The following is a 111,924-nucleotide window of genomic DNA, read 5'->3' as shown; positions in this document are numbered from 1 at the left end:
CTTGTCGTCCTGTTACGTCATATTTAATCTTTTTACGTCTTGTTTTCAACTTAACTAATGATTATGACTTTTTTATGGTTTTACGTCATTTTTGTCCTGTTACATAGTTTTTCATCTTGTTTTGTCATCTTGTCTTTTACGTTGTTCTATGACATTTTCGCCATAAAACTTCCTGTCCGACTGTGGATTTCCACCACATTTTGTAACTTTCTGAAACTGACAGTCCAACAGTCAAAGACTCACGTCCAAAAAAAACGAAAGACGTAACAAACGGGCTGATCTCATGTAGCCTGAAGTTCCTCCTCCATCACTGCGTGCGAGTAATTGTTGCTTCCCTCGGCTCTCATCTTTCAAAGAGAGCTCGTTTAGTGTTTACACGTCAAACAGGAAGACGAGAGGTCAAAGGTCAGCGACGCGACCTTCGAGGAGGTGTTGACAGCACGAGGCGAGCAAACACAAAGAGAGAAGAAAAAAAGGTTTGAGGGCGAGAGAGGCTGTCTCTGCGTGTGTGTGGGAGAGAGAGAGAGAATAAAGGAGGAGGAATCAGGACGGTTTCAAGGTTCCCCTTTTCTATTCGCTCGCTCGCCCGCTCCCCTCGTCGTCTCACTCTCTCTCGGCACACACGCAGCCAGCAAGGTCACACACACATACAGGCATGCACACACACACGCACACACGCGCACGCACACACACACACTCGTCTTCATGCTTCACTGCCAAACCCTTCAACGCTCTCTTTTCTCTCTCCCTCTCTCTCTCTCTCTCTGTAATGCAGACACTTGCTTGCTCGCCCGCTGCTGCACTCATCTGACTCTCTCTCTCTCTCTCTCTCTTTTCAGGGAAAGAAAACAAGGAAATCAATTAGACTCCCTCCTCCTCCTCCTCCTCCTCCTCCTCTTCGTCCTCCAGTCTGCTCTGATGTGGGCGATTTCATCCAACAGGCAGCAGCGGAGGAAGTATTCACATACTTAATGGAATAAAATCTAACTAAAATGTAGTAAAAGTACTTTTGTGCAGTAATATAGGTCCCTGTAACATGACATAAAATATGTAACGAGACAAAAGACGTAATGACAAAAAACAACGTAAAAGACAACATGACAAAAAAGGCGCAACATTAAAAATAACATCAGACATAACAAGACAAGTCGTAGCTGGTTTAACACGTTAGCATCTATGATTGGATTTCTGTGCAGCTTACGTTAGCTGTTGGTCCGTGCAGCTAATGTTAGCAGTTGTTTTCTGCAGCTAATGTTAGCAGTTGTTTTCTGTAGCTAATGTTAGCAGTTTTTTCTGTAGCTAACGTTAGCAGTTTTTTCTGTAACTGTAGTAGAATGGAAGTTATCTTTTTTTTTGTATCCTAATTAAATAATCCCTTTACATGTAATCCATTACTGGCCAGGTCCGCACACGTGTGACAGAAACGGTGATTTTTAACGTGAACTTTGTGACTTTGCGTTGAAGGACTGCAGCTCAGCGTCCTGCTGGTTCTCTTTGTCCTCAGTTTGCTGCTGAGAGTCTGAGTCTCGGCACAAACACAGCGAGACGAGTGGCGGCTGCAGCCGGAGAGAAAAAAACATCCGTGTGCGCGCACACACACACACACACACACACACACACACACACAGGAAGGCAATTAGAGCGTCGCATGAAGACTGAAAATGTGTGTGTGTTGGTGTGTGTGTGAAGGAAATTAGACTGCCTCATTATTCAAATTGGCTCGGAGGAGAAACGCAGCGCTCGCCTCGTTTACGCCTCGACGGAGAGAGAGAGAGAGAGAGAGAGAGAGAGAGAGAGAGAGATCTGTCACTCCTCCTCCTCCTCCTCCTCTGTCTCCTCGTTCTGTCATTCACCTTCCCTTTGTCCTCCCTCCCTCACCGCCTCCTTCCTCCTCTCCTCCTCTGTCACTCACAGTCCCCTCCTTCCCTTTTTCTCCTTCTCCTTCTTCTTTTTCTTCATCCTTCCCTCCATCACTCCCCCCCTCCAATCTGTCACTCCCTCCTCCCCCTCCTTCTCCCGTTCTCAAATTACATCCTCGTTGCCGCCTCGTTTCTCATCCCGTCGCCGGGGGCTGTCGCCGAGGACCGGCGAGGGCGCTAAACGATTTCCCACCATGCATCACTCCCCTCACACACACACAGAGTGAATTTCAGCCTTTTTTAAAGGAAAAACAAAACAGCGAGAAGAGATCACATTTTTTTTAAATCCTCATTTCATTTTCAGACTCAGACGTTGAACTTTTCACTGACTGATCATCCTGATGGTGGCGCTACAGAGAAACACGTTGTCATCAAGTTGTTCAAAAGACTTTAGACTCTTAATGTGTCTTTACCAGAGGACACAAAGGTCCTCTTTTCAGATCATTTTCATCTCGTTACGTCTCTCGTGTCTTTTTCGTCATATTTATCTTGTGTACGAGTCCCAAATTAAATCTCAGGTTGAGTCGTGTGTCACAGGTGTTTCTCAGTCTGTTATTTGTGTATCGGTGACATTAGAAACTAGTGACATCGTCGTCTTTACTGTTGAGTCTCTGCAGCTGCTGCGACGAGCTGATGATGTAACTTTGCAGATGGTTTCTGTGTAATCTGGTACATTTTTAACATCGTGTCTGAACAGAAAGTGTCTGCTGTTCCTCCTCGATGTTCTGCCTGATCCACTGCTCCTCATTTCTGTTTAATGTCTCTGCAGACGATCGTTTGACGTCCAATCACCTTCAATCATGCAAACGACGGCGAGAGAAACCACAGCAGAGGAGGACGGAGGGAGAGGAGCAGAGACACGCCAGAGGAGGAGGAAGAAAAGGAGAGGGAGAAGAGAGGGAAGAAAAAGGATGGAGAGAGGAGAAACCAAAAGAACGACGACGAGAGAAAGAAAAGAGGAAAGAGATGGAGGCTAATAGACGTCTACAGGGTCACATAAATCACACACTTCCTCTCTGACAAATTGATCGCTCGCCTGCAAATCTCCCCCAGTGCACCGACTGACAGGCGCTGTGCGTGCGTGTGCGTGTGTGTGTGTGTGTGTGTGTGTGTGTGTTTTTAGTGCGAGCCGACAGATAAAACAGCTGTGACAGAAGAAGAAAGAAAATACAGGAAGCACAAGAGAAGAGAAGAAGATGGAGGGCAAAGATTAGCTCTGTCACTGGAGGCGTCGTTATTCCGTGACGCCGTACGAACGCAGAACTCACGAAAAAGACGAGCCAAATAAAATGTAACATCGTATAAAGTTACAGCACAGAAAAACTCTCGACTTTATCGCCCTCTAGTGGTCAAATCAAACAAAACAGAGTACTTTTGACACGTCTGTTAGCAGGACTGAGTCTTTACTGCAGTAGAAGTACAGATACTCGAGTAAAAGTCAAAGCACTGATTCAACCTGTTTACTGCAGTAAAAGAAAAAGTTCAGGCTCTGAAATGTCCTCAAAGTATAAAAGTAAAAGGTTGTCCTCTGAAGGACATTTTCAACTGACCATTTCTGTCCAAAGACAAGTAAACTAGAGAGTCTCCATCTCTGTCCGTCTCTGATTTTTACGGCTTTTATGTTGTATTTTGTCGTCACTGTATCCGTTTTGTCTCGTTACATCGATTGTCTTGATTTGTTTTCTCATTACACTGGTTTCGTCTGAAGTTTTCCTCGTCTTCTTGTGTCTTTACTTTGTTCTGGTAGCTGAAATCGGTCTTTGTTACAAAATAAAAATATTCAATAATTTCCCTCAAAGTCATTCAAAGTAAAGTAACAAGTCTGTTTAGAAACTGTGAGGAGGAGAAAGTTCGACGACTGAACCTCCTTCCTCTCGCTGCTCAGTTTATTTTTCTACGACCAAAAACTTTTGTCATCAGAATAACGAGAGCCGATCTAATCACATCATAACTCACTGAACTCTGCTGACTGCACGACCCACCAGCTGCCTGTCAGACCACCGTAACCATGACGACCACTGAGCGCGAGATAGCGGTGTGACAGGTGAATAATCAGAGCTGTAGCGCCGATCGTCACGGAAACGAGACCTGACAGCACCGACAACGCTGGCGACAGATCACACACACACACGCACAGAGGCTGGAATCACTTGTAAATGTAAACACACACACACACACACACACGACACACACCTTTACACACTCTGCGCACACACAGTCTGTTTTCAGGAGCTCCACTGAAAGAACACTGAATGCACCACAGAGACACTGAACGCACCACACACTCGGAGTAGAGCAACACAACATTAAAGTCATGTGAACTACAGTAGACTGACACACACACACACACACACAATGTGACCTCTCCTGCCGCTGGTGACCTTTGACCTTTAATTTACACACTGACTCATTTCTCCACTTTTACTCACTAATGAATGCTGTTTAAATGATCTACCTGTGTGTGTGTGATTGTCTAACCTCGTCAGCCACTAATTGGCACTGTGACACACACACACACACACACTCTCTCTCTCTGTGTGCTGTGTGTGTGTGTGTGTGTGTGTGTTGTAACAGTGGTGTTCCCACAGTGCCCTCTGCTGGTCACAGTCTGATTGTGCAGAGTATTTATGTGTTGACCTGCTGCACCACTCGTGCATCGAAACTGTGATTTTACTAACAAACATGAAGGAATTAAGCACTTTCTTAATTTAATATAGATTTTTTAAAATACTTTTATTTTGATGTATTTTATGATGAAATAATCTCTATTTTCTGGAGTATTTGATTCATGTACAAATATTGTGATGATGTTTAGTTTAGACTGACAGCTCAGTCTGCTGTGAGGTTTATAAGTCCAGGGTTTGATTGTCTGTCTTGTCTGCCAGTCAGAAAGAGTCAGAGCTCCAGCTGTTAAAGGGTTTGTTTTAACGATCTGCTCCTCACATTAAGAGGAGGAAAACTGTTCAGAGGTTCGATCTCATGTACCACACTGTACTGTGCCACTTTGTTTTGTAAATGTACTAATAAAGGTAAAAAAAAAAAAAAAAAAGATCCTGCATAATATCTGGACAATAGTCCTTACACTGTATTACCACCAGTGCTGGCCTCCTTTTTTACACTCAACATAAATTACAATGAACCAAGCTAATGTGAAGGTGATGGTTATGTTCCAGTTCTAGTGTGAATGATATGTGTTAACATCTCAGTTTTACAGACTGTAGAAAGTAGTAAAAAGACTTAGAGTCAATTAACTATTAAAGTATGCAGTATGGAGCGGCGAATGGCGAATAATATACACGAAAGAAGACCAACTTTCGGTGGTGACTTCCGGTATGGAGTAGAGCTATGGCGGCGCCCTTGTCCGCCATCTTTCTTGCAGACGGGTGTCAGTGGCCCGTGGCAGAACACAAACACAAAGATAAGCGGCTAACAGCTAAGCTAACATCAGCTGTGCGGACAGTAGATGGACAGTTTGAGGCTCAGAAACAAACCGACCGGAGCTCAAACCGACAGAATGACTCCACACTAAAATGACGGACTGTTGTGAGAAGGAACGTGCTGTTTTATGACGCTTTATTACAGTTTTCCTGCTGTTATTGTCAGAGGAAAATCAACGCCACCGTCTAGAAGGGAACCCCAGACCCGCGACAGATCTCGCGAGAGCGGATTATTCTAACTCAGACTGTGATGTTTCCCGAACTTTAACCAAGTGTCTTATGTCCCTAAAACCAGCTCGACTGTTACAGCTGGTTCTCACATTATAGAACAACATTAGAAAACATCATTAATTTATAGAACCTGCTTAATGAAGAAAGGAAACATATAGATCTCGCGAGAGTTCCGTAAGTCAAGACACGACCTTCTCCATCATCATCAGGAGGAAAGAAAAGAAGAGTGAAAAATTGTTGAAAAATTAATTTATAAGTCAAATGACGAAGCAGCTTGCAGTTAAACTGCTACAGATACTTTATAAAAAATAAATGTACAAGTAAAAAGTAAACTGGTTTAAATTATGTCAGTAAATATTAGATCATTTTAAATATCCTCGTTTTGTGACTTTTATCCAAACAAATATTGTATTAAAAATACAGTTTTAAAATGTACTATATGTACTATTTTTGACTTGTGGACAAAACAAGACATTTGAGGACGTCATCTTGGACTCATCAACATTTTCGCACATTTTATGGACGGATAATTAATTGATCAGCCAGACTGATCACTAGTTGACTTGTTTTTCAGTGGACAGGATTTTTCTTTTTCACTTTTATAGATGAACCAACTAATCCACGAACTGAGAAACTATTTGACAGATGAATGGATGAAGAAAATAATCTGTGTCTGCTTCTACAAACTGCTGTTTACTGTAACACACTGACTGTGGATCAGTAGAAATCAGTAATCAATAATTCCAATGACATACAAGGAATAACATTTTTTAACAGAGTCTAAAATAAGTCGATTTGCAGATGGTGCATCTATCCTATTAAAAGATAAATCAATGGTAGATAAAACTCTCAGTATTTTCTCAATCTTTTCTAAAGCATCTGGTTTTTCTCTTAATATTAAAAAAATGAAAACTCCACTATTGTTTTGTCCACAAGTCAAATATATTGAGTTTCCTGTCAGAGAGGAGTAAAGAAAGCAGAACAAAATCACATGTGAGAAGCTTGAAAACTTATTTAACTCTGAGCCTGTCAACAGTGAGGCAGACTGATTGTTTTTCTTGTGAACCAATCAGCTGTCAGATATCCAGCTGATCACTGATTAACCGTCTGATTCAACTGTTTCAAATATTTAACCCAAAAAACTAACCAGGAAGCAGCTGTGACTTCACTGCTGATTTAAGTTTCAAACATAACATCCATTTACTTACATAATTTTGCTTTAAACAAAATACAACTCATGAAATTCACCGTGGAGTTTATCTGTCAGACCCTGAACTTTGACCTCTGGCCTCCCAAAATGCTTTTGACTGTCTGAGGGTCAACAGATTATCACAAGGAAACAAGATGAGAGAGACAGAGAGCAGCGTGGTCACAGTGTGCTTCAAAGTTCAACACACGGTACAAATTAAAACAATACAAAGATGCAACTATTTTAATTTAGCACAACAAAATACCTTAACGTACACCAGACTAAAACTGGTCCTGGACCAGGCTGACGGGGAGCTAACAACACTTTACACGGCTGGTTACTCTTTACGGAGTGTGTGTGTGTGTGTGTGTGTGTGTGTGTGTGTGTGTGTGTGTGTGTGTGGTAATCATTGTGAGCTGACCCACATACAGAGCTGCTGCAGAACTGTTAATGATTCACTCCTCTGGACTCCTGTTAGACAGACATGTTGGGGGGGTGGTGTTTTTTTTTTTTGGGAGGGGGGTGAAGCTGGACCTGCACGCCGTCAGTCTGAGGTTGAACTCAGTCTGAGGTTGAACTCTTGTGCTTTTCACTCAGTTTGCAGGAACAATGTCTCAGCTGGTGGAGTGTGTCCCCAACTTCTCTGAGGGACGAAACAAAGAGGTCGGTGGTTTAATATTTCCGTTTCTGTTTCTTCACAGTCCGACAGGGTCTGGATCAATAACCGTCTTTTTAAATTCTGCACTCTAGTTGCTCTGTATGAAGTTGACTTGAAGGTATGTAGTTAAAGTAAAGTTAGTCTGGTTAAACTAACCAAAGCACAGAGGTGGGTCAGTGAACGATGGGATTCATGGTTCACTCAGCCTCACTTTGGTTTTTCTAAAAGTGTTCCTGAGCTCATCGAGTCTCCTTTATACACTGATGTGTGTTTTTAATGCAGTGCTGTCTGAGGGGTCAAAGGTCACGGACGTTCAGTGTTGGTTTTCAGTCTTACGTGCAGAGATTTCTCTGGTGTGAAGTGATTTTAAGTGCATTTAGTTCTTTTTACAGTTGCATCTGCTAATGAAGGCTGTGGTTAAACTCTGGTTAAAAAGTTAATTAGTAAAGCCGAGCTCGTTTTGTCCGACTCATGATTTCAATGCCAGGGATGAATTATTTGTAAAAATGTGTAACGGACAAAGTGAAGCAGATGAAAGAATCTGAATTTACCCTTCAAGGTGTGACAGTTGAGATCATCTTACCTGTTTCAGGTGATCGATGCCATCTCAGCAGCCATCTCCAGCACCTCGGGCTGCAGCCTGCTGGACGTCGACCCCGGAGCCTCCACCAACCGAACCGTCTACACCTTCGTGGGTTCTCCCGAGGCCGTGGTGGAGGGAGCGCTGAACGCCGCCCGGCAGGCCTTCAGCCTCATCGACATGAGCAAACACTCAGGTGAGCAGCGTCCCGCAGCAGCGGCGCTCCGGACGGTGTCCGCCGTCCTTTATGGCTTCTCCCCAACCTGACAGGTGTGTGTTACGTGTACAGGTGAGCACCCCCGCACCGGCGCGCTGGACGTTTGCCCCTTCATCCCCGTCCAGAACGTCTCCATGGACGACTGTGTCAAATGTGCCAACGTGTTTGGACAGAAGCTCGCAGACATGCTGCATGTCCCTGGTGAGACACAGAATCAAACATTTAATAAAAAGGCTTAAGTTGACCTGTTACATCTACACTGTAAAAATATTTTTAACATTTTGTTAAAATGTTTTTGCAGGTTACTTCATAGAAAATTACAACTTTAACAACTTTATGAGGACTTACTTCATTCTTCGGTTCATTATAACATCAGTTAATAATTTCATATATTCTTATATATTCTCTTTTTTAACAAACTGTCTCATGTTTCAGAAGTGACAGTTTTAAAAGTGATTTATTTCAGCTGGAATTCAAATGTCACATGACAGATGACAGTAATTTGTCACATTGCAGAATTTTAAATCATTTTCCTTAGCAGCATAAATAATCATCCCTTTATTTCATCTGCAGTGTATCTTTATGGAGAAGCAGCACGAAAAGAATCACGAAGAAGTCTTCCATCCGTCCGAGCCGGAGAGTACGAAGCCCTACCTGAGAAGGTGAGACAGCAACAACCAATCAGACGTCAGCTGCTGCTTGTTTATTCAGTTCAGTGTCTGTTTCTTCTTCCTCTGGATAAAGTGGCCAATCATTTATTCAGAAAAAGCCACCAGAGAAGAGCACTGCACTGTAGTACAGAGCAGTGCTCAGAGCTCAGTGTCCTGCATGTTTCAGATGTTTCTGCTCCGACACACCTGATTCAGATCATCAGCTCGTTATCAGACTTCTGCAGAGGCTCGATGACGAGCTGATCATGTGAATCAGGTGTGTTGGAGCAGGAAACATCTAAAACATGCAGGGCAGTGAAGCTCTGAGGACCAGGGCTGGGGAACACTGGTGTAGACAGTTGTCACAAGGCATCATGGGAAATGTAGGAAACTGCTGTAGAGGGAAATAAAGCAGGTTGAGTGAAGCCAGAAAAAGCACAAATCTCCAGGACATCAGATTTGATCATCATGAGGTTCCTGTCCTGTACTTTCAAAATAAAAGTCCTGTTTCTTCCAGTTGAAACATGATGATTGGGCCCCTGACTTCGGTCCCGCCGTGTTTGTACCATCATGGGGTGCCACGGTAACCGGTGCTCGCAAGTTCCTCATCGCCTACAACGTGAACCTGATCAGCACCAAGGAGCAGGCTCATCGCATCGCCCTGGACATCAGGGAGCAGGGCAGAGGGAAAGACCAGGTGCATGCTGGGAGTCCGAGTCAATTATTCAGGGGTTCTCAACGAGTGTCATTTTTGATCTGAAGTCAGTTTGACTTGACTTACAGACAGGAAACCATCATTATATAACACAAATATCACTCTCTCCAAACCAACCAAACTCCATTGATAAAATCAGTCATTTAGAAACCTCACAGAACACAGAAGTTTCTGATCTACTGATTCTTCAGTCTGTTAGTTTGTTTGTGTTTTTGTGAGACTTCAGTGAATTAAAACACCAAAGTCACTAAATGAAGCAAACAAACTAACACATCGATGCAGCAGTAGAGCAGCAGCTTCTGAGCTCTGTGAGATAAAATCAATGATTTCACCAACAGAGTTTGGTGGCTTTCGACAGCAGTCAACTTATGTTTGAATTAAACGTGTTTTTTCACACTAACAATCAATTCATTATTCAGATAAACACTAATAAATCCCTTAAATACACATGACCTAATTCAGCCTCACTGTGCAAAGATGTGTAACTGTTATCGGGTTATGAATCTGGATTTAATCCATCCTCAGCTGGACTCACCATGACTCTTCTTGTCCTCTCATTGTGTGTGGAGCAGCCCGGGCTGCTGAAGAAGGTGCAGGGGATGGGCTGGTACCTGGACGAGGCCAACATCGCTCAGGTGTCCACCAACATCCTGGACTACGAGCTGACCCCCCTCCACACCGTGTACGAGGAGATCTGCAGGGACGCAGAGGTCAGAGGTCAACGCACAAGATGCACACACGTTAAACATAAACATGACAAGAGGCATGAAACAACGCCCACTGACAGTAGAATCTCGTGTTGATAATCGATGATGCACAGGACCTGAAGCTGCCGGTGGTTGGCTCTCAGATCGTTGGTCTGATCCCTCTGAAGGCTCTGCTGGACTCTGCTGACTTCTACATCCACAGAGACCAACTCTTCATCGTGGAAGAGGAGCACAAAGTCCGGCTGGTCAGGGAGCAGTCGTCACCGTGACATGACTCCGGCAGTTTGAAAAGACAAATGTGTGACTTTGTGTCTTTCTTTGTCGGTCCTCAGGTGATCAGTAAACTCGGCCTCGACTCGCTGGGTCCATTCAACCCGAAGGAGAGAATCATAGAGTGAGTTTATCCACAGTGTCAATATCTGTCACATCCACAGCATGACGTGGAATATTAAGCTCCATACAAACTGGTCCTTTAAAATGTAATGATTTCAAGTTTCAGTAACTGTTGTCGTACCTGTGCAGGTACATGGTGAGGTCACAGGAGGACAGCCGGCTGGTGTCTCTGCCCCTGCAGCAGTTTGTTCACAGTGTCGGAGCTCGGACAGCAGCTCCTGGTGGAGGATCGGTTTCTGCTGCTGTTGCTGCTCTGGTACGAATAAACATGTCGGTTTTGCACAAAGTGGACTCTCTCCAAACGTCTGTGTGATGACGTCTTTGTGCTGCAGGGGGCGGCGCTGGGCGCCATGGTGGGTCAGATGACGTACGGGAAGAGGCAGTTTGAGAACCTGGACGGTGTGATGAGGAGGCTGATTCCTCCGTTTCATCAGGCCATGAACGAGCTGCTGCTCATGGTGGACGCCGACTCGTCCGCCTTCAACAGCTACATGGTGAGAAGATCAGCTAAAACCTGCCGACAGCCTCGTTACAGCTCAGCGTGTCCCACTTCTGTACGACATGTCAAATATATAATCAAACAGATCACGTGAACTGTGGTTCTATGAGGTTCTTATTGTATCACTGACAGTAGATGGTGGTCAACAAAACCCCAGTACACTATATTTAGAATATTTTCACCACTTTATCTTTCTGTCAGACAGACTTTTCTGACAGGAAACCACCGTTATATAAGACAAATATCACTCTCTACAAACCAACCAAACTCCTTTGATAAAAACCTTAATTTTCCCTCACAGATCACAGGAGTTGCTGGTCTGCTGCTGCCTCAGTTTGAGTCAGTGTGAAGCCTTGGTGAATCTGAACTATCTTTTTCAAACATTAAAGTCACACAATAACACAAACAAACCAACCGATCGATGCAGCAGCAGAACAGCAGCTCCTGTGATCTGAGAGGGAAAATGACTGATTTCAACTATGGAGTTTGGTTGGAGTGATATTTGGCTTAAATAACAGCGGTTCAAGATAAAGAGGTGAAAATACATCTACTGTAGGTAATACACTGACTACCTCAGTACCTCATGCAATTACACTTCACAAAAAACCCAAACTACCCCTTTAAGGCCTGTTCTTCAGGTGGGATGAACATTACAATGAGTACAACCCCCATTTTCTACTATTTGATTTCCATTAAAACACATGGTGTTCCAGTATATTCACACCAGTATGTGTTTGTTGTTTGCTGCTTCTTTTTGTTGCAGGCGGCTCTGAAGATGCCAAAGAACACAGCAGAGGAAATCAAAAGGTGATATTAAAAATCTAAATTACACAGAAATTCATGCTCTAGGTACATTTATGCACAGTGTCATCTATTTGCTATTTATATATGTTAATAAAACATATCTACAGTTGATAGAAGGTATTAAAAATACTCTTTTTGGCCACTGAGGGGCTCAAAATCTCAAAATGACTCAAAGATGATGTCAGGTGCAAAACTGAGTAGATCTTAAAATGTTACATTTACATAAGTATTAAGATACTTAAGCAGAAGTACTTAGACCAAACTCAAAATACTTAACTGTAAGTAAAATTATATTATAATAATAGTTTAGTTTTCTTAATATTTCTCTTTTTTAAGAACATACTGAATGTTATATTTAGTTTGTACTGTGAGGCTGCAGAGTTTTTGTTTTGTCCTCTAACATTTAACCCTGATGTTCGTCTGTCAGGCGACAGGCTGCGATGCAGGACGGTCTGCAGCGAGCCGTGGGCGTCCCTCTGGCTCTGGCCGAGAGGATCAGCGTCCTCTGGTCGCCTCTTAAAGAAATGGTCGTCTACGGAAACGTTGCCTGCAAGTCAGACGCTCAGGTGACACAAACGCTTCAACGTCAGATTCACCGTTTTATTCCTGTTTAATTGTGTTTAATTCCTCTGATGTCACTCATTTCAATCGTTTTTCTCTTCAGTCTCAATCACAGCAGAAAAAAATCAAAATATAACCTATAAACCTGTTGCTTGTCTGGTTTCAGGTGGCAGCTAAAGCTTTGGAGATGGCTGTATTTGGAGCGTATTACAACGTCATCATCAACCTCAAAGACATCACAGACGAGGCCTTCAAGGCAGCTGTAAGTGTTTTCATGTTCTTCCAATCACAGGACAAGAGCAGACTGCAGCGTCCCTCCAGGACGCCGTGTTGATGATGTTAACTGCTATGTAAAAATAGTTTTACACTGTCATGTGAAAACCTCCCTGGTTCTGATGAGTTTGTGGTTCTGTTGTTCTGTGCTGCAGACTCAGAAGAGGGCGTCTGCGTTGCTGCAGGAAGCGAAGGAGGGCGCCGCCGCCGTCCTCCACGCTGCTGAGGAGAGACACTGAAAACACAAAAAGCAAAGAAGCTGAACGTGGAGCAGAGATTTCCACCAACAACTGAGTTTATCTGCAAGTTCCACAAGTTTCCTCTCTGAATCTGATGCTGGGATTGAACGTTTCCTGCAGCAATGCACCCTGGGACTCATTACTGACTTCCATCCTAAAGTTTTTCTGGATACAAATGTATAAATCCTGTTACTGCAAAGACATGACCCACCTGACCTGTTTTCATTTGTTTCTCATCTTTCTGTCTGTGGGTTCAGATATTAATCAGTTGTAAACTTTCTGTGAACCAATCAGAAGCTACTGAGAAATATTTAAATCATTGTGTTGATTTAACATTTGACAAAACAAACAGGATCAATAAATCATTCACAGGTCATCTGTGGCATTTAAATGATTCAAATGTAAATTATCATTAAGAATTAAACGTGCAGATATTGTGTCCACAAACGATTCTTACTGTGTGACGAAAAACCTGGAAGAACCAGAATCCAAATGTTTCTGGACAGGATCAATCAAACCAGCTCACTTAGTTAACAGACTGTTGAGAATCTAAAGAAAAACATCCTGAGTGAAGACGAGCAAAAACCAGAGGACGACTCAAAATCCATAAGAAACCGATTTCAGCTGCTTCTCCAGGATGATACAGGACTGCTTGACAGATCTGAGAACAGTTTTACATACAGAGACATAAATGGACTTGGTTTGCAAAGAAGAATCTAACTGGAACACAGATGTTTTTCATGATTGATTTTAACAAGTCTTTATTTTTGCAGTTTATGTATGAATAATTCACTTGCATGTGTAAAACTCAGAAAATGTGATTAAATATACATTAATACTGAATATTATTCATGTGTCAAGAGTGATGTCAGTTATAATTATCAGTTATCAACATGGCTTAAAATTTCAAATCATATCTAACAGACATATATTCAAATATATAATGAATATTGAGACAGAGAGTAAGAATATAAATCATTTACCATGTATTCCTTATAAATATAATATTGTGTCCCCAAAATATATTAGATAGTTTTTATAGACTGGAGATTTTTTGTCTTCAGGACTGTAAACCTGACAACAACAACAGGAATCACAACATGATTTCTGGTTTACAGCTGACACAGAAACGCTGAGGAGTTCAGCTTCACTCCATAACCGAATCCAGGATACAGAGGTTCAGTGAACGTGGTGTTGAAGGTGTGGAGGTGGATCAGTGTGTCAGAGGAGACGCTGTAGAAGGACAGAGAGCCAGCAGGACAGTCCACATACACCGCTACTCTACCAGAGACAGAGGAGGAGGAGGAGGAGGAGGACGGGACAGGAATGAGTGTCCCACTGTTATTGTGCCAGGCATTGTAACCCCCATCAGTGCAGGTCAGACTCCAGGACTGATGGTTCCCTCCGAACTTGGATCCATCACTGTCTCCACTCCTCCTGATTCCTCTGTAACTGATGGCCACATACACCTTCCCAGTCCACTCCACCTCCCAGTAACAGCGACCAGTCAGACCGTTCTCACACAGCACCTGAGGCCAGTAGACGAATCTCTCCCGGTGGTCAGGATACGGATGCTCCTTTCTCAGATCAGTCACCTTTTTGTTGTTTTCAGACAGTTGGAGGAACTTGTGCGCCGAGTTTGGGTCCAGAGTGAGTTCACAGAAATCTGATGCAGAGAACAACAGAGAACGTTTTTAATGTTATCGACTAGATAATACAGGAAGTGAAAGTTGATAATAAAAATGAACATCTGGTGTTTCATTGACTTTCATTAGTCTACTCTTGAACAAGTTTAAATAATCTATTAACTTTGAGTGAACTGTTGTTGCTCGTTGTTGGATTATTAATATTTAATTGGCCTCCAGTAAATGTTCATTTTTATTTCTGATGAATACAGGAGTTTTCTAGGTTTTCGTTTGAATGAATGAAACCAAAACACACTTACACTTCCTCAGACCTGGTTTTGACCATCGGACTCCAGCAGGCTCCACCCTGAAAGAAGGAGGAGGAGTTTAACAAAAAGAGAAGATAAACAAGCAGGTTCTCTTCGTTACGCTCAGTGTGTCCACGTCCCTTCATACCTGAGAGTCTTCAGTCTCCAGTGTGGATCCTTTAGTCCAGCAGACAGAAGCTGGACTCCTGAGTCTCCTGGATGATTGTAGCTCAGGTCCAGCTCTCTCAGATGGGAGGGGTTGGAGCTCAGAGCTGAGGCCAGAGAAGCACAGCCTTCCTCTGTGATCAGACAACCTGACAGGCTGCAAACACACAAAACAACACGTCACTTAATCTGAAGATGCTGTGAGGGTTGAGGAAGACACTGATATTCAATGTCCCTCATGAGAGAGAGATATTTATATTTAACACACAGCAGATTATAGTTTAAGGAAGCAGCTCGAGTCATTGAAGACAAACTGTGACTTGATCTGACCTGAGAGTTTCCAGAGTACAGTTTGGACTCTTCAGTCCATCAGACACCAGCTTCAGTCCTGAATCCTGCAGGTTGTTGTTACTCAGGTCCAGGTCTCTCAGACTAGAGGACTGTGAGCTGAGAACTGAGGACAGAGCTTCACAGCTTCTCTCTGACAGGTTACAGCCACTCAACCTGGAGAGACAACAGTCAGGAAACAGTTAATAAGAGTTTTCCATGTGAAAGACTGCAGTATATTTATTGATGAATAAATCTCACTTACAGAACTTTCTTGGAGGCTTTGACCACTGGCAGCAGCCTCAGAAGAGCCTCCTCTGAAGCAGAGAACTTCTTCAGGTCAAACACGTCCAGATCTTTTTCTGATGACAGTAAGATGAAGACCAGAGCTGACCACTGAGCAGGAGACAGTTTATCTGTGGACAGACGTCCTGAACTCAGGGACTGTTGGATCTGATCAACCAGAGAACGATCATTCAGTTCATTCAGACAGTGGAACAGATTGATGCTTCTCTCTGCAGACAGATCCTCATTGATCTTCTTCTTGATGTACTCAGCTGTTTCCTGATTGGTTTTTGAGTCACTTCCTGTCTTTGTCAGCAAACCTCGTAGGAGAGTCTGATTAGTCTGCAGTGAAAGACCCAGGAGGAAGCGGAGGAACAAGTCCAGGTGTCCATTAGGACTCTGTAAGGCCTGGTCCACAGCAGTCTGGTAGAAGTGTGTCACTGCACATTCATGGTAGATTGATAGTTCTTCTGACAGCAGATTGACTCCAGAGTTGATGAATGTCAGATGGACATGAAGAGCAGCCAGAAACTCCTGAACACTCAGATGGACGAAGCAGAACACCTTGTCCTGGTACAGTCCTCTCTCCTCTTTAAAGATCTGTGTGAACACTCCTGAGTACACTGAGGCTGCTCTGATATCGATGCCACACTCTGTCAGGTCTGATTCATAGAAGATCAGGTTTCCTTTCTGCAGCTGATCAAAAGCCAGTTTTCCCAGAGACTCAATCATCTTCCTGCTCTCTGGACTCCAGTGTGGATCTGTCTCAGCTCCTCCATCATACTTGACGTTCTTCAGTTTGGACTGAACCACCAGGAAGTGGATGTACATCTCAGTCAGGGTCTTGGGCAGCTCTCCTCCCTCTCTGGTCTTCAACACGTCCTCCAGAACTGTAGCAGTGATCCAGCAGAAGACTGGGATGTGACACATGATGTGGAGGCTTCGTGATGTCTTGATGTGGGAGATGATTCTGCTGCTCTGCTCCTCATCTCTGAATCTCTTCCTGAAGTAGTCCTCCTTCTGTGGGTCAGTGAACCCTCTGACCTCTGTCACCATGTCAACACACCCAGGAGGGATCTGATTGGCTGCTGCAGGTCGTGTGGTTATCCAGAGGCGAGCAGAGGGAAGCAGATTCCCCCTGATGAGGTTTGTCAGCAGCACATCCACTGAGGTGGACTCTTTAACATCAGTCAGGATTTTAGTTTTGTTGAAGTCCAGAGGAAGTCGACACTCATCCAGACCATCAAAGATGAACACAACCTGGAACTCTTCAAACCTGCAGATTCCTGCTTCTTTGGTTTCAGTGAAGAAGAGATGAACAAGTTCCACCAAACTGAACTTTTCTTCTTTCAGCACATTCAGCTCTCTGAAAGTGAATGGAAACATGAACTGTATGTCCTGGTTGGTTTTGTCTTCAGTCCAGTCCAGAGTGAACTTCTGTGTTAAGACTGTTTTCCCGATGCCAGCCACTCCCTTTGTCATCACTGTTCTGATTGGTTCATCTCTTCCAGGTAAAGGTCTAAAGATGTCTTCTTGTTTGATTGTTGTTTCTGGTCTGTCTGGTTTCCTGGATGCTGTTTCAATCTGTCTGACCTCATGGTCTTTATTGACCTCTGCAGTCCCTCCCTCTGTGATGTAGAGCTCTGTGTAGATCTGGTTCAGAAGGGTTTTCTGTCCTGGTTTAGCGACCCCCTCAAACACACACTGGAACTTCTTCTTCAGGTTAGATTTGAGGTGAACTTGGCACATGTCAGGAGATTCTGAAAGAACAAGTAACATCATTCAGTATAATCTCAAATGACCACATCAGAAAAGGAATAACAAAATAAAGTGTATTGTTGTAAATATCTGGTTCCTCAGAGAATCGTCTCTTATGTGGGTTTTGAGAATTTCACAGTATTCTACTTCCTGCTTCCAGAAAGTAAATAAATGTCAAACACGGTGTTGAATTTGACAGAGGTTACAAACACTTCCTTTGAGTACAGAACTTTTTGTGCATTAGGACTAATGTGTCAGACGACTAAACATCATCCTACTGAAGTCTGATGGTTTTTGGTTGACGCTTGAGAAATTTAAAGTCTAATATTTACGATGACGACTAAAAATCCTGACACATGACACTGCAGTGGTCGTTCAATCTTCAGATAAATCCTCTTACTGCTCTGCAGACGGTCAGCCAGCTCCTCCTGCTTCATCGTCCTCAGGAAGTGCAGTGTGATCTTCAGAAATGCCTCTCTGCTGCTCTTCCTCTGCTCTTCATCCTCATCCTCACTCTCACTCTCTAAGCACTCTGGGTAGTCTGAACTCAGAACCTTCTGGATGCTCCTCAGCTCATGCCTCATAAAAGTGACAATGTTTTCCTCGAGTAGCTGGAATAGAATTCGTGAATTACACATTTGGACATTTGGAGTCATAGTTGCAGCCACAGTCTTAGTTTCTCAAAGTAAAGTCCTGGCTAATGTTTTCACATTTCTCATATCATGGACAGAATTTGTTGGACGTGCACAGACCTTAAAGATGGACTCTAGATGTGTCTGATGCTGGTTGGCAGACTGACCACTGTTAACCTCTGAACTCTCCTGGTCGACTCTGAGGAGGAATCTTTGAGAATTAACTCACACAAGTCTTGTTATTGAAAATAACAACTTCCAACACAACAAAAACAAATCACTGACTCATCAACATGATGGATGATGTACACTTAGAAATGAACTTGGCCACTGGTGGCATAACTTAGAGAAGCAAGTTTCTGGTAAGAAGGTCATCAGTTTAATTTCCCGTTTGGGTGGGGTCAGGGGTCAGGGTTCAGGGTTAGCCTTCATTAGCAGCTAGCATCTATTAGCAATAATAAAATCAGTGTCTAATACTCCTGCAGTCATCAGGCAGCAGTCAGAACCTGTGCGAGTGGAGAAAATCAGTCATATTTTCATGTTATTAAATACTTACGTCTTTGCAGCAGAGGGATGGTCTCCTTTAAAATCAGTGAAATGATCATTTGACCAGTCGCTCTTTAAAGACACACAGCTGGGTTCAGGTCCAGGTCCAGATTCAACAGAGGCTGGTCTCCCATAGATCCTGTTAGACAGCAAAGAAAAATTCACTTTTCAGTCTTCAGACACAGAAGCTGCTGGAGAAACTAGCTGACATGGCATCTCTTTTATTATGAGGACATATTTCAAAAGTTCAGACGTGTTTGAAGAACGTTCAGTGTTCAGAACTGGAATAATAAATATAAAATATATATTAAACTTTGTCTAAAGTATATCAGGTATCACAATAGACATGTTAATGACTCATTATAAATAATTAATCAATTAGCTGCTGTTCAGAATTTAACCAATCAAAAATGTATTCATTGACTGAGCAGAGATATTATTTTGTCTGGCGGAGAAATTTGTTGAATAAGGAAACTTAAAATGGGGGAAAAAAAACAAGACACAAACTTAATGTGTGATTAATTATTTGTCAGTTATTCAATTTTTAGTGCTTTCAAGTATTGATGATGGAAAATGCTCAACATTTGTAACCGTACTTCTCACGCCGCTGCTGTCTGACATGATTTACAGATTATTGTTTTCTGCTGATCTGACTTGTTAAACTGAAGTCTTGTCCATATAAAGACAGATGCACCAGTCTTTTTTCCAGCCTCATGTCCTCTTCACTGTCTGCACTGCAGTGAACTGTTAGAAACATGGAGTCAGCTGAGAGACGGCGGTGCAGACACTGAACCGACTGAAAGAAAGAAAGATGAAGACACTGTCTGCTGTCTCTCATCCACTACAAACATGATGAAGTGTTTTCTACATGGTTTGCTGGTTGAAGATGATGACGACAAATCCTGATCAAAGCTATGATCTATTCATTTCTGCATAAAATATTGGAAAACGACTAAAAATGACTAAAATATCAGACAAAACTGGACTAAACCAGGTCCAATACTAAACTGAAAGGTTGAAGACTGGTTATACTGGTTATACTGGTTATACTGGGCAGCTTTTAGACATGAGAATATAAATGAATGTGAAGAACAACGGTCAAAATAAACATAGAGGTCTTTAAGAGATCTGGATATATTAAGAGTTAAAACATGAATCAGTCGTATTTTAATGTTGTTAACAGTTTACCTCTTTGAAGCAGAGGATTGTTGTCCTTTAAAGAAAATGACATTATCCTTTGACCAGTCACTCCTGAGGGACACACAGCTGGGTTCAGGTCCAGATCCAGGTCCAGGTCCAGGTCCAGGTCCAGGTCCAGCAGATCGTGGTCTCTGATGGATCCTGATGAAATGAATTGATCATGAACACACACAGAGCTTTGAGTGATCTGAGTGCTGATCTGTGACATGCAGAAGAGTGATGGACAGTTAGAGATCTTCATCTCACCTCTGAGCTTCATCTTCATCACACAGAGTGGTTTTAGAGGGAGGGACTCCCTCCTCTCTGTCCTCACACTGACTCATGCTGCTGGACTCACATCAGCTCACACACACTTTGATCTGCAGAGGAAACACAAATCATTCATGTGCACATCAGCTGAAATCATCTTTACATCATTTCTCCTGTAAAAACATCAGCTGCTCCTCCTCTGATTGGCTCTTATTCTCTGCTTCATATCAGTGTCACTTGAATGCAGTCAGACAGCAGTGTGAGGAAGAGGAAGCTGCTCTTCTTCTACTGTCACTCCACTAGATGGCGTCATGGAGCTGCAGCTACAAATGTTCTACAGGTTCTACATGTTCTCTGTCATGACTCATTCAAGACGTTCCACTGTTCATTCAAGTCCTGCACCACCCTGTGGGACTTATTTTCTAATAATGACCTGCTCACATGATTTTATTGATCATCCAGTCTGTGATCAGAACTACATCCACATCAACTGACTGTAATTCACAAACAACACACCTTACAATCCCCTAACTGACCAATCACAATCCAGCATTTAACAAGGCAGCGTGTTAAATGTTCCACATGTTCTAGATTCCCACTGTTCTACACATTTTACTGCATCTGTGAATTATTCTGGAACTGAAACCTGCAGACTACACTGATGCTGCACATGTTCTAGTGAGTGTATGTGTTCCTATGTGCTCATGTTCTGTGAAATCCTGTCACAATAAAGCTGAGCCTTGATGAGGAACCCAAAGTCCACAGAGGCAGAGCGACTCTTTGACTGTCCAATAAAAAAACATGAACCTTGAATTCAGACAAAGTCACGTGACAACAAGAAATATTATATGTTATCTCTGAGAACAAAGTTCATCATAACAGGTTCTGTCACTGTTCTGTTATTATATTTCTGTCAAACAGTGAATCAGATTTTAGAAACTGATCGTCTGAGTTTTCTTTTGCAGATTCTTTTTGGTAACAAAACATAAAGTCAGATGTCTCCCTCTGAGATGTAGTGCAGTGGAAGTAGAGAGTAACAGAAATACTTGAGTAAATGTACTTAGTTATTTTCCACCACTGAAAGTTACAAAAACTGACAGATCCTTTCAAAATAAATGCCCACCGAGAAAATAATTAAAACTTTAGTTTAAAGGAAATCTCTTTGATTGGATTATTGACAAAGAAAAGACTCTGTTTGTTTAATTATGTATTTTAAAGATGAATCGACTCAAAAGAAAGAATTACTTCATTACATTTTTGATTGTCTTTCCAGTGTGTCAGTTTTTGATCATCAATATGATCTGATAATCAATCTATTAACTGATGCAAAGTTCTTCTGACAGATGAGGTTTCTTAAACAAGTTCTCCATTTTGTGTTGGACCCGACATAGAACACAGAACCCGGTGAACAAAATGCATTTCATGTGTATTTAACATGTTTTAACACGTTTTTTTTGGTATAAGAAGAAGGTTTGATTCTGAAGAAATCCAAAAGTGTTTGGATTAGATTTTTTTTTTTTGATTCCTTGGATTACATTACTAATTACAAAAATCTGTCATGTAATTTGTATTCAGTAACTGAGTACATGTGTAAGTTAATCTGAGCCCGACTTGTTTCTGACAGTCCATCATTTACAGTTTAACACTGAGACTTTGGACAAATGAAGACTGAAGCAGCAGATTTTTACTGTTTCTACTGAAACTAAACTAACGACATGCTGAGTGAAACATTTTAAAACTTTACCTTAGCTGGAGATTCACACGGAGAAAAATAACTGTGACACGTTGAGACAGAATGAACCTTTAACCAGGAAACAGACAGAGAGACGTGTGTTAAATATTAATCATCTCTATTAACAGTCAGTGAAATCAGTCGTGATAAAGTTGAATGACAGCATATAAAGATCGAACAGCTGGATGTTGAGGATATGATCATTTGTTGTTTTGGCTTCCAGAAAGCAGCTTTAGTGATTTTTAAAACCACTTTTACTTTAATCAGCCCCTCCAGGACTTTTCTCACAAACTGCAGACACTGTTCTCAGCTGTGGTTCAAAACGGAACATCATTTCTGCTAAAGAGGGAAAGAAGAGACGTTTGTTTCTAACCAATCATACGTGTCACAGCAGGAAGTGGTTCTATAGAGACAGAAGAAATAGATCTTCACCACACAACATACAGCTCTGTGGTTCTCAAAGTTCCAAAAATTAATAAATGATCGACAAAAAATAAAAAACAAAGACAGACACAGAAGAAAGAAGGGGGATCAAGCTGCTCAAGTATTTTTAAAAAAGGAAATAAATGATGATAATGACTAAAATCTGAGTTGTATGAGAGATTTACAGCTTACAGAAGAAACCATGAAGAGACGTCACTGTCTTAAATTTATTGTCTGAACCACAATGTAAATCTGAGTTTCTCTACTTTCAAGTGCTGTACGACATCTTTCAGCCATAAAACAGGAGGCTGAGGGTTTTTACACTTCAGGAGAACCAATCTGTGTGCTGAGAACATTAGAACCGTCTGATTGGCTCCCTGAAGAGGACAAGCCTCTCCTGAAACATCCAATATGGTGCTCAAAGGATCTGGTTCTACCACCTGTCCAACAACATCAGCAAGAGTCTGGAAAATACAGTCACCAGCCACATTATTAGGCACATCCATTCAACTGCTCGTTAACTAATCAGCCAATCACATGGCAGCAACTCAATACATTTAGGCAGACATGGTCAAGACGACCTGCTGCAGTTCAAACCGAGCATCATCACCTTGAAATCAGAGACACGGAGACATAGATTGTCTTTCTTATGGTTTATTCTTTGCAGAGAAGGTCAACAGTTATGCAGAGTGCAGGCAGTCTGCAGAAACGTGACAGTGAGACAGGATGTGGTAGAGCTTATCTTATGGTAGAAGGAGTGAGCTACAGTTGTAAGTTACTTTTCTAGAAAAGGAAATGAGGCTTTGTCAGGTTCAAGCCAGTTCTGCGGTTACATAAAGACAGACAGACAGAAAGGTTATATAAGGGTCAGACTGCACTATGCATGAACTTTTACAGCTGAATACAAAAGTATAAAAGGTGACACAAGGGTCAGAATAACAGATTTCTCATTACAGTACCCAGGAACAAACAAATGTTAGCTACAAAAGCACACATTAATGTTAGCTACACAGATTAAATGCTACCTCAACAGCTGCTGGATATTGACAGATGTGAATCAGGTGTGTGATCAGCGCTTTGACATCAGTTTGGCAGGTAAAAGGTCACATGACAGAAGGTCCAAGTCACAGTTGAATGATCACAGCGTCCATCTTTAAAGGACAGGAAGTGGAACAAGTTTACAACGTGAACCATGAATCTTTGACGTCACTTTGAATCAGTTTGGACAAAGTTCATTGATGAGCTGAAAGATTGATGAGACTGTGATCCTGTACAGACTCAACTGATCTGTCTGTGACAGGAGGACACTGTCTGTCCTACAAAGGACGCTGTCTGTCCTACAGAGGACACTGTCTGTCCTCTGTAGGACACAGAGACAATGAGGAACCAGACCAGAAGAACCCAAATCCAGGAGAAAGAGGTTCAGTGAATGTGGTTTTGAAGGTGTGGAGGTGGATCAGTGTGTCAGAGGAGACTCTGTAGAAGGACAGAGAGCCAGCAGGACAGTCCACATACACTGCTACTCTGTGAGAGACAGAGGAGGAGGAGGAGGAGGAGGAGGAGGAGGAGGAGGAGATGGGTGATTTTCTGTTATTGTGAATAACAGAGAAACCATCATCATCATCATCAGAGCAGCTCAGACTCCAGGACTGATCATTCCGTCCAAACACACAGTCTGTATCACGTCCTTCCCTCCTGATTCGTCTGTAACTCACTGATATATCAACTCTTCCTCTCCACTCGACCTCCCAGTAACAGCGACCAGTCAGACCAGTACTACACAGCAGCTGACGACACCAGTTATCAAATCTGTCTGGATGATCAGGATACGACTGAGGCTCCTTCACGTCTGTCATCGTCCTGTTGTCATCAGACAGTTTGATGTTTCTGTTCACTGTGTTTGTGTCGACTGTGAGTTCACAGGAATCTGATGGAGAGAAGGAGACACAACACAGCTGCAGTTATTGATGGATCATGTGTTTGATGATGACATCACAGATGTGAATGATGATGTTTTCACACTTACACTTCCTCAGACCTGGTCTCAACCATCGGACTCCAGCAGGCTCCACCCTGAAAGAAGGAGGAGGAGTTTAACAAAAAGAGAAGATAAACAAGCAGGTTCTCTTCGTTACGCTCAGTGTGTCCACGTCCCTTCATACCTGAGAGTCTCCAGTTTCCAACGTGGATCCTTTAGTCCAGCAGACAGAAGCTGGACTCCTGAGTCTCCTGGATGATTGTAGCTCAGGTCCAGCTCTCTCAGATGGGAGGGGTTGGAGCTCAGAGCTGAGGCCAGAGAAGCACAGCCTTCCTCTGTGATCAGACAACCTGACAGGCTGCAAACACACAAAACAACACACATGATCACATGATCACATCATCTGAGGCTCCTGCTGTCAGTCAAAGACAAGAAGAAACAGCCTCCAAAGACTTCATCAACCTCCCTGCATGTCTTTGTTTTTCTTCAGGTACATTTTGATCCAGATACAAATTAAGAATAAATCTTTAAAATCATCATTGAAGTTTAGTTAAAGTTCCTGTAATGAATCATATTAACAGACACAATCCTGCACAGATTAGTTGTTGGGTTGATGAATCCTGACCTGAGAGTTTCCAGAGTACAGTTTGGACTCTTCAGTCCATCAGACACCAGCTTCAGTCCTGAATCCTGCAGGTTGTTGTTACTCAGGTCCAGGTCTCTCAGACTAGAGGACTGTGAGCTGAGAACTGAGGACAGAGCTTCACAGTTTCTCTCTGACAGGTTACAGTCACTCAGTCTGAGGAGGAAATAATAAGGAAAGAAGTAACTGAGTTGAGTCTGGACTTTTGGAGACAGACTCTATAATCTCTTCATAACTCAGGTTCAAATCCTCAACATGTTGGAGACGTGGAGAGCGATCATGACTGTAAATAAAGATCATCTGACCTGAGAGTTTCCAGTTTCCAGTGTGGACTCTCCAGTCCACGAGACACCAGCTTCAGTCCTGAATCCTGCAGGTTGTTGTTACTCAGGTCCAGGTCTTTCAGACTAGAGGACTGTGAGCTGAGAACTGAGGACAGAGCTTCAAAGCTTCTCTCTGACAGGTTACAGACACTCAGTCTGAAAAAAAAAACAAAAAACAAGTAACTGAGTTGAGTTTGGGTGAAGTAAGACCTACAGTGTATATAGTCTCTTCACAAAACAAGTTAAAATCCTGTTTTACTCTAAACATGCTGGACACAAGTAATCATGACTGAACCATTGATTGTAAATAAAGATGGACGGCGTAACTCCACTTCCTCCAACTGTACAACAATGAAGCCAAACTATCTGATCAGTAAAATGAAGACTTGAAAATATATCAGTGTGAGAAAAACTACCTAAAGTGACAGAAAACATCTTTGAGAAACATTTGTTAGATGAGTACTTTGATTTTTCATTTGGTCCATGTCCCATTTGTTCACATGGAAGGGGCGGGGTTTATGACCTCTACTGCAACCAGCCACCAGGGGGCGATACAGATATTTTTTAGTGAACTGTCATCTCATCCATCTTCATACAGTCAATGGAAAAAACTGGCATCCCATAATGGAAATGATTTGATATTAAAACATAAATAAGATTCTCCATCTCAGTCAGAGTTCATATTTTGTGCAAAATAATTTGTGAAACTAAAAAACAACAAAATACACTGAACCGACTTTCTGTTCTGTTGAATTTGAGACTGAAACTAAAACATCTTGATGGTGTGTCAAATAAAAGGAAGTAAAGATTTAAAGAAATAAATAATAAAGACAAACTGTGACTTGATCTGACCTGAGAGTTTCCAGAGTACAGTTTGGACTCTCCAGTCCTTCAGACAGAAAGTCCACTCCTGAATCCTGCAGGTTGTTGTTACTCAGGTCCAGGTCTCTCAGACTAGAGGACTGTGAGCTGAGAACTGAGGACAGAGCTTCACAGCTTCTCTCTGACAGGTTACAGCCACTCAACCTGGAGAGACAACAGTCAGGAAACAGTTAATAAGAGTTTTCCATGTGAAAGACTGCAGTATATTTATTGATGAATAAATCTCACTTACAGAACTTTCTTGGAGGCTTTGACCACTGGCAGCAGCCTCAGAAGAGCCTCCTCTGAAGCAGAGAACTTCTTCAGGTCAAACACGTCCAGATCTTTTTCTGATGACAGTAAGATGAAGACCAGAGCTGACCACTGAGCAGGAGACAGATAATTTGTGGACAGACGTCCTGAACTCAGGTACTGTTGGATCTGTTCCACCAGAGAACGATCATTCAGTTCATTCAGACAGTGGAACAGATTGATGCTTCTCTCTGCAGACAGATCCTCATTGATCCTCTTCTTGATGTACTTCACTGCTACCTGATTGGTTTTTGAGTCACTTCCTGTGTTTGTCAGCAAACCTCGTAGGAGATTCTGGTTGGCCTGCAGTGAAAGACCCAGGAGGAAGCGGAGGAACAAGTCCAGGTGTCCATTAGGACTCTGTAAGGCCTGGTCCACAGCAGTCTGGTAGAAGTGTGTCTCTGGAGATTCATATTTTCTTCTTTTAAAACTCTGAGATGCTGATAGTTCTTCTGACAGCAGATTGACTCCAGAGTTGATGAATGTCAGATGGACATGAAGAGCAGCCAGAAACTCCTGAACACTCAGATGGACGAAGCAGAACACCTTGTCCTGGTACAGTCCTCTCTCCTCTTTAAAGATCTGTGTGAACACTCCTGAGTACACTGAGGCTGCTGTGATATCGATGCCACACTCTGTCAGGTCTGATTCATAGAAGATCAGGTTTCCTTTCTGCAGCTGATCAAAAGCCAGTTTTCCCAGAGACTCAATCATCTTCCTGTTCTCTGGATTACAGAGTGGATCTGTCTCAGATCCTCCATCATACTTGACGTTCTTCAGTTTGGACTGAACCACCAGGAAGTGGATGTACATCTCAGTCAGGGTCTTGGGCAGCTCTCCTCCCTCTCTGGTCTTCAACACGTCCTTCAGAACTGTAGCAGTGATCCAGCAGAAGACTGGGATGTGACACATGATGTGGAGGCTTCGTGATGTCTTGATGTGGGAGATGATTCTGCTGGTCTGCTCCTCATCTCTGAATCTCTTCCTGAAGTAGTCCTCCTTCTGTGGGTCAGTGAACCCTCTGATCTCTGTCACCCTGTCAACATACTCAGGAGGGATCTGATTGGCTGCTGCAGGTCGTGTGGTTATCCAGAGGCGAGCAGAGGGAAGCAGTTTCCCCCTGATGAGGTTTGTCAGCAGCACATCCACTGAGGTGGATTTTGTAGCATCAGTCAGGATTTTAGTTTTGTTGAAGTCCAGAGGAAGTCGACACTCATCCAGACCATCAAAGATGAACACAACCTGGAACTCTTCAAACCTGCAGATTCCTGCTTCTTTGGTTTCAGTAAAGAAGTCATGAACAAGTTCCACCAAACTGAACTTTTCTTCTTTCAGCACATTCAGCTCTCTGAAAGTGAATGGAAACATGAACTGTATGTCCTGGTTGGTTTTGTCTTCAGTCCAGTCCAGAGTGAACTTCTGTGTTAAGACTGTTTTCCCGATGCCAGCCACTCCCTTTGTCATCACTGTTCTGATTGGTTCATCTCTTCCAGGTAAAGGTCTAAAGATGTCTTCTTGTCTGATTGTTGTTTCTGGTCTGTCTGGTTTCCTGGATGCTGTTTCAATCTGTCTGACCTCATGGTCTTTATTGACGTCTGCAGTCTCTCCCTCTGTGATGTAGAGCTCTGTGTAGATCTGGTTCAAAAGAGTTTTCTGTCCTGCTTTAGCGACCCCCTCAAACACACGCTGGAACTTCTTCTTCAGGTTAGATTTAAGTTTACGTTGACAAACATCAACAAGATCACCTGAACAAACACACAACAAAGATCATCATCATCAGGGCTGTAGTGAAGACTTCGAAGATTTGCTCATTGGTGGTGGTTTAGTATTCATGGTCTTCCAACAGTAACAGAAGTGTTTGACTAAATTTTAACATCTGATGCCCTCGTGTTTAACAAAAACACAGCAAACACTGCCCTCTTGATGGCTCCATTTTAGATAAAACAGGATAAATGCCCTTATTTCCAGAGGACAAAACATGAGAAAGTGTCCCTGATGTCCTTTCTGTAGTAGTGTAGTGGGTGGAGTACTTTAAGTCAGATGATAAAGTAGCGCCCCTGCCTTTTTTTTTTTTTTTTTTTTTTTTTTTATCTTTTTCAGCCCTGCCCTGCCATCAGGAGCTGATAGTGACCCCTGAGAGCAACAAGACCAGTGGTGCTGACAACAAAAGGCAAAAGAAAACAGCTTCCTGCAGCAACACAACAATCAGACTTTAGTTTATAGATGTGTAACGTTTCCTGACAGCCACATCCAGAAGAAAAGCAGAACTTCTGTTACTGTCTACAGCAGCCAAGAGACAAATATTCAGGACCTTTGAAAATGTATTTAAGATGTTTTAATACCTTCCAGGACCTTTGCTTTCACTCAGTTCTAATGAAGTCACAGTCTGTCTCACAGAGTAAAACCCTTTTCACACAGAGATCCTGTAATGTCATCACAATGAAGACTCGACTGTACATCACCTCTGTTTCCTGTTTACTGTGTAAAAGAGGACAGAGCAGCTTCACCTTCTCTCTGAGCTGAAGAGGATCCTTTGTTCTCTGAAGTCCCTCCAACATCTCTGACATCCGCTGACACAGAGAGAGATTATGAATTACTTATTATTGATCATTAAGTTGCTTGATCGGAATCATCCACACTATAAAGTAGTACAGTAACATTTGAACTCCTCTGTGGATAAATGATCATAAACAGCAACAGCTCTAAAACAAAAAGGACGTACTGTTACTTTTTCATTGACTGACATGCAAACACTGCTTACAGTCAGCATGTGTATTACTCTGCTACTGATCCAACAGTTAGTCAAAAGCTCCTTTAATGTTTAAAGACAACCCTAAACTTTAACTTTATCCACACTGCACTTAAAGCTGCACTCACACAGGAAGAAAACCCACAATGCACCACAGTTCAGTTAAAAAAATGGATGGATGGATGAAATACGTCAGTTGGGTTAAATTGTTTTGAAAATGCACCTGGCTTTGAATTATCTCTATCTGTAGTCATCACTATAGTAATGTAATGTGATTACCATGGCAACAAAGGGAGTTACGAAGCTTCAAAGCAGTTGGTATCCCTCTGTGTGTCGCTGGTATCAACTCACTATTTTTACCCTGATAACAGACATAAATAAAGTGTGACTGACCTTGTGGTCCTGAGCTGGTCTCTGAGAGTATCTGGACCAGGTCATTCCTCTGCATCATCTCTAAAACCTTCTTGGTGACCTTCAAAGCTCCATCAAGTTTAAAGGTTCCCACCATCAGATCCACTGTTTTGTGTCTCACTGCATTCTCCAGCTCGCACTCTTTGATGGGTGAGAAGCCTTCCAGGACATCAGGCAGCTTCAGAAGCCATTTAAACGTCTCGAATTCATCGTCTCTTAAATCCTTCAGAATGCGAAAAAGGTCCAGTGCCGCCATTTTGTCTCCCCGCTAGAGTCAGGTAGTTTTTTTTTACTTACAGTAAAACTGTAACACAAACATATGAGAGCAGCAACATGAGTTCTGATTGGCTGACAGAGGAGCTGTGTATCTGTGTGCAGAGTCTGGTCAGTTAGAGCTGGACTCGGTGTCATTCTGAGGCGGGACACTGGTGACACTTCTTTCAATTCAAGAGAGTCACGTTTGAGTCAAAGCGCCACAACACTGAACTGTAAATGATGAACGCAGGATGCTGATGAACTGAACTGAAATAAAGGCTGTGCTGCTGTTTTAACCTGTTTTCAGACAGCGGGAGAGCAGCGGCTCGTCTCTGCCTCGTCCACAGGCTGATTCAGTCATCAATAATGATGCTACACAGGAAGAACAACTCTGTGTTCCGTGTTTAAATGAAGAATGAAGCGGCAGATTTTTACTGTTTCTACTGAAACTAAACTAACGACATGTTGAGTTAAACGAGTCAAACATTTCAAACTTGTTACTTTACCTTCAGCTGGAGATTCACACGGAGAAAAATAACTGCGACACAACTTTTAGAGGAAGTGAAAGTAAAAGTTTGAACAGCAAACACCCGGAGAGAACAAAAGACTTCAAGGATGGCTGCACATGTTGCTCCAAATCCTGTATGTACCTTTCAGCATTCAGGCTCCTTCGCAGATTCAGCTTTATTGATTTGATAAATAAAAACATAAATATTGTTTTTATATTGTTGTTTTTACAGATGATCAGAAATACCTGCAGACTCATTTCAACGAGGCGTCTGCACTTTAATGAGCTGCATCAGTTTCTGATTTAGAAAAGTCTGTGATCTGTTTCTTGATTATCACAACTGTTCCTGCTGCTTCATGATACTTTGAAAAACAGATATTTTCCTCAAATGTTAATATGCATGATCACTGGTAAACAAATAAGTTCACTTCAGTTTTTCACACAAATGGAACGACAGACTTTAAACCTGAATAACGTAGAAGGACTCAAAAAATGGAGGCAATCAGTTGAAACAATTTTTTTTAAGTTGATAAACTCAAAAGTTGGATGCTATCAGAATTTAAATATATTTTATGTTACATCTTTCATTAGATTTAAATTAAAATAAGTGAAAAGTGACAATGAAAAATGAAGCGGCAGATTTTTACTGTTTCTACTGAAACTAAACTAACGACATGTCGAGTTAAACGAGTCAAACATTTCAAACTTGTTACTTTACCTTCAGCTGGAGATTCACATGGAGAAAAATAACTGCGACTCAACGTTCAGACAGAATGAACCTTTAAAAAAGAAACAGAGAAACGTGTGAGTGTTTAATATTGATCATCTGCAAAGTGACCAGAAACAAGCTGTCAGATAAATGTAGTAGAATAACAAATGTTTCCTTCTGCAAATGAAAGACAGTATTCAGATTCGTTACCGCAGTAAAAGTACAAATACAACGGACGAATACAAGATGACACGATGAGCAACGAGTCATTCGAGTGTAAAGCAGAGAAACAGGTTGCCTCCATCACCTGATAACAGAGAAAAGATGCTGCACAAGATGACAGGATGACGAAATCAACTTTAGAGAGGAAAACAAGGGTGTCGCTGCATTTTTGAAGGAGCTCCACTTCCTGTCACTGACTTCCCCTCAGTCCTAATATGGCTCTAACAGCAGATGTCACACGGAGGCCACAGGCAGAGCAGTGGGCGGGAAAAGAGCGGTGGATTTTCGTGAGACACACGTCCTTCTTCTCTTTGAGACCACCAGTTCAATCATCAGAAACACCTGCAGAAGTAATGAACTGTATCACTTCCTGATTGATAAATGTCTGTCTGTGATCTGCAGCATTGATTATTGATGCATTACCATTGTCCCTGCTAACAAAAATAAGTAAATATATTTTTTTTTTATGCACCAAGTGCATTACTGCAATGCATTGTGGGTCACACACCTCAGTGTGAGCATGGTAAATCTTCAGTTTTTCACACAAATGGAACGAGACTCACGAGAGGAAGTGACGAGGGAAAGTCAGTGTGTCACCTACAGCAGATGGACGTCGACGTGTCCTCAGGACAGGAGCGCTGGTGTAGGAAGCTAATCAATGTCCTGCTGTGGACAGAAATATTTATAATTCTTTAATGAGTCTGTTCATTTATCATTTGACCAAAGCAAAGAGGCGAATGAAAAACTCTTTGTCCACATTTGTGTGATGATTTATGTAAAAAGACATTTTCAATCAGAAAACTTTGTTGAAAGGTTTTAGTCGTGTCTGTTATTAAGTGCTGAATTTTTCTGGAACTGCTCTTTACACAGAAACTATTAAAGAAGACAAAAGTCATCAGAAATGTTGATGAGAAAGTAGAAAAGTTGGATTTGTGTGTTTGTGGATGTAGTTCAGTGAGACGCTGCTGCCGTCCAGTGGACATCAGAGAAAACATCATCACATCAGTCATAAAGGACATTTTCCAGCAGGACTTGTTTGTTCTGTTAAATCATGTTTCTGGAACTGTGGACAACAAATGTTCAAGTTTATATTTCTATGTGTTTTATATTTGTATAAGTGACCCTGAATTAGAAACAGGACATGTTGAGATATGGAGACAAAAATACTGATGACTTACATTCTTACTTTTTTATCATTCTGTCTTTGATCAAATATATTCTTTAATATACTTTTCTTTTTCTTATTTCACTTTTAACATTGAATATTTACTGTATATTGTACTGCAGTGTTTCCCTAACGTTTTTTCTGGAGACACATCTGGAGACATCTGTGCATCAAACAGTGACAGGAACAACTCATGCAGGGAAGAGAAACTGATCAAGACTTGATTTGACTCTTTTTCTTTTCCTTCACAGAAACAAATGACAAACATCAATACTAGAAGTTTACCAAAATAAAAGCAGCAGTTAACCCAGTCACATTATATTGACCTGCTAACTAATTAAAATATTCATTTTTTCTCCTTAAAGGGAAAAACAGAAATACCTCTGACGTGTTTGTGATGCAGGTCACGTGGGTTGCGTCCGGCCTCACAGGTCGAGTTAACCCACCTGGTGTGAACAGCTGACTGTCCCTAACATCTGTCCCAGCAGAAACGTCCACAGCTGGTGGACCGAGACACATTTTTACACTTTGTGTCAAAGTTAATGAAAACAACAAACGTGTCTCACCTGACTGCACTTTCACTTCAAACTGGAAAGACAACGAGTGACTAGACTTCAACACACACGATGTTTAACTGCTAAATAAAACTTCCGCCACGACTTTAAAGTATTTAAGTACTTTCACAGTATTTAAATGCTACTTTAAAGTATTTAAATACTACTTTAAAGTATTTAAATATTGTCCACCTCGACGCATCAACACAACTCTCCCCTTTATTCACGTAGGGCGGGAAACTGTCCAGCTTCCGTATTTTCTTTTTCCCCACCCACAAAGTCACCTCTGATTGGCTTAGAGTACATCACTCAGAACAGGACACTGAAAATCACAACGTAACAGAGGATCATGGGAAATGTAGTTTTTCATTTAAATTAATCCAGATCTTAAAGAAAACACATTCTCTGACATTTTTTCTCATTTATTTCCATTTTAAAAGTCCCTTCATGTGTCGACACAGACTTTGTTGTGTTTAAATTCACCTTTTAAACTCTTATTGAAATATTTTTTTGTAAATAATTAACTGTTGCTGTGTGTTTTACTCAGTTATATCAGACTGAAGCAGAAAATTAACCTCCTCTCAGTTAAATAAAGTTTTACAACTGGTACTATCAAGCACAAAAACTTCTCAGGTAGTATTTCTGAGTTTAAAATGAGTCGAATTTAAATGAGTCAATCACAATCCACATTAGACCTGATCTAAATCTGATCAACACAACAGCAACACTGCTTCATTTGTGAAGCAGGATCAAATGTCCAACACTGTAAAAACAAAAAAGTTGAGGAAAAAATAATATAAGCAATGCTTTGTTCTTCTTAAGATAAATTTGAATCTCTGAGTTTTATAAAACAATAAAAATGAATTTCAAAAATTATTGAGTAAACTTGTTGAAGTGAAAGTGAATACTAGTTAATATTTTAGTGTTTTTAATTAAAACCATTTAATTTTCAATCCCAAAATAAAAACAAATCAGCTCCACAGATCACTGTCAATCTTTTTTTTTTTTTTTGAGTTTCTAAACTTTAAAGATTGAAGTTTATCTAAAGAAGAAAAGTAAATTATCTCAACTAGGTTGATAAAACTTTCTAAAATTTATTTCAAAACTTAAAGACTTTGATGTTTTATTTTGTTGGTGACAGAAAATAAGAACAATGATCCTGTTAACTCAGCAGAAATACATTCATTTCTCATTGATGAAGTATTTAACATGTGTATATGCATGAGTCAACATAATATGATTATAGAAATGGCAGAAAAAATGATCAGGAACCTTCATTAATGCACAAATTTACTTTCCCAACTTTTATTGATCAATTTGGTCTCGATGGTTTATAATTTTTAAAACGTGTCTCCAGAAAAAAAACATTAGTGAAACACTGCAATACAATATACAGTAAATATTCAATGTTAAAAGTGAAATAAAAAAATAAAAGAATATTAAAGAATATATTTGATCAATATGTAAAGACAGAATAATAATAAAGTAAGAATGTAAGTCATCAGTGTTTTTGTCTCCAGATCTCAACATGTCCTGTTTCTAATTCAGGGTCACTTATTCAAATATAAAACACATAGAAATATAAACTTGAACATTTCTTGTCCACAGTTCCAGAAACATGATTTAACAGAACAAACAAGTCCTGCTGGAAAATGTCCTTTATGACTGATGTGATGATGTTTTCTCTGATGTCCACTGGACGGCAGCATCGTCTCACTGAACTACATCCACAAACACACAAATCCAACTTTTCTACTTTCTCATCAACATTTCTGATGACTTTTGTCTTCTTTAATAGTTTCTGTGTAAAGAGCAGTTCCAGAAAAATTCAGCACTTAATAACAGACACGACTAAAACCTTTCAACAAAGTTTTCTGATTGAAAATGTCTTTTTACATAAATCATCACACAAATGTGGACAAAGAGTTTTTCATTCTCCTCTTTGTTTTGGTCAAATGATAAATGAACAGACTCATTAAAGAATTACTAATATTTCTTGATTTGATTGTAACCAGAGTCAGAATTGAAAAGGTCACATGACAGAAGGTCCAAGTCACAGTTGAATGATCACAGCGTCCATCTTTAAAGGACAGGAAGTGGAACAAGTTTACAACGTGAACCATGAATCTTTGACGTCACTTTGAATCAGTTTGGACAAAGTTCATTGATGAGCTGAAAGATTGATGAGACTGTGATCCTCAACTGATCTGTCTGTGACAGGAGGACGCTGTCTGTCCTACAGAGGACGCCGTCTGTCCTACAGAGGACACTGTCCGTCCTACAGAGGACGCTGTCTGTCCTACAGAGGACGCTGTCTGTCCTGCAGAGGACACACAGACACTGAGGAGGGACCAGGCCACCAGAGCCCAAATCCAGGATAAAGAGTTTCAGTGAATGTGGTGTTGAAGGTGTGGAGGTGGATCAGTGTGTCAGAGGAGACTCTGTAGAAGGACAGAGAGCCAGCAGGACAGTCCACATACACTGCTACTCTGTGAGAGACAGAGGAGGAGGAGGAGGAGGAGGAGGAGGAGGAGGAGGAGGAGGAGGAGATAGATGTTCCTTTGTCATTGTGCCAGACAGAGTAACCACCATCAGAGCAGTCCAGACTCCAGGACTGATCATTGAACCCAAACACACAGTCCTTTCTGTCTCCTCTCCTGCTGGTTCGTCTGTAACTCACTGATATATAAACTCTTCCTCTCCACTCGACCTCCCAGTAACAGCGACCAGTCAGACCAGTTCTACACAGCAGCTGATGACACCAGTCATCAAATCTGTCTGGATGATCAGGATACGACTGAGGCTCCTTCACGTCTGTCATCTTCCTGTTGTCATCAGACAGTTTGATGTTTCTGTTCACTGTGTTTGTGTCGACTGTGAGTTCACAGGAATCTGATGGAGAGAAGGAGACACAACACAGCTGCAGTTATTGACGGATCATGTGTTTGATGATGACATCACAGATGTGAATGATGATGTTTTCACACTTACACTTTCTCAGACCTGGTCTCAACCATCGGACTCCAGCAGGCTCCACCCTGAAAGGAGGAGGAGGAGGTTAACAAAAAGAGAAGATAAACAAGCAGGTTCTCTTCGTTACGCTCAGTGTGTCCACGTCCCTTCATACCTGAGAGTCTCCAGTCTCCAGTGTGGATCCTTTAGTCCAGCAGACAGAAGCTGGACTCCTGAGTCTCCTGGATGATTGTAGCTCAGGTCCAGCTCTCTCAGATGGGAGGGGTTGGAGCTCAGAGCTGAGGCCAGAGAAGCACAGCCTTCCTCTGTGATCAGACAACCTGACAGGCTGCAAACACACAAAACAACACACATGATCACATGATCACATCATCTGAGGCTCCTGCTGTCAGTCAAAGACAAGAAGAAACAGCCTCCAAAGACTTCATCAACCTCCCTGCATGTCTTTGTTTTTCTTCAGGTACATTTTGATCCAGATACAAATTAAGAATAAATCTTTAAAATCATCATTGAAGTTTAGTTAAAGTTCCTGTAATGAATCATATTAACAGACACAATCCTGCACAGATTAGTTGTTGGGTTGATGAATCCTGACCTGAGACTTTCCAGAGTACAGTTTGGACTCTTCAGTCCATCAGACACCAGCTTCAGTCCTGAATCCTGCAGGTTGTTGTTACTCAGGTCCAGGTCTTTCAGACTAGAGGACTGTGATCTGAGAACTGAGGACAGAACTTCACAGCTTCTCTCTGACAGGTTACAGTCACTCAGTCTGAAGAGGAAATAATGAACAAGACAAGAAAAATCATTAGTGTTAAAATGTTGAGTGTGAACTTTTAGTGATACACATATAATACATATAAAATCTCTTTTCAGCACGTCTTCAAATCCTTTATGTTTTACTCTGAACATGTTGGAGACACGACAACAGATCATCACTGAATCACTCATTAAAAAAACATCCAGTCATTGAAATGATTTGATACTAAAACCTCCTGCAGCTCTGAGTTTAGATCTAATCTACCCACAATGCATCAGGAAGAACTGGTCAAACATCAGGCCTGAACACAAACTGAGGAATATGAATCCATTTGATTTAAACTCATTTCTATTATCATTCCAGAGTCAAATGAAGATGCAGCAAAGAAAAACATTTTTTATCTTCAACCAGTAAATCAAAGTAAAATGATTAGAACCAAGTTCCAACTGTGCAACTGAATTTGTCTTCGTCCTCCTAGACGACAACTGTAACAACAAATCTGATGAAAAGACACTAAAATACAAGATAAGAAAAACTTTATTGATCCCACACCTTCATTTTACAGCAGCTCAAAAAGTACAGCTGAAAAAAGTCTGAGTGATAATAGAATACTTATAAAATAAATATCAAATTAAAACATATAAAATATAAAGTACTACATTTATCAAACTTTACACTGAAGACTGTAAACACTTTATACACCTTTGACCTATAATAATAATAATAATAATAATAATAATAATAACTTTATTTATATAGCACCTTTAAAAACAGAGTTTACAAAGTGCTTTGACAGACAAAGTAAAAGAGCACAAGAGCAGGATACCAAGGAAAAATAACAACAGAGAGCCAAACAGGAGTAAACTAAGACTGAAGTAAAACAAGACACAAGCAAAACATAGAAAAAGCAATAAAACACAGTAAAAGAAATAAGAACAGTAAAACTAGAAAAACATGCTAAGACGCTAAGAATAAGTTAAAATGAAGAGGGCAGAGATTACAGAGACATAACATGATGTTGTCAAGTCAATATACACAATAAAGGGATGGAATAAGACAACATCAACATCACATAAAAGCAAGTCTATAAAAATGGGTTTTAAGAAGTGATTTAAAAGATCTCACTGAATCTGCAAGCCTTATCTCCTCGGGCAGGTCGTTCCAAAGTCGAGGGGCCCTGATGGAGAAAACAAGGTCACCTTTAGATTTAAGCCTCGACTTTGGAACAGCTAGGAGTTCCCTGCCCGAGGACCTAAGGCTGCGTACTGGCTCGTAGGGAGTTAACATTTCAGCTATGTAGCTAGGGGCCAGACCCAGACGGGCTTTCAAAGTGATCAGCAAAATCTTAAAATCAATTCTAAAACATACAGGAAGCCAATGGAGGGAAGCCAGGATTGGGGTGATGTGATGTGGTCTGTTAAAACCAGTAAGAAGCCTAGCTGCTGCGTTCTGAACCAGTTGGAGGCGGGAGAGTGACTTTTGGTGAATACCATACGGGAGTGAATTGCAGTAATCGAGTCTGGAGAATATGAATGAGTGAATGATTTTTTCCAGGTCAGAGTGTGGGAGCAGTGGTTTGATTCTCGAAATGGTACGTAGCTGGAGAAAACAGGACTGGACAACTTTATTGATGTGTGTTTGGAAACTGAGATCTGAATCAAAAATTACTCCAAGATTTCTGGCAGAGGAAGTGAGATTTGTGGACAGGGGGCCGAGGCTATTTGTGATGGGAATGATGGAATTTGGTGGACTGAACAATATGACTTCTGATTTAGAGTTGTTAAGTTGAAGAAAGTTCTGGGCCATCCAACAGTTTATGTCATTGAGGCAGTCTGACACAGCAGCTCGGCTTCTTGGGTCATCTGGTCTCAGGTGCAGGTATATCTGTGTGTCGTCCACATAACAATGGAAAGACACACTGTGGCACCAAATAATCTGGCCGAGCGGGAGCATATAAATAGAAAATAAAATCGGACCTAAGATAGAACCCTGCGGTACACCACAGGCAGTTTGGGTTTTGGAAGATGTGTAATTGCCTATGGTGACCGCAAAGGTTCTATCTAAAAGGTAGGAATAAAACCAGCTAAGTGCATTGTCCCTGATACCAACCCAGGTTCTGAGACAGTCAATTAGAATGGCGTGATCTACAGTGTCAAAAGCTGCACTTAGGTCTAAAAGAATTAAAACTGCGCTCTCTCCCCTGTTGGCTGCAAAAAGAAGGTCATTGGTTACTTTGAGGAGGGCTGTTTCTGTACTATGTAAAGCTCTAAAACCTGATTGAAATTTCTCAAAGAGATTGTTATGACACATAAAAGCTAAAAGCTGGGCTGAAACCACTTCTTCTAAGACTTTGACAAAAATGGAAGTTTAGAAATTGGCCTGAAATTGTTAAGAACAGATGATTCAAGACTTGGTTTCTTTAAAAGAGGTTGGACCACAGCATGTTTAAAAGAAGACTGAAAAATGCCTTGTGTTAAAGAGTTGTTAATAATCAATAAAATACTGGGTCCAACTGTGTCTAAAACCTCTTTAAGAAATCTAGTTGGCATGACATCAAGGCTGCACGTAGCTGGCTTCATATGAGAGATTATATCAGTTAAAAATGACAGTGAAATCAGTTCAAACTTGGTAAAATTACTAAAAATTTCCCTACTGGTATGTAAAATATGGTCCGGGGGGGTGATTTGTTGCCTTATGGTCTTGATTCTGTTCAAAAAGAATTTTAAAAACTCTTCACACGTCTTGCGAGGCATCAGGAAAATGACAGGGAGGGGGGGTGGTGATAGAGTCTATAACCTGAAATAGAATTCTGGGATTAGACTGATTTGCTAAAATTAAGGTTGAGTAAAAGGATGCCCTTGCTTCTTTAATTGCTTTTTGATAATTTTTCATTGCGTCTTTCCAGATTTCATAAAATACATGTAAGCCTGTTTTCTTCCATTTCCTTTCTTTTCTCCTACAGTCTCTTTTCAATTCGGCAATAGAATCATTTAGCCATGGCTGTGGTGAACCCTTGGACTTTTTGATTTTGTAAGGGGCCACAGAGTCCAGAACAGTCTGGCAGGTTTGGTTAAAAATGGAGACCAACTCCTCTGTGCTAACATTTGGATTAAAAGCAGTTAAAGAAGCAGTATTAAAAAGCTCAGAAAGGAGAAGTGGGCGTACCTCCAACATGGCGGCAGCATAGAGAGCGAGCTCCCCGACATTGATAAATAGAAAGCCCTGTAAAACTAAAAGTTAACAAAGTGTGAGATAATTTAAGAAATTCTGAAGAAGGGCGTTGAGTATGACCAGAGGAAGACAAAGAAAGCCGGCCAAAAACGTGGATTTAAACACCGATGACGATAGTGAGCAAACCAAGCTAGCAGGAGAGCTAACGCTAGCTGAACTAACAGAAGAGTCATCAGAGCAGTCGGAAGAAGTAGTGGAGTTAGCGGGAGAAACAGCTAACGTTAAGCTGAATAGAGTGAAAACTAAGCCAGTGGGACAATCGAACCTAAACGAAGAAGAAACACAACGAACCACCCAAAGCATGGCAGACCTGGGGACAGTTCTACAGGAGATAAGAGACTTTCGCCGTGAGAACCTGGAAAACATGAAGGAAATCAGAGATGACATCAGAAGGACCAACAACAGGATAGATGATGCTGAAAAACGGATTGTGGAAACGGAGGAACGTATCCAGAACATAGAAGATGCCACACGGGAGCTCTTTGAGATACAGAAACTGTTTGAGGCCAGAATGACGGATCAGGAGGGACGCTCGAGAAGGGAAAATGTCAGGATTCACGGTGTAAGAGAAGGAGCGGAGGAAAATGCTCCGTCAATGATGGCTTTTGTTGAAACTCTCCTCAGGGAGAAGCTGGAGTTACCCCAGACGTTCGAGTTGAAGATTGAAAGAGCGCACCGTGCTTTAGCCTCGCGACCTCCAAAAGACGCCCCGCCAAGGTCTATTGTAGTGAAACTTTTAAGCTTCAGAAGCAAGGAAGAACTTATTAAGATAGCGTGGCAGAAAAAGGGCTTCATGTATGAGGGGAGAAAAGTGTTCTTGGATCACGACTATGCTCCGCAGATATTGAAAAAACGAAAGGAGTATACCGAGGCAAAAAAAGTATTGAAAGAGAAGAACATTCGTTTCCAGACACCTTTCCCAGCGAAGCTTCGGGTGTTCTACGAGGGAGAAACGTGCACCTACAACACAGCGGAGGAGGCTACCAAGGACATGGTTGTCAGAGGTTTACAGGTGACGGTCATAAAACCAGCGGAGAACTAGATGGAGAAGATTGAACGATTAACGTGGAGAACAAGTCGAGCTAAGGATGGAAAAGGTCCAGGGGAGGCGAAACATGGGTATAAGCAGAAACTGCAAGCCTTCAGGAGAGCTCGAGATGGAAATGACTGATGATACATGGGACACCACGGTGATGGTCCGACTGTCTTCAGGTAATGTTAAGCGCCACTTAAGAGACACAGAGATGAGCCACAGGTGGCTCTCAAGGTTTAGACTCATACATAACATGTGGGACTTGATTTAAAAATGTTATTTCCTCGAAGCGAGTTTATAACGTCGGGAGTGCTTTTTATGGAGCCGTTTATGGACATATGGAACATGCAAATTTTAGCATTGAGGGCCCTCTGTTCCTAGGAATCAGAGGATATCCCTCAGAGCTGACTAAACAACAGGGCTCAGTTAAGGTCGTGATAAAGACCTCACTTAAGGAGGTTTTTGTGTTTTTGTATTGGATATTGTTCATTCCAAGCAATATTTTTACTTTGTTAGTCGTTCATTATTGTTTCTGTAGCAAAAGGGGGGTTGTGGAAAGGAGGAGAGGAGGTGGATACGAGAGAGGAGGTATAAAAAAATGAATGACAACAGAAAAAAACTTGATTAAAGTAGCTTCCTACAATGTAAATGGAGTACTCAACCCAATTAAGAGACGAAAGATACTAAACAAGATGAAGAAGGATGGGGTAGGTGTAATATTTTTGCAGGAAACCCACTTAACAGAGAACGAGCATGAGAAGCTCAAGAGAGACGGTTATAATCAAATATTTTCTGCATCATACAAATCAGGACATAGGAGAGGGGTGGCTATTTTAATATCAAGGAGGATTTCATTTGAGAAATTAAAAGTGATTGGAGATAAAGAGGGAAGATACATTTTGGTCAGGGGGAGACTGGAGGGAGAGTTGGTTACCCTTCTTAGCATCTATGCCCCTCCAGGCTCAGACTGGACATTTTACAGACAGATGTTTGATCTGATGACATCAGAGGTAGAAGGTACTTTGATTAGTGGAGGAGATTTAAATCAAAGACTTAACCCACAACTGGACTCCTCTGCGGGAGGGACACAAAAGACTGTTATAAGCAAAAAAATCAAGGGATTGATGTCTGAACTGGGTATTATGGATGTGTGGAGGGAACTGAACCCTACAAGTAAAGATTACACATTCTTTTCCTCGCCACACACAATATATTCAAGGATAGATTACTTTTTGATGTACAAAAAGGATAGACATAAGGTTAAAAAATGTGATATAGGAATAATGGATTTGTCAGACCATAGCCCTGTATATCTAACCTTACATCTGACAAATGAGAGGAAAACAACAATCTGGAGACTAAATTCAAATGTATTAAAAGGACAAATGAAAGACGAAATTATTAAAGAAATCCAGACATATATAGAAGAAAATGATAATGGAGAGGTGTCCCCACCCGTCCTGTGGGATGCATGTAAGGCGGTCCTGAGAGGGAAGATTATTGCCAAATCAGCATATTTAAAAAAGGTGAAACAGATTAAACTAAATGCCCTACAAACAGATTTAAAGAGGTTAGAAAGGGAACATAAAGACACATTGAATGGAAAAATAAATCAGGAAATAAAAAAAAAGAAAGCAGAAATAAATTATATTCATGCGCAGGAGACTAAAAGAAAAATTATGTTCATAAGACAAAGATACTATGAGGCTGGAAGTAAATCAACAAAATTGCTGGCTTATAAATTGAAAAAGCAACAGGCAAAAAACAGTATATATAAAATAAGAGATTTCCATAGTAAATCTATAATGTACAAAACAGAAGATATCCAAAATTGTTTTGAAAAATATTATAAGAATCTATATACCCAACCAAAAGTTAACAACAAAGCCCAGATAGATTCATTCTTAAAGAGTTTAAATTTACCTAGAGTAACGGAAGAGCAGAACAAGGATTTGATAGCAGAAATTACAGCTGAAGAAATAGATAAGGCAATAACAAATCTTAAGGCTAACAAGTCCCCGGGATCGGATGGGTACACCTCAGAGTGGTATAAAGCACTTAAGGGATCTTTAATCCCGTTGCTGAAGAATACATTTAATTGGGTGTTGAAGAAGGGAGAAATTCCTCCTTCATGGAGAGAAGCCATCATCTCTGTAATTCCAAAGGAAGGAAAGGATGAGTTAGAATGCTCCAATTACAGACCTATTAGTGTCCTTAACCAAGACTATAGACTGTTTACAGCTATTTTAGCCAGACGTCTAGAAAACATTTTGCCGAAAATCATCCATTCAGACCAGACAGGTTTTATAAAACAGCGACAGACTCAAGATAATATTAGGCGCTCATTGCATGTAATGCAACATATAACAGTAAAACAAGTAGAATCAGTAGTGGTGGGGATGGATGCAGAGAAAGCATTTGACTCTGTTGGGTGGGATTTCTTGTATAGGGTGCTGGAGCAGTTTAACTTTCACGAAACATTTATTAAGACCATACAAGCACTGTATAATAAGCCAACGGCTAGAATCAAGGTAAATGGGAGTCTCTCAAATCCTATCACATTAGAACGGGGCTGTCGGCAGGGCTGTTCAGCAAGTCCTCTCCTCTTCGCCATTTTTCTGGAACCCCTAAGCAACTGGATAAAACTAAATGAAAAAATTAAAGGTATAGATATGGGGAGGGCAGGAGTGCAGAAAATAGCATTGTTTGCAGATGATGTATTAATATATTTATCCAGCCCAAATACATCCTTTCCAGCACTTATGTCAACTCTCACAGATTATGGAGTACTATCCGGCTACAAAATAAATGTCCAAAAGACTCAGGTCATTACCTTCAATTATAGACCGGATCAAACCATTAGAGAAAGATATAAAATTAACTGGGAATCCAAATCAATGAAGTATCTGGGAATCAATTTAGCTAAGGACTTATGCCAATTAAAGTCTAATAATTATGCCCCATTACTATCTAAAATAAAAACTGATATCGGAAGATGGAATCTAATACCATTTATGAGTACCATAACAAGAGTGGAGGTGATTAAAATGAATATACTTCCAAGGTTACTGTACCTGTTCCAGACTTTACCAGTGGAGGTAACAGATAAGGAATTCATGGAATGGGATAAAATGATTTCTCGATTTATTTGGCAAGGACTGAGACCAAGGATCAGGTACAGAACATTGCAGCTACCCAAAAGTAAAGGAGGCATTGCTCTCCCATGTTTAAAAAGCTATTACCAAGCTGCACAAATTAAAACATTGTTAAATTTATGTGATCCCTCCTACTCAGCAAGATGGAAAGAAATTGAGACTAGTACCACAGACTGGGTCCCTATACAGGCTATAATAGTAGACAACAAACTGAGTAAACATATTAGAGAGGAGACAAATCCGTGGCTGGCGGTATCACTTAAGATCTGGTTTGGATTAATCGCAAAAAATGACTTAATAGTACATAGTAAGTTGTTAAGATGGATCGCATATGATTCTGATTTCATACCAAATAGAACAGATAAGAGGTTTAAAGGATGGGAAAGGGGACCAAAGATACACTGGGAGCTTTTAAAGAACAAAGAAATCAAAAGCTTCCAAGAAGTAAAGGAACAATTTAGTTTGACCAATCAAGATTTCTACAGATATTTGCAGTTGAGACACTATTTAGAGCAAATCATAAAAGGGGAAAATATAGATGGGAGGGGATCAGAAATTATTAGAATATTCACCTCAGCTTATGAGTCAAATCTGGGTAGGAAATTAATATCAAAATTATATACAGGGGTAGAAAATTTGAAAGGAAATGATACAGTATATATAAAAGAGAGGTGGGAGAGGGAAGCAAACATTGCTTTAACAGTTGGTGAATGGGAAGAAATTAATGAACAACAGTGGAAAACAACTTGCTCAATGTCATGGAGAGAATACGGGTGGAAAAACATTATAAGATATTTTGTTACACCAGCACAGAAAAAATATGAAGATACAAGATGTTGGAGGTTATGTGGAGTGGATGGAGCTGGACATTTTCATGTATTCTGGGGTTGTCCGCTTATTAATAGATACTGGCAGGAGCTTAAGAAATGTATGGACAAAATAATGAAGGTCGAACTTCCACTTACATTTGAGGTATTGTATTTGGGAAAATTAAATATACCATTTACAAGATTTGGGGATAAATATATGTTTAAGACAATGTTGATTGCAAGCAAAAAGGCGATCACCAGAAGATGGTTGAGGACAGAGGTACCTACACTTGACGACTGGGTTAATGTAATACATGATATATATGTGATGGAGAGGATGACATTCTCTCTTAGATTACAACAGGACAAATTCAAGAAACTATGGAAAAATTGGATTGAGTATATAACTCCAATTAGATCAGACTTTATTTGATAAAGTATTTAAATTAAAATACCCCTTGGTTCACAGCTACAGATGTTGAAATGTTCTGTGTGTTTTGTTTTTTTAGGTATACTGGTAACAGTTTTTTAGGGGGCCAAGCCCGCGGGGGCTGGGAAACGCGTATACGCGTTTGTTTTTGTTCAGATTTTTATTATTTTCCTCCTCTATTTTTATTCTTCTCCCGATAAAAGTCCGGCTGCAGGCTAAACCGTGCAAGTTTGGATGATGCAAATTTGAGGGCTGGCCCAGACCCCTGCACGTACCTCAGACGCAAAAAACTGCACATGTCCGCCTGCAGGGGGCGCTATAACCAAGGACAACGCGTTTTGGCCTATAACTCCCACACCGTATGTCGCACATTCAAAAACCTTATATCCCCACATTCCTTGAATGGAGCTGAGTCACTTTGTAATTGGCCACGCCCACTTCCGCCTAAATAATTTTTTCGCAAAATCGCGAAAACTGGAAAACCTGCTTTTTCGAACTCCTCCTAGGGATTTTGTTCGATCTGCACGAAAATTAGCTCGGACACTCTTCTGCTCCTCATGAGCTAAAGTTATCAAAAGATTATTTTTGGGTTCAAAATTCCGCGAATTATTAACGAACAAATTTCCGTAGCTAGCCATAAAAATGGAAAATCTTGCATATCTCGGTCAAAGTAAATGCTATCGACACCAAATCAGAGATCCTTGGTTGCCATGAGACTGGGAGCCTATGAGCTGAATTTGGCGAATGTTGGCTCCTAGGGGGCGCTAGAGATGTGGGAAGTTTATATCTCTAGAATGCCTGCACCGATTTCTACGAAATTTGGTCCGTACGATGTAGGCCCAGTCCTGAGGCCATATCTTCAAGGGGGTCATGACAGGTCAATGTGGGCGGGGCTTATTACAAGATAAACAAAAAATAATAATTTCTGCCAAAGTATAATACTTAGGGTTTTGAAATTTTATGGGTACATGTAGAATAGGACTCGGATCCCGCCTACCGAAAATCACGTTTGTGCTCCACTAGGTGGCGCTATAACGCATTTTTGCCTATAACTTCCACATTTTAAATGACACGTTAAAAAATCTTATATTGCTGTATTCCCTGAATAGCGCTGGATTTTCTGACGTAGGCCCCGCCCACTTTCGCCGAAAATTCCCGTCGCTAAGTCGCCACATGTCCGAAACCTACTTTTTCGAACTCCTACAGTTTAAGCGCCATCTGCACCAAACTTTGCACATACGATGTCTAGATGTGTCTGATCTAAAGTTATCAAAAGAATTGTTGCACGACAAAAAATTCGCTAATTATAACCGAACGATTTTTTGGCTCGCTTAAAAAACACGTGTTGTGTCATATTTCAGTCAAACTACAGTCTTTTGACTTCAAACTTAACACGCTCGTTCCAGAGGTCATCCACAGACTCTGTGCCAAATTTGGTGCGGATCGGCCAATAGGGGGCGCTACAAACCCAAAAACATCAGGTTTCCCAAAAGTTGCTCAGATTCCTACTAAATTCGCTGTGCATGATGTGGGTTCCCTCCTGAGGCCGACCGCAAAGTTACCTAATGATTGGTCATGAATGCCGCAGCTCGGACGACGGCGCGCGTCCCCGCGCTCGCCCCGAGCCTCGCATCCCTCGGAGCCCGCGGCGGTGGGTTCCGAGGGACGCGGGTAACGTCTCGCGCGGGGAGGCTTGGCCCCCGTTCATAACTGCTTGCAGTTCTAGTTTTGTTTTGTTTTTGGTTTTTATGACCAAGATTTGAATATGATTATTAGGATAGAGTACAAGGAGAATAGTACTACACATGAGAATTAGAATTGATCTGATTTTATTTTGCACATATTCATTTCTTTTTCTTATTTTTGATCTGATGTTTGAAGGCTATTTTTTAACCATCATTGTCAATATTTCTTAATTATTTTATTTTATTAGTATATTATATGAAAGCAAAAACAAATACTGTACCAGTTGTTTGCTATATGTCTTAATCTTTCAATAAAAAAGAAAATGGAAAAAAAGAAAAAAAATAAAAAGCTCAGAAAACTGGCTGGCAGACACAGAGTTAAAAAAGCGACGACGGACAGGTAAATTGCAATTAAAAGGTAATTGGGATAAAATTACATTAAATAAAATTGCTTTGTGGTCCAACACACAGATATCCTTAACCGCAAGGTTGTCAGGACTGAGACCGAGATGAATAACTAAATCCAGTGTGTGACCCTTAGAATGTGTGGGAATTTGTACAGAGGTTAAAAGATTCCAGAGTGTCTATAAAATCAGTGACAAGAGACTGAGAAGGGCAGCACACATGTATGTTAAAATCACCTAAAATAAGAATTTTATCAAACTTTGAAATAAAACCAGACACTAACTCAGCAAACTCTTGGATAAAAACATTGTTTGGCTTGGGCGGTCTGTAGATTATTAAAATTAGCACTGGGTGTTTAGAATCAATTTTAAAACTAAGATATTCAAATGAGGTAAAACCACTTTGAGAGATGGGGGTGCATTTAAAAACCTTTCTATAGATGACAGCAACCCCCCCTCCCCTGCCAGTCAGCCGGGGTTGATTTAGGTTATCCAGATATATGGAGCTGTTTGGACATATGGACAGATATATGTGTATATATGGATAAGTGTGCAGGATAACTGCACACATGTTTTAATACACAGATGTGTGTAACATTATAATGAAGAGAAAATCATGTAAATAGTGTTTCCTTGTAAAAACACAGAGAAACAACATGAGCTGCTCACAAAACAAGCAGCTAAAATTTCACACTGATGATTTCATTTGAATATTTATTGTACAGAAGATGATTGAACAGCAGAAAATGTAAATCTATAATTTATTTCACATTAGAGATGTGAAGGATTAATATTATGTATAAAAAAGAGTATATGAGAATATATTATGACACACGGTGATGCAATATGAATAAATATTAGTAGAGTTATAAATAAGTAGAAGATTTCTGATGCAGTTTCTAAAGATATTGTCAGGTTTTCATCAGGTTTATGTTGGCTGTTAGCAGGAGTTTGAGCTTTTTCTCAGAGTCCAAAACCTCCAGAAACATTGAAATGTTCATAAAGACACTGAATAATAATGAATATTGAAGAGTTTCCTGCTGCACAGGCAGATAAATGGAGAATACAAGAGCCTCCATAGCTGACAACAAACAGAACGAGACCTGAGACACACAATCATGGCTCCCATATGTTTGAAAATGCTGTCTGTGGTGAAGCTTCCATGTCCCCTAGCGTGTTCTGTCTAAGTTTTGTATTGTTTGCATGTTTATTCCTCATATCCTGGCCTATCATGTGCTTAGTCCCGCCTACAGCGTAGGCCTATTGGTTTTTTGATCCATCAATCAATCCAGCAGTCGCAGCACTAATTGTATCCTTTTTGGTTGCTCCAGAGAGAGACGCATGACGACAAGTGAGCAATTACCTTAGTTGAGTGACAGCCTTTGTGATATATTTGTACGAGCACTTGGTGCTCTGCTATGTTGGCTGCAATGATTAGAGCTCGATTGCTCATGTCTGTTGTTGTTCCGTGAGCCACCACTAAGGGCTTCAGTTGTACCTCCAGCCTCATCTCCATGTCTTAATGAGTATAAGTCATAAGTATTAAGTTAAGTACTCACCCTGCATTCGGGAGTCAGATAAGAGTGCAACAGTGTCACAGTGGCAAACAGACCACAACATGGTGTCAGAAAATGGAGTTACGGAGTGACGCAGGCGTGGTACAGCGTGCTAACATCAAGCTAACGGCGGACAGCGATGAACTGGCGCAAGCATGGAGCAGTTCAAGCCACCGTCACCACTGATACTCACCGGTAACCTTGCTGGAAACTGGCGCAGATGGGAACAGCGTTTCCGGCTATATGCAGTGGCCTCAGGTGTGTGTGATAAGGCAGAGGATGTTAAAATAGCAATTCTTCTACACACCATCGGCGAACATGCACTGGAAGTGTATAACACACTCATGGTTGTGCCAGCTGCCAGATGCGACAATGGAAGACGTTCTCAACGCTTTTAAAGACTACTGCAGCCCTCTGAAAAATGTTGCATCCGATGCCAGAAGGGACATCTGTGGACAGATTCACCACAGAGCTGCGCCAGAAAAGCAAAGACTGTGAGTTTGGCACAAGTGAAAATGACATGCTCAGAGATAAACTGGTGTTCAGCATGACTGATTGTCACCTGAAGGAGAGACTGTTGTGTGAAAATGGCCTAACACTACACAGAGCTGTAGAAATATGTAGAGCAACAGAGCTAGCAAAGGCACAAACACAGGCTACGCAGACTACATATGTCATACATGAGGCTCCGGTGGATGTTATAAGGAAAGCAACAGGGCAAAGGAAAGCGAGTGCTTCGAACAAGAGCAGCAAGAAGCATGCTGCAACCAGCAACTGTCAAAAATGTGGAAGAAAACATGATCCACGTCAGTGCCCAGCTTACGGAGCAGTGTGTCACAAATGTGGAAAGAACAACCATTTCTCGCCTGCCCCCTGAGGGCGTTGTGTCTCTGGAATGCAAGACAGCCAAGCATACTGCTACACTACAGTTCCATGTGACTAGTATGGCTGACACATCGATCCTGGGTGGAGCAGCCTGTGTGGATTTGCACCTGATAAAAAGGGTGTAGGCGCTCACAACAACATTGCCAAAGCCACCAAAACCTCCAGCTACCAAAGATGAGTTGGTTGAGAAATATGCAGCAGTCTTCACAGGGCTGGGTGAGTTTCCAGGGGTTCACCACATACATATTGACCCGGATGTTGTGCCTGTGGTACATGGCTGCAGGAACATTCTCTCAATCATGGACAGATTGAAAGACACATTACATGACCTAGAGAGAAGGGAAGTTATAATGGCTGTCACAGAACCGACAGAATGGGTGAACAGCCTTGTCGCTACTATGAAGAAAAATGGTTCACTGAGGGTGCGTTTGGACCCTTGTGACCTGAATAAGGCTGTTAAGCACCAACACTACTCCATTCCCACCCCTGAGGATGTGCGCAGCAAACTGTCAGGGAAATCCATCTTCACCATCCTCGTCGAGAAAGATGGATACTGGCAGGTTAAACTGGATGAGCCATCTTCAAAACTGTGCAACTTCAACACACCATGGGGCCGATACTGCTTCCTCAGACTCCCCTCAGGATAAAATCTGCAAGTGAAGTGTTCCAACAAAAGAACTGTGAGGCCTTTCGTTGACATACAGGGTGTACATATCATATCATGACATGATCATCGCAGTGTCATCAGAGCAGGAGCATGATGAAATCCTACACAAGGTAATAGAGACAGCAAATGTGAAATTTAACAGAGAAAAGATCCAGTTCAAAGTCAACACAGTAAAGTACATGGGGCACATCATCACATCAGAAGGACAGAGAGCTGATAAGGCAAAGGTGAAAGCAATAGTCGACATACCGCCCCCAGAGGACAAACAAGGCCTGCACTGTATGCTGGGAATGAGATAGTTCTTAACACAATACATCCCGAACAAAGCCTCATTGACAGTGCCTCTCAGACAGTTGCTCAAAAAGGACGCAGTGTGGCAGTGGAGCCCACACCACAGTGCAGCGCTGGAGAATCTGAAGGCGGCCCTCACACAAGTGCCTGTACTGAGGTTCTATGATCACAAGAAGCCGCTGACGCTACAGGCAGACTCCTCAAAAGATGGGCTTGGAAGCATGTCTTCTCCAAGAAGGTTGGCCCATATGCTATGTGTCGTAAGCACTCACTGAGACTGAGCAGAGATATGCCCAGATAGTGAAGGAGCTGCTCGCCATAGTCTTCGCAGCCAAAAGATTTCACCAGTATGTCTATGGTAGGACAGTGACTGTACAAAGAGACCACAAGCCTTTGGAGATAATCGTGCAGAAGCCGCTGTGCAAAGCACCAGCACGGCTGCAAGGAATGCTGCTACAACTGCAGAGGTACGATCTGAACATCATGTACACACCCGGCAAGCACATGTACATTGCCAACACACTGTCACGAGCAACAGTGGAAAGAAAGGGAGAAGACGAAAACCCCTGTGATGAAAAAGTTGTGTATGTTGTGGAAGCCACAGATGCACTGAGTGAGGAAACGCTCAACAAAATGAAAGACGCGACTGCAGCAGACTTTCTGTTGCAAGCCGTGTGTGAACAACACATGACAGGATGGCCAGCTAAACGACGGAGAGTGGACAGGAATCTACTCAGCTACTGGCCGATGCGACACAACATCAGCCTGCAAAACGGTATTGTGATGGTTGGAGACAAAATTATCATTCCACAGAGCTTCAGAAAAATCATCCTAGAAAAGCTACATCTAGCTCACCAAGGAGTACAACGTACAAAGGCCAAAGCCAGAAGAGTTCTCCACTGGCCCAGAATGTTACGCGATATTGAGGTGATGGTGGAGAAGTGTGCACAGTGCCAGCAGCTGTAGCCACAACCGCAGAAAGAACCCCTCATTGCTCATGAGATTCCAGAAATACCATGGATGAAAGTTGGGGCAGACATCTTCGAGCTGAGAGGTCAGTCATACCTTCTACTGGTGGTCTAAGTATCCAGAAGTGCTGAACCTGCCTGATAAGACAGCCCACACAGTAATTCAGAAAATGAAGACTGTCTTTGCTAGGCACGGTATCCCCAAAGAGGTTGTGTGTGACCACGTCCCATTTGCCAGTCACGAGATGAAGTTGTTTGCTACATCATGGGAATTCAAGCTGACACACTCCAGCCCTGGATACCCACAATCAAATGGACTCACCGAGAGGACCATAAAGACTGTCAAATATGCTATGAAAAAAAGCACTGGGCACAGACAGGCACAGACCTGCAGCTCGTCCTGCTGTCACTGAGAAACACACCAGTGACAGGCCTGAATATGTCGCCTGCACAAATGTTGATGGGAAGAGTCCTGCGGAGCACACTCCCATGTTCCAGTTCCGTGTTAGAGCAGTCAACTCCACAGCATGTGCACAGCAGGCTACAGGATCTGCAGTCCCGCCAGCAGCGCTACTACAACCAAGACGCCAAGCCACTACCAACACTGCCCCCAGGTGCTACTGTACACATGCAGACACGGCATGGATGGGAACTAGACTTGCACCGATTAATCGGCAATGCTCGGAATCAGGCCGGTTTTCACATGACTGGCCTTGACCGGTGAGCGGCCGGTCAGCGTCACAAATCCGGTTCTGTGCCCGTCATTAGGTGCGTTCGAGATGAGCCAGGCCTGCGCAGAATCGATCAGCGGCGGTCAGCGCACAATGCATGCCGGTTAGATTTGTGTCCGACTTGATCCCGACTTGCTCTGACGTCATGCACACGTGGGCAACGATAACCTCACGAGATCGAGGCGGCCGCAGTTTGTAGAGCCAGGCGCCACAGCTGCTTTCCACCGACTGCAAACGCCTGGCTGTTACCTGATCGACAAGTTGACAGGCTCTGATTGGTTCTTAACTTTGACAACAAACACCACGTGTTGTATAAAATACTAATTTTCTGTGTAATTGTAATATTTAATGCTCGACATATCCGTCTTCTGTTCTGCAATGAAGTTTTAATCTGTCAGCAAGCAGATATTTAGTGTCTGATAATAATAAAGGTTATATATATATATATATATCAAAAGAACAGTTTAGTGCTTTACAAGGCAGATAAAAGAACAGATGTTACAAGCATCAAAAGGAGGATCTCTTCTATTTTGACTTCAATCAGCGATCAAGAACACACTTTATTTCTTCAGCTATGAGCGTGATCTGCAGACTACAGGTAACCTACAGGTGATCTATCAGGATGTTCGTGTCTCTTCCTCTAGTCTCTCCTAAGTCTGTTGAAAACTGTCCGACTTGACTGCAGCTTTTTGTCTCCACCTCCTGCTGCGGCCGCCTGATCTCGTCTACTCTCCAGGCGAGGCGCAGTTCATCTCGAACGTACCTATTGTCACACATGTTCTGCACGATGGTCACGTCATGCGCGCAGCAGACAAACTGACCGTGACGTCAACACAGCGCTGATAACAGCTACACACTCTGACACGTGTCTGCTTGAAGATGGTGTCAGCGACAGATTCCAAGAACAGGATAAAGAAGACAGAAGACAGACAGTCTACAACGAGACAGAGCAGCTGACAATGTCGCAAAACAGCCGTAAACTTTGTAGCTCTTCAGGCTAATGCTAACAAGCTAACATGCTAGCAGCAGACTGCTGTTCACAGAGGGACAGTTAAAATCTCACCTCCTGTTCTGGCTGAAGAATAAACAACCTGTGTTGATGTGTCTCCTCAAACATTTTCTCATCCAGACTCGTTTAACTTCTGTGTTTGTTTTTCTCACGGCAAAGTTTTACTTCAAACTGTTGCACCGCGTTAGTCTCCGGTTTGTTTACATCCGCTTCCACAAAAGATCACGTGAAATCGCGTCCAGCGAAATCCCGCGAGATCATCTCGCGGGATTTCGCTGGACGCGATTCATAATCTTAATATAAAATTATAACAAGGCCTGGTTGTAATCTGGATGATTTTGGAGAAAGTATTAAATGAATATTTAATAGTCAGTGTCTTATTATGAACATATTTACAAGAAAAGTTGCAAAAATGTTTGTGAATGCTGTCAATTAAAGTTCTTAGAAAGACTGAAAATCGGAACCGGCCAAAATCGGAATCAGTAGGTCAGACCCCTCAAAAATCGGAAATCGGAATCGGCTAAGAAAGTTGAAATCGGTGCAAGTCTAATGGGAACCTGCTGTAGTGGTACATCAAAGAGATGAGCCGCGCTCCTCCACTGTGCAGACGCCGGCAGGACAGACTTTCAGGAGGAACAGGCGTCATCTGAGGAAGATACACTCAAGTCTGTACAGAGACACTGACGCTGACGAACTGTCAGAGGAGATGCTTCTCTCTCTTCAGGCACCCAGGTCAGCCAACCCGCCACCACAAGGTCCTCCAGTAGAGAGCACTGACAACTCTCCTGCACGCCGCACCAGGACTGGTAGGGCAGTCAGGCACCCTGCCAGATATGGAGACTATGTAATGGACAAGTGACTGTGTTGTTAAGTTAGTTGAAATGTTTCTTCACAAGTAAAAAAAAAAAAAGAGAGAGAAAGAGAGCAGGAGAGAGTTTAATGGAATATCTTATTGAAACGTTAAATTGCAATAGTTTATTGAAACTGTTATGATGATGTTTTATTGAAAGAAAAGCTAATTGAAAAGTGTTTATTGAAGTATTCTCTAAAGTGGTTTGTCACTAGAAGTTGTAGTCAAAGTTAATATGACTGGATCCATAGTCTGTGTCCCAGTCTTGGAAAAGGGGGATGTGAGGGCTTCAGTTGTACCTCCAGCCTCGTCTCCATGTCTTAATGAGTATAAGTCATAAGTATTAAGTTAAGTACTCACCCTGCATTCGGGAGTCAGATAAGAGTGCAACAGTGTCACAGTGGCAAACAGACCACAACAGCCTTAGTTAGACCGGCATTATTCGGACAGTGAGAGCCGGTGTGCGTCCTTTGAGAAGTAAGTGTCCTTTCTGTTTGTAAATAGTAATCTAAGTTGTTACACGTGTGCTGTGTGGTTCATGCTTATGTTGTTGTTAGCAGGGTTAGCCGTGGGTCTAAGCTCATATATACATGTGGCTATGTTAGCACGCAGCAATTAATGCCGTGTGAAGCAATGCTGTATCACGCAGTGAAATGCTGACTGTTGTAGGCAGCAGGTATGAGCTATGGCACTGCCCAGTAGTGATATGTGTTCAGTACATAAATGCAATATATAAGAGACATCGCATGTTACTGTTTATTAGTTGTATGCTATTGTTGGTCAGTTATGATGTCGCTTAACATGTGATTTGCCAATATTGGGTACTCTTTGCAATATTAGTTATATGTGGAAATTATGCATGATGCTGTTATATTCTCTTGAGTGAGGCTGCAGTGTTGTATGTAATTCTTCGCATGTAATTAAGACTCATTTTATGTCTTTTATTTTCTATGGTGATAGAACCACACAACAAACTTGCTGTCAACGATATAAATGCTGCACAGTGCGTGAAGTTTCCAATAAAGATAACTGAAGACATCCCCCTGAGCATTCTTATCGATGCCCCACGGTGATTGCATTAATTCACCAGCAACCTAGTAGTGAAGCACACACCACCTTACGAATCTAACACTGTCATTGATCAGGAGTGTTAGCTTGAACAGCTTCCATAGCCTCGTGCTCAGCTTGGTTGCTAGCGCTGTCGCTAGTGTCTTCGCTTTCACTCAGTGATTTGTCGTTTATCATTGGGTTTTGTTGCGTCTTTCCTCTCATCCTTCTCATTTCCCCCCCTTTCATGTTACAAAACAACTTTTTCCTAGATAGCTGGTATTTTTGAGGGGGGAGAAGTAAGACTGTTTGGGAGCCTATGATTTATGCTGCTGCTTGCTGCTCTGCCATACTGGAAGCCGGTTCCCATATGTTTGAAAATGCTGTCATTGATCAGGAGTGATTGATTAGAGTCAATATGCCCGGTGTTTGAGGTGTTTATGTGCTCTACTTTGGCTGATTATTGATGTGAGTTTTGGTGGTAGAACGGCGAGACGCACACTGTTGGACTCAGTGGAGTCTCTGCTGTCACATGAGCCCTCGTTTGTGTCTGGAGCAGAAAGTAGCCGACTGCTGTTGGTGAAAATGTGCTGAATGTCTTGAATAGGGGGCGCTAGAGAGTTTTTGATATGTGGTCATGAGTTTGTTTGGTGTTGGATTGTGTTTGGTGTCAGTAAAAAGAGTTTTAGTGAACTTGTATCTGAGTTTGTTCTGTTTCATTTGATGTGTAGCATGAAGATGTTTCTACATAATTAGTGTGACATGTTGTGTTGGAGACGTGTGTCCATGGAGACCATATGTGTGACCTGAGTTAGGAAACATCAAAACATAAATGAGGCTCTGGATCTGAACCAGAGTTCATGTTGTGTCCTGTATAATATGTGAATCTGAGATCTAAGAACAAACAACATCAGAAACATTTTCATTAAAGTGAAAACTGAAATCCTGACCTGAGATCAGCTGCATAAATTAAACACTCATGAAATTTAGAGAAATCAATCATTGAAGACAAACTGTGAGTTGATCTGACCTGAGAGTTTCCAGAGTACAGTTTGGACTCTTCAGTCCATCAGACACCAGCTTCAGTCCTGAATCCTGCAGGTTGTTGTTACTCAGGTCCAGGTCTCTCAGACTAGAGGACTGTGAGCTGAGAACTGAGGACAGAGCTTCACAGCTTCTCTCTGACAGGTTACAGACACTCAGTCTGAAGAGGAAATAATGAACAAGACAACAAAAATCATTAGTGTTAAAATGTTGAGTGTGAACTTTTAGTGATACACATATAATACATATAAAATCTCTTTTCAGCACGTCTTCAAATCCTTTATGTTTTACTCTGAACATGTTGGAGACACGACAACAGATCATCACTGAATCACTCATTAAAAAAACATCCAGTCATTGAAATGATTTGATACTAAAACCTCCTGCAGCTCTGAGTTTAGATCTAATCTACCCACAATGCATCAGGAAGAACTGGTCAAACATCAGGCCTGAACACAAACTGAGGAATATGAATCCATTTGATTTAAACTCATTTCTATTATCATTCCAGAGTCAAATGAAGATGCAGCAAAGGAAAACATTTTTTATCTTCAACCAGTAAATCAAAGTAAAATGATTAGAACCAAGTTCCAACTGTGCAACTGAATTTGTCTTCGTCCTCCTGGACGACAACTGTAACAACAAATCTGATGAAAAGACACTAAAATACAAGATAAGAAAAACTTTATTGATCCCACACCTTCATTTTACAGCAGCTCAAAAAGTACAGCTGAAAAAAGTCTGAGTGATAATAGAATACTTATAAAATAAATATCAAATTAAAACATAAAGTACTACATTTATCAAACTTTACACTGAAGACTGTAAACACTATATTCACCTTTGACTTATCCAGATATATGGAGCTGTTTGGACATATGGACAGATATATGTGTATATATGGATAAGTGTGCAGGATAACTGCACACATGTTTTAATACACAGATGTGTGTAACATTATAATGAAGAGAAAATCATGTAAATAGTGTTTCCTTGTAAAAACACAGAGAAACAACATGAGCTGCTCACAAAATAAGCAGCTAAAATTTCACACTGATGATTTCATTTGAATATTTATTGTACAGAAGATGATTGAACAGCAGAAAATGTAAATCTATAATTTATTTCACATTAGAGATGTGAAGGATTAATATTATGTATAAAAAAGAGTATATGAGAATATATTATGACACACGGTGATGCAATATGAATAAATATTAGTAGAGTTACAAACAAGTAGAAGATTTCTGATGCAGTTTCTAAAGGTATTCTCAGGTTTTCATCAGGTTTATGTTGGCTGTTAGCAGGAGTTTGAGCTTTTTCTCAGAGTCAAAAACCTCCAGAAACATTGAAATGTTCATAAAGACACTGAATAATAATGAATATTGAAGAGTTTCCTGCTGCACAGGCAGATAAATGGAGAATACAAGAGCCTCCATAGCTGACAACAAACAGAACGAGACCTGAGACACACAATCATGGCTCCCATATGTTTTTTTTTTTTTTAACTTTATTTTTATTGTTTTCTTTTAAACAAAAACAGAACTTAAGACAGACAGGGTCATCACAGGTGTTGAACATTGCTAAACATACAGAATAGGGATTGAATGAATCTGGGTTACATTCATTGTCAAAATCTATAAGTTCTTTATGTCCATGAGTGTTATTTGAGGTCCAAAAAGTTTTTATGATCCTTGGCTCCATTTAATGCTAGTCATCAGTGTTTCCTACAAAGTGAGATGTCTCCCATTCTTTCTTAACTTAAAAGTCTACTCTGTTTATGCAAAGGAAAAATACATTTCGTTATTTCTCCAACCAAACATGTATAAAGAAATCACTACAGGTTCAAATAGGACTTCCATTTTTTCCAGTATTTTTCACATTTCTTGGTAGCATGTCTCAGGGAAAAGGTCAATCGTTCCATAGTATAAATGTCATTAACTATTTCTATCCACTCAAGGATTGTAGGAGGTTCTATGCTCAACCATTTTCTAGTCACTGCTTTTTACCACCTGCTAGTAGTATTTGTAACAGGTATCTGTCCTGTCTTTTCAGCACAGTTGGTACATTTCCCAAATATATAACAATGAAATTAAAATCAAGCTCTGAGCTGATTATAGATTTGATCTCTGTCACCACATCTGTTCAGTAATAAGAGATTTTAGGGCACTCCCAAAAAATGTGAAAATGACCAGCAGACATTTTACCATACATTCTCCAGCACCGACCTTGTTCGGGGTTGTGACGTTGTGATTTTTCAATCTTTGGAGTTATTATAAACCTTAAAAGGTTTTTCCAGGTGTATTCTCTCCATAAATCTGAACTTGAAGTTGTAGACATTGTCCTACAAATATTTAACCAGTCATCTTCAGTCAGTGTTATGTTAGCTTCTTTCTCCCACCTTGATTTAACATACAGAGTGGAAAAACCCCTGTCCAGTTGTAAAGATGAGTAAGTCTTTGAGATCAATTTCCTATTAGAGTTACCTTTGTATGCATCAGTGAATATCTTAATCAATCTCAGTCCCTTCTCTCCAATACTTTTAATATTTGTGTCAAAATAATGTCTCAGTTGAAGGTACCTAAAGAAATCGCATTTCTCAACGTTATATGTTTTTGAAAGTTGTTCAAAGGTATCTAAGCCTCTATTGGAGGATATCATACAGTATGAGGTCATGCCTGCATTTGTCCAGAGTTTAAATCTGTTGTCAAATTTAGCCGGTGTGAATTCTGTCATACGCCACCCAGCGTAATAATTGTGCATTCCTCTCGAAGTTTCTGTAAGTTCAATCTGTACCCGGAGAATGTACCGAATACTTTAAGAAGAGACAGTAATTTAAGGAAGCTTTCATTAGGGTTGGTAAGTGTCACAAGAATGTCATCTGTCATCAACACAGGTCTTGTGTTGTGTAACAATATGCCTGTTATGTCATTATCTTCTCTGATTGCCTGTGCTAGTGGCTCAATAAAGAGGGCGAAAAGTGTAGGGCTGAGAGGGCATCCCTGACGACATCCCCTCTCAAGAGACGCTGTTTTAGACAAATTCCCGTTTATTTTAATTCTGGCTGTGGGAGAGCAATACAGTTGTCCCTCACTATAACGCGGTTCACCTTTCGCGGCCTCGCAGTTTCGTGGATTTTTTTGTGTGTAATTTTGCATGCCTTTTTTTTTTTTTACAGTGCATTGTGTTCTGCGTCCTGATTGGCTAAGGGACTGTAGACCATTGTCAATGAATTTACCAGGACGAAGAGGCACGGTCAGAGGAACTGTGAAATAAGCGTGAGTCACTATTAATAATTTCTGTGTCCAACCTCGTAGGTTGATCGTTAAAATTAAATTCGTTATTTCTAAAAGCCATCATAATTATTTATAGGAAAACGTTTATATTTTTATTTCTCAAACAAATGTTTGGGCCTGAAAACAGGTTTTGATCTTTGGTTTCATTTTTGGCCTTAAAACATCTATAATAATTGTAAAAAATAAAGCTGACTACTTCGCGGATTTCGCCTATTGCGGGTTATTTTTAGAACGTAACTCCCGCGATGAACGAGGGATCACTGTATAAAGATTTCAGGCATCCAACTACCTGGCTGTTAAAACCAAATCGTCTAAGAATCAAGTATAAATATTCCCATCGAACAGAATCAAAAGCTTTCTCAGCAATAGATTCTCTATCCACTGTTTCTCATATACTCAATGAGGTGGAAGCCCGCCTCACATTGTCCTGGGTCTGCCTGTTTTTTACAAAACCAGTTTAGTCTGTATCTATCAAATCCAGGATTATATTTTCCCTTCGTTTTGTAAGTATTAATGCAAATAATCTGTAGTCCATATTTAAAACAGATATGGGTCTGTAAGAACTAGACTCTGTCCTATCTTTACCCGTGTTAGGAATTACTGAAATTACTGCTTGTGTCCAGGACGATGGAGTCTCCCCCCCCTCGAAGAACATAATTAAAACATTCCTTAAGAACTGGTATTATAATCTCTCTAAAGGTTTTACACCATTCCGATGGGTAGCCATCTGCACCTGGCATTTTATTCGTTTTTAATCTTGATATAGCCTTGTTTGTTTCTTCTTCTGTTATCTCCTGAGTTATTATTTTATTCTGCTCTGTTCCTACAGATGGTGAGTCTAAAGACATTAGAAAATTTGATATGGCCGTTGACTCAGCTGCCTGAGGCTGAGCAAAATAATATAATTTTGTGTAGTATTTTTCAAAGGAAATTTGTATGTCATCCAGTGTATGATAAATCTTATTGGTTTGCGGGTCTCGTACTTTATGTATAAATCTCTCGGCCTGCTGTTTGCGTATTCTCCAAACGAGTAGTTTTTTTGATTTAGAACCATTCTCATAAAAATTGTATTTAATTAATTTAGCTCTCTTCTCTATTTGATTTTCATATAGTTTGTTTGAAGTCTGTTTTATATCCTGAATCTGGTTTAGAACATCAGTGTCATTATATTCCATATGTTTATTCTCCAAAGACTTTAAGTTTTCAGTCAAATCCTTCTTTCTCTTTTTCCTTCTTCTTCTGAGCTGACCACATGATAAGTTTACCTCTAATAACAGATTTTGCAGCATCCCACAATGTACTGGGAGACACTGTGCCATTATCATTATGTGTAGTGTATTCTTGAAATTCTCCCTTTATGTATTTTCACATTGAGGATCATTCAAAAGATTAGTGTTAAATCTCCACAATGTGTCTTTGGGCTTGCTGTCAAAATGCAGTGTTAAATATACCCCTGCATGATCAGAGATATCCCTTACCCCAATGTTACATTTGGTAATCCTGTGGTGATCTGAATTAAACATAAAAAAATAATCAATTCTTGAATATACAGAATGAATATGATAAAAAAAAAAGTAAAGCATCTATCAAGTGGGTGTAGCTCCCTCCACACATCTAGCATACCAAATTCTTTAAGCAATTTTTTGATGTATACTGCTTCAGGTCTTATTATTTTTTTGTTTTGTTTTGTTTGAGGAGTCCATAGAGGGATAAAGTTGGATATTCCAGTCTCCCCCACATACCAACACACCTGACACTATATCACACACCAGATCTAAGATTAAAAACTTTTTGATCAGCTGTTTATTATTTCCTGGTGGTCTATAAACATTCAATAATGTAACTTCTTTGTGGTCAGTTAAACCTTTAACCAGTAAGTAACACCCTTCTTTGTCGTTGATCTGTGAGGAGAGCTGGAAGTTTACCTTGTTTGAAATTAGTATCGCTACACCCCTTGAATTTCCTTTTCCAAATGAGGAATAATATGAATTTTTAAAACCCATTTTTCGCAACTTCTCGTGTTCAATGCTAGAAAGGTGTGTCTCTTGCCAGAAGATTATGTCTTGTTTTTCTCTTTTCATTTTGGCAATCGCTTTACTTCTTTTTATTGGATTATGCAGCCCGTTCACATTAAGTGTGATTACGTTATATTGTTGATGGAGCATTTCAAACCGTACAAAAGAGGTTCACCTGAACATTTAAACATCCCTGGATGACCTGAACACTGGAACTTCTGTCTGCAGATCAAAATGAAACTTATATATAAACAAACATATCTACCAATAATGACTTCCATCTTTGAAGTGTGAACTCAACTTCTAAGTTGGGAGGGGAAACCCTAACCCACGAAGGGGCCCCTCTCCATGCAAAGTAACATCTCTGACTTGATGAAATCAGAGCAGTGCACATAAATGCAAATAAACAACTTAGCTTCCCAGATGCGGTCAATATCAATGTACAGTTCATGCTTAGAAAGGAAAGTTCGCCTAGTTTGTTTTTATATTTCACAACTCAGTCCATGCAGGCATATGGATATAATCTTACTGGTCTCTTTAGAAGTTACTCAGTCATTTATAGTGGTTGGTGGTTTTCATTTAGCGTCCTCCTCTCGCCGAAACCCCTTGAGCTTGTCCTGGATGCGTTCCAGATGTGCTTCACGGCTCCGGCGTGATGTTGCACCTGCTGTTACCCAGGGGAGTTGTCTCCTTCTCGATGTGGATGTATTTTCCACGTGGTCCTCGGTTCCGCAGGCATCTGTGGTTAAACCCTTTTTCTTCAGGTCATCCGCTGCCTCCTGTGAACTGTCGTAGATCACTGGACCGGTGTCGTAAAACACTTTGAGTTTCGCAGGGTAGAGTGTCTGAAAACGGATCCCTTTTTCTTTGAGTGCCTTTTTGGAGGTGGAGTAAGCCTTTCTTTTCAGAATTATTTTGGTCGGATAGTCTTGTTCAAAAAACACTCGTTTACCCTCATGGCGGATCTCCTTACTTTTCCAAGTGGAGCGAAGGACGAGCTCCTTGGTTTGATACTCCAGGAAACAAATGATAATGGACCTCGGGTTAGAGCCCTGTGGTGGCTTGGTGCCGAGGGACCGGTGACAATGTTGTATGCCAAGGGCAATGTCAGGAAGGGACAGGTGTGTTTTAATGAACTTTTCAAGGAATTCCTGCATGTTGTCCCCCTCGGCCTCTTCGTGGATACCGAGGATGCATATGTTATTTCGCCGTTACTGTGCCCCGAGGTCCGCTAGCTGGCCTTGGATGCTCTCCTGAAGCTCCAGTGCGCGGGAGAGCATTTCCCTGGATTCCGCACTCCACTCCTCTACGTCCGCCACTCTTTGCTCTGTTTCCTCAACTCTATGTTAGGTCTTGAATCAGCAGGGATAGTGCTTAGCTTTTGATTAGTTTCTCCTCTGAAACCCACCAATTCCTCTTTCAGTCGCGCCATTGTGTCGGTAAATTCTTTTTTCATGTCCGAGCGAGCCACTTGGATCTCGGCAATGATGTTAGCTTGAACAGCTTCCATAGCCTCGTGCTCAGCTTGGTTGCTAGCGCTGTCGCTAGTGTCTTCGCTTTCACTCAGTGATTTGTCGTTTATCATTGGGTTTTGTTGCGTCTTTCCTCTCATCCTTCTCATTTCCCCCCCTTTCATGTTACAAAACAACTTTTTCCTAGATAGCTGGTATTTTTGAGGGGGGAGAAGTAAGACCGTTTGGGAGCCTATGATTTATGCTGCTGCTTGCTGCTCTGCCATACTGGAAGCCGGTTCCCATATGTTTGAAAATGCTGTCATTGATCAGGAGTGATTGATTAGAGTCAATATGCCCGGTGTTTGAGGTGTTTATGTGCTCTACTTTGGCTGATTATTGATGTGAGTTTTGGTGGTAGAACGGCGAGACGCACACTGTTGGACTCAGTGGAGTCTCTGCTGTCACATGAGCCCTCGTTTGTGTCTGGAGCAGAAAGTAGCCGACTGCTGTTGGTGAAAATGTGCTGAATGTCTTGAATAGGGGGCGCTAGAGAGTTTTTGATATGTGGTCATGAGTTTGTTTGGTGTTGGATTGTGTTTGGTGTCAGTAAAAAGAGTTTTAGTGAACTTGTATCTGAGTTTGTTCTGTTTCATTTGATGTGTAGCATGAAGATGTTTCTACATAATTAGTGTGACATGTTGTGTTGGAGACGTGTGTCCATGGAGACCATATGTGTGACCTGAGTTAGGAAACATCAAAACATAAATGAGGCTCTGGATCTGAACCAGAGTTCATGTTGTGTCCTGTATAATATGTGAATCTGAGATCCAAGAACAAACAACAGAAACATTTTCATTAAAGTGAAAACTGAAATCCTGACCTGAGATCAGCTGCATAAATTAAACACTCATGAAATTTAGAGAAATCAATCATTGAAGACAAACTGTGAGTTGATCTGACCTGAGAGTTTCCAGAGTACAGTTTGGACTCTTCAGTCCATCAGACACCAGCTTCAGTCCTGAATCCTGCAGGTTGTTGTTACTCAGGTCCAGGTCTCTCAGACTAGAGGACTGTGAGCTGAGAACTGAGGACAGAGCTTCACAGCTTCTCTTTGACAGGTTACAGCCACTCAACCTGGAGAGACAACAATGAACAAGACAAGAAAAATCATTAGTGTTAAAATGTTGAGTGTGAACTTTTAGTGATACACATATAATACATATAAAATCTCTTTTCAGCACGTCTTCAAATCCTTTATGTTTTACTCTGAACATGTTGGAGACACGACAACAGATCATCACTGAATCACTCATTAAAAAACATCCAGTCATTGAAATGTTTTGATACTAAAACCTCCTGCAGCTCTGAGTTTAGATCTAATCTACCCACAATGCATCAGGAAGAACTGGTCAAACATCAGGCCTGAACACAAACTGAGGAATATGAATCCATTTGATTTAAACTCATTTCTATTATCATTCCAGAGTCAAATGAAGATGCAGCAAAGGAAAACATTTTTTATCTTCAACCAGTAAATCAAAGTAAAATGATTAGAACCAAGTTCCAACTGTGCAACTGAATTTGTCTTCCTCCTCCTGGACGACAACTGTAACAACAAATCTGATGAAAAGACACTAAAATACAAGATAAGAAAAACTTTATTGATCCCACACCTTCATTTTACAGCAGCTCAAAAAGTACAGCTGAAAAAAGTCTGAGTGATAATAGAATATTTCTAAAATAAATAATACATTTAATCCTGGGATGAAACAGACTTTATCAATTAAACAGCTCTTTAAATTTAGTGACTTTAGTGACTTGATCTGACCTGAGAGTTTCCAGAGTACAGTTTGGACTCTTCAGTCCATCAGACACCAGCTTCAGTCCTGAATCCTGCAGGTTGTTGTTACTCAGGTCCAGGTGTCTCAGACTAGAGGACTGTGAGCTGAGAACTGAGGACAGAGCTTCACAGCTTCTCTCTGACAGGTTACAGCCACTCAACCTGGAGAGACAACAGTCAGGAAACAGTTAATAAGAGTTTTCCATGTGAAAGACTGCAGTATATTTATTGATGAATAAATCTCACTTACAGAACTTTCTTGGAGGCTTTGACCACTGGCAGCAGCCTCAGAAGAGCCTCCTCTGAAGCAGAGAACTTCTTCAGGTCAAACACGTCCAGATCTTTTTCTGATGACAGTAAGATGAAGACCAGAGCTGACCACTGAGCAGGAGACAGTTTATATCTGGACAGACATCCTGAACTCAGGAACCGTTGGATCTGATCAACCAGAGAATGATCATTCAGTTCATTCAGACAGTGGAACAGATTGATGCTTCTCTCTGCGAAGGGAGTCTCATCAATCTTCTCCTTGATGTACTCAACCGTTTCCTGATTGGTTTTTGAGTCACTTCCTGTGTTTGTCAGCAAACCTCGTAGGAGATTCTGGTTGGTCTGCAGTGAAAGACCCAGGAGGAAGCGGAGGAACAAGTCCAGGTGTCCATTTAGACTCTGTAAGGCCTGGTCCACAGCAGTCTGGTAGAAGTGTGTCCCTGCAGATTCGTCTTGTCTTGTTTCAGATTTCTGGGATGTTGTTTGTTCTTCTGACAGCAGATTGACTCCAGAGTTGATGAATGTCAGATGGACATGAAGAGCAGCCAGAAACTCCTGAACACTCAGATGGACGAAGCAGAACACCTTGTCCTGGTACAGTCCTCTCTCCTCTTTAAAGATCTGTGTGAAGACTCCTGAGTACACTGAGGCTGCTGTGATATCGATGCCACACTCTGTCAGGTCTGATTCATAGAAGATCAGGTTTCCTTTCTGCAGCTGATCAAAAGCCAGTTTTCCCAGAGACTCAATCATCTTCCTGTTCTCTGGACTCCAGTGTGGATCTGTCTCAGATCCTCCATCATACTTGACGTTCTTCAGTTTGGACTGAACCACCAGGAAGTGGATGTACATCTCAGTCAGGGTCTTGGGCAGCTCTCCTCCCTCTCTGGTCTTCAACACGTCCTCCAGAACTGTAGCAGTGATCCAGCAGAAGACTGGGATGTGACACATGATGTGGAGGCTTCGTGATGTCTTGATGTGGGAGATGATTCTGCTGGTCTGCTCCTCATCTCTGAATCTCTTCCTGAAGTAGTCCTCCTTCTGTGGGTCACTGAACCCTCTGATCTCTGTCACCATGTCAACACACCCAGGAGGGATCTGATTGGCTGCTGCAGGTCGTGTGGTTATCCAGAGTCGAGCAGAGGGAAGCAGATTCCCCCTGATGAGGTTTGTCAGCAGCACATCCACTGAGGTGGACTTTGTAACATCAGTCAGGATTTTAGTTTTGTTGAAGTCCAGAGGAAGTCGACACTCATCCAGACCATCAAAGATGAACACAACCTGGAACTCTTCAAACCTGCAGATTCCTGCTTCTTTGGTTTCAGTAAAGAAGTGATGAACAAGTTCCACCAAACTGAACTTTTCTTCTTTCAGCACATTCAGCTCTCTGAAAGTGAATGGAAACATGAACTGTATGTCCTGGTTGGTTTTGTCTTCAGTCCAGTCCAGAGTGAACTTCTGTGTTAAGACTGTTTTCCCGATGCCAGCCACTCCCTTTGTCATCACTGTTCTGATTGGTTCATCTCTTCCAGGTGAGGGTTTAAAGATGTCTTCTTGACTGATTGTTGTTTCTGGTCTGTCTGGTTTCCTGGATGCTGTTTCAATCTGTCTGACCTCATGTTCTTTATTGACCTCTGCAGTCCCTCCCTCTGTGATGTAGAGCTCTGTGTAGATCTGGTTCAGAAGAGTTGAGTTTCCTGGTTTAGAAATCCCCTCAAACACACACTGGAACTTCTTCTTCAGGTTAGATTTAAGTTCACGCTGACAAACTCCAGAATAACTTCCTGAATAAAGACACAACAAATAAGACCAATGAATGAATTATAAAGTAAATATTACAATTTAATTTCCTTAAATAATTTGTCAAACATGTAAAACCTTTAGATAAATCCTCTTACTTCTCTGCAGACGATCAGCCAGCTCCTCCTGCTTCATCATCCTCAGGAAGTGCAGTGTGATCTTCAGAAATGACTCTCTGCTGCTCTTCTCCTGCTCTTCATCCTCACCATGCAGCACCTCTTCATCCTCCCTGGAACTCAGAACCCTCTGAAACTTCTTCAGCTTGTTCTTCACAAACATGACAATGTTCTCCTCCAACAGCTGGAACAGAAATTTATATTAATGACACAAACTAAAATCATGGAGACAAACATCAGATCCATGTTGGACAGACTGACAGTCCACTGGTCTCACACATGCAGCAGGGAGATTATTGTGGACAGAATAGATGAAGAAGTAATTGTTGAACATGAACAGACCATAAATATGGAGTCCAGGTGTGTTTGATGCTGCAGGACAGACTGACTGCAGGGAACCTCTGAGTTCTCCTGTTCTACTCTGTGGAGGAATCATCAATAATTAGGACACATTATGTCACACAGAGACAAACATCAGGCCTTTCAGGGACCCTGCTGGACATTTGGGGGAGTGAACCTCGTCTCCTCCAATCATGAAACTGCTTTGTACAACAGGTGGTTCTGAGCCAGAGTCAGCGTGCTGCTCCCTCATCAAACCTGAATATTTAGTTTTGGTAAAAATCAACATCCAGGTTTAAATAACTTTCTGGATTAAAAACAATTAAAACATGAATCAGTCTTATTTTAATGTTATGAACAGTTTACCTCTTTACAGCAAATGATTGTTCTCCTTTAAGATCAGTGAAGCAATGATGTGAACAGTCACTCTTTAAGGACACATACCTGGGTTCAGGTTCAGGTTCAGGTTCAGGTTCAGATCCAATTCCAGATTCAACAGAGCCTGGTCTCCCATAGATCCTGTTAGACAAAGAGGAAAACCACCAGGGATGAAAATTCACTTTTAGTCTTCAGACACAGAAGCTGCTGGAGAAACTAGCAGCTATCATGACGAAAAGAATCAACACATCAAAGATCAAAAAAACATGAAGCTGAATGGTTTCAGTTAGAGCTGGACAGTATGACCTAAAACTAATATCGCATTATCATTTCAATAAGGGACAGTTATTGTACGGATCACAGTATATTTGTTTGTCTTGAAAAATCAATATAAAAGCGTCTGAAGCTGTAAAACACTGCATGGCATCTATTACTGTACTTTGAACTGTATTATGAGACATATTTCACATAGTTCAGACGTGTTTTAAGAACATTCAGTGTTCAAAACTGGAATAATAAATATTTAAAAATAAACTTTTCTCAAGTATATCAGGTATTATATAAGAGATGTTACTGACTCATCATAAATCATTAATGAATTAATTACCATTAAGAAATTAACTGGTTTAAAATGTACTAAATTAATAGTCCAGAAATGTTCAGTAAAATTGCACCTCATTTGTTTTGTCTGATGAAGGAATTTGTTAAATAAGGAAACTTAAACTTAAAATTTGAAAAAACAGACAAAAATTAAAGTGAGATTAAAAAAAAAACATGTTTTGTATCATTAATGATTCATCAATCGTTCAACTTTTAGCATTTTCAACAATCGATTGAGGAAAATGTTGAACATTTATGACCTGATTCCCACCCAGCAGTGAAGCTGGTCAGTGTCTGGTTGTTTCAGACTGGATGGATGACAAATGTGATTCCATGTCAGTAAAGATAAAAAACTAAACTGTAAATCTCACAGTTGAGAATCTGATACAAAGATACTGTTTTATTATTGTTATAAATATCAAATCTATACCTTTGATCAACAGATTGATGTCTGTCTTTGAAGGTCGGAGGATGATTTTTAGACCAGTCGCTCTTCATGGACACACTGCTGGGTTCAGGTTCGTCCAGCTTCCTCCTGACAGAAAACCAGGAAAAAAATCTATCAGTACTGAACACAGAGTAAAATGAAAGTTTAAAATTTATCTTAAAGACACTGGAATGAAATCAGTTCTCTCATGTTACAGAACAACATGTCAAACTGAGCTGACGTCTGTTCATCAACACTCACTGATAAAACTGACTTCTTCCATCAGCAGCATCAATAAGAAACTAATCATATGTTTCCTCAGACTGTCTGTGATTGGTTCATTCTGTGTTTTAGATCAGCTGATCACATGTTTCTGTCTCTGTTGTCACGTGACTGAAAACCAGAAAATATTGAGTTGATGAAGGAATTAAGGTTAGCCTTCATTAGCTGTTAGCATCTGTTAGCTTCAATAATACCACTGTTTTATATTCATGCAGTCGTCAGACAACAGTCAGGACGTGTGTGAGGAGAAAATGATAAAGAGTTTGTGAAGAAGAAAGATGCTGAAAATAAACATCCAGGTTTAAAAAAACTCCTCTGGATTATTAACATTTAAAACATGAATCAGTCATATTTTAATGTTATGAACAGTTTACCTCTTTGAAGCAGACGGTCGATGTCTTTTAAAATCAATGAGGCGACCCTTTGACCGATCACTCTTTAAAGACACACAGCTGGGTTCAGGTCCAGGTCCAGGTCCAGGTTCAGGTTCAGGTTCAGCAGAGCCTGGTCTCCCATAGACCCTGTTAGACAGAGAGAAAAAACCACCAGGGATGGAAATTCAATTTTTAGTCTTCAGACACCGAAGCTGCTGGAGAAACTAGCAGCTATCATGAAGAAAAGAATCAATACACCAAAGATCAATAAAACATGAATATGAAAAATTTCAGTCTGTGTATCATCGCTTCATTTTTCATTCAAACTAGGACTGAAACACAAGTAATTATTGGACCAGATCAAAGCTAAAAAACAGTAAATATTGGGACAAAATCATCCTGAAACAGCAGAGAATACAGGACTAAACCAGGACTAAAGTTAAACTGGAGTCAAGAGCTGAAGACTGGTTATACTGGTTATACTGGTTATACTGGTTATACTGGGCAGCTTTCAGCTGTGACAATATAAATGAATGTGAAGAAGAAAGATGCTGAAAATCAACATCCAGGTTTAAAACAACTTTTCTGGATTAATAACATTTAAAACATGAATCAGTCATATTTTAATGTTATGAACAGTTTACCTCTTTGAAGCAGACGGTCGATGTCTTTTAAAATCAATGAGGCGACCCGTTGACCAGTCACTCTTGAAGGACACACAGCTGGGTTCAGGATCAGGTCCAGGTCCAGGATCAGGTCCAGGTCCAGGTTCAACAGAGGCTGGTTTTCCATGGATCCTGGACAAAGAGGAAGACCACCAGGGATGGAAATTCACTTTTTAATCATCAGACACAGAAGCTGCTGGAGAAACTAGCAGCTTTCATGAAGAAAAGAATCAACACACTGAAGTTCAAGAAAAAGTGAAGCCACATTCTTTCAATCTGTGAATTTTTATATGAAATATTTGAACAAATCAGGACTAAATTTACCTTCATCAGCTGTTAGCATCTGTTAGCCTCAATAATACCACTGTTTTATATTCATGCAGTCATCAGACAACAGTCAGGATGTGTGTGAGGAGAAAATGATAAAGAGTTCAAGACTGGTTATACTGGTTATACTGGTTATACTGGTTATACTGGGCAGCTTTCAGCTGTGACAATATAAATGAATGTGAAGAAGAAGAAGGTTTAAAACAACTTTTCTGGATTAATAACATTTAAAAAATGAATCAGTCATATTTTAATGTTATGAACAGTTTACCTCTTTGAAGCAGACGGTTGATGTCTTTTAAAAGCAATGAGGCGACCCTTTGACCACTCACTCTTTAAAGACACACAGCTGGGTTCAGGTCCAGGTCCAGGTCCAGGTTCAGCAGAGCCTGGTTTCCCATGGATCCTGTTAGACAGAGAGAAAAAACCACCAGGGATGGAAATTCACTTTTTAGTCTTCAGACACAGAAGCTGCTGGAGAAACTAGCAGCTATCAACAAGAAAAGGATCAATACACCAAAGATCAATAAAACATGAATATGAAAAATTTCAGTCTGTGTATCATCGCTTCATTTTTCATTCAAACTAGGACTGAAACACAAGTAATTATTGGACCAGATCAAAGCTAAAAAAAGGTAAATATTGGGACAAAATCATCCTGAAACAGCAGAGAATACAGGACTAAACCAGGACTAAAGTTAAACTGGAGTCAAGAGCTGAAGACTGGTTATACTGGTTATACTGGTTATACTGGGCAGCTTTCAGCTGTGACAATATAAATGAATGTGAAGAAGAAGAAGGTTTAAAACAACTTTTCTGGATTAATAACATTTAAAACATGAATCAGTCATATTTTAATGTTATGAACAGTTTACCTCTTTGAAGCAGAGACTCGGTGTCTTTTAAAATCAATGAGGCGACCCGTTGACCAGTCACTCTTGAAGGACACACAGCTGGGTTCAGGATCAGGTCCAGGTCCAGGTTCAACAGAGGCTGGTTTTCCATGGATCCTGGACAAAGAGGAAGACCACCAGGGATGGAAATTCACTTTTTAATCATCAGACACAGAAGCTGCTGGAGAAACTAGCAACTTTCATGAAGAAAAGAATCAACACACTGAAGTTCAAGAAAAAGTGAAGCCACATTCTTTCAATCTGTGAATTTTTATATGAAATATTTGAACAAATCAGGACTAAATTTACCTTCATCAGCTGTTAGCATCTGTTAGCCTCAATAATACCACTGTTTTATATTCATGCAGTCATCAGACAACAGTCAGGATGTGTGTGAGGAGAAAATGATAAAGAGTTCAAGACTGGTTATACTGGTTATACTGGGCAGCTTTCAGATGTCAGAAAAAAATGTATGTGAGGAAAAATGGTGCTAAAAATGAACACAGTTTTTAAAAAATGTATCTCTATTTACCTCTCGAATCTCAATAAATGACAGTTAATCCATGAATCAGTCATATTTTAATGTTATGAACAGTTTACCTCTTTGAAGCAGACGGTCGATGTCTTTTAAAATCAATGAGGCGACCCTTTGACCACTCACTCTTTAAAGACACACAGCTGGGTTCAGGTTCAGGTTCAGGTTCAGCAGAGCCTGGTTTCCCATGGATCCTGTTAGACAGAGAGAAAAAACCACCAGGGATGGAAATTCACTTTTTAGTCTTCAGACACAGAAGCTGCTGGAGAAACTAGCAGCTATCAACAAGAAAAGGATCAATACACCAAAGATCAATAAAACATGAATATGAAAAATTTCAGTCTGTGTATCATCGCTTCATTTTTCATTCAAACTAGGACTGAAACACAAGTAATTATTGGACCAGATCAAAGCTAAAAAACAGTAAATATTGGGACAAAATCATCCTGAAACAGCAGAGAATACAGGACTAAACCAGGACTAAAGTTAAACTGGAGTCAAGAGCTGAAGACTGGTTATACTGGTTATACTGGTTATACTGGGCAGCTTTCAGCTGTGACAATATAAATGAATGTGAAGAAGAAAGATGCTGAAAATCAACATCCAGGTTTAAAACAACTTTTCTGGATTATTAACATTTAAAACATGAATCAGTCATATTTTAATGTTATGAACAGTTTACCTCTTTGAAGCAGACGGTCGATGTCTTTTAAAATCAATGAGGCGACCCGTTGACCAGTCACTCTTTAAAGACACACAGCTGGGTTCAGGTTCAGGTCCAGGTTCAGGTTCAGGTTCAGGTCCAGGTCCAGGTCCAGCAGACTGTGGTCTCTGATGGATCCTGATGAAATGAATTGATCATGAACACACACAGAGCTTTGAGTGATCTGAGTGCTGATCTGTGACATGCAGAAGAGTGATGGACAGTTAGAGATCTTCATCTCACCTCTGAGCTTCATCTTCATCACACAGAGTGGTTTTAGAGGGAGGGACTCCCTCCTCTCTGTCCTCACACTGATTCATGCTGCTGGACTCACATCAGCTCACACACACTTTGATCTGCAGAGGAAACACAAATCATTCATGTGCACATCAGCTGAAATCATCTTTACATCATTTCTCCTGTAAAAACATCAGCTGCTCCTCCTCTGATTGGCTCTTATTCTCTGCTTCATATCAGTGTCACTTGAATGCAGTCAGACAGCAGTGTGAGGAAGAGGAAGCTGCTCTTCTTCTACTGTCACTCCACTAGATGGTGTCATGGAGCTGCAGCTACAAATGTTCTACAGGTTCTACATGTTCTCTGTCATGACTCATTCAAGACGTTCCACCGTTCATTCAAGTCTTGCACCACCCTGTGGGATTTATTTTCTAATAATGACCTGCTCACATGATTTTATTGATCATCCAGTCTGTGATCAGAACTACATCCACAGCAACTGACTGTAATTCACAAACAACACACCTTACAATCCCCTAACTGACCAATCACAATCCAGCATTTATCAAAGCCCTGTGTTAAATGTTCCACATGTTCTAGATTCCCACTGTTCTACACATTTTACCGCATCTGTGACTTTTACATTCAATTATTCTGGAAGCTGATGATGATGTCACTTCCTGTAGTTTTCATCATAACAGGTTCTGTCACTGTTCTATTATTATATTTCTGAATCACTGACGTGTAACTGGAACTTTAATGTTGTAGTTGGTGGAGGTGGAGTCACTTTGAACAGTTTTATAGACTTTGATGTGATTTAATGTCAAACAGTGAATCAGATTTTATAAAATGATCGTTTGATTTTGATTTTTCAGGGTTTTTTTTATCTTAATCTAAATGCAAAGAAGTAAAAAGTCCACAGGCTGATTCAGTCATCAATAATGATGCTACACAGGAAGAACAACTCTGTGTTCAACTACTGACCATCAACTAACTCTGCTTCTACTCTTATTCCACCGTTTACACTCCAAACATCCACACAACATGGCGCCTGTTTTACACTTTACACTTCAAACTCTTTTAACGCGTTTAAATGAAGAATGAAGCGGCAGATTTTTTCTGTTTCTACTGAAACTAAACTAAAGACATGTTGAGTTAAACGAGTCAAACATTTCAAACTTGTTACTTTACCTTCAGCTGGAGATTCACATGGAGAAAAATAATAACTGCGACACAACTTTTAGAGGAAGTGAAAGTAAAAGTTTTCAAAGAGGAAACAGAGAGAGAGAGAGAGAGAGAGAGAGAGAGAGAGAGAGAGAGAGAGAGAGAGGTGGAGAATAAACATAAACATCTCTGACTCCAACATTAATAGTTCAATGTTAAATGGTTTATGATACTTTTCTTTACAGTCGTTTAGTTATACAGATAAAGTTAGTTGTCATTATCTCTTCTCATTGTGCTGCTGCTATAAATACTGGTAATAAAATCCATAAGGACTGATCGGAGGTCAGGGTCCAGCTGGACTTCAGCAGGTCTGTGTGTCTCTGTGGGATCAATATTTGTGTCTGTACTTTCTGCTCATCACATTTTCAAAACAGGCTCGTTACTTTAGTTTTTATGCACTTGAGGGGAGGTATGGATTATTTTTACTTTGCATCATTGTGCGTCCCGACACATAAAAAAAGAATGCAACAAGACAAACAAGACACGTCGTGTCACTTTTATTTTGAAAACCAGCAAAGAAGCGTTACCGGAAGTCCACGGACCACAGACAGCGGCTAACATGCTAACTTTTTCCGTCACGTCTCACGTTCACCGTTACACTGAAATTCAATGGGAGTGAAGCAGCAGAACCTGTATGGGTGTGCGCGTGTTAAACCTGTTGAAGTGTTCTTTGAGTTCACTTCCGGGATGTTTCAGCTCAGAATAATCTCCTGTTAGCCGAGAATGCTAAAGGAAGTTAGCCTAGCTTGTTGCAGGAAATAGTCAGAGACGGGGCTCGGTGGAGCATCTTCGACTGAGACCGAACTGTATTGTTAAAGGAGCCGAAATAACAGGATCGAGCTGTCTGTAGTTGTTTATTTTAAAATGTTTAACATGTATACAACCTGACAAAGCTAATGAAGCTAACCTAGCTTGATGCGGGAAATAGACGGAGACGGACGTTATGAACATCAGCGTGAAGAAACAGTTTCCTACGGAAGAAAAGTAGCTGTGAATTAATAAAAAAAATGTCTAAAATCCAAACTCTGAGAGCTTTTATCAACCAGAGACTGAGTGCTGCTGCTGAGGAGATATTTGAACTGTTTGAAAGATCGATATCAGAGTACGAGGAGACTCTTTACCGACAGAACAAACTACTGGACGCTGTTTTCAAACCGGAAGTCCGCTTACACAGAGCAGGTTAGTACACTTTACTCCTTATTCTCACTTTAATCTGCTAATGTGAACAAGCCTGACCCGAATTAACTTTAACTTTCAAGACATGAAGTTGTTCCACTGAGACACTTCAGCCTGGTAACAAAAAAAACACTTGATGGAACTGTCCTTAGAGATTCTGTTTCCACCCGGCTGGAGTTCTCTGACACACAGCTAAATGACGCTCAGTCAGTTACCATGGCAACTGAGCAGAGCTTCCTATTATAAGTCACTGAAACTGATCTCTCACTTAAATTTGATCAAAAAATCAGCCAATTTTAACTTTTTTAAAATCATTATTTATCGTACCATATCAGGCCGAAATATCAATCACCTTAAAAAACAACTACATAAAAAAAGAACAAAACAAACAAGAGAGAGAAAACAAAAATAAGACAAACTGTACTGTATACACCTATGTTCTGTCCTACAAAGTAAACAGGTAGGAACTTCCCAGAACACAGAACTGAGAAAAAATACTTAAAGTTTTGTTGTTGTCGAGCCAAAATAGTTTCAGGCAGATAATTTATACGTGTCAGTTTCATCTCTTTATTTTAGGTTATTGTTTCTACGTATTAATCCTGGTCTCTGATTTCACCTTTGACCTTATTTGGAAGTTCCTGTATTCTGCCTTTGTAGAGTGTACCAAAAATATTGGGTCATACCAAAACAAAAGGCAACAACTTCCATTTATCTGATCAGTTTAGCTTTAAAAAGCAGAATAATGACAAATATGATCAAATCATCATTCTGATAATGATGGCAAATGAAAATTAAACTTTACTGTTATTATTTACATTATTGTTATTATCATTATTTATTTACAACATTTATTATTATATTATGGTACACCTGCGATGTTCCAAGTACCTTTTAAAATTAAATTATTTCAATGGTTTTGGGATGTTTCTGAGCATTTGAAGTGACTCATATTTATATTATAATAAAATAAAATTGGAATTTTAAATTTAAAAGGCTGCAACATAAAAAAACTAAATACCATGAAACCTTTTCTGATAAAATCTGACACTGATTGATTCATTTTAATGCCTTTTCACACCTGAGTCTGATGTTATGAGTCTGTGCTCTTATTTTAATATTATTATTCTATGTTGTTGTAAGTCCTGTTTTTATTTTGAATTGTTCTATTTTCGGTTTCTGTTGAGTCCATTTACACTTGTGAATATATTTTCCATACAAAATCAGGAGATTTAAAATAATTTTTTACAATCATATATATTTTTTTTAATTAATGTGCTACATCTAACCAAAATAACTTTCACAAAACACAGTTTACATCAATATCTTCTCTGAATTTAACCAGCACCTCATTAACTGGATTAATTAAATGTATAATTTTAAAGGATATCTCTTTAATTTTGTTGGTGACTCAATATTTTTTGCAGGCTAACTGTCAAGTTTAAAGTTGCTGTGTGACGGACAGAAACCGAATCAGTTCCATCAAGTCATCTTTCTTCTATGTGATCAAGCACAGATTTACATGTTTAGTTTAGTTCCAAAGAACATATTAATTGAAAAAACGTTAAATAGGCCGACAGGTTGTCTGACCTGGAGTGGACCTGTTGATTTAAGCTGTAAATTCATACTTCTTCAGATTAGAAGATGATGCTTGTAAATCAAATGTACATCCTGTAAAAGATCAAATGTTTTAAAGAGCAGCTGATCATGTGGTTGATATTATCAACATGAACAGATACTGACTGATGTCCTGCAGCAGGTTAGACATTTATGTACAAATACACATCATGTGTATCTTTTCTAGAATGATTTTTGTGGTTTTTTGACTTTATTTGACGTCACATGTCCAATAAAATTACAGTTTTCTAAAACATGTATATCTTATTATTCTCTACAGACGTCCAACTGTTGGTGAGGACAGGAGAGGATCCCCCTGAGCAGCAGGACTGGAGCCCCAGTCTGGACCAGGAGGACCCACCAGAGCTGCCACGTATCAAAGAGGAACAGGAGGAACGCTGGGCCAATCAGGAGGGAGAACAGGAGGCAGCTGATATCACCAAGGTCACATTCACGTCTGTCCCCATGAAGAATGAAGAGGACAACGACGAAGAAGAGAGACCTCAGTCCTCACAGCTTCATCAAAGCCAAACAGAAGCAGACGGAGAGGATTGTGGTGGACCAGAACCAGACCGGATCTCAGAACCAGACAGAAATCCACAGTCAGTTAGTGATGACAAGCCTTCAGACTTTTCTGAACCTGAGACTGACAACAGCTGTGACTGGAAGAAGCTCGTCGAACCTCAGTCAGGTTTAAACTTTGTGAAAGGTGAATGTAGTAAGTGTAAGAAATTATTTAGCTGTTCTGAGTGTGGCAGACAATTCAGCCGTAACTCCGATCTGAAGAGACACATCAGGATCCATACAGGGGAGAAACCCTACAGCTGTCCGGTCTGCGGTCGAAGATTCACACAAAGCTCTTCCTTGACCTCACACTTAAGAGTTCATTCAGGAACAAATCCTTTCAAATGCACGGTTTGTAAAACAAGTTTCAGTGACAGACGCAGTTTGTTAAGACACATGAGAATCCATACCGGCGATAAACCATTTAGTTCCTCGTTCAGCAGTAAAAGATTCCACCAGAAGAACTCCTTAAGACATTTCAGCAGCTCAGCAGGAAGAAACCACACGGGAGACAAACTGTTTAGTTGTTCCGTGTGCGGTGAAACATTTGAACAAAGCTCATCTTTGGCCGTGCACATAAGAGTCCACACAGCAGGAAAACGTTTCACGTGCTCGGTCTGTAAAGTAAGTTTCAGTCGCAGAAGCACGCTGTCTGAACACACGTTAAAGCACACTGGGGAGAAACCATTTAGGTGTTCAGTATGTGGCAAAACGTTTACACGAAAGAGAACACTAAGACGACACTTCACAGTCCACAGAGGACAGACGTCTTTCAGTTGTTCTGTGTGCGGTAAAAGATTTTCACAAATATCAGTTTTGACGTCACATTTAAGAGTTCACGCCGGCGAAAAACCTTTCAAATGCTCAATTTGTAAAGCGAGTTTCAGACACAAAAGCACGTTCTCCGCACACATGAGAATTCACACAGGCGAGAGACCGTTTAGTTGCTCTATGTGTGGCATGTGTTTCACACAAAACACACACCTGAAACAACACGTGAGAACGCACACGGGGGAGAAACCCTTCAGCTGCTCCATTTGTGGTAAAGCGTTTGGAAACGGCGGAAATCTGAGACGACACTTGGTTGTCCACTCAGGAGAGAAACCATTCAGTTGCAGCGTTTGCAAGAAAAGATTCAGTCAGCTCGCTTCTTTAAAAAAACACAAGTGTGCCAGTGAGAGCAGCGAAAGTTAATAAGGAGAGAGTCTCCATTTTAATCCAGAGGAAAACAGTGAAACCCTGAAAACTCAACAACTGTAACTGTTTCTTTTATACCTTCAATGATTAACTGATTAAAACTGACAAACCCTCATTAATGAATCCTGGTCATTTCCACATCACCTCATATCATCTTGACTTGAGCTGTAAACATTAGTTGATTTTGAATTGATTGTTAAATTCATTGCCAGCTATCTGATAATCAATTAATCGCTTTGAGTTATTTATTTTAAAGAAAAAAAGTTCAAAGTCTCCTAAATGTGAATATTTTCTGGTTTCTTTCCTTCTCTCTGACAGTAAACTGAATATATTTGAGTTGTTGACAAAATAAGACATGAGGACGTCATCTTGGACCAAACTGCTAATTGAAAAAATAATTGACAGATTATTGGATTGGATTAAAATAACTGTTAGTTGCAGGATAAATACTTTGATAATAAAACCTTCTCTGACTGAATAGTGTTCAGACATCTTAATTTATTTGAAAATTCTGCTCAACAGCGTTTCTGTATTTCAAAGTGTATAAATGTTTTAACACGACCTACTGACAAAACACACAAAGATAAATGCAGCTGATATTTAAGAATCTCACTTTTTTAAACTACGTTTGGTGCAGTTTTATGATCTTAAAGTGGTTTCAGCTGCAGGACCGTCGTCTTCGCTCAGAATATTCTGATCGGTTCACGTGTTTGATTAAAGATTAAAGATGAGTTTCAGACTCTTCGACCTGCAGCAGGACTTCAGACGTGCTGATCTGTAAAATGAGAAGTTTGCAATGTCAAATAGTTGTGGAACAATTTATAGATTATCTGTAGCATTAATGTGCAGGACTCAACTGTAAATAATCATCATGCATGAGAAAGTAAACTGTATCTGTAGTGACATAATAAACAGATGTGGTTCTCCTTAAAGCCTCTGGGATTAAAGTTCACAGTAAACTCCTCGCCGTGTCATTTAGGGTCTCATGTACAAAATATTCAGCAACTAAAGAGTAATAGAAATGATTTTTCATCCAAATTAGAAAAAAAGGTTTTGCTCACTATTCTGTATTGGTTTTGAATTGGACACAAAGTGTAAAATGTCAGAGAAACTATTTTTATGTTTCTCCAGCCCTTTAACTCAGGAACGTGAAGCACTGCGTCGAAGTTTTGAGGCTCCTGGTTCAGTTCCTGTGTGAATTTTGAAGTCTGTGTCCGTTTCACTGCGAAGAGTCCTTGATGGAGAGTCAACAGGTGACACACTGTCTGGTTCCAGTGCCCAGCGAGGACACACACGTTTTTATATAAGAGTGTATGTGAGTTTGTATGTATCTGCAGTCGTATGTATAACTTAAGTATTTATATATGTATGTATCTAAGTATAAATGTGTGTAATTAAAATTTCTTACCTGTGTGTGTTCTCAGTTCCTGTCATCAGCGGCGTGGAGGACAGCGGCGCCGCGCTCATCTGAGTCTGCCAACAACAGAGCAAGAGCTTTATTTTGAAAAGAATAGCCAAAGGTTCTCTTTCCTGTCCCATTTATGTCTGTGTGTTTGAAACGAGAGTCCTGTGGAGAAATTCAGAAAGACAAACATCAAAATAAAGCAGCAACACAATACAGTGTTGCAGCCACCAGAGGGCAGCATCACACCGTGGTTTTACTTCACACACTGGTTAGTGAAGTTTGTGATGCAGAAGGAAGAAGGATCAAAGATGGTGTACAGAACATGAATGAATATTCCTGGTTATTTTATTTGACACATTATAACACTGGAACATCAACACATTAATGCACAGGTGGATGCATGAAAAACACAGTTTGTGTCTGCAGCCACCAGAGGGCGCTCTGCACGTGCAGTTCTGAGTGGTGTCAGTTTGTGATGTACAGATGTTCTATGTACAGATGTTCTATGTACAGATGTTCTCCAGCTGATCAAAAGTACAGTCAGTACAGTGGTACTACTAATATTTGATTATTATTATTACTGATGTGTCTTTTAATTTAAAGTATTACCAGTATATTTTATACTACATAATTCTTAATATTAATATATATTTTTTATTTTTCTATTTTTAAATTTGGCCTGTTCATGAGCTTGACTTTTAATCGATTAATTGATTATTAATTGCCAACTATTATGATATTTTTTTTAAGTAACTTGAGTCATTTTTTTTAAGAAGAATAATTCTCCTCTCTGAAGTCATCTTGGACTTTGATCAACATCAACAGGCATTTTATTTACCAATAACCAATCGATTAGTGGATAGAAGAATAGAAATGATCCAAAAGCTTTGACATATGACTTTGTGTGTTTACTACTTTAAAGGAGAAAGACATTATTTTTTTTAAAATATCTCACATATTTTCAAGCAAACCAGAGTTTGTAATTCTTTTTTTTTTTTTTAAGTGTTTTAAATGTAAATCCTGGACATATTTTACATCCTGCTCCTTTAAAATGTTTAGTATGTTGTGAGAATAAATATCTGACCTGAGAGAAGACGTCCTCTCTGATGGTCTCATGGTCCAAATGTCCTCTGTTGAAGTGTGAGACAGATGAAAGTGTTAAAGGAGCAGTCTGTGTTTTTGACATGCTGCTGATCCACAGTCAGTGTGTTACAGTAAACAGCAGTTTGTAGAAGCAGACAGATGATTTTCTTCATCCATTCATCTGTCAAATAGTTTCTCAGTTCATGGATTAGTTGGTTGATCTATAAAAGTGAAAAAGAAAAAAAAAAGAAAAAAACAGAACAGCTGTTTTCACATGTTTGGACCTGTTTTTCAACTAGTGATCAATCAGGCTGATCGATTAATTATCTGTCCATAAAATTTTGATGAGAGTCCAAGATGACGTCCTCAAATGTCTTGTTTTGTCTACAAATCAAAAATGGTACATATAGTACATTTTTAAACAGTATTTTTAATACAATATTAAAAATGATCTAATATTTACTGACAGAATTTAAACCAGTTCACTTTTTACTTGTACATTTATTTTTTATAAAGTATCTGTAGCAGTTTAACTGCAAGCTGCTTCGTCATTTGACTTATAAATTAATTTTTCTACAATTTTTCACTCTCCTTTTCTTTCCTCCTGATGATGATGGAGAGGGTCGTCTTACGGAACTCTCGCGAGATCTGCATGTTTCCTTTCTTCATTAAGCAGGTTCTATAAATTAATGATGTTTTCTAATGTTGTTCTATAATGTGAGAACCAGCTGTAACAGTCGAGCTGGTTTTAGGGACATAAGACACTTGGTTAAGGTTCGGGAAACATCACGGTCTGAGTTAGAATAATCCGCTCTCGCGAGATCTGTCGCGGCTCTGGGGTTCCCTTCTAGACGGTGGCGTTGATTTCCTCTGACAATAACAGCAGGAAAACTGTAATAAAGCGTCATAAACAGCACGTTCCTTCTCACAACAGTCCGTCATTTTAGTGTGGAGTCATTCTGTCGGTTTGAGCTCCGGTCGGTTTGTTTCTGAGCCTCAAACTGTCCATCTACTGTCCGCACAGCTGATGTTAGCTTAGCTGTTAGCCGCTTATCTTTGTGTTTGTGTCCGTTGAGCCTCTGACTCACCTGAGATAAAAAAAAAGATAAACTTCACTTCATGTTGTCCTTGTCCTCCCCGTGTCCTCTGGTCCTCCACACGTCTTCATGAAGACGATTATCCGCTCAGGTTCCAACAGCTGCAGGGGGTATCAGGGGTATCAGGGGTATCAGGGCACCTGGAGGGGGGGCATTACTGGAGACCAAGACACTTTAACAACCAATAATAAACCAAAATACAACTTGATAAATGAGTTCATCACTGTGCTGCCTTCAAAATAAGAGCTTCCCAGCAGCATCATCAGAAGACTTTGATCTCTGAGAATCATTTGATTATGATGAAAGTTTTTAGTGTTTTTAGTTTTAAAGGATTAATTACAATAAGACATCCTGAGCTACTGGATCAGACGGCTGAACCCGAGCAGGGATGAAGGATGAAAATATTCTAAATAAAACAAACAGGAGGATCTTTGTCTAACTGTTGATGTTGTGCTGCTGATTCTGTCCACAGCAGTTCATCATCTGCGTCTCTTCACTAGAATCATGTGGACTGACGTCTCCTGTAGGTGAGACATTTATCAATAAGACGCTCATAAGCTCCACCTCAAATAATCCAAACTATCCCTTTAACCTGCAACACAACTGACAGTGAACAAAAAAATAATACAACAATAATAAACTTCATGGCGTCAACGTTAACGGTGGAAGGTGGACTCACCTGAAGACCAGAGTCCACCTGCAGACATCTGTGTGATCAAACACAAAAGAAATAAGGTGATCAGTGTTTTTTGATCAGTGTGAGCTCACAGCATGGCTCTGTGGAAAAGACTTCTGCTTCAAACCAGTCTGCTGCTCAGTGAGGCCAGTGTCAACTTAACATTAACAAGAGGAAAGAAACCAGTGACACCAGATCGATGGTTCGAACTTCTACAGGAACCTGGTGGTTCTTATTTAGAACCCGAACACTTTTTATTTTCAGAGGATTATACACTCATGTAAATTTTAATTAACCACCAGAAAGCTTTCATGATGGACCTTTAAGGTTGGTGTTAGCAGTGTGTGTGTGTGTGTGTGTGTGTGTGTGTGTGTGTGTGTGATCATTGTTAAACATCTTCTGGATTCAGGAGAGCGAGCAAACAGAGTCGTCATCAAGTCGCCATAATGATGAAAAACCACACAGACGAGCAAACAAATTAACACACACACACACACACAGAGAGACACACACACACACACACACACACACACACACACACACAAACACAAACACACAAACACACACACACACACACACACAGACACACACACACCTAGCTTCCTGTCTGTGCCAAGGAGCTGCTAATTAGCCTGTGTGTAATTTTCATTGTTGCCAATTACAGCCAGAGGGGCTGAGGTGTGTGTGTGTGTGTGTGTGTGTGTGTGTGTGTGTGTGTGTGTGTGTGTGTGTGTGTGTGTGTGTGTGTGTGTGTTTACACTTGATGCTAACGAGCCGGCCTGCCCTGCCAAGCGGTTGACCCACTTCCCAAAGGAGGTCCCCAAGGACCCCCCCCCCCCCCCCCCCAACACACATACACACACACACACTGAGTGAGGAAGATGTTGGTCACATGGTCTCAACAACCTGATCCTTGTCTCCTTTTTTTCTTCTTCAGGTGACAAAACTAAACGTTCGTCTGTGTTTGTTCCCAGAGCTTCTTTCCTGTGATTAAAATTGATTTTTATTTTTGTTTGAAATCACCTCCACCTTACATTTATTGTCTACATTAGTTGATTTACCTATAAAATGTCAGAAAATTATAAAAAAAGTCCAGACTGAGGTTTTCAGATGTCACTGTTTTTGTCCGAACTTTCTGCGTCGCTTTAATTCCAGTTTCTGGGAGTCAGAATTCATTCTTTGAGGATTTAAATGTGGTCAGATCAAAACTGAAAACAGACACAAAATAAACTCTTAATAATTAGAATGAACTTTAAACTTGAGCAGACTCTTGTCTGATTGACAGACAGCAGCTCAGTTTTGGGTGGAAACAGCAAATATTGATGAGTAATGAATGAAATAGTTCTGATGGATGAATGAATATTAATGCAGACTGGAGCTCGGTGTCTCTGTCTTCAGTTGCTTCGGTCTGTCTCTGTCCAGGTGGGTTCACACAGCGGAATAAACTGCGTCACCTTTTCTGCTCCTCGTCCTTAATCGAATTATTCACAAAGTGTCCGGGCCACCGCCTTCCTCGCTCAAGAAAGAAGCCCCCGAGCAGGAGGACGCCGCCGCGCTGCGTTTGTTGCTCCAGTCGTGGTCCCAGAGGGGCCGACGAGATCCACCGCACACACACAGATACACAACTGGATGCAGACACACACCGGGGTTGTTAATGAGTTCACAGGGACTTTGTAAATGTTATGTACATACATATATTTATGAATGTATGTATCTATTTCATATTCAAGAAAAACACTATCGATCCCTGAAGGGAAACACTTCCTTCCATTAAGACGTCAGACAACATTTCACATCATGTTAGCTGCTGCTTTGCTTCAGGACATTTTTAAAAGTCCAATATTTGAACCTCATATCAAACATTTGCATATAAAAGCAAAGAGACATCAGCTGACATCATCCAAACACTCAACATCTGATTTAAAGAAACATTTACAATCAAGACCCGCTGCACAAACCAGACGCTAATAATACTAATAATAATACTTCTATGGTCCAACCGCTACACAGACCAGCGGCTAACGTTAGCTACACTGCTACACTTCAGTGTTTTAAAGGGTTAATTCAGAGTCACTGACACAAACACAGTAACAGACGGAGGCCGCGGCAGAACAACACCTCCTGTGTTCTGAGATAAAATCATTGATTTTGTGAATGGACTTTGGTTGGTTTGTTGGTTCACAGTATCTGTGTGTCTGACAGCAAAGTGTAAATGTAGCGTACACTTGAACTGATATTGATTTTTTTAATGTGTGTAAAATCTGTTTTGCTGGTGACTCCACCCCCTCGCCGTCCTCCACCGTCAGTGTTTATCCTCTTCAGGGAGCCGTTTGCAGCCGCTGGAAGGTAAAAAACGGTGCATTTTCAAACACGTCTGCATTAATATTTTGATTATACATTCACACTGTCCCTCTCAGTGACTTCCACCACGGTGATCGGCCTCGGAGCTCACTCTCTCGTGGCCTGCGGGGTCGTGTGTTTATGCCGCTGCCCTCAGTTTCCTCTGACAGCCTCATTTACAAAGCGAGGGCTCCTCCGGAGATCCCCGAGACGAATCCTCAGAGGAATCTCCCGCTCTTTTACTGTCACGTTGAACACGACACGGCGCTGCGAGGGCAGCGACCTGTTAAATATTCCTCACAAACATGCAGCTATAAAGAGGAAACCTGCTGTAAATATCCTCCATTGTGCGCTGCGGCTCCTGTACTGTAAATGTGAGCGCAGGCGGATAGATTGATTGGGTGTGTGGTAACCGCGGCGCACCGCGGCCTTCGGTTCAGGGTCGTTTCCTCCCGCTGCATCGTAAACAGCCTGAAGACGCTCTGACAGACAGCAGGAGGACGGTCACCTCAGTCCCTCCGTCTCCTCAACGTTGTTTTATCACTTTATTCAAATCTCTGTCAGAGTTTAAACAAACCGATGACGAGATGATTTACAGACGTCAGATCAGAACAACTACGTTTAAATTCATTCTGGGTCTGAAAATACTGCGGCTTTATCACTTTATTATAATAATAATCACACTTTAATGTTTGGAACTACACGTCCCATACTGCTCTGGGGGATGAAAGTTTTTTTCTAAATTAAAATCAGTGGATTGCTTTGATTCTCTATCATCATCATCATCATCATCATCATCATCATCATCACTGTCAGCGTGTGAGTGGACGTTTGTTGGTTATGTGAGTAATGAACCAGGCTTCTGGTTTCAGAGGAGGCCATAAACGCGCTCGCTGTCAGCTGAAAACCTCGGACCCTCCCCTGCCCACGAGGGTCTGTGATTAGCCCCCAGCTGCCCCGCTGGAGCCGTGACCTTCGCCGGCCGGGACGCCGATCAGCCGCGGCTCGGCGGGCTGTAATTGAGGGGGAAAAACAGCTGCCTTTTAATGGCAGCTTCACCTGTTTTGAGCAGGACGGAGCAGCTCCACCTTCAGAAGAAGCTGAAGAGGTGATTCTCCTTCTCCATCCCAGTGTTCCCAGTGTTCCCAGTGTTCCCAGTGTTCCCAGTGATGGTTTTCATTTCAGTTTCATCTGACCTCAGTTTGTGATCGTCAGTGCTTTTATATGAAGGAAGAAACAAAAGGCATTTTTCATTTCATCTCAACTTTAGTGGTGTTTTGGTTTCAGTCGGCGAGTTTCTCAGGTTAGGAATCAGAATGTGACGATTTTACTAAACTCAGAAAAAAGAGAGAAAGTTGAATTCAGAAGAAAAAAGTGAGTCAGAACCTCGTGTACTCCTGAGATTTGATTTAGAGTAACTGTGCCGTTTTCTCTTGTTTCATTGTGCCGATGATGTTTTTAACGTTTTAGGTTTAAATTCTTTCACCTTCAAATCTCAAGAATAAGAAACATCACAAACGGAGCCGTCTGACCAACATGTGAGGCGAGGAAGAGGAGGATGAGAGCCCTGCAGGAGCTTCGTCACCTGTCAGATGAAGCTGTTTGTGGAGAACATGGGGGGGGGGGGGGGCGCATGGACCCCGGGTTCCCCACAGGGAAGCAACATTAGCACATTTACTGGGACAATAAACCCAGTTGACAATAATAAGGTCTCAGTGTTTTACATTAAAAAGATGAACGAGCTCATTTACAAACCTGCCTGTTTTTATTTATTCTCTCTCTGTTTATCGTTTATCATCATTAAACGATAAATCTGATGGACTGTGGACACGTCCATCCAAACTCAGAGTTTGTCCCAACAAGAAGTGTTGAAAAAATGCCAGTTAATTCACGCTTCTAATATCTTCTAATAGCCCCAAAAATACTCATTAAATTCATCCGCCGCTAAAAATAGTCCCCAACCAATGCACTGATCTGTTTGAGGAAGATGCCGAGGCTTTTTTGAAAATTAATCTATATATCTGTGAGGTGTTTTTAAAGATTTATGTCTTCAGCAGGAACCAACCGGCTCAGAGCTGAGATCCGCACACGTTATGGATCTAAACACACGGAGAACAATCGAGAACAACAGCAGGCTCAGAACAGAGTTTACCGCTTCACGAGCACGACGTCACATAAACACTCGATTCTTCCAGCTGATCCTGATGAGAGCAACAGAGCAAAACATGCACAGAGGTCAAAGGTCAAAGCCACAAAGCGCGATGGTGGACGTTAGAGATGACAGAGGAATGCTGGGAGAGGCAGCAGTTTGTGTGTCAGCTGTATGTGATGAGTGACAGAGGGGCGGAGACACGTAACGGCCGCGGCCGGCAAGGTCGGGGAGGTGATTGGTCGCATGATCAGAGCTGGGCGAGGGTGGGCGGGGTCAAGGTCGCAGCTGATGACGGGCTGTGGTGCTGACAGGAGGCGATTCATGCCTCGACCTCACAGAACGTCTGCAAAGACCCGAGTCCACAATCATTCTGCTCATTTCTGGAATCTCGTTTGTGCTGTTTTTTACAGTTTGGTCCTTTAACGGCTGGTTGCAAGTGAAGCACACACACACACACACACACACACACACACACACACACACACACAGAAACACCTCCATTCTGGATCAATTACCGTTCGGGGGAACAGAGAACAATTAGCCAGCTGGCTTTTATGAAACAAAGCAATTAATGTTATGCTAATAAGTCAGATTTTGAGCAATTCCAGATCATTTGCTAATCATTCGCTAATTACTTTGACGACTCTTTAGCGCATCAAATTATGAGTGATTAATCGGACAGATCTGGATATTTAACAAACTCCTCTGAGCTCCGGCTGCGACATCAACACCGCAGCTCCACATCTGGACCACGTTTCAAACAAGATATGATGAACAACTGATGAGTATATTTACTCAAGTACTCTTCTTAAATACAATACTTGTACTTTACTTTAGTATTTTAAGCCATGTTGTACTTTATTCTTCTCCTCCACTAAACTTCAGGGAGAATTACGCAATATTTAGATTAGATTAGAGACAAGTCTTATGTCTTTCATGTTGTTATGTCATTTTGTGTTTTTGTCTTGTCACATCTTGTTGCGTCTGTTTTGATTTATTCCACCTTTTTTTTGTCTTGTTCAGTCTTTTTCATCTTGTTACATCTTTTTCATTTTTGTTTCTTTTTCATTGTTACTACAGAGATCTACTCGTTTTTCATTGTCCTCTGATGATCCACCAGTCAATCGTCTTTTCTGTGTCTTATTGTTTCGTCCATTCAGGTTGAAATCAGTCTTGATGTTGGAAGGCGGCGCACAATGATGCAAAATAATCAATAATCAATAATTCACCTCAGAGTCATTCAAACTAAAGTAAGGCAGGACAGATACTTTGTAACCCAAGTACAGTAACTAAGTATTTGTACTAGTAGTTGCTCTGTGCAGCCATGAGAAATCAATGACAGGATGTTTGAACTACAACAAAGATGGCAGAACATCCAGAGTCGTGTTTGTCAAACTCTCATCGCTGATGAACTTCCTCCACCTTCAACACAACAGACAGACGAAGGCCGACAGACGCGATTCCACCGTGTTTCTTGTGCGCGTCTCTAAAAGTGACTCAGACTCCGATTTGAAGTCTCCCACCTGGAGACAGAGACAGGAAGCAGGATCTCCCGATCCATCCCGCTTTGATTGGAGACAGGAGACGACGCAGCGATCCGGAGGAGGCCGGACTCAAAGCGCTGAATGATGAAGACGATTATGTTTCAAGGGTTTCACATGGCGAGCTGGAATTCATGTCCAGCCTTAATAGTGCTCGTTTTCTGCCTTGTTCACTCCATTAGCGGCGAGCAGGGGGCCCGAGTGCCGGGCCCGCCGCTAATTACGGCATGAGGGATGATCGGCGAGGGCTCATTACCGGCGGTGCGGGCCGAAACATACTGTCTCTCTCCCGGCTAATGATGTTGGATCCGCGGCGAGGGGAGAGCGGCGCTCGCCGCTTCATCAAACGTCTGAATGTCCAGGGGTTAACGTGGCTGTTGACTTCTCTCTCTGTCTGTCTCAGAAACGTTTTCTCTCTGAATCCAAACCACAGCGGCCTCATTAACATGAAGCACAAGTCAGAGCAAGTTTATACACTCACGAGTCTGAGTTCATCTTCTGCTCGACACGAGTCTCAGCTCCGACACGCGACTCCTTTTAACGAAGCTAATGTCAATAAATGCAACTGCAGAGGTGGTAAAAGTACACATGACGGTTCCTCAGAGGAGTGGAAGTACACATACGTCCAAGTACTGACTCAACTTTTACTGCAGTAAAAGTGAAAAAGTAAAGTACCGTCTCTGAGCGTCTTTTTCATCGTTATGTCTCGCTACATTGTTTTCGTCTTGTTGTGTTGTTTCCAGCTTGTTGTGTTGTTTTCAGCTTGTTACATCGTTTATGTTTTCTTATGTTGTTACATCTTATTCATCTTGTTACGTTGTTTTCCTGTTGTTACATCATTTATGTCTGTTATATTGTTTCTAGCATGTTGTGTCACTTTCAGCTTGTTACATCCTGTGTTATTTGTTTTTTTTGGTGGGGGGGGCAGACTGGGTAAACACTGTAAACAGCTGTGAAGAGGAAAAGCTCTAATATATCACTGAACCTCTGTGTGTATCAGACACACAGATTAAACTAATGTGATGGTGGAAAAGTGTTGGACTGTTCCTTTAAACCACATTTGTCTCTCTTTGTCCGTCTCGACTGTCGGTCTCATTACAGCCTCTTACCTGACACACTGAAGCAGAACTAAGTGCTGCCTGACGTTCTGCCAGCGATCTGTCACAGCTCTTTCAACCCGGCGACGCTGGAGAGGAAACCAGAGAGACACCGAGCGACTGACGTCAGACCTGAAACGATTCGCCTGAACGAGACGATTGTTCACAGCGGGAAACATTCTGTAGATTTTGTGTTTTATTTTGAAAAGCACTGTGTTTTAAGTGCAGATGTTGACATAAATACATAAAGTATTAGTACTCAGTTACTTGCCACCTCTGTCAGAGTATCAGAGTATGAAGCAGCGGCGCTCAGCTGTGAATCAGCAGCAGCGACTAGACGTGAAGCAGAACGCAGCTGATGCAGGTAACAACGTTAAGAAAAACCCGGAGCTCTGTTGGCACAAGTGAGACATTTCTTGTGAGAAAACCTCGAGCCGCTGACGGAGAGGTGTCTCACAACACAAGGCGTTCATTCATGTGAGGCCTCGCAGACGCGAAAAGGCGCCCGCCGCTGTCGCTCCTCCTTTCCCTCGCAGCCGGGGAGACGAGCAGATTCACGCGGCGCCTTCATGTTGCTAATGGAAGCCGACACGGTTAACCCAGAGGAAACCAGCAGAACGAGGCAGCTCTAACCCAATTTTAGCCGCCGTCTCCTCACATCCTATTTCGGCGATTGTACCAGCAGTAATTAAGGCTGTAATAATTAAATAAGTCTCTTTTAGCCGCGTGGACGAGGCAGAGGAGGTGAACATTTCTGCAGATCTAATTAGCTCGTCTGAAGCTTTTTTGGAGGGTTTCTCTTCCCTGACCGTCTGGACCGCTGAACTCGTGTCTGTCTCGGTTCGTGGACGTCTCTAATCCCCTGGGTTTGCCGCAGCGGCGAGCGTATACTTATCTCCATGTTTTTATGTGCAGAGGTCAGAGGTCGAGCTGTGTGCCTTCACATGTGTTGGCCTACAGAGGAGGGGGGGTGGTGTGTGTGTGTAACAGCAGTCATTAGTGGCTGCAGGAACACCTGCTCTGAGCTGTTAGGACGGGTGGAAAGTTGACGCAGGCTGATGGATGTCTGAACGCTCGGACGAAGCAGACTTTCCTCCAGCGTCACCCTGTTTTTAGAGCAGGAACGTCCCGCGACCAGCTGTCACCTTCTGCTCGTCTCTGTTCGACTCTTTTTACAGAAGCACACAGGGAGCTGCACCTCGATTCACCGCCTCTTAGACCGAACCGCACCAACAAAGATTACTTAAAACCGAGTTTAGCTCCAGTCAGACCTCAGGAAACTCCGTCTGAAATGAATAAATCCAGTTTTAAATGTATTTTTATTGATGTAAAGTGAAATTAAATACAGTTTAGTCACTACAGAGATGTTCACTTACCTAAATGAAAACAGATAAATAAAAAAAGAAAAAACATTTGCACGCTGTCGGGACTCGTTAAATATAAAAGAGGAGGAAACTCCTGGGGCTAATGATGATTTTCAGCTGCTCTGTTTTCTTTAACAAAACGTCTCATTGTTTCCCAGCTTGTTAAAAACTTTTTTAAAAGTTAACAGCACATTACACTGTTTTCTAGCCTGTTGAAAAGCGAACAAAACGTCACGGCTAGTTTTAGTTAACAAGTTAACAAAGTGTTACATTGTTTTCTGGTTCTGAGTTTTTTTCCTTGTTAAAATGTCGACAGAATGTTACATTTTTTCCTCACTTGTGAAAAACTTTTGGTTTCTAACTGGTTAAAACTCAACAAAATGTTCCGATGTTTCGTAGCTGTTCAAAAAGTCGTTGTTTGCCAGCTAACTAAAAAGTTAAGAAAACATTACCGTACTTACTAGCTAGCTAAAAACTTAGTTAGCCAACTCATGATGCTCAGCAGAGAAGCTCTCATTTCTCCAACTGTGAAAAAACCTGTTGGCTGAATTCACTGAGATATAATAAAGGATTAAAAACAAAAAGCTCAGAAGAAAAAAACAGAGACGTTTGTGCTCCTGAGATCAGTCTCAGCAGCAGCAGCATCACGTAGCTTTAGCTTAGCATAACCACACGTTCACTCACAGGGTTAAACAGCTGAACTCATATTTTATTTAGATTATTTCAGTGATGTGTATCATCAACTGACTGAAGTCCAACATGAAAATCTGCTCATCAATAAACACGACCTGGAAAAGATTTAGAGAATAAAAATGTTAACTTGAGTTTAAGGTGCATCATGTCGCTTTGAATCAACTCGACTTGTTTCTCTATTTTCTCTTAAATCCCTCATGAATTCATTTCTCTCGTCGGTTTTGTCAAACAGCGTCGTGTTTAATGAGTTTTAAATGAGGCTCCTTGTTGCCGCCTGAGGACGAACACCGACGTCGAAACATGCTAATGATTTTATTTCACACGTTTTTAAGAGATTTAAATTCATTTTTCTTTGTTTGCAAACGGAGGATCAGACGCTCGCATGATGTTCTTTTCATCCTAATTTAATAATTAAAATTCACAAGAAATATTGGAAGGTACTCGTTTCTTTCATGTAATTAAAGAGCAGGAATCTACTTAGTTATTTAGAAATGAAGGTTATAGTGAAGATATTGTTTTAAAAGAGCTCTGGTTTAATAAAAGCAAACCTCAGTCATGTTTTACGTCAGAATGAAGAAGTATGAAGGAAAATTTAACATCCTGACTCCCAGAACTGTATTTAAGCGTCTGCTCGCCTCCTCAGGGCTTCATTTCTTTAATCGGTCTGATTTTTAAGGTCCAGCTCACAGCGGCAGACTCTCCTCTCCTCCCTCTGCTCCGTAAAACTCCCCCGAACCCCCGAAGAGACGACGGGACGTTTCCCCCAAACTCCCACAGCAGTCATCGCACTCCAAACGCCTCTCTGTCCACCAGGTTTGTTCTGATGCCTCAGAGTCTTTCTCACTCCTCTGCAGTGCTTTAATTAGCCTGACGGGGGCGCTGTGGGTTAATTGGAGTCCATTCGGAGCCTCAACTTTAACTGAGCTTGCTTGTTTTTGTCGTGAGGGTGCAATAATTCACAAGTTGATGAGAGTAAATGTAAAAGTGACGAGGAGATTCTGTAAAAATGTGACATTTAAATGAATCAGTGGCTTTTAAACACGTTTAACCACAGGAGTCACGTGTCGCTGTGGAGGATTTGCTCTCTCTCCCCGTGTTTTCTGTTCGATTTACAGTTTTGTCACGGTTGAAGAGACTTTAATGAGTCTGTAATTCTCAGACGGGATGGTTTACATTTGAATTTAATAATTTTAGAGGGCAGGATGTGCTGAAATGTTCAGTCATAAAACTAAAAACAAAATGATTGAATCAAGTAATGTGAATTTGTGGCTTTGCACTTTCCTCACAGAGTGTCCTCACTGCAGCTGTTCCTAATGACCACAGAGGGAAGTAACTGAGTACAAATACTCTGTTACTGCACTTCAGTAGAGTTTTCAGGTGTCAGTACTTTACTAGAGTATTTATGAAGATGAAAACAAAGCTAAAGTTAAAGTTGTTTTGTGGCTCCATGTTCGCATTAATGCAGAAAGAAGAATATAAAGAGAGAAAATCTCATTTACAGCCACTGAGGAAAAGACACGAGCGAAGAGAAGAAGAGCGAGTGGTTTCAGAGAGCATCATGGGTAGAAAAGTGTGCTGAAGGTGAAGAAAGAGAAGAAGAAGAACCGTCTGGAAACAATCGACAAACAGAAACAATCAGCGTTCATCTGCACGCCGACGACATTAAAGCAGCACAAACGACGTATGTGTTAAAAAACAGCTCGACTGTCAGGCCTGATGCTGTTCTCATCGATCCACCTGAGAACAGACGGAAGGAGATGCTACACTGCAAAAAACTGCTGCTTACATCAAGTCAGCTGACGTCTCAGGGCGCGTTGACGCCGATCAAACCATGATAAAGTCTCAGTCTTCTAACATTCTGCTTCGTCTTCACAAAGAAACACATGGAGCTTCATCCCGTCGCTCCACGTTTTGGTAGCGAACATGCTGCTGGTTCATCAGTCAACAAAACAGGAACAGGAAATGTTTTTTTAACCAATGGAACGATGCATACAACAGTACTCCTCTGTGATTGGTCCACTCAGAATTCAGGCGTTCACACCAACCAGAACAAACCACACTTTTTAATACCATTGCCAGCCTAGCATTTTGTTAGCTCAATGCTAACACATAATGAGAATTTCCATTAAGGTGCTAACAAACTGCACAGTAATGTTTTGCACGTGTTTAAAATAAACTTTGACCATTATAAAGATGCAACTGATGAAACCTTTACACCTGCTTAATAAAGCTTTATAACACACATATGAACATGGCATCTGAGTTGAAGAGGAAAAACAGACGAGTGACGGGAGATTTTTTTCCACTCGAGTGCAGAAAACTCTGACTGTGGGACTCGATACAAAGATTAAATGACTTGTTTGGACGGAGGTTTTCTGCAGCGCTGCGATCAATACGAACCCTGCTCGCTGCCAGAAGATACTTAAGAAACTCAATCCCCATCAGGCCTCCTCCCTCATTGGATCGGCCATCATCGTCAGGGCAGGGTCGACCTCGGCGGCCAATCAATCGAGTCCCTTTCAGCTCTGATAATCAAAAATCCAATCGGTGCTCTAAATGTTAATTGATCTGAGCTCTGGGACAAAAGCACCGCAGCTCGGTCTCGTGTTTGTAGCAGCTGCATGTGTAACTGCCGCTGCGTCTCCGCGGCGTCTTCTGCTACGTTCAACCGTGTCCCTCAGAGTTACGAAGACGAGACGATCTTATCTGATCAGTCGGCTCCTCTGGGAACATAAGAGGCAACATTTTACTCACCGAGGGTTGAAATCCAGAATCCTGAAGAGTCTCTCTGCATCAAACACCTGAAAAAAAAAAGAAAAAAGAACAACATCCTTTTTAACAGTGGAGACGATCAGTCCTGAAAATGTCTGGATTCAGTTTCAGAGGAGAAACTTTGTCTTTTTCAGCTGGTTTTCAACACAGACCAGCCGGAGACGTCAAACAGGAAGCAGGAGAGCAGAAAAAGTTCTGTCTGGTTCAAAGTTTGTTACTGGAGCACAGAGTGAAGGGGGGCGGGACGTCTGATGGTATTCCACTGGTTGAAATGATAGATGTTGATAGATGTACAATAAACTTTATCAGGTGTGATCAATACACACACTGTTGTCATCATAAATGCCACGATGTCTTATGTCTTTATGGTGAATAATTAATAATAAGTCAAACGTTCATCTGGTTCATGTGGAATAAAATCTGATGTCATTTGTGATTTTATTCTAATAATAAATTCAACATGTCATTTGGTTCCCTAACTTTCTGTTATTGATTAGTCAGGACTGAATACAGCGGCTAGGCTAGCTCCGACGTTAGCTTCAGCTTCATCGTCCAGGATGCATAAAATTAATTTGCGTATTTTTAAGACTTTTTACTTCATTTTATTTGTTGAAAATCCTCATGAAGGCTTTTCTCTCCCAGTTTGTCCTCTGACAGCGTGTGTGTGTGTGTGTGTGTGTGTGTGTGTGTGTGTGTGTGTGTGTCAGTAAATGTGGCCTGGCATTTAGAGGCTGATGAAAAGGTTGATAGCTCCACGCTGCTCTGCTCTGACTGAATCGTGTCGCGCGGCGTTTGGCGCTCGGGGCGACGTCCCCCTCCACCCTCCGTCCGTCCCTCCGTCCCTCCGTCCGTCAGGCATCTGTTTCCACGCCGGCTGCAGCTGAGAGGCAGCGTAATTGCTTTTCCCGCCACATCCCCTCCACTTTACAACACGCGACGGTAATATCAGCAAACTCTTGGAGATTGTGCCATTTAGCTTTAGATTTAAATGTGAGGGGAGGCGAGGGGGGGAGGAGTGTGTGTGTGTGTGTGTGTGTGTGTGTGTGTGTGTGTGGGGTGGGGGGGTTCTCCTTTTTTTTTTTTAACACCAAATTGCGTCCTGGTTTATTTCAGTAAACGCTCCTCAGCCATTCGCAGGCCGATTATCGCCGCTTGTTGCAGCGAGTGATGATTTGACCAGGTAAGCAGCTCCTATTAGAGGAAGCTTCATTTAGTGCGCTCCAACTGCCCCCCCCACCACCACACCTTCACCCCCTCCTCACCCTCCTCCTCCTCCTCATAATGGATGATCGCAGCGCTCGGCTTGCATGCAGGAAAGGTTTAATTAAATCATAGTCCAATCATAATCCATGTTGTTAATTAAACTGGATAATTTATAAGTACAAAAGAGGATATTTATTAGCTGCTCCGCGCTGGTGGCAGCGCTGTAACGTGCACGCCCCCCGTGCACGGACACTTACACTCATACAGCCCCCTGCCCCCTCCCCTGCCTTACAACCTTTTACTATTGATGCCCCCGCATGATTGATAATGAGACAGAGACTGCTGTACTATTTGTCTAATGGCCGTGCAATTAAATTCCCTTGTAAATGACCCATGCCTCATTTCATCCTAATCTATGGAATTTTGATTGAATTTGTCAGCCCTAATTGAAAAATACTGCTATTTAATGTCTGCATTGCAGTTGCAGATCAGGCCGCCTTTAATGAGATCGTGTCCCAGTGACCCTGAGGAGGAGGAGGAAGAGGAGGAGGAGGAGGAGGGAGGGGGGGTATCCATGCGTGCCCTTGACTCAGCCCAGGACGGGAGGCGGCGCAGGATGTGGGGGGCTCGTCCAGCGGGAGAATCCAGCCCGCGGGGGTCAGAGGTCACCGGCGTCCTCTCCGGTGGCTTCGACCAGGTTTGTATTAATTGATGAGGAAGCCATGATGGGATTCGTTAAGACGGAGTCTGATGAGGTTTAGAGCAGCGCTGGAGATGATGGTCGACGTCGTGAGGAGCGGCGGAGGAGACACCGCCGAGTGTGAGGTCATAACGGCTCGAAGATCTCAGGAAGGCCATTTATTCTATATTTACCCATGAAGCCCCAGTTTTCTCATATTTATGACTTTTTCTAACGTGTTCGACTTCACGTCATAATTTTGACTTTTTTTTATTTCATTATGACTTTTTATCTGATCATTTCAACTTTATCTCATAACTTTTTTCATCTCATCATTTTGACTTTTAATGTCATTATTTTGAGTTATTATCTCATCATTTAGACTTTCTATCATAATTTCAACTTCTTGTATTTGATAATTGGGACTTTGTGTTAATTCTGACTTTATGTCATAATAACAACAACAAGGTGTAACAACAGCTTCTTTACTCGAGTACAGAAGTTCTACTTTTTTCCCTGAAACTCACATCGTGGAAGAAGCGTCTCGAAAATGGCGGATAACTTTTGGAAAGACTTGAAGAGCAGCACGATTAAATCATTTCATTCCTGTTGAAGTCAGCAGAAGGTAAACCAGAGGAGATAAAAGAAAGAAGATAAAACACAGAAGACGCCGTTTTGCAAACAAAAGTGGGTCCAAGAGAAGCTACAGTCAGAGGTCAGAGGTCAACGTCCGTCCACTAATGAGAAACATTTTATGCTTTTTACTTGACCAGAGACAATTTATCACTTTCACCAAACTAACCAGACTCCATTTACAAAACTGTCTTTTATGTCCTGACATGTTTTTTTATGGATTTTTTCATCTTGTTACATTTCAAATGTTTTTTTTTCTTGTTACATCCGTCATGTCTGATTCACTCTGACAGACACTGATGAAATCATCTTCTGTTGAAATCAGTCGTGATGTTTGAAGGCGGCGCACAATGATGCAAAATAACAATAATCAATAATTCACCTCAGTCATTCAAACTAAAGTAACAAGTCTGTTTATAAAATGTGAGGAGGAGAAATTCAGATATTTGAGTTCAGATGTCAGAAAAATAAAAACTCAAGTACAGATACATGAAAACTCTACTGAAGTACAGTAACTACAGTATTTGTACTTAGTTACTTCATCTCTCTGCTCTCTGGTTCTACTTGTCAATGAAAATCAGTTGAATCCATCAATCTGAACTCTGCAGATGTGATTATTTAACTTTTATCTTTTCATATCAGAACTTCAGGAAGGATTTTCAGAATAAAAATATTCTGAATCTTAATTTGAGGTAAAAACACGTAAAAGACTGAAGAATAAAATGTGTCAACAGAAAACAGATCTCTCTCTCTCTCTCTCTCTCTCTCTCACACACACACACACACACACACACACACACACACACACACACACACACACACACACACAGATTATTTACTGAACATATACAGCAGCTGATTATTTACGATGATGTGTTTTCTCATTCTTAAACGGCCTGTGGTCCTAATTTGTGTAATTGGCATTCATCCAGGAGTCCAGAGGCGAACCGTCACATCATCCCAACCGACCAATCAGGAGCCGGAGCGCGGCCGGGGGCGGAGCTCTCGCGGAGAAGGCAGCGCAATTAAACGGAGGGGAGCGCAATTTAAATCCAAAACATCTGCGGAGACACACACCTCTCACACACACTCACTCACTCACTCACACACACACACACACTCTGTGTCCCAGCGGGTGAGCGGAGGACCAGTGTCCGCTGCTGAGGCGTCACCGACCGGTCAAGTTGAAGAGGACGATCCGCTCTCCAAAGTGCGCACGGTGCGTCAGCGGAGCGACGCGCACAGGAGGCGTTTACGGGTGATTTCTTTGTGGGAAAAGTAAAAGAAGGAAGAAGACGTGTTGCGTTTCTCTTCGGGACTTTCTCTCCTCCGCAGCACCGATGGAATGGTTCGCTTTAATCGGATTATCGCTCCTCTAAACTCCGGTTCAGCCGCGGCTCCTCCGGGGCTCCCCCGTCCCTCCGCAGCCGCCCTCAGCGCGTCTTCCCCGGTCTCCTCCGAGCTGCAGCGGTCGGTCATATGAGCGCAGCGTTCAGCCCGTCCTTCATGGTGATGCAGCGGCCACTCGGAAGCACCACCGCCTTCAGCATCGACTCTCTGATCGGGGGGCCCCCGCAGCCCAGCCCGGGACACTTCGTCTACACCGGCTACCCGATGTTCATGCCGTACCGGTCGGTGGTGCTCCAGCCGCCGCCCCCGCCGCCCCCGGCCCTGCAGCAGGCTCTCCCCGCCGGACACCACCCGCACCCGCAGCTGCCCAGCCTGCAGAGCGGCTTCTGCTCCAGCCTGGCGCAGGGCCTGACGCAGGGCATGGCGCTCACCTCCACGCTCATGGCGTCGCTGCCCGGCGGCTTCTCCCCGTCCCAGCAGCACCAGGAGGCGGCCAAGAGGTTCTTCGACAAAACTCAGGAGCTGCGGCTGGACGCGGACGACGGAAAGAGTTTCCTGCAGGGCAAAGAGTCCGCGACGCTGCAGGCGTTCCACGACACGGACACGGCGGTGCAGACAGCCACAGGTAGGAGGCTGAAGCAGCCTGTTTAACCCGAAAACAGAGCTCAAAGTCCGGATGAAGCGGAGGAACAAAACCTCCAACTCTCTGACACTTCAGGTCTTCACACATTTGATTCTTGTTTCCACTGAAGATTCGTTTATTTCTGTGGATTTTTAAAATTATTTCACTTTTGACATTTTAGCCAAACTTGAAAAAAATCTTCACAATTTCAAGATATTTCGTTTAAAGAGGAAAAAAAAGTTCACGAGAAAATAAACGATAAAACAACAGAAAACACGTCAATCTGATCGACTTGTTGATTTGACAGCTTCTCATTATTTTAAAGATGAATGATGATGTTCGTCGTTTCACTTAAATACCTAAATAAACAAGAAAGATGTTTTTGTTCCTCCTTTTACGCGCGGACGTATTTTGAACTAAAAAAGAAAGATCAGAAATCAGAGCATTAAAACAAAAAGAAAGGAAAAAGAAATTAATATTTCTCAGTTTTTCCTGTCAAGAGTTTAAACAGATGGAGATTTTTATTTTAATAAATCAATAATCCTTCAGATCTGACGCAGACAGATGATTTTTAGGGGCCTCGGTGGATCCATTATTTTTTATTTTTCTGTTTCATCATGTGAAGTTATGAATTGTTTCGTTTCATCTCAGATTCTTGAAGAGAAAAAGACTCGAGATTGAAGTAAATCTGACAGCTGATCCACTGCAACCAATCTAAACATCTGAACATTTGAAACGAACCGCTGCCAGTTTGGAGATAATAAATCATCTCTTCAGTCCTTCTGTTTCACTCGTTTTGACGGTTTTATTGGCTCCTGATATTAAAAACAGACACATTCGTTATTTGTGATTGAATGTGACGGTTTTTCAGGCCGCGGCAGAAAACGACGGGCCGGGACGCGCAGACGCTCCGTGCGTAATTACGCGTGAAGAAAAAAAAATCCCCGCAGAGCGCGTGTGATCCAAACACTGATCTGGTGATGGATATTGACACGGGACAGGACGATGACCCCCCTCCACCCCCAACCTCACCCCCGTTAATTCACTCCCACACGTCACAAACACGTCCTGTCAAAATAAAACGCTTTATTTTATCCTCATTTCTACTAACGAATAATTATAATAAAATCTCTAATAATGAACTAAATTTGAAGGGTTTTATAAAATGTTTCTCTCCATGTGGATTCTTGTTTTTTTCAGGTCATAAATCAGATTTGAGGAGACATTAAGCGGAGGTTAAACCGCCTCTTTTTAAGATTTAAGATCAAACTCATCAGCGATTTTTTGACAGAAATAATCAGATGATGAATCTCGTTTATGATGCAGCTTAAAATGTTTTGGATCTTTTAGCTGAAATGAGCAAAAAAATCTGTTCAACTCAGGAAGAAAAAACATTTAGAAAGGTTTGATTCGCTCCTGCAGATTTCAGTCAGGCTTCAGTTTACAGAATGAAAGTTTAATATCCTGATTTTAAAAACTCGTCTTTTTATTCAAATTTAATTCTCATTCTCTAATAATAATAATAATAATAATTAATGCGTAATAATAATCAGTGAATGTGGAGTTGATTTTTTTAAAGTCACCTCTTTTTAATCTTTATAATAAAGTTAATTCAATATTGTTGACAGAAATAATCAGATGATGAAGCTCTTTATTAATGCAGGTCAAAATATTTTGGATTATTTTGAAAATGAGCCCAAAATCTGAAATGAAAAACCTTTAATTCACTCTGACAGACGTCACATCAGACACACGTTCCGTCAAAATAAAATGGATTCTGTTAATTATCCTGAACTTTGTTTTATTCCCATTTTTATAATAATTAACTCTGTTTTTTTGGAATATTTTCTGTCCGTCTCATTGAATCTTTTCTCAATCATAAATCATATTTTAAGGAGAGTTTAAGTCGTCTTGTTTTGATCTTTTAATCGAGCTAATTAAATATTTTTGGATGAATATCACAGGATGAAGCTCATTTATTAAATATTTTGTGTTTTTTGTGAAACAAAAGCAGGAAAACATGAAAAAACAAATATGTGACAGTTTACAGACACTCGTCCTGTCAAAATAAAACCTTTAAATATCCTCATGTACAAACTGAACTTTAATTCTCATTCTGTCATAATTCAGGACAGTTTAAGTCACTTGTTTTTATCTTTACGGTCAAATATTTTGACAGAAATGATCAGATGGTGAAGCTCATTTATAATTCAGTCGAAAATCTTTTGGAGTTTTTGGAAACAAGCATAAAAAAATATTCCGATCAGGGAGGAAAAACCTTTAATTCTCTCCCAGATGTGAAATCAGCTGTGACACCAGTTTACAAAATAAAACTGTTTCGTTTAAATGTCCTCGTTTAACTTTATTTAATTATTCTTCTTTAACAATTAAGAACATTTTAAAAGGGCCTTATGAAATGTTTTCTCTCCATCCATGAGGGATCTTTTTGTTGTTTGGTTGTAAATGTAGGACAGATTTAGTCACTTTTCTTTAATATTTCTGGTGAGACTCATTTAGATTTTTGATAAACGATCACATGATGAAGCTCTTTTATAATTCAGGTTAAAATATTTAGGATTGTTTTGGAAATGAGCTCAAAAATACAGGAAATAAATAATTTGGAAGATTTAGTGAACTTTTTGTTTGTTTTTCTGTTATAATAAAGTGTTTGTGATGAAGATGAAGATGATGATAACGTGTCTCTCCTCTTCCTCAGCCAGAGCACACAGTAAAGACGACTCCAAGGACGACGACTGCGGCCGCAAAGACGAGACTTTCTCCATGGACAGTGACTTGGACTACAGCTCTGACGACAACCTCACCTCCATGTGTCACAAGGAGGACGGGGACGGCGGAGGCGGCCTGGACGACGCCCCACACATGCACGGCTCCGCCGGCGCCGGCTCCGGGGCGGGCGGCGGTGGAGGAGGCAGCGGTGGCAAGAACCGGCGGCGGCGGACGGCGTTCACCAGCGAGCAGCTGCTGGAGCTGGAGAAGGAGTTCCACTGCAAGAAGTACCTGTCGCTGACCGAGCGCTCCCAGATCGCACACGCGCTGAAGCTGAGCGAGGTGCAGGTCAAGATCTGGTTCCAGAACCGACGCGCCAAGTGGAAACGGGTCAAAGCCGGGAACGTCAACAACAAGTCCGGGGAACCGTCACGGAACCCCAAAATAGTGGTTCCCATCCCGGTGCACGTGAGCCGCTTCGCAATAAGGAGTCAGCACCAGCAGATGGAGCAGGCCAGACCATAGAAGAAGAAGAGGAGGAGGAAGAGGAGGAAGAAGAAGAGCAAGAGACTCCTGACTGACAGAAAACAAGTGACTGAATCCCGTGTTGATGTTCTACAAGAGTTTTACTTTCATTTATTTAAAATAAACAGATGAAATAAGTGATGAGTTCAGTTCCTGCAGTTCCTCTTAAAAACTAAATCTGTTTTCGAACCACGTTTTCTTCAACATCAATCAGATTTTAAAGAAACCACATCACCTTGTTGAACCTTTTTCATCAAATGAAGAAAGAAATGATGAGACGATGCCACTTAAATTCAACACAGGTTCATTTTAAAATGTTAAAATCAAAGAGGAGAAAAGAAACAAGGCCTGAAAATTCAAGAAACCAACACGTTTCTTTCTTTTTAGGTTGATTAAAACTAACTGTTCATCATGTTCACGTCTTTTAAAATTCATTTTAAAATGAAAAACAGTTTATTTTATTTAACTTGACTAAAGTTCATTTTTATTAGGAAACAAAGGAAAAATCCTGTAACTCTGAAAACAAAATCCAGTGAATCACTTCTTAAAGATGGACGTTTAATTTCACTTTTGAGTCTGACTGTCATTTTTTTGTTAAAATAAATCATTTGATAGAAATATAAATAAATAAATAAATAAATAAATAAGTAAAATTCAACCTTTTCTCAGTGGAGTTTGGTTTGAATCACTGAAAAGGACGTTTGGATTCAAGAAATCAGCTGAAATGACACAGATTTGTCTTATAAAAATAAACTATTAAGCAACATTTGTTATTTTTTTAAATTAGAAACTAAGTGGAATCATTTCATAATTTCAAGAAACATATCAGTGAATTACTTGTTAAAGAAGGACCTTTTTTTAAAGGACATATTTACAAATGTTTTAATGACACTTTTTCAGTCTGACTGTTTCATTTTGAAGAAACTGTCGAAGAAAGTTTAGAAAAAATTAACTTTTCTCAGTGGAATTTGTTTGAATCACTGAAAAAAATATGTTTGGATTCAAGAAATCCACTTAACTGGGTCTAAAATAAGATTAAACAGCAGCTGGATTCCTTTATAATTTCATTTAAATAAAGTTTGTTTTTATCAGGAAAATCTCACCATTTTTAAAACAAAAATCAGTGATTTGTCTGTTAAAGATGGACATTTTTTTAAAGAGCATATTAATACATAATTTAATAAAACCTTTGAGGCTGCGAGTTTTGAAAATAATCCAACTTCTTCCAGCAGAATTTGGTTTGAACCAGTGAAAATAATTAAAAATGAAACAGTGAAATTAGAAAGATTTGTTTTTGTCACATTACAACAATAATTAATTATGTTCTTGCAGTTCAATTATCCAGTAATTAATGAGTGTAAAAATTCGATTTTCTAATTTTATTTGTAAGTAAAAATCGTTTTTTATAATAAGGAAAATAAGTGAAAACATCCCATAATTCTAAAAGAATAAATCAGTGGATTGGTTGTTAAAGAAAGACGTTTTTTAAAAGGCAAATGATCAAATGTTTTGATCTCAGTTGTGAGTCTGACAGTTTTATTTTTGTGATTGTGGCATAAATTTAAAAGAAAAATCACATTTTTCTCAACAGAGTTTGGTTTGAATCGCTGAAAATGTTTTGATTCGAAGGAACGAGGCGTTTTTTTTATCAGATGGTTTCAGATTTCTTCATTTTCTTCTTCTTTACAGGAAACATAAAAAAAAAAAAAATACTAAACATCAACACGAGACTCAGTGACTCGTAAAGCTGGACGTTTCTCCGCAGCGTCAAACCCGCAACGACAAAAAGAAAAGAAAGAAAAGAAAGACTGTGCGTAAAGACGCGGAGCGGTGAGGAAGAGGAGGAGGAGGAGGAGGAGGAGGAGGAGGTGAAGAAGAGACAGACCGACACGTTGACCAACTCCTCCTCCTCCTCCTCCTCCTCCTCCTCCTTCTTCCTCCTCCATGTAAATACACACCTACGGGACCAAACTGAGGACATCAAGTGTAGAGCTGAAGACAAGCGGACGTGTTTGAAGACTGTCCTTGTTCTCGGGGTCTTTAAAGAACCTCGTTTCTGTGCTACTGAAGAAATCAAACTGTTTCTGCTTCATTTCATCTGATTTTTATTTCTTTTCTTTTTCCCCTCTTTTGTTTTTTATGGACAAAATGACGCTGCTAATTTATTTATATAAAATTGTGCAAAAGTAAACTAACATTCCCTGACGTAAAAAAAAAAGATATACAAGTGTGAATTAAAGGATGAAACGTGACCAGATGTTAACATCTGCTGTGTCTCCATTAATCCTCTGGATTTAATCCACAGAAACTGTTTAAAAACACAACTCTTAATTTAGATTATTTCATTTAAAACACATAAACACCGACAGTTTTACTGCTCTGAGTGAAAATTAACACCACGTGACTGTAATTCATTTTAGAAAATAAGAGTCTTTGATTTTATTTTGAAGGCCCGATGCTTTCAAGGCCACCAAATTTCAAATTTGATCCGAAACAAATTAAAGAAAAGAGGCTGAAAAAAATATGTTCCGCAGCAGAAAGATTTAAATAATTAAAAGAAATAATTAATCTGGTTTAATTTAAGCGGAAAATCTCTTTTTTTAAAAAAACAAAAAAAACAAAAACAGATTTTGAGGTTTATTTTCTTGTTTGTTGGTGACGTCATGATGATCAGCAGCCTAAAGGTCAAAGGTCACCCTCATTTCCCAGCGTGCTGTTGTGACAGCGGTGTCACCGGGCGGCTGCCTGATAAATAATAGTAGGGGAGAGCAGGGGCAGTTGGAACATTTTTTACCGTGTTCCTTCATGACTCACAGAGTCCTTGAAGTACACGTTTGATATAAGACACTAATTAAAAATACAATTAAGAGTAAAATAGTAAATTTAATGAAAGAAGTCAGAGTGTCCCTCTTGATGGGGGCAGTTGTAACGCTGAAAAATAAATCCTATTAATCAACTGTGTCTCTAATAAAAGTGAAGTATCACATTAAGTTTGGTGAAATATGTTCATTTTCTAACAGAAAAATGTCAAAAGGTGCTTTTACTGGGTCACATGGCGCGGGGTCAGTTGTACCACAGTGATGCAATTACAACTGAAAAAAAAAAGAATTGTTGGACCAACTTCAAAAACCGACTTCATTTAGTCAAACACACAAATTAATTAGTTTCTCACGTTAAGTGAAGTTAACGAGGTCAATGGACACAATCAGGTTTAGTTTGGTATTTTAATAATCGGATTATTTCAAATCAACAGTTTGCATTAATGCAACTTAAATTTATGGTAATTAAACGTAAAAGTTTCCAATTTTCCAACTCAATTATTTGTTTTAAGCAAAAGTAAAATCCTGCTACTTAACAACTAATTAAGATTCAAAGTTGTTTTTTCTTTATAGAATCCTCAGTGTCTTATTTTAATTTGTTGAATATAATTAATATAATTTCTCATGTTGGCCTGATTTCACCACAAAGAAGAAAACATTACATTACTTTAATATGATAAAAGCTAGCGACACCTGGATTAGCATAGTTTTTGTTTTGTTTAAATCTATAACAAATCATTTTAAACCAAATTTAAGTTTAAATTCGAAGTCGTCTAAACTTTAGACAGCAGAAGAAAAATACTGAACAGGTGAAAAAAAACTTTCACACCTAAAACTCAAATGAAATTTTCTGTCTGGTAAAATGTTCCTGCTTCTGTTCCACTGACAGAGAATCTCACTGAGCATGTGCAGAGACGGTGTCATCACTCCAGCGTGTGTTATAATGGTCCCCGGTCTCCCCTATTACAGTCTGTGTCAGGCTCTTCACATGTTGTCAGGAGTTTGTTAATAAAGTTTAGGATCCAAAATAAAACATTTTTAAAAAACTCGGGTGAATTTTGAACAGAGAACAGTTGGATGTTTCTCTGTAGAAATTAACGGCAGTGAAATGAAGATTTTGATGAAAAAGATTCAGGTCCACTGATTATTTTGGTCATTTCTGATGAATCTTAGCATCTTAGCATCTGTTAGCTCACAGAACAACCTGATAAAACCATTAAATATAGATGTAAAACTGAAATATGAGCCATAAATACCTTGATCCGTCCGGCAGGTGGTGTCCACAGCTGACGTCACCAAACTAAAAGCTGTAAACAGAACAGCGCTGATTAGCATTTTTAGCATCAATGAAGGCTGATTATGAGCTGGACTTTATTATATTAAACATAAATAAACAAAGAAGAAAACAGAAACGGGAATCTACCTGCCGTCTCTCCGTCCAGGTGGTGACATCAGCCAATCAGCAGCATCCGTGACTCATCAGGAAGTGAAGTGTCTCATCCTGTGAGCTCAGAAACCTTCAACAAGAAACAATAAATAATCGATCACAGATCGAATCTCAGCGGGGAGGAGCCACGCTGCATTTCTGCTCATCTCCGATATTTGGCGATACCTGTACAGATATTTTTTTTTCCTTTACAGCTGATGTCAGAGATGACGTCTTTCCTGTAACGGAATCCAACGCAGACATAAAATCCGGCGCCTTTCAAAATAAAATACACGTTTCAAAATAAAACACAATGCTTTTCAAAATGTTCACATTCACTAAATAAAATAATAAAATTACTGCTGAGAGTTTTTTGAGACTTTCTGCCATTTTGTTAATTTGAAAAGACGTTTGCTCTCAGGTTGGCTGTGGATCAGCACGACGGTGAAATCTGTTGTCATAGCAACAGACTGTCTAACTAAATAAAGTCTAACTTCAGTTTTCACCAATTTCACACGTTAAAATCAGGTTACTGGTCACCGTCCTCGTCGGTCTGTGATGTCACAGTGATGTCATCGGGGGTCATCTCAGGTCAGGCTCAGCGACGGGACATTTCTAACAGAAAGTCTGCATGGGGTGATGAACCAGCGGTGTGGAATTTGACAGATGTTACCAGGCAAGGAGGCGCTACTGAAAGGTGTTGTCCAGTTGCATTGTGGGAACTGTAGGATTATTTTTTGGAGTTTGAATGTTTAAAAAATCTCTCTAGTGGATCCTTCAAATTGACTTAATTGCTTAAAAAAGTCTGAATCTGTTCAGAAATCACATCAGAAACAAACTGATCTTTAAAATTATCATTTTCAGTTTTTTTTTCAGATTAAATGATTTTTTTTTTTTTTTTTTTTTTTTTTTTTTGTTCACTGATAAAAATCAGATTTGAGTTACAGAAATCTACATTTGTGGATTTTATCCTGCGGTGTGAACAGATCCAGGTCCAGGTGGGCCGTGTGCTCTGGGCTCTAATGAATTTTTTTGCAAATTGTAATCAAGCCGGGCGTCGTGGTCGGCTGATAAATGAGACCCGGGGGGATCAGCCTCGGCCTGGGCTCCTCTCTGCAGCCTCCCTCCTCCTCCTCCTCCTCCTCCTCCTCCTCAGATCAAGTCCTGCTGATTAATCCTGACGGAGACGCAGAGACGCTGCTGCAGTAAACTGTGTGTCGTTGTCTTCTTCTTCTGTGGTGGAGTGTAAAAAAAAAGGACATTCACACAGTTCTGCGTTTAAAAAATAAAATGTCACTGACATTTGTGTCATTATTCATCTTCCTTCAACAGAGGGGGAAGTAACTAAGTACAAATACTTAGTTACTGTACTTCAATAGAGTTTTCAGGTATTTGTACTTTGCTTGAGTTTTTATTTTTCTACATCTGAACTCAAATATCTGAATGTTTTATTATTGTTTTTATTTAGTTTGAATGACTCTAAGGGGAATTATTGATTACTGATTATTTTGCATCATTGTGTGTCGCCTTCAAACATCAGACTGATTTCAAACTAAATGGACGAAACAATTAGACAGAAAAGATGATTGACTGATGGATCATCAGAGGACATCAGACAAGACAGACATGAAAACAATGTAAAAGACAAAAATAACAGAACAGAACAAGACAAAAAAACAAAAGGAAAAGAAACAAAAAAATGGAAGACATAAAACTAACAAGATGACAAAGAAACAATAAAAATAAAAATGATATAAAAGAGGTAACAAGATGAAAACAACACATCAAGACCTAAAAGACATAATCAGACAAAAAAAAATGTGTACAAGATGTAAGAAGAAAGAACAAGAACAAGAAAAAGATGCAACAAAATGAAAAAGAAACTAAAAACAAGGAATTAAGAAGTAAAAAACAGGAACTGGATGAAAAAAAAACAGAAGATGAAAAACAACATAAAAGACAAAGACACTTTTCACTTTTTTAAAGAACGTGTGGACTTTCTGTTTATGATAAGAATGAAGATGCTGCTCGGGTTCTAAGTGCAGACTCTGTGTTCTCCAGCTGTGCAGGAACTTCCTGTGTCGAGTGAAGCTGCTCCATCTGGACTCTTTTGTTACAGAGTCGCTTCCTGTTAAACATGAAGCTGAAGAGGGATTAGCAGGGTATTATCTCATTACCACACAACAGCAAACACACACACACACACACACACACACACACACACACACACACACACACACACACTGACAACTGAAAAAACCCTCCATTAAAACTTTCACTGTAAAACTCAGAAAATTAGACAGTTTGTACCTAATCTACTTTCCTCGGGGTCAGAAGGTGTTTTACTCTGAAACTGTGCTGCAAAAACACTTCCTGCAAAAATAATTAATTTTTAAATTTTGATTAAACTGAACTTGATTAAATTAACTGACTAAAAAAAAGCGCAGAATGGAAAATCTTTGGGTTGAATTTGTGCTGAAAATGTTTCCTGATGTGTAAAAAAATACCGTTAAGACTTGAGGTTATATTAAGAAGCATTATTCTTGTCTTTATTGAAAAGAGACACATTACAGTAGAAGACTCTGTATTAAGTAAAATTTTTCAACAACGGTACTGTACAGCCAACAAAAAGTCAATAACAATAATAATAATATTAATAATAATAATAATTAGGATGACAATAAGGACAATAATGTGTCTGGATGATAAATCATAACAATAAGAATAAAAGTGGAGAGGTCAGAGAAAAATATACAAAAACGTAGAAGGATTGAAGGGGGTGGAGTCTTCCTCACAGGGATCGTTTATAAATAATGTAGAGGGCAGCCCGGGTGGGTGGGGCTTAGGGTTAAAGGCTACAAAGAGGTAACACAACCAGACAAACCAAACGCTGAGCAGACCGAGTCGGTTTTTTTCTTCGTTTTGTTGTTTGAAGTCTATGTACAGATGAGGTGGCGCAGGCGGTGGCGAGCGGAAATATTAGCGCCAGTGCGGTTTCCTCGCCGTCCTACCGTCTTTCAAAGCAGACGTGATTAATCTACGAGCAGGCAGCATCGCTTGCAGTCAGTTTCTAAAGCTTGTAATATCAGCGCTAACACCACCGGAAAATAATTCTGCACCGCGGTCAGACTAAAGCGACGGAGAGACAAATTAGCGGCCGGATGACTCAGCAGTTTCTCAGTGGGAAATTTAACAAATACATTGCCATGCAACTCTCCGTTACCTGAGATTAGCTAACTGATAACTAGCTAAAGCTTTGAATTTTACTGGTAGAAGCTGTTTTCTTGTAAACTGAAATAATGCCGCCATGCTAAAGTCTTCCCTGCTAGCTACAGTAAGGGTTAGCGTTATCCCGTCCACACGTTGTGTCTGTGCGTTTTTAAAAACTGACGTTACCAAACTTTTCTGCTCCCTTGAACTTAAATTAAAGGACTGTGTTTTTTTTTTTTGACTGTTCACGCTGGGTTTCGTCTCAGGATGAAAACACGTTGCTAGCTAGTTCATTGCTAACAGTTAGTGTTATTTTTGTTCCTACAATCATTGCGGAGCAGCTGTTACCGAGCGTTCTCTGCTCTTTAACTCAAACAAACGGATTCAGACTCCCTTGCTAAGAATTTAGATGTTGTTCAGAATAAGAGAACGTATCGGGGGAAACCGCCAGAAGCCGCCACCGCTTAGAGAAACAAGCAAATGACAGTTCATCAAAGAAAAAATAAAGTTGTAGTGGGACGTGTTAAGACGGACTGAATCAGATTTAGTGCATTTCTGTCTTAAATAAAAGGACGTCTTTACCCCGTCCTGCTGTCCCGGCTCAGGACAGATGCAGGACGGGTCGGATTTAAAAACATAAAATAAAATCAAACACTCTGAAAACACAAGTTACGGTCAAACCCCTTCGTTTCGTATTCACGGGAGATCAAACGCCATCTTTGAGACGACTCGTAGGGGGGCGGGGCCGTGGCACGTACAGTAACAAGGTTGGACGACATGAGGAACGTAAAGGCAGGCGTGTAAAAAAAAAGAAAAAAAAGGCATAAGAAGGAAAATTTTGGAGTTTTTTTTCTTTTTCTTTTAGCTCTTTCTTACATTTCTACAAATATGTTTGTGGTTTAATGTGAATATTGCAGCAACATCGGCGCATGACGTCACGACAGTGATTGATGAATATTGCTTGGATACACAGTCGGGTTGAGAGCTGCTCCTCAACCTCTGCAGCAGCCGTAAAGATCTGAGGACGAGACGCTAAAGAGAGCGAAGACGAAGAGACGAGCCGTCGATGCTCAGCATAGTGTTGAAGGTTAAAAAAAAAATCATCGCACACAGACGTCGAGGTTACGCAGCTTCTTTCCCCTCCGACGGTCCTGATCGGTTGGCGTTCAGTCGACGTTTTTCGACGAAATCAACGCTCAGTCAGATCTACGTCGTTTTGTTTTGTTTATATGTGACGACATCTGAAATTAATCTGTGAACTTCATGATTCATTACGAGTGGATCTTCAGACCAGTAGCTCCCAACCTTTCCAGCTCGTGACGCCTTTAAGATCAAGTCGTCCTTTCTGAACTCATGTACTGGAGCCCTGAAGGTCCAAGTGACTTCAGCTTCACATCTGCACGTCTAGACCGAGTCCAGGTCAAACTTTTCCCTCTTTAAAGACCATATGGGTGGAGACATGATTCAACTGGTCTTCATTTATTTTCAAGCTCATTCAGTTCTGACTCAAACTTTCTGAATTTAGGTTCTGTCTTGACTCTTTTTTTTTTTAAGACTTGCGTCGATTCAAAGTTGACCACGTCTGGACTCAGTCTTGACTCAAACTTAATCGATCAGGACTTGGTCATGACTTGGAACCGTCTCTGT

General features: G+C 40.9%; 8 protein-coding genes and 2 long non-coding RNA genes across 12 annotated transcripts; 3 read left to right on the top strand and 7 right to left on the bottom strand.

Annotated features, from left to right (window-relative positions):
* Nucleotides 1-7,280: 7,280 nt before the first annotated feature.
* ftcd (formimidoyltransferase cyclodeaminase) lies at nt 7,281-13,265 on the top strand. The gene is made up of 14 exons (XM_084714072.1): nt 7,281-7,439; nt 8,027-8,210; nt 8,304-8,432; nt 8,805-8,893; nt 9,399-9,578; nt 10,169-10,306; nt 10,417-10,548; nt 10,636-10,697; nt 10,826-10,952; nt 11,029-11,190; nt 11,959-12,002; nt 12,427-12,565; nt 12,727-12,822; nt 12,989-13,265. The coding sequence occupies exons 1-14, from the start codon at nt 7,386-7,388 to the stop codon at nt 13,070-13,072; spliced, it is 1,620 nt and encodes a 539-aa protein (XP_084570198.1). The 5' UTR covers nt 7,281-7,385; the 3' UTR covers nt 13,073-13,265.
* A 586-nt stretch (nt 13,266-13,851) lies between these two features.
* Nucleotides 13,852-20,256, bottom strand: LOC146304992 (protein NLRC3-like). Of its 2 annotated transcripts, XM_084714117.1 has the most exons (10): nt 20,165-20,256; nt 19,907-20,059; nt 18,729-18,857; nt 18,293-18,371; nt 17,941-18,151; nt 15,763-17,542; nt 15,501-15,674; nt 15,154-15,327; nt 15,018-15,064; nt 13,852-14,738 (listed from the first exon to the last, which is right to left on the bottom strand). In XM_084714117.1, exons 1-10 carry the CDS (start codon nt 20,239-20,241, stop codon nt 14,185-14,187), a joined length of 3,378 nt encoding a protein of 1,125 aa, XP_084570243.1. In that variant the 5' UTR covers nt 20,242-20,256; the 3' UTR covers nt 13,852-14,184. The 2 variants fall into 2 exon arrangements, with proteins under 2 accessions (XP_084570243.1, XP_084570244.1); XM_084714118.1 differs by lacking the exon at nt 18,729-18,857.
* Nucleotides 20,257-22,960: 2,704 nt separating this feature from the next.
* Nucleotides 22,961-24,919, bottom strand: LOC146304991 (stonustoxin subunit alpha-like). The gene is made up of 3 exons (XM_084714097.1): nt 24,485-24,919; nt 24,349-24,395; nt 22,961-24,249 (listed from the first exon to the last, which is right to left on the bottom strand). The coding sequence occupies exons 1-3, from the start codon at nt 24,682-24,684 to the stop codon at nt 23,660-23,662; spliced, it is 837 nt and encodes a 278-aa protein (XP_084570223.1). The 5' UTR covers nt 24,685-24,919; the 3' UTR covers nt 22,961-23,659.
* Nucleotides 24,920-26,376: 1,457 nt separating this feature from the next.
* On the bottom strand, nt 26,377-31,661 carry LOC146304990 (NLR family CARD domain-containing protein 3-like). The gene is made up of 4 exons (XM_084714058.1): nt 31,379-31,661; nt 29,583-31,141; nt 28,947-29,016; nt 26,377-28,184 (listed from the first exon to the last, which is right to left on the bottom strand). The coding sequence occupies exons 2-4, from the start codon at nt 29,853-29,855 to the stop codon at nt 26,377-26,379; spliced, it is 2,151 nt and encodes a 716-aa protein (XP_084570184.1). The 5' UTR covers nt 29,856-31,141; nt 31,379-31,661.
* Nucleotides 31,662-35,215: 3,554 nt separating this feature from the next.
* LOC146304989 (stonustoxin subunit beta-like) lies at nt 35,216-36,574 on the bottom strand. Its single transcript, XM_084714096.1, has 3 exons — nt 36,140-36,574; nt 36,004-36,050; nt 35,216-35,904 (listed from the first exon to the last, which is right to left on the bottom strand). Exons 1-3 carry the CDS (start codon nt 36,337-36,339, stop codon nt 35,312-35,314), a joined length of 840 nt encoding a protein of 279 aa, XP_084570222.1. The 5' UTR covers nt 36,340-36,574; the 3' UTR covers nt 35,216-35,311.
* Nucleotides 36,575-37,414: 840 nt separating this feature from the next.
* Nucleotides 37,415-69,230, bottom strand: LOC146304988 (NLR family CARD domain-containing protein 3-like). Of its 2 annotated transcripts, XM_084714032.1 has the most exons (9): nt 69,076-69,230; nt 68,112-68,186; nt 67,671-67,749; nt 67,311-67,512; nt 65,393-67,196; nt 65,131-65,304; nt 64,263-64,436; nt 56,524-56,697; nt 37,415-37,919 (listed from the first exon to the last, which is right to left on the bottom strand). In XM_084714032.1, the coding sequence occupies exons 1-9, from the start codon at nt 69,141-69,143 to the stop codon at nt 37,811-37,813; spliced, it is 2,859 nt and encodes a 952-aa protein (XP_084570158.1). In that variant the 5' UTR covers nt 69,144-69,230; the 3' UTR covers nt 37,415-37,810. The 2 variants fall into 2 exon arrangements, with proteins under 2 accessions (XP_084570158.1, XP_084570159.1); XM_084714033.1 differs by lacking the exons at nt 37,415-37,919; nt 56,524-56,697; nt 64,263-64,436; nt 65,131-65,304 and having other exon boundaries at nt 65,389-67,196.
* A 5,212-nt stretch (nt 69,231-74,442) lies between these two features.
* LOC146304987 (uncharacterized) lies at nt 74,443-78,978 on the top strand. The gene is made up of 2 exons (XM_084714071.1): nt 74,443-75,491; nt 77,383-78,978. The coding sequence occupies exons 1-2, from the start codon at nt 75,320-75,322 to the stop codon at nt 78,858-78,860; spliced, it is 1,650 nt and encodes a 549-aa protein (XP_084570197.1). The 5' UTR covers nt 74,443-75,319; the 3' UTR covers nt 78,861-78,978.
* Nucleotides 78,979-79,346: 368 nt separating this feature from the next.
* LOC146304986 (uncharacterized) lies at nt 79,347-81,568 on the bottom strand. Its single transcript, XR_014769334.1, has 3 exons — nt 81,353-81,568; nt 80,272-80,430; nt 79,347-79,638 (listed from the first exon to the last, which is right to left on the bottom strand). It is a non-coding gene; the product is annotated as an uncharacterized LOC146304986 (long non-coding RNA).
* A 1,272-nt stretch (nt 81,569-82,840) lies between these two features.
* On the bottom strand, nt 82,841-107,500 carry LOC146304984 (uncharacterized). Its single transcript, XR_014769339.1, has 4 exons — nt 107,065-107,500; nt 106,898-106,948; nt 95,066-95,112; nt 82,841-83,155 (listed from the first exon to the last, which is right to left on the bottom strand). It is a non-coding gene; the product is annotated as an uncharacterized LOC146304984 (long non-coding RNA).
* gbx2 (gastrulation brain homeobox 2) lies at nt 98,645-102,966 on the top strand. The gene is made up of 2 exons (XM_084713567.1): nt 98,645-99,573; nt 102,287-102,966. Exons 1-2 carry the CDS (start codon nt 99,078-99,080, stop codon nt 102,820-102,822), a joined length of 1,032 nt encoding a protein of 343 aa, XP_084569693.1. The 5' UTR covers nt 98,645-99,077; the 3' UTR covers nt 102,823-102,966.
* Nucleotides 107,501-111,924: the final 4,424 nt, after the last annotated feature.

Source organism: Lutjanus erythropterus, chromosome 24 (assembly GCF_056507025.1).
Source record: "Lutjanus erythropterus isolate fLutEry1 chromosome 24, fLutEry1.hap2, whole genome shotgun sequence".
Taxonomy (NCBI): domain Eukaryota; kingdom Metazoa; phylum Chordata; class Actinopteri; order Lutjaniformes; family Lutjanidae; genus Lutjanus; species Lutjanus erythropterus.
This window is presented reverse-complemented; position numbering and strand designations above follow the sequence as displayed.

Bases quoted from the DNA above. Each gene is read 5' to 3' on its own strand.
- LOC146304992 (XM_084714117.1), bottom strand. From the start codon at position 20,241: ATGAGTCAGTGTGAGGACAGAGAGGAGGGAGTCCCTCCCTCTAAAACC. The intron at 18,372-18,728 runs GTAAGTATTTAA...ATTCCTCCTCAG, and splicing joins CATCCCTCTGCTGCAAAGAC to AGTCGACCAGGAGAGTTCAG. The intron at 15,675-15,762 runs GTAAGTGAGATT...TTGTCTCTCCAG, and splicing joins AAAGCCTCCAAGAAAGTTCT to GTTGAGTGGCTGTAACCTGT.
- LOC146304987 (XM_084714071.1), top strand. From the start codon at position 75,320: ATGTCTAAAATCCAAACTCTGAGAGCTTTTATCAACCAGAGACTGAGT. The intron at 75,492-77,382 runs GTTAGTACACTT...TATTCTCTACAG, and splicing joins AGTCCGCTTACACAGAGCAG to ACGTCCAACTGTTGGTGAGG.
- LOC146304990 (XM_084714058.1), bottom strand. From the start codon at position 29,855: ATGGCGGCACTGGACCTTTTTCGCATTCTGAAGGATTTAAGAGACGAT. The intron at 29,017-29,582 runs GGTCAGTCACAC...TAATCTCTCTCT, and splicing joins AGACCAGCTCAGGACCACAA to GTGTCAGCGGATGTCAGAGA. The intron at 28,185-28,946 runs GTGAAGCTGCTC...GTGTTTGTTCAG, and splicing joins CTCTTCAGCTCAGAGAGAAG to GTGATCTTGTTGATGTTTGT.
- gbx2 (XM_084713567.1), top strand. From the start codon at position 99,078: ATGAGCGCAGCGTTCAGCCCGTCCTTCATGGTGATGCAGCGGCCACTC. The intron at 99,574-102,286 runs GTAGGAGGCTGA...CCTCTTCCTCAG, and splicing joins GGCGGTGCAGACAGCCACAG to CCAGAGCACACAGTAAAGAC.
- LOC146304989 (XM_084714096.1), bottom strand. From the start codon at position 36,339: ATGTGTGTTGTTTTGTGTGTTTGCAGCCTGTCAGGTTGTCTGATCACA. The intron at 36,051-36,139 runs GTATGAAGGGAC...TCCTCCTTTCAG, and splicing joins TGGAGACTGGAGACTCTCAG to GGTGGAGCCTGCTGGAGTCC. The intron at 35,905-36,003 runs GTAAGTGTGAAA...TCTCTCCATCAG, and splicing joins GAGACCAGGTCTGAGAAAGT to ATTCCTGTGAACTCACAGTC.
- LOC146304991 (XM_084714097.1), bottom strand. From the start codon at position 24,684: ATGTGTGTTGTTTTGTGTGTTTGCAGCCTGTCAGGTTGTCTGATCACA. The intron at 24,396-24,484 runs GTATGAAGGGAC...TCCTTCTTTCAG, and splicing joins TGGAAACTGGAGACTCTCAG to GGTGGAGCCTGCTGGAGTCC. The intron at 24,250-24,348 runs GTAAGTGTGAAA...TCTCTCCATCAG, and splicing joins GAGACCAGGTCTGAGGAAGT to ATTCCTGTGAACTCACAGTC.
- LOC146304988 (XM_084714032.1), bottom strand. From the start codon at position 69,143: ATGAAGAGCGACTGGTCTAAAAATCATCCTCCGACCTTCAAAGACAGA. The intron at 67,513-67,670 runs GTCTGTTCATGT...TTTCTGTTCCAG, and splicing joins ACCTGGACTCCATATTTATG to CTGTTGGAGGAGAACATTGT. The intron at 37,920-56,523 runs GTCAGATCAACT...TTTCTCCATCAG, and splicing joins TGTACTCTGGAAACTCTCAG to GGCCCCTCGACTTTGGAACG.
- ftcd (XM_084714072.1), top strand. From the start codon at position 7,386: ATGTCTCAGCTGGTGGAGTGTGTCCCCAACTTCTCTGAGGGACGAAAC. The intron at 10,549-10,635 runs GTCAGGGAGCAG...GTCGGTCCTCAG, and splicing joins AGGAGCACAAAGTCCGGCTG to GTGATCAGTAAACTCGGCCT. The intron at 10,953-11,028 runs GTACGAATAAAC...TTTGTGCTGCAG, and splicing joins CTGCTGCTGTTGCTGCTCTG to GGGGCGGCGCTGGGCGCCAT.